The sequence below is a fragment of the Sebastes umbrosus genome, chromosome 18, assembly GCF_015220745.1.
Source record: "Sebastes umbrosus isolate fSebUmb1 chromosome 18, fSebUmb1.pri, whole genome shotgun sequence".
Taxonomy (NCBI): Eukaryota; Metazoa; Chordata; class Actinopteri; order Perciformes; family Sebastidae; genus Sebastes; species Sebastes umbrosus.
The window spans coordinates 10366285-10488270 of record NC_051286.1 but is presented as its reverse complement, the minus strand read 5'-3'; the positions used below and the strand labels follow the sequence as shown (position 1 = coordinate 10488270).

At 40.3% G+C, this 121986-nt stretch overlaps 3 protein-coding genes across 5 annotated transcripts; all 3 read right to left on the bottom strand.

Annotated features, from left to right (window-relative positions):
- Window positions 1-5496: 5496 nt before the first annotated feature.
- On the bottom strand, window positions 5497-76325 carry LOC119476606 (glutamate receptor ionotropic, kainate 2-like). 3 transcript variants are annotated; one of them, XM_037750008.1, is made up of 16 exons: window positions 76082-76325; window positions 48980-49147; window positions 47120-47383; window positions 44542-44723; window positions 41451-41504; window positions 39856-40029; window positions 24961-25104; window positions 24054-24161; window positions 23792-23905; window positions 23484-23690; window positions 22100-22323; window positions 17799-17917; window positions 16751-16968; window positions 14829-15054; window positions 11211-11461; window positions 5497-7127 (listed from the first exon to the last, which is right to left on the bottom strand). In XM_037750008.1, the coding sequence occupies exons 1-16, from the start codon at window positions 76086-76088 to the stop codon at window positions 6963-6965; spliced, it is 2625 nt and encodes an 874-aa protein (XP_037605936.1). In that variant the 5' UTR covers window positions 76089-76325; the 3' UTR covers window positions 5497-6962. The 3 variants fall into 3 exon arrangements, with proteins under 3 accessions (XP_037605936.1, XP_037605934.1, XP_037605935.1); XM_037750006.1 differs by lacking the exon at window positions 76082-76325 and adding an exon at window positions 69884-70532; XM_037750007.1 differs by lacking the exon at window positions 76082-76325 and adding an exon at window positions 69884-70532 and having other exon boundaries at window positions 47126-47383.
- A 6562-nt stretch (window positions 76326-82887) lies between these two features.
- LOC119476638 lies at window positions 82888-86913 on the bottom strand. Its single transcript, XM_037750055.1, has 9 exons — window positions 86746-86913; window positions 86468-86507; window positions 86319-86352; window positions 86158-86202; window positions 86008-86037; window positions 85712-85883; window positions 84404-84516; window positions 84067-84241; window positions 82888-83434 (listed from the first exon to the last, which is right to left on the bottom strand). The coding sequence occupies exons 2-9, from the start codon at window positions 86477-86479 to the stop codon at window positions 83341-83343; spliced, it is 675 nt and encodes a 224-aa protein (XP_037605983.1). The 5' UTR covers window positions 86480-86507; window positions 86746-86913; the 3' UTR covers window positions 82888-83340.
- Window positions 86914-90230: 3317 nt separating this feature from the next.
- LOC119476605 lies at window positions 90231-104578 on the bottom strand. Its single transcript, XM_037750005.1, has 24 exons — window positions 104528-104578; window positions 104288-104319; window positions 104134-104167; window positions 103996-104025; window positions 103725-103896; window positions 102240-102346; window positions 101900-102071; window positions 100946-101052; window positions 100603-100774; window positions 99700-99806; window positions 99345-99516; window positions 98357-98463; window positions 98007-98178; window positions 97318-97424; window positions 96969-97152; window positions 95931-96037; window positions 95582-95753; window positions 94510-94616; window positions 94161-94350; window positions 93472-93575; window positions 93123-93306; window positions 92051-92157; window positions 91702-91891; window positions 90231-91116 (listed from the first exon to the last, which is right to left on the bottom strand). Exons 2-24 carry the CDS (start codon window positions 104297-104299, stop codon window positions 91008-91010), a joined length of 2925 nt encoding a protein of 974 aa, XP_037605933.1. The 5' UTR covers window positions 104300-104319; window positions 104528-104578; the 3' UTR covers window positions 90231-91007.
- Between the last annotated feature and the right edge of the window lie 17408 nt (window positions 104579-121986).

Below are 121986 nucleotides of genomic sequence, written 5' to 3'. Positions count from 1 at the left end.
TTCATGAAACTCATCGACATACTATACTATGATATTTTTTCATGAAATTTATCGACATACTATACTATGACATTTTTTCATGAAATATTTCGACATACTATACTATGACTTTTTTTCATGAAATATTTCGACATATGACATTTTAACATGAAATTTATCAACATACTATACTATGACTTTTTTACATTAAATTCATCCACATACTACACTATAACTTTTTTCTGACTTTTTCTGACTATACTGTTTTTCATAAAAGTTATTGACATACTATACTATGACTTTTTTCATGAAATATTTCGACATACTATACTATGACTTTTTTTTCATGACATTTTTCGATATACGAAACTATGACTTTTCTACATGAAATTCATCCAACACTGTACTATCACTTTTTTCATGAAATTTATCCACATACTGTAATATGACTTTTTTTTCATGAAATATATCGACATACTATTGTATGACATTTCTACATGAAATTCATCCACATACTATACTATGACTTTTTTCATGAAATTTATCGATATGATATACAATGATTTTTTTTCATGAAATTTTTCGACATATGACATTTTAACATGAAATTTATCAACATACTATACTATGACTTTTTTACATTAAATTCATCCACATACTATACTATAACTTTTTTATGACTTTTTCTGACTATACTGTTTTTCATAAAAGTTATTGACATACTATACTACGACTTTTTTCATGAAATATTTCAACATACTATACTATGATTTTTTTTCATGACATTTTTCGATATACGAAACTATGACTTTTCTACATGAAATTCATCCACACACTGTACTATGACTTTTTTCTATACAATTTATCCACATACTATAATGACTTTTTTTCCATGAAATTTATCGACAAACTGTACTAGGACATTTTTTCATATTTTTAGACATACTGTACTATGACTTTTTACCATTAAATTTATCCACATGACATTTTAACATGAAATTTATCAACATACTATACTATGAATGTTTTCTCATAAAATGTATCGGTATACTCTACTATGACTTTTTTTAATTAAATTTTTCAACATACTATACTACGACTTTCTTTTTAATGAAATTTATCGACGTACTATATGACTTTTTTTAATAAAAATTTATCGACAAACAATACTTTGACTTTTTTTTCTTAAAATTTATCGACATAGTATACCAGGACTTTTTTAATGAAATATTTTGAAATAGTATACCAGGACTTTTTTTCATGACATTTTTTCGACATACAATAATATGATTTTTTTTTCTTGAAATTTATCGACACACTATACTATGAAATTTTTTCATGATATTTTTCAACATACTATACTATGACTTTTTTTCATAAAATTTATTGTGTTCTCCTTTGAAATTTCCATTCTGGTCCAGAACATCCGTTTTTGTTATGGATCTGTGTGATCCCGCCCACTGCCCATTTCGAGACCCCATTGCCACGTATGAAAGAAATTGGCATGCAAACACAGTCTTCTGCAGCCATGGAAGCAAGCAAACAAACTCGATCAACAAAGAATACATTAAAGTTAGATTCTATCCGACCTGAAAAGCCTCGGCACATCACTCTGTTGTCTGTGTTCAGCTGTGTTATCAAGGCAGTGAGTATTTGAGACACACGCGTCGCGTCTACAGGGTAACCCTCAAATTGCAAAAATTTGCATCAACTGCTATCAGTCACAACGGAGGAGCGGACAGACCGCGGCTCCAAAAGTTCAAAAGTTCCTCCTTGGTGCATGTAACAAGAGAGGGAGAGCAGAAAACAGAATAAGCAAACTAAAACAGTAAAAGTACGAGAGAGAGCAACCCCAAGGCTGCCACTCACGGCGCTATCTTGGTCTTGATTATCTTGCTGAACATAACATGTAAGAATCATTAACTTTTGTTTGCCACAGAGCTTTGTTTTTGCAATAATCCAAATCCAATGTAAAAATCCCGTTGGCTTTTTGTCGAGGGAACCAGTGCAATACTAACTTCTGGGTTGGCCAACAAAAACATTTCATCCTTGCAGCCCTCTATTGTGAGCATGGGGCATCTCTAGGCAAACTATTATATCCAGGCACTGACCTTAAGTTGTAGAATAATGACAAATAACAGCAAATTAGTTTTTTTTTGTCATGCATTAATCCAGAATTGCACTCATTTCTAAATTACTCATTAGTTTACCACACTAAAACCACACTTTTTCATGTTGCCAGCAAGTGGGGCTTTACCCCAAAGGACCTGTGGCCTCTAATCATATCCATATACTGTATACTTGTATATTGTATATTTTCTTACAGACTTACACCCATGCTTGCGGCTGTATACTGTACTTTACACAGCAATGCTTCGAGTTAAATGATAAAATCAGCATGCTAACATGTGCACAATGACAATGCTAACATGTTGGTGTTTAGCAGGTATAATGTTTACCACGTTAACCATATTAGTGTAGCATGTTATAGCAGGATAACATTTGCAGATTAGCACCAAACACAAAGTACAGCTGAGGCTGGTGGGAATGTCATTAGTTTTGCAGGTGTTTGGTCATAAACCAAAGTGTTAGACAAATTAAAATCTGATCCGATGCCTCGGGATTGAAGTGATTATAATTCATCTGGAGTCTTTGAGTTCAGGCTGGTGCACACCAAGGGTAGAGTATGAGCAGGGAGGCAGGGAGGCATCTGATTGGTTCTTTCCAAGCGGACCGGGAGGCAGTGATTGGTAGACGTTTTTACAGGATTACAGCAGCTACAGATGACGGCTCTTTTCCGGTCCTTTTTCAGAGCTCATAAGTAATGGATCGCTGTCGGGGTGTAAAGACCATTTCAACCAATACAACAAATAGTGTATACTGGAGAACATCGTCAACCCTGCCTTTAATAATCAAGATATTTCAATCGAGGTATTTCAGTCTGGACCAAACTGGCGGACTGACCAACTGGCAAACCGACATTGCCATAGAGCCCTTCTGCTAGAGTTGTTAATAAAATAAAGCAGTCCTGTTCATTAATTTGTACTGTTGGCATTAAGGGTATGAATACCATAATACAAACTGTATGGAAATCTCTGACGATTGATGCATTTATAACATCTCACGTTAGACTGTATATCGTTATATCACCCACCCCTACCATAATGACTTTACAAGTGCATCTTCTGCTACTTGTTTAAAGGGGAACAAGTGGACTTACATGATTCTTAATCTGGCATCCTGAATTATTAAAAGCACTGGGAAATGAGCAGAGGAATACATTTCCTCCTTCACAAAACCTTCCTTGGCAGGTGCTATTTGCCTATAATATCTGTATGACAAACCAAAGTCACATTCAGAAAGCAATTTTCAGTCCACAACGCAATCTCGGCCATTAATTGCCTAATGAACAAGATGTTATCCAAGGATACCTTTCCAATGACCACTTAGGAAACGAAGGAAGAGGACTTAATATGATGGAAATAAGTGTGACAGACTAAACGGTCCCTGCTGAACGCATTGACGCATGCTCTGACCTTCCCTGTCAATCTGGAGGGCAGACAGGGTGGCCATTTATGTTGTGGCGACCGAGCTCGGGCTGCAGAAACAGTTTTCATCATTACTCCCAGAAAACCTTGTCAGAAACCCAGAGCTGTCTGACTGCCCGCCTGTGGGAGGGAAATAACAATAAACAATGAAAAATCAGAGAGTCAGGAGGCGTGGAACATTCTCGAGACCTTTTTGTCAGGCTGTGCAGTCTCCCGTGCATCATTGTGAATTCTATATACTCACGGTCATCTGGATTTCCGGGATCTCAGAGGGGTATTTCAATAACTCTGCGGTCAGAGAGTGTTATACACAGCCCGGCACACAGCCAGGTGGAGAGATGGACCACTGAGCTAGTCAGAAAAATAGCTGCTCAACATGCTTACAATCCTGATTTGATTAACAATTTAGCAATTACCTAATGTATTCTTTCAATCAATTAGAAGAGCCTGAACATTTGCAAGTCATCATTATGCTTGATGGCATCAGTAAAATGAGTTACCAAAACATATCCTGTCTTCAGTTCATTTGTTACCAAAATAATATGAAAAAAGTTGTATGAATAATGTGAGGCAAAACTACAATTATGACATTTTTAATGACATTATTTGTAAAACCTTGCATCAATGTCAAATTCCATGAGCTCATATTTGTTTTTCGATAGGACAGCCAAGCCTTTGGAGTCGTTTTTAATAAATGTTTCCAGGTATTCAATCACTTCAGCTCGCACCACTAGATCTAGCTGCGTGGAAAATGACAAGCAACACTGGTATAAAACGCCAACGAGTTTCAGGATTATGTCTTCCCTGTCAATTTTCATAAGATGTATATGCGGTTGTTTTAAATAAGTCATTGACTAAATCCATTCATGTACAGCAGAGATGTCATCACTAGCAATGGCCCTTGTGTTTTTTTTTTTTCTCTCTGAAATGTCTGGAATAACAGATCCAATGATTAACTGGGTAATGTAAGAAGACAGGGGCAGTGAAGAAGTAACCTACCAAGTATGCTTGTCATTTCACAACATGGGACAGAGTTAACAGACAAGAAGTGTCGTGGGGCCAAACGTGATTGTGTCACTTTGTGACGAGAATCTGGAGACAATTAGTGGATAAATGATCTGCTCCGCCCACAGGTTATCATCAACAACACGCCCCCCCCGCCCCCCCAGGTCGCTCAAGTCCCCTTCAGGGAACATGAGTGAAACCACGAGCCAAGGTGAGACATTTACTATGGTAACATACAGGAGGTGCCTCAAAGCTGCTGATTATTCCCACATCACATTTACTGCAGTTCTACTGTTACATACATTCACAAGTCGCCCGTCACTGAGGTTCAGAATTCATTCCTGCCCATGGAAACAGCAGTTGAGGGAAACACTCTCACCACTTAGTAGCTGCTCTAGAGCTGTCGATCATATCAGGTGATCAGATAAGTAAGGGATAATGTACAGCGAGCCGGGTCCTTTGTTTGATAGAAACCCTGACAGGGCGATGCCGCGCTGAAGGTGTTTCTTTCACAACAATTACCCGTTAGCTGCACATTATCCCGCTTATTACACGGCTACTTACTTAATAAATCAATTATTTGACACCAAAACGGTCCGCCAGAGTCCGAGATCAGAACTACGCCCATAGCAACGGTCTGCCATAAAGAAACAACAGACCGTAGAACGCCGTGATTGACCAATCAGAATTGAGTATTCGACAATGCCGTGTAATATTGGTAGATGTCCTCATCCATGTTGGCTTAAAAGTTGACAATTACAATCAAACATGGCAAATGCGCAAATTTTAGTAGCTGATGAAGATAATATGATATGATCGAAAGCTCCAGGAAAGCTACTGAATGGGCCTTGTTTTATTCATAGCCAGTTATTAATTTCCACTGCATGTCCACAATGCAAAGATCTACATTTTTTTGTCAATAATGTTTCAAAGTCGTATTTTAAAGCAGAATCAGTCACTTCCGTGGGATTATTTCAACCTTTATCTTCAATCAAATCACATAGTTTAAATCATTTTCTGGAATCAAGTGATGTTTTTCTTCTTCTAGTGCAGCAGTTTGCCTTATTATGTCTTCAGTAAGACTTTTAGGACTTGATACTGTCAAAGATCCCATGATAAAACTTGAATTGTTTGCAGTCTACTATAGGGCTAAAATATAGCCTGGTAACTACCGTTATGTTTACTTTAACACAAGCAACTTTTTGCATGTTTTACTACATATTTCAGGGTGACTCATCATAGCTAACTACACTCGTTGTCAGCAGGAGTTCGCTGACAGAAGATCCCGTCCCTATTTCCAGAACGAGTCACCACCTTTCCTACTTTGAGCACCACTTAGTTTACAGTTTCATTATTCTTACCCACCAAAAACCACCACATTGTCCCCAGACAGTATGTACAGCTGGCCCCATGATACTGACAGACAAAAGACTGAATCTCTGATTGATGTGAGAAATGAACCCTACACAGCAGAGTTTGAAGCCCCATCGCCACCAGTTGACAGAATTCGAGGGCTCAGTTGGTATCTGCTACATATTTTGTCCACAGGAGGGGCTACCATGATACAAAGTACTACAAAACTTCTTGTTCTTGTACAAAAACAAACATTTTTGTAGAAATCCTGCATTTTTAGACAACAACTGATACAGAGTGAAAACTGCAGACTGCGTGTAAGGACAGACATGAATAAGGACTTTGACAGTATACATTGCTTGTAGAGGCTTTGAACATAATAATAGGCATGGTAGAAAGTTCTTCACAATGGCAGAACTTTGGCACGAGAAAGGCATTACAGAAGAAAACGATGAGTATTCGACAAGGTCAACATAGATGATTCCAAACTAAATATCATTTTTATACATCGGTTCATAATGAACCATTTGGCACTGACTACCGTTCCCTTTGTTGGTGTGAGATTAGTGTTTGTTTAAATCATTTGAAAGAAACTCAAGCCACTGACGGGAGGGACCGATGGGGTCAAACACACATGGAGGTAAGACAAAAGGGCATTGACATCAACAGAAAAACTACATCTGGTGTTACTGTCACAATAGAGTTTTCCCTTCTGCACAGATGTGTCAGATGAGAGTGTGTGTGTATATATGTGTTATGTATAAGTGTGTGTGTTTAAGTCCACTTCTAGTGTGGACCAGACTTATGTTTTGATCCAAACCTGCTTGGATCCCTTTTTCAATTTACATACTTTTAAGTCCTTTCCAGCTCCCTTCAAAAAGTGAACGTCACAGTGAGGTGACACTGCTCAGGTATCTATATTTCCACAGGAAACATCTGTCTACATAAGCAAGTGGGTTCAAAAAGGAATCCTGTTTTGACTGCTAACCTCAGTCTGTGGTTGAGTCAGAGTTAACTTGACCCCGTCTCCCCTCCATGGTTTGTATCGAGGCATGGGTTTGGGGGTATGCTCAGCGTTCACGCCATGGTTTCCTTTCCTGGGAGTCTCCGGTCATTGAACGTGTGCATGTTAATGACCTCCTCCGTCTTAACGATGACGGGCGGCTGAGGCTTCTGTTTGAGACGGCGTTGGCACTTCAGAGACACACGCAGCTCATCCATCATGGCGCTGCAGAATGATCGCTGCAGAAGGCGACAGGAAAGAGGAAAACGTTAAAGCTGCTGGCACCATGCTGTTCGCCTCAAAGCTATGCAATTTAAAAAATAATGAATATTGGCTAAATGTGAGGTTCATTGCAGAGATTCTAGCCTACACAAATGATGAAAATGTATTTTCCTACATTCAATGGTAACATTTTGGTGGGGCTGTCCATATCCATACTTCTATTATTTTAATGTATGTTTTCTTAAAAGGAACAGTGTGTAACATTTAGGGGATCTATTGGCAGAAATGGAATATAATATTAATAAGTATGTTTTCTTTAGTGTATAATCACCTGAAAATACGAATCATTGTGTTTTCGTTACCTTAGAATGAGCCGTTTATATCTACATAGGGAGCGGGTCTTCTTCACGGAGCCGACCGCCATGTTTCCACAGTAGCCCAGAACGAAACCAAACACTGGTTCTAGAAAGGACCATTTACGTTTTCACATTCTCCTATACACGCTTGGCAAACGGAAGTTTCAGTTGAATGCAATCTGCAACCTCACCGCTAGATGCTGCCAGATCCTACACACTGCACCTTAAAGAAAATGGTGTGTTCTAAGGCCTTGTTGTTTCTCCCTTTTTACAATATTGCTTCTTCGTTCGTAACAACAATAAATGGCCAAAAGTATGTGGACTCCCAAGCAGTACCCCCATATATTGAACATGAAAAAACAAACTATAAAAAGTATGCCCACTTTATGATAATCACATGCAGTTTGGGGCAAGCCATAGTCAAGTCTGACACACTGACAGCTGTTGTTGCCTGTTGGGCTTCAGTTTGCCATGTCATGATTTGAGCATATTTTTATGTTAAATGCAGTACCTGTGAGGGTTTCTGGACAATATTTGTCATTGTTTTGTGTTATTAATTGATTTCCAATAATAAATATATACATACATTTGCATAAACTGAGCATATTTGTCCAGTCCCATGTTGATAAGAGTATTAAATACTTGACAAATCTCCCTTTAAGGTACATTTTGAACAGATAACAAATGTGCAATTAATCGTGATTAACTATAGACAATTAAATATCATTTGAAAGCCCTAGTAAAAAGAGTTCCAGACCAAAAGTCCAAAAAATGATGTATACATAAAAGTCAGTTTTATTTATATAACCAAAAATTCACAAATTCAGTCTTAACACATAGTGTTTATAAAAAATAGACCTTCATTTAAAAGGTCTGATGTGTCCCAGATTTTCCCCTTTTCAGCTTAACTGCCACACAAAGGTCTGAATGCGGCTACAGAGCATTTTGCACCCTGCCAGAGAAACATTCAACACTTGCAATTTTTGGCGTGCAAGCAGAAAATATAACAATATTGAACAAAGGAGAAAATATCCAATTCAGCAGATTAAATCCAAAAATATTGGTACCTTCATCTAAAACATCAATCACCCCCTCACAAAGTGACACGCGTTATGTAACATCAGTAATATGAGCCTCTGTTGTCCCTGCATTATGTATGTATGTGGTGTGAAATCCCATAAAATGTCAATATGCTTATGCATCAATGTTGCCAAGACAAATTCCCATACATTCACTCTGTGATTATGCAAAATCTCATTCAAATTCTTAGAGGGTGTAGGAAGAGAGGAGATATGAAAGAGGAGGGAAAGCAATAACGTATGAAGCTATTATTTTTCTGTTTGTGTATGTGCGTAGGTGTGTGAGATGGATATCTGTGGGTGGCTTATGCACCAGGTATTTTTGTTTTTCTCTCCGTTTTTACATATATTTGTCTGGCGCATGAATGAGATATTTTGTATACTCGGGAAGATGAGTGATTACAGAGGTAGAGAGGGGCAGAGGGGGTGAGAGAAGAAGAAACGGTGAAAAACACTGAGGAGGGATCTGGATTAGAGCGATGGAGAAAAGAAGGAGAATGAAGGGAGCTGGTGATGTCAGGGTAGAGGAGGTTGGCAGGGAGAGGAAAGAGAGAAGGAGAGGCTTGTTGCCTGCATGTAAATTACTAGCACCTTGGCAGCCTTGAGATTGTGGCATTTGCAAATTATCTGAATATTGTGACCCAGTCTTGCGGCTCTTGATTAATGATAGCTGAGATGTGCTCGGAAACATATGCAGACGGTAAAAAAAGCCAGAAACTAATTACTGTTGCAATAAAGTAACACTCCGCTGCGCTGTGCTAATTCTGTAGATGTAAATAATTAAAACATGCTATCAGAAGGACTTTCACGTCTATCTGGAAACATCTTTGTACAAGTTAAAGAGCACTAAAATACATACTCCACACTGTGTGATGAATCATGCGCACTCAGTACTAAAATAGAGCACAGATAGAACAGTATGAGATATATTCAGTCTCTTGCTAGAAAGAAATATAACCGGAGGGGGGGAAGAAAAAAAAAGCTGCAAATATGCTGCACTGTATGCATGGTGAATGTCTTTGTTTCAGACAAATCTCGAGATTAAAGGATAAGTTTGCTTTTTTTTTTTTCTCTCGAGTTCGTCTTACAAACAGCACTCAGATGCAGTTTTTTGTTGCTGTAATGATGTAATCGTCCATACTAGCTGTGTAGAGATCCTCTCCTTCCAAGTCCTCCATCCATGCAAAAATGCATTGTGAATTTCAGCAGAGGCCAATATGAGAAGTAGGTGCACTAGCTACCAAAGTTACGTTTTTTAAAGCTACGGTAATCTTCTTCTTCAAAGTATGTTTGTTATATTTGTTGAAATTCTCATTACATCCTAACAACAATTAATAAATCAAATGCTCTGACAAAAAAAATCCAGTATCTGTGGCTGTTGCAGGACTGTAATAAACCCATCTAATCATTTCATTCGGCCCAAATGTAATGATTGGACGGGCTACCTGCCTACCTGCGCGCACTGTGCCCGTGCACTCATTGTGCATCATCAGAGTCTTCTTCACACTGCTTGCTTGACAACTGTGACTAGCAATAGCTATGTTTGTTGTTTACATTCATAATGATAATTTTAGGGGAGTGGCTTTGGATGGAGGTCTGAAGTGACGGACTGTCAGTGTTGTCGACTTGGCGTCTTTGACTCTAGATTTAGGGACTTTTGGAGCAAGCGCTGCTAGCTACTTTCATTGGAAAAGAGTTGGCAACACTGGGCTGGGTTTTTCGGTTTGATCATTTTAAAAAATCTAGTTTACTCTTGCTGGTTTCTCAACATTACCGACCATAGCTTTAAAGTAAAAAATCTAGACTAAACTAAACAAGACTCATTTTTTTTAAAATACCCTGGATGTATAAAGAGAACTGGATACAGCGTCGGAGGCGGGCTCCTGTTCATTCTTATGAGAGTTGCTCAGTGGCGCATGAAGCCAAAATGGCTCGATAAAGTACCCGGATCATCCGTCAATCTTCCGCATCCATTGGGCCCATAAAGCAGGTGCAGTAGCGTTTCCTTTAACTCCGCCTCCCAGCCCTCGCTCCAGCCTCGGTCTGGGTCTCATTCACATGAACGGAGTAAGGAGAATAACTCTGGATACAGCTATTAGTGCATTTTACAACTTTTCAGACCTAATGATTTAAATAAGGGCTATTCAAGTGCTGGTACTGGGAAGTTGATTCACCTTAAAAAAATAAATTATCCGCTGAGTTACAGACGTCTCTTTCCCACTCTAAGTCTATGGGATAAGTCTTTTTGAGCCCAATGGCATCATGTGACCGACACAGAAGTTGTAGTACCACCGTTTGGCCACTACGAAAAGTTACTTCAAGACCCTGCACTCTTCCTGGGGGCTTGTAAAATACCCACTAACTCAGATGGCTGACACCTCATATTCAGCTTCAGCTCAAGAGATCTCTTCACGGCCAGTATGGACAAGAGGAACAATCACAGCGGCCAATATGGGCATGTGAATATTGTTTCATGTCCAACTCATGAAACCTGCAAAAAAGAACAAACATGCAAACTAAAAACACACTACAAGTACACAATACAGTATCAGTGTGTTGTAGTTGATCGTATGGTTTCTTAAATTGATAGTTTAGTTTACCTTATTAACAAATAATATATGGCAAAAGCTTTAATTCTTAATATGCATCAGAAAAGACTCAGTACCTTCTCCAGTTGGGCGTTCTGCTTAGACTTGTAGAGCACCTCCCCTACAGCCACAAACACCGACAACACCAATCCTGCGGCCAGCACGATGAAGATCCCTCCGATATTCTGCACCCCCAGAGCGCTGGCCTCCTTGCTCTCCTCCTCGGGACAACCGTTTCCTCTCCACCACTTCTCCTTCATCATGTGGAGCTTCCCTTCCTCCTGCAGCTGCAGGATGGCTATCGTGATCTTGTCTCTGTACGGAGAGCCTGCGAGGACACAACACGGGATTAGTGGGCATGGATATAATAGCAGGATATGATAATACCTGATTAGGCCTCGCAAAGTTATTGTTGAGCATATGTGTATATATAACCAGCGGGGGTGGGTGTATGAAACCCGCTCGGGCTTGCATGTGATCATATAACCTGTCATGTTATTGTTGGCTGCTTAGAGGGAGTTTTTTTGTAAGTCCTGCTTCAAATCCCACTAATCCCTATATTCACAGAGTGATTCCAAAATTCGCACTCCTCTCTGCAGTGTGTGAATTATAATGCACAGGGAGTTGGCAACAAAGACTTGGCTTTGTGTAGCAGAGCTGCTGTTGATTCTGACGAATTAGCTGCTGTTTGCACGCGCTTTCATATGCCATAAATGGGGTGCATAAACAGGAAAAACAGAGGAGCCCAATGGAGTCTACATTACATGGGTGCATGTGTTTGGGATTAAATGTGTGTATCTGAGATAGGGTTGCTCTATCACTGTGTTTTTTATGCATGTTAATGTCATGATGAGTAAAAGGACCCAAATCCACAGACAGTGGGAAGGCGCCAGAATTAGCGACAAGGCATTAAGGCGCAGCGGGCGCTGGTTTGATCAAAGGAGGAGTAATCGCTGCAGAGGACCCGAGTGGGGTCGTGTTCCTCTCCCCATCCACAGCGTGTGTGACACAACACACGGCCAATCGAGGCGCAGCGCACACACACTCTCTCTGCCCGAACCAGGCCAGGAAAGATTAATACTTACTGCGAGTGTTCATGTTTCATTTATGGACTGGTTTAAAAGCTTGTTAGTGTATTTATATGATTACAGAACTCATACATAATGAAGCCTGGTTGTGCATTTTCATTTCATGTGCTTATTCAGAGTGACTTAAAAGAGATGGAACAGTAGTAAAATGTAAAATTTTTATAATGCAGACATAATGGAAATCGTTTTACACTACACGGATACATTTTGTGCTAAAACTCCTGTGGAAACAAACTCAATATGGCCCCAGGTAGCAGGTAGCATCACTTTGTCTGCTGCTCTCATACAGTTTTGCCTGTCAGCCCCTTTAGATGCTTCCCTCTCTGTCTCATCTATCATTTACCTATTGCCATCCATCATCCTTTCATCTCCACCTCTCTGTGTATTTAGACTGACAAAAAGGGGACATTAAAACTGAAAATTGCACAAAGTGCCGCTGATTGTTGAACAGCGTATCAGTGTTTGCCTCTTTGATCATAAATAGTCTACTTTTGTGAGTGTACCTGAGGTGTGCGTATTAGCATGTGCTCTTTGTGACGTGTGCACTTTGAGATAATAAAGAATATACATCCATCCATTCTGTGCTTCTACGGCAGATATGCAGAGCTCTGAATACGCGGTCGTGTATGTGCACGTGCATGACAAAAAGCATATGCTCGCTTCATTTGAAGATGAGAAATCTATCAAGTATCCGAGTCCCTCGATTCAAGCTCCCCTCATATTTCAAATGATTAATGATGGCCTAACAAAGCAGGCCTTGGATAAATGCTAATAGGATGGGTCCTTAGAGAGGAGGATATGGAGAGCGGGGCCCGGGCAAATGGAAAAGCGCTGTGCTTGACACACTGTGCATACACAACTACCTGACAGATGTTCAACACCAGAGGACATCCATCACTCCCGCACTGTCTGGCCTCAAGTATTAATGCGATCATAGTTTAAGTTGATAGCCGTAGATGACGCATTTGTGTTTTGGGAACAGGACGTGTGAAAACCGTCAAGCACTAAAAGGTTAAGACTTATTATGGAGCTTGCTCTGGTTTATTGCTGTAACAGCCCTACAGGGAATGCGCTGCTAAACAGCGTTGAGCAGGGCTAAAGTTATAGACTAGAGATTGACATGAAGGCTGAGGTCTTCATGGTGTTTGGGGCGAGGAAACAATGAGACTATCTGAAATAAGAATATTCCTATTTTTCCTAGAGGACTGCTGGCAAGAAAACAGAACTCACTTTGAATTAATGAAGCAATAACCTAATCTGAAGACCTCTTCTATTACAGAAGAAACATTTTAGAGGCTGCGATCAACTTTATTTCTGAAATATTGAGCAATGAACATCAGCGCTATAGAGATTGAAATGAGTTAGAGGGCAGTAATGACTTTGAAAGCGGACATCTTTAATCATTATTTTTTTATGCATTCAAATACTAAACCACTTATCGCTGAATTAAAGCAATTTAGGGTATATTTTGTGGTCATATAGTTAATGCACTATATCGCCACATGAATGGAAATAGAGCTGACCCACGTACTAGGTCTGTGTGTCCATCTCAAGGGCATCAGTGTAAGTACTTCTGCGCTTATGGGGCCACAGTGGGACTATATTTCACAGCATCACCTCAGCTTTGTTACAGCCATGGCAATCACTGCATCTCTGCAGATCCATAACCGCCCCATACTCATCAGCAGTAGCCGCGTCCAGATGTGGATGGCCAGAATTAATCCTCCATATTTTGATGGCCTTCATATCACTGATGATATATGCGGCCGTTACAGCTGGTCGCAGTGCTCTCCGTGGCCTCGTCATGACAACTCTAACCTCTGTGACACGGGGATTGGAACCATCACCGGCTTTATGCAAGGGTCCCCACGAGTGTCAGGGTTGTAAGCTGAGCGTTTATTAACCCTGACAAAGACTGCTTTATATGCAGCAAAACTGTTATCATAATGCAGGAAGTGGAAAATGGTTTTAGTTCCTCTCTGCCTCATCATAGGATAATGGCGCCTTAAAATGTCAGAATGTGATTTTTTTTGACAGGAGCTGGGTCAAATAAGCAGGTGTGAACATTTCTTAATGGTTTTATACTCCCTGAAGTGTTTTGTTGTTGTGGTTTTAATGCTCAGACACAATTCAGACGGTGTCAAGTAAATCACAGGGAATTGCACTAAATTGACTTTCTGTGTCTTGCACTCACCGCCGTATGCGGCTGCATAGTGGGCTACACCATTAAAAGTATTGGGATTGTTTAACCCAGGTTTGATTCCCCACTCTGCAAATAATTCTGTGAGAAAATCATTATGGCTATAAAAAAAACCCTACACTTGCTAAAGCAGAGCCCAAAATGGCGCCTGTTTCTTGAGCCTCAGGCACATTTTAACCTTATCCATAAATTCAACCTCTTCAGCCATTCGCCTTTCATTAAGATAAACCTTTTACACCTCGCGCTGTTGAACCATTATACCCATGACCCCATCAATAAAGGTCAACCTTTTCGCTCTCAGAGCTTATGAATCATCCACACTAAAGACCTTTATCTGTCACATGGTATCTGCAGTATCTCTCTCTGACCTAAAGCTTTTATAAACAGCACATATAGAGGTTATTTACCCATAGGTGTTCCCACTCCGTAGGCTTTGGAGTCTATGAGGCCTCCGACCTGTGTGAGGTTGCAGTTGCGCTGGGTGACAAACTCGATGGTGGTGGACTCCATGAGGAAGGCATAGTCGGAGGTCAGGGCGCGCTGGATGCCCTCGTCTATGTTCTTGACCATCACAGATTGCCTCCTGCTGTTCATGAACTCCCACATCTTGTCGTAGGTGGAGATTTTTGTTTTCTACAAGATATCAGAGAATGGAATATTAATATATTATATTATAATATTTGTTTGATGTCATTGCAAAACGCAGTTACTAAACTTGCTTGAGAAACAAAAGAGAGAAATACCTCCATATTTCTATGACACAAAAATAGGAAGTTCAAATTATAATCCTTAAGATTTTCATTGAATTAACCCCATTTTAAAAACTATTTACGGTCGTCATTTTTTCAGGACATTTTGTAATTACATTTTTATATAATAGCTTTCATTGTTAAAGGGGAACTACACCCATTTTCAAAATTCATACATGTTATTCCTATGGTCTTAAAAAGATTAGTAAACATGAACAACTCTCTCCCAAATCCAAAAACTAGAGTGGCCCTGTACTCTATGATTACATATAGAGTGGTATGATAATCCCCTGATGGAATTGATTGTCACCAAGACTAAGAAGGAGATGGTCATTGATTTCAGGAGGAAGCCCCCTAGGACTGACCCAGTGGATATACATGGCGAGGAGGTGGATATTGTTCACTAGTGTAAATATCTCCGTACCATCTTTAATAACACCTTTAAGTTTGAGCTAAACACAGAAGCCATAATCAAGAAAGCACACCAACGCCAAAAACCCAACCTACAAATCATCTACGGTTCCTTCATCGAGAGTATTCTGTCTTTCTCCTTCATTTCCCGGTTCCCATCCATCACTGTCAAAAACAGAAACCGTCTCCAAACCAAAGTGAAAACCTGTTTCCAAAGTCACCGGAGCGCCCTCTGAAGCCTATAGCCTCATTCTATGAGCAGCACGTCCAGAAAAAGGCCCATGACATCATGGGAGGATGGTACCCATGTCTTCCACCACCAGCTCCAGATGCTCCCTCTCGGGCGCCGCCTACGCCTCCCCAGGTGCTCTACCAACCGGTGCAGAGCGCCACTCATTCTGAAAGCCATGATCAGCATGGTGAACGAGGAACTGAAGGACGATTCTGGGCTCTATCTGGAGCTTTGGCATCATGAAATAATTAAATGTCTGTCTGCCATGTGGACTATTTACTTATTTATTTTTATCTGCCTTTTTTTTTTAAATTATGATTTTCATTACTTTTTAAATGCAACTGCACTATCAGCTCAACACTGTCCCTTTTGCAGCTCTTTGGCTTGTAATTGTCTGTCTGTGTATATGTATGTTTTTTTTTACTCACGCCCAAAATCAAATTGTTTTTGTGGATTAATACAGTTGTATTGAATTGAATTGAATAATCCAGCGTTTATGTTTTTAATTTGATCTCATTGATATCAGCCTCACTGTTTGCAGTTCACTCTCGTAACATCATATTAAGTTACTGCCAACGCAAACTGAACATTTCCTGCTGCTACTGGTTCATATTAAAAGTGTTCAACTGGCAAAACATGTGGTGGCTTTTATTGTGAAGCAGTCACAGGAAATGCAACGTATTTGTCACTAAAAGTTAGTGCTAAACTCAATTTCATCAAAATGCATCTACAAAACAGGATCATTTTCAAATATTGCAGGTAATAAAAAAATAGTTGCTCTTGTGTCGTATTTACGACAAAGCAGCTGTTAAAAGAGTGTTTGCTGTGTTAAACAACACCTGCTGTTGCCGTGGGTGACTGAAATCTTAAGGATTATAACTTCAATAAGTGAGAAAGGAAGATTCCTCATAAAACCCCCCTATAAACACCCAGTCACCTTGAAGAAGGTCATGGTGGCGCCGTCCTCCACCACCCCGTACAGGATTTTCGTTTGCTTGGCCAGGTCATCGGCTGAGTCTATGGGCGACTCCATCCTCTCCACAGTGAGGAAGGCGGCCAAGTTGGCGGTATAAGAGGAGATGATGATGAGGGTGAAGAACCACCAGATGCCTCCCACTATTCGAGTCGACAGGGCCTTGGGCATGAGCTCTGAGCCTGCATGGTGCGAGCGAGGTGGCAAGAGGCATTGATTATTTTGTTACAAAAAAACAAGATAAGATTGAGACAAGAATAAGTCAAACTTGTTTCAAGAACTCTCTTCAAGGTTTCGGCCAAGGCAGATGCACCGCTCGCTTCAAGATGAAATCACTTGAGAGAGCTCTCCAAACAAGATGATTGTTGGATTTCAAACAAATTATCTTGTCTCAGTCACAAGTGAGTACTTTAAGTAATGCAGGCCACACAGAAAAAAAACACAATTTAAAGAGACCACGGTGTTTGCATAAATCAATCCCGTCAAATCAAACACATTCAATATCGATTGTAGGAGAAGTGACAGGCTGTTTGGGCCAGAGAGTCATGTACCCAAGGTAACCTCACATCCTGACTCCACATCCCACTGATCTCTGTGTGCTGACAAGCCAAGGGCAAGAGGAGAGGACGCTGGGTATTATAGGACTATCATTACTATGATAAAGAGCATATTAATAGACTGTATATTATTTGAATAAATCTCAGTAATCTTGCTATTTGAGCTGCTGTTGATTTACATTTCCTCAAATTCTAATCATGTTAAAACAAGGGTAACTTGATTGCTATTCAAATTTATCCCTCTCATATACATATATATTCTATGTTCCTATTACATAAATTGATTAAATTAAAAATGCACATTTACTCTAAGTTCTGTCTTTCTAGCAGTGGACCCCCAGAGGTCTCTCTCTGTTGCCGCCAGCTTGGACAAAACAACCCAACCCTCAGAGACAGTGGGATATAGAGAGCTCCAGCTCTGCAGAGCAACAGCAGCCACAGGCTGAGGCAACTACCTTGCTGCATGAGAGCCCCAACTCCAAACCAGAAACTATTGAGCAGCGTAAAATTGTTTTCCACCACATCCGAGTCAGGGTTGCATGGATGCGGGTTGTACCACTCGTAAGGGCTAAACCTATAAAAAAGGAGAGAGCACAGAGACAGAGATGTCAGCACAAAGCAGAGAACAGTGTGCTCCCTGCTGCAGATTAAACGGCACATCAAACATACATTTTAAAAGCGGGAACAAAGGGAATGTAAATGTGTGGGAATCCTGTATTGTGGCCTCGGAGGTCAGAGCTTCTGCAGAGACCAAAGCAAATCATTCTGGCTTTTGCCGGGATCAACGTATTGGCATATTCAAATGCCATCAGTTTATTGTGAGAACAGATCAATAGGCTGGAATAACACTGTCACTGGTGATAATGTCCCAGTGCGTGATGATCTTTGGAGCTCATTTGGATTCACTGACTCAGGAGCCTTTATGTGTTTCCCCCCGGCAACTGTGTTACGCTGCAGATCCTCCTCACGCCTCCAATATGGGGCTTGTCTTCTTATTTTCTTCTGGTTTCCCAACAGCTGTCTCTGTTCTTCCACCCCCTTAGCTGCTTTTCCTCTTTTCTCACATTGTTTTCCCCATCCTGCACCATTCCAAACCCCAACATCCTACACCCCTCGATTGCCTTGCTTCCCCTATGAACGTCCCCCTTTTTACCCCCAGCCCCCTCGTCGCCTGCCTCGGCTGATTGTCACAGTCTTCAGGTCAGTTGTGGACATTTCTCATTTATTATCCTAAGTAAAAGTGGCACGGCATTAGCGCAGGGTGATTGGGTTAGTGTTAAGCATCAGGAACTGATTGAGTTTGTGCTGAAGTGGGTGATAGCGGGAACATTGCTTATGCAGAGTTGAGGGGCCCATCAGGTATGGCTGCTTAGCAGCTTCTCCCCCCAACATGCCGCATGCTAATAAGCCCATGGGCCGAGCCTTAAAGGTTCAGACTGCGGTAGAAATGTGATGCCATTTGTCAGCTGCAGCTTTTAGAGACGCACAGGGACAATATAGAAATATATACCGTGTTTACAAGACACGGAGCAGCATTTCACATTATCAAACTCACTGTTATTTGATGGCAGTTTTATGGCAGAGCTATTTGCCACAGAGACGGCATGATCGCTGCAGATCTACATACAGATATGTCATTTGATCTCTCCTCGTTGCGGCAGCAGCCTAATTAACCGCCTTATTTCACAAGCATCGTGAACGCGGCAACGCTTTTGTCATATTGCTCTTCCTTTAAAGCTATTTTCTATGGCGTCCCCTTGAGAATCATCTACGTTGACACGGTTGTGATGACACACTATAATTCTTCCTGTCAACCCCATCAGGATGTCGGATTTGCTGGAATGTCAATGAGCTCGCTCTCCTTGGAACCGCAGGCAACTGCAACGGCACAATGGCCTTGTGGAGCCGTGCAGAATGCGGTGTGTGCGCTCGCATGTGTATGGTTTTATGCCTGTGTGTGTTTATCGAGCCTCCGGCGCATGGGAATGTTTGCGCATGTGCCTTTATAGCTGCGTGGGTGGGTGTGCATTTGTCTGTGGTAGCGACTGCGTATTTGCATTTGCTCAATCAAATCCATCTCAAAGTCAAATATTTTCTGTGATGGCTTATTTGTGTTGTTACATATAATGCCGAGCTGCAGCCTGAGGCCAATTGTGGGTGACATTCAGATATGAGCCATAGGTAAGGTAAATCTGTGTAAATCTATACACCACGCTCTTGATTGGATTGTCCCTCTCGGTGTGTACATGTGTATTCTGTATGCACCAGGCCCGACAGGCTCCTCTGTATGACCTTTGCCTGCAGCCGGCCCGTATTCCTGCGGGCCGTGTTCTGCACACCGATCACCAGGAAGAAGGGGACGTGGAACATGCGGACGTAAGGTCACCTCCTCACACCGAGCACGAGGGACATGTCGAATTGCACACAGAATGCTAAAAAGATCCTCCTCCCCTCTCCTGTTCCTCTTCTCCTTCGTCCGTCCCCGGCCACAATAACACAACACGCTCCTTCCATTAACTGTCCGTTGGATTCAATTACTCTGACTGGCATTATAGATCTGCTGCCTTTCTTCTCTCAGGGCCGAGTGAAGAGGCTGTGTTGGGGGTGTTAAAATCACAGGCGTCCAGGAGACTTAGACTGCAAAAACGGCGACATCCTGTAATTACATGTAAACATTATATAATGCAGTTTAAATCATGTATTCTTCTTGGCAGGTGGACATTTTTTGCACTGAAAAAGGCTTTGCGATCTGAGAGAATTTCTTTTCTTAATAAAGAGAGGAATCAATTCAACCACAAACAGAGCTGGAAGGAACCACTGAGTGAAATGTATTTCTCTGGAGCTTGAAATGAGATAATTTATTTTGTCAGAAAAAAATAGTGTTGATGTGTGTGTGTGTGTGTGGGGGGGTGGGGGGGAGCAGTTCAAAGACGTGAATCCCCTGGTGTGATTCAGGTGTTTAGTGTTTTATTGGGCAAAACCAGGACTTCATAAGCTCACTCCGCTCACTCTATTTGCAGGGGATTAAAGAAAATAATATACTCTGCATTTGGGGGATTGACCAATCAATCGGTGGCCGTGCGATCAATACTATAATTATGAGAGAACTGGCTCAGCGAACTGAAGAGCAAAACACTGTACTTCAGATTTAAACTTTGCTGAATATTTCTGGCCACATAGTGTGAGAACAAGCACTATTTATTGCCATGGTGTGCAAAAAAGGGCACAATGCATGAACGCAGGACAGGAGCGTTATAATTTAATAAAAGTACCGAGGCATATTTCATTACAAGCAGAAGAATATCAATATAATTGCATGCTAATCACTTACCCTGACCAACCGTGGAAACAAGGGGCTACGGGTATTATTTGCATATTCTGAACTAACTTAGGTGACAGTTGCTGCTTTAATTCCTCTCATGTGATCATTTTGCCGGTAACATTTGATGAAATGTGCATTAAACCCAAACCTCTCAGGATGAAAGCAGAGGAAGAGGAGCCCCGGGGTTAACACACATCCTTCTCTACCGGTCATGCATCAGGGGTTTTAGGAGGGGTGGGTTCATCAAGATATCTGTAAGAACTGTACTTGTACATTTCTTAAGGCAGATTAAGAGATATATAACGGGTGGCTGGTTTTACAGTTGCTGATGCTTGTGCAAAATAGGCCCGAAATAGTGTGAGAAGTCAGCTGAATTTAATGACCACACCAGTATTTTTCCTTGTTTTAGCTCATTTACTGTACTGTGAGGTACAGCAGGTCGTGAAATCTGAGTAAACATTTAATCCTTTTTAATACCTTTTTACTGTTTTCATCAAAGTTACTTTATGGTTTATGATAATGACGCTAAAACAACGTTTTTTAGGTGGTGAGTTCAAGTGCTGGTGGGAGGTTCTGAAATCTGAGATTTGTTATTTTTGGCAACCACCGCACCTTTTTATAAAACACTACACTCCCATTTGTATAATAAAGCTGCAGTTGGTGACTTAGTCTCGGCCAAAGGGCGGTGCTTTTAGCTTTTACAGCTAAACAGTACACTACAAGATGTTTCTGATACATTTGAGGCGAGAAATAGGCATTGCAGTAACAGGATCTTGATTCATATTTGATCAGCGCTGCATAGTTTGACAGATTTATCGGAGTGTGCAAGTTTCGCGAGCAGTGATTGATAGCTGCCCAGAGACTCATTGGCTCAGATTGGTTGTTTTCCTTCAGTGCTGTGAAATCTTCCTCTGCTAGAAAGACGCAGAGGAACATGATTTTTTTCTCAAATTATCTGTCTCATGCACCAACTGTCAAGATATAGTGACCGTTTTATAAAAATATCTTTTCATCATATTTGCTCAAAGTTACCGACTGCAGCTTTAAGGCAATGATAGTCCCACTCTGACAAAAATCAATCATTTAAAAGCTACGGTATGCTTTGGAAAATGACCCAACAGTAGTGTAAAGTATAAGCAAACAGTGTTGAAACACTGGTATGGTCCTTTATACATATTTAGATTTAATATTCTTTTGTGGTAGACCATATCTACATCACTGAAGTCATCTCAGAATAATGAGGCATGGACTGCCTCTTGCAGGAGTGCTTTTGCCACCAGTCACAGCTTGATGATTTTCAGTGAATAAATTCCCCTCTTCAGGCCCAGAGGGAGCAACTGCTGTGTGTTAGTGGAAGCAGGCAAACAGGTAGGAGGAGAGAAGGAGGGAGGGAAGGAAGGAGGGAGGGAAAGGGAGGGGGGGTTGGCATGTTACCTGGCTATGACAAACAGCACACAACTGACACCCAAGCAAGCCAGCAGAATATACATCCAGATATCGGGCGACAGGGGGTTGAGGAAGGAGAACACCCCAGGGTTGGTGCCGTTGGGCTTGCGGTACAGGATACTTATCCCCAGCGTCATGTAGGGCTTCGAGAAGTCGATGACCTTCTCCCTGACGTAGGTGATGGCCAGAGGAGCCACTGCCAGGTCTGATTTCTGCAATGAGATAATAGTTGTTGAGTGGGCTGGGGGTGGGGGTGGTGGGGTGTTGGAGTCAACCAATAAAAAACGACCAATCGAATTAACATCTGATTTCTGTCGACTGGTCTGGTCAATATGCACGGGAAGAAGAGCCATGATGACAGAGGAGAGAAAATAGCTGGGGTCGTTAGTTCGGATGGATTAGCAGGTAGGAGGCTGAGTTTTTCGGGAAATTACAGGTTACATGTCTGATCTGTCTCATGTGGTGTCAAAGGTGAGTCACTAAGGCAACAATTTTGAGATTAAAAGTGTCCCCTTAAATGTAAAATAAGCTGTCATTGGTGTTATTTCTGTGTAACCCCTCCCAAGCCAGTTTTTCTTCTTGGTTTTTGAGATTCTGTAGGTGGCGCTCTTTTTTTTTTCTTCTACTGCTCAGAATCAGTATGAGTACACATACCAGGAATTTAACTCTGGTAATTTGTGCTCTCACAGAAAAAGAAATACAGCTTAAAAACAAGGACAAACATAAACATTTTTCCTATTATGTACATACCAATAGGTGAAAGAAGATAATATATATATAAAAAGCAAACAATAAAACTGTTTCTGTAAATTGTAAACAATAATAAAGTAGTGCAGTGGTGCAGAATGCAAATATGATGGAATAAATATTGAATATAACAGATTGCTTTATGTACATGACGTAGGTGGATATGTACAGTTTATGCATGTATACATGTCAGTTTAGCGTATATTCAGTATATAGAGCAGCTTATTTGACAATGACATGTACATGAGAAAGGGGTAGGGAAATATAAGTTTTACTTCTACCTACTCCTTTTCGGACACTATTACTCTTGTTTTGTTTGTTATTATTTTGTATCTGTTTTTATTTATTTTATGTTCGAAATAAAGTCTTTTCCTTCATTCATTCATGTTACAAAAGAACATCAAAAACAGTTAAAAGAACACTATAACTAACAAACTACCACTCAGTAGTGGAGTAGTGGAAATTAATTGAAGCATCAATTACCTAAATGCCTCAGCAATGATTGTATCTTTGGCTATTGTAAGTGTATTGTTAATCTGCTTTTAGAGATTCATGGTAATCTCTGCATGTTTTTTTTCCATTTTCTGCCTCTTCCTGTGTGCAGCCCTGGTGATATTTGACTCACATGGTCTATTAGCTCCCGCACCATGCCGTTCCATTGGCCCGTGCTCTCATCCAGCGCGCCGTACTTCCCGTCTTCCACCAATCGCACCTCATAGTGGAAGCCCAGGATGCCGGAGAGCTCCCTCAACAGGTCGATGCAGTAGCCCTCGAAACGGTCGTTCCCGTAGAGAGGCTTGTCTGACTTCTTAAACATCACATATGGCTCCTCCTGTGTAGGGAAAATACGTTTTTTTTTCTCTGTATATTTATTTTCTGTGTGTATTTGGTGACTGCGTGTGTGCATGCTGCTTGTGTTTTCATTTTGTCTACCAGTATGGTGGATACACGCAGGGATTTGTTAGCCAGAGAGTCTGTGATGTTGGATGTCTTGCTTTTGTGAGACTCTGTCATATTCAGACCGCTGGGAGGATCCCATGTTCCAATCTGTTGAAACAATTCAGTGTCAAGTTTATATCACCTTGTCTACTGACAGGAAAAAGAATGCTTTAAAGCATCCACACCAACAATTCATTTTTTTCCCTTTTAAGACTCAGAAGTCACATATCATCAGCTACACCAATGTGTCACACACCTTTTCCAGCCCGTCCTCCTTCAGACTGATGACATCCAGGTCAAAATCTGTCCTCAGTCCATTGGTCTTGTTGAAGAGAACGCGTCCTGTCAAACCGTCCCAGTGAGCCTGCAGACAGAAGCGAGCAGCATAATAAACTACAATCCCCAGCACAGTCGTCCCATTAACCTTAAGGTGTCGTCTTTCTCGACAACATCAATCCAGGCGCTAACCGTAAAACTTTTTTCTGTCCCAATTATGATTTTCGTCTGGCTCTCCCCTGCACTGTCTATCTCGACAACATAACAAGAAACAATAAAGCAGCCGGAATAGAAGCAGGTTTGACAGGTAAGAGTTCATTATGCATGTGGTTCATTGTGCTTGAAGTTTCACTTCAAAGCCATTGGAGGAACAGACGGGCATGGAGAGCGATAGCAGACACAGGAGGGGGAGGAAGCGCAGCTACAATGGCTCATTCGGAAAATTACCTGCAATGATACCATCCACAGAATGAAAGAGCTTTGCAGAACAAAGCAAATGGCTGACCCCGACTACAGTTAAGGAGACACACAGAGGCTTTGATATAAACACGGGTGGAGAGAAAGTGGGAGGCAGGAAGTGAAACATCACAAAAAAAAACATCTAGTTGCGGAGGATAATGTGATGGTTACTTAGATTACATTATCATGGAGATTATTGAGTGTTATGATTAAATAAACTTGTGTATAAAAAATGTTTGTATGGGTTTTATCATGATGAAAGACAATAATGCAGAATGTGCAACTTCCCAGGAAGCGCTCCAGTGATTCCACAAAGGACATGCTTGCAATTGCACTAATCAATATAACATGCCCAAGCTACGTGTTCAGCAGATTCTAGGTCAGAGGTGAAGATTGGGTGCGTGTTGGCGGCACGGCTGGCCTTGTACCTCTTTGATGAGGCTGATGAAACGCCCCCCGAAGCGCCACGGCTTGTGGCGATTGCACTGCAGAGAGCTGACCGTGATCTGCTGCGACTGCTGCACCGCCACCGCCACCACGTGTACCGCGTCGTACATCAGCGCTGCATCCGTCTGCGGACAGGAAGGTTACATCGTTAGACATTTTTTTTATTTTTTATTACAACACCTGCCAATACATCTGTGCACATGACCTTTAATCCGTCCATTTGTTCACCTGCGGAAGAGGCCGTGTGAAGTCTCGGGTGACTTGCTTTACTCTTTTGTCAGGACAAGAGAACATAAATTAGGAGTAATGCCAGCAGTAAATGCCCCGCACAAAATGGCACGGTGTCTCAGCCTGTTAGTAAAAAAACCCGGCCACTGTCTGAGGCGATGAGAAAGCTCCGCCAGGGAGAGTCTCTCAGCGGAAGGCCGGCCTGTCACTGTGAAGACTAATGGCTCCTGATGGGTGTGCCTGTTCTCTGGGGAGAGGGAACGCAAAGCAGGCACCAGTGCATATGGGACGACTCTGACTGGTAACATGCTAAGCACACAGCACAGCTGGGATACATGGCGAACTGCATTGAAAAGCACGTATGATAGCCGTGCATATAACCCCAGTAACAAGTCATCAAAGGGAACTCAAATTCCTCACACAGACTGTGAGATGCTGAGGATCATCTTTACTTTCTGCCTGGCACACACAAATTCCTTTCATGCCGTCTGTCCTCACAGTGTGAGACACTCTACATTTACCCAGGGCTACACATTACAGCGTGGCTCAGATCCTCTTTCCATGGTCCCACACAGGCTGAAATACACTGCGGTGATCTTATTTGACAAGTCCTGGATGACCAACCTGCGAGGGAGTATGAAAAACGACTTTGAGACCACAAAAGTATCTGCAGCTATAGGGTCTTTTGTGGATGTGCTGGCTGTCAGAGAGAATGAGCGGGGCTTTCGGCACAGCTAGGCGCACAGCGGGAGACCAGCGAGCTGCTGTTCGGCTCATATCAGTTCCCTATGTTATCTCTATAGGCGCAGTGGAGCGTTCACGCCATCCATGTGGGGGAAAAGGAGAGGTCTGGGAGGGGCGGAAATTATGCTACATGTACAATTTATCCAACCTATATTTATAGTGGCAGGTCAATTAAAGAAATAAATCTTGCTTCCAGCAGCAGGAAAATTCAAGATAGTGATGAGGGGAGGGAGGGAGTGGTGTGTGGTTGCGGTTTTGGGCAGATAGTCAGGTTTTTAGCTCGTCCCCCCTGTGCTTTTGGAGTTGGTGACTGCTGATGTCAAAGGCAGCAGCAGATCAGAGGATGGGAGACCCATCTCTGCACTCTTTCATCCCCACTGCTTCCCTGGGAAAGGGGACAGCTCTACTGCCATATCTGCTCTCCCACTGCAGCTAGTGTTGTGGCGTTCATGGCGAATGCTGATTAGGAAAATAGTGCCATTCTGCTAATCTATTTTGTTGAATAGCGGGGAGGAGTTTTACACACAGTCAGTGTCCAAACACTATTTCCTCCACAGAAAGGGAAAGTTCATCATGTCCAATCATCCTATTATTGTGTCACCAACTATTATTTATTCATTTTCAAAACACGGCTCACTCTGATTTGAGAAAAGTTGTAATAATCACATTCAGTTTTCAGTCCATTTCTGAACTACACGATTCCATTTTGAATTCATTTATTCACTTCGGAGATGATTTTAGTTTGAGAGGGTTGAATTCATGCAATTCAAATGAAATCGTTGCTGCCTTCTACTGATCTTTTTTTTTTTTTAATGCCTACATCTTCACTTTTTTGCTTTTGACCTTCGATAACTTTGACCTTTTCCTCGCAAAATCGAATCAATATCACATTCCTAGTCTTCTATCCATAAACTCTTTATTCATCAGGGTCAAACTACAGCATGTGCAGTATTTTCCAATGAATCATTAATATGGCTATGAATATATTCCGTGAAAAACACTCCTGGGAAAAGAAATCTGACAACTTGTTCACTAGTAGAAACAGATAAGAGTTTGAAAGTTCTTCTTGGAAGTTTATTTCTATTATACTTTTCATACTGACTAATGCCCGAATATGAAATCCAGCTGGGGTGTTTTAGCAAGACCTTGATGTGAGACTGAAGGCTGATAATTCAATCATTTAGTAAATGTCAAACTACTTTATGATGAATCATATACTGCGTACTGTATGTGCAGTATCTTATTTCAAAACGGAGACTTTGAAAAAGCCTTAAAATATGCTACAGTGACAATTTTATAGAGTTGTAACAGCAGCAGTGCAAAAAGGTCTTTTTTTTCCTGGGCAACATTAGAGACAGCAATTTGTTTATTGTAACATAAAGATCGATTTTGGCTACAAGATATATCAGTCTATTTGAGAACGGGAGTTTATTAGATGTTTTACAGTGTAAACACAGTTGTGTGTGCTGCTGTGTTTGCACTCCGAGGCCAAAACACTCCACCGAATCCCCCCCCATCAGCCTCTTTGTTTAAAGGATTTATGTCGTTCTATTAGCTTCTCCTTCCGACTTAACAACCATTCCTGGAAATAGTTCCTCCATCTTTTAACTTTTGATTGCCGATGATATATCAAATATTGTCTGGCTCGGATGATTTATGTGGCAAAGATCTTTTTCCTATTTGCCTTCGGAGCAGAACAATTCCTGAAAAAAAACCTTTATGATGGAAACAAAGAGAGGCTGGCATCAAGTGGAAGAAGGAGAGATCAAGGGAGGGGTGGGGGGTGGAGGGGATACGTGAAATGATGGCTCACAGCTCTGGCAGATTGCATTCAATTTAAAAACAATCCAAGAGCGATCTTGATATTTATTTCCGAGCCAAGCATGGGTCCGGCGGGGTGTTTTAAGTGCTTTAAGTGAAACCAATCTCGAACCCCTGGGACACTCAGACAGAGAGGGGAAAGGGTTCCAAAACCTTTGTTGCCTCGTCTTCCTCACCTCTCTCTCTTGCTCAAACACCCACATAACCATCTGAAATCACACACTCTCCCTCTGCTTCAATAAAAGTACAAGCCCAGATGCCCTTTTCCAACATTTAATGACTCACTATTTTATCCTCTACGCCTTTCATCTTCCTTTCCAGCTCTTGATGTCTTAGTCCAACTCCGCATGTTCTCTCTCCCATAAACATGACACGTGAGACACATACAAATAGTAACACAAACACACACACATGCAGGAACCAATTAGCTACTTGTGTGTATACACCTCACACACACACACTCACAAAAAATGGGAACACAACTAGACACAGTGACAAACCTCGAGCTTCCCAGAGGCGTGCCTCATTTGTCGTAGTTGCTTGCAGTTTCCTCATTTAGAACAGGTGAACTGCAAACTCTACTGAACTGGCTGCTGTGTGTGTGTGTGTGTGTGTACACAAATATATTCCTTTTCACCACATCAGTATTCACACCAGCTCTCCACCTGTGCATAATTCCATAATTCCTCTGGTAATGTTGCACCCTGAAAAACGGCATCGCTCTTTCTCCTCTCACCTCGTCTCAATCAGTCGTCCTCTACCCAGCATCTAAACACACTCACACACACTACTACCTGTCTGGTGATGGACTGGTACTGCGGCTGCTTGTGTACAGTAGAACTCCGCTGTTTATACATATCATATACATCTGATTAGCCCTAATGAGATTAGCGATGACCTGTTATTCACCATGCATCACTGGGCCGCAGCTGCCAGAAACACATACACACTCACACTTACAGATATGCACACACAGACACACACAGACACACACACACCGGCAGCATTGCCATCAGCATCAGAGTCACAGTGTCAGCGGGAGAGAGAGAGAAGCTCATTGTTTTCTTGGAGCCGAAGTCACTCTGCCCTCAGATCGCAGACAGACCCATGGGGGTTTGATGATTTGATAGAAGAAGAAGGAGGTAATTATTCATTTCATTCCATAGTTTATATGTATTCGTGCTGCTTCGCTGCACAGCCGGCGCAAGTATCTGAGTGCCAATTTCTGCTGTCAGATATGCATTTCTAAACTTTATTATGTTTTAGCTATTAAATCACTTGTCAAGTAACAGTTTTCTGTAAAAGCTACGCCATGATTTATAATTTCTACTTTAATCAAGAAACCCTAATCTCACTCCGCCCCACGCTGAGTGCGATGCTGCATTTGTTTTATCTGCCAAGATGAAATTCTCATGAGGAGGATGGACACTGGTGGGAAATGTCTGTGCATAATTAGTGATGAATTTCAAATTTGGCAAGAAATACAGGCTCTTAAAGGGACAGTCAGTAGCACTTAGGGGGATCTATTGGCAGAAATGGAATGTAATATTAATTAAAGTATGTTTTCTTTAGTGTTTAATCACCTGAAAATGAGAATCGTTGTGTTTTAGTTAGCTTAGAATGAGACGTTTATATCTACATATGGAGCGGGTCCTCTTCACGGGGCAGGCCGCCATGTTTCTACAGTAGCCCAGAATGGACAAACCAAACACTGGCTCTAGACAGGGCCATTCGCATTTTCACGTTTTCGCATCGGCCACTATAGTTCTCTTAACCGCTTGGCACATGGGAGTAGTTTCAGTTGGTTGCAATCTGCAACCTCACCGCTAAATATCGCCAAATCCTAGACACTGCACCTTTAAAGAGCAGCTAGTTGGTGGGCTAACTGCATAGACAAAAATAGACTCTCTGACAATGGATGAAGCTCTATAACACTGTCACAAATGAATCACAATGAGGATCTTGTTGAGAATTAGATGACAAGATTGATAACAGACTCCGCAGTGCCGGCCCTAGGCATAGGCGGTATAGGCGAATGCTAGGGGCGGCATCCATCCATAGGGGCGCCCCAAATTAGGGGAGAATTTATTTTTTTATTATACTTTACTAATACTATTTTAATACTATTATTTCAAAATATACAAAAAAAAGCCCACAACAACATAACTACATAGCCCATTAAATAGGCCCTATTTTCGCACCATCAACCCGGTGCATGAACACAGTGATTGGTGGTGGAATTGGCTGCGATGCAAGGGGCACCAGCTAAAATTCTGCCTATAGGGCACCAAGTTGGTTAGGGCCGGCTATGACTCTCCGTTTAATATAAAGCTGGAGCCAGCAATCGGTTAGCTTAGCTTAGCATAACAATTGGAAATAGGTAGCTTGGCTTTGTCCAGATGCAACAAAAAGACACGCCAATGAGCTTTAGAGGTGCTGCTAGGCAGATTTTGTTACCCTTGACAGAGCAAGGCTAGCAGTTTCCCCCTATTTCCAGTCTTTATGCTAAGCTATTAAGCGAACGTGAAGACACATATATGAGTTTGGTATCAATCTTCTCATTCAGCTCTCAGTAAGAAAGCAAATATGCGTGATGCCCAAAATGTTGAACTATTCCTTTAAAGTCCAAGAAGCGATACAGTTCCCACATGTATCTGATGTTTTGGCCTTTACTACTGTAGTAATTAGATTCTTATGTAAGATGTACTGTAACTATGTATTTCTGGCACTGGTGTGTTACATGAGACCCTGGGCCATGAAACAGTGCATTGGGAATTGTGCAAACTTTTACTTCTCGGGCAAAAAATGAAAAGACAGCAGTTGGAAAAATACTGAAATGTGACATATGTGATTTATGAGGCATTTTACGGCTGTTTCAGGCCTTGTAGCAGAGAAGGGAAAGCAGGCAGTGTCAGATCATTTTGGTGGGGAAAAAGCCCTTGGGTGACTGCAGCTCAGTATAGTGCCATCTCTCTCTCTCTGTCCGTAACTTTTCCACTCTGTCTCTCTTCGTCTCTTTCTTTCTGGCCGTCGATGTTCTGCCCTTGTCTCTCCGCAGTCCCTCCTCCCTTTCATCCCTTTTGTCTTTCTCTCTGCTCGTCTCTACAGTATTTCACTGAGCTATGTGTGTGAGTGTTGCTCAGAGTGCGGGTTTATATGGGGCTTTGCCAGTGCAGTCACTGTCATTTTTCCAGCTTTTTTTTTTCTGTGTGCGTTGGAGGTTTAATCCCTTTCTCACATTGCATTTCCACATGCTGAGGCAACATAGCGGCCTTGTTGCATTTCATTTTTTTATGAGTTTTTTTTTCACAGGGAAGTAAGACTGGCTCCTTCCGACGAGGATCCCTGGGCAACGGATCCATTGATGGTGCTGGATTTATGTGAAAGCACATTCATGGTTTTATTGTAGATTTAAGCACACTTTAAAGGGGGATAAAGGACTACACTGCAGAGTTCTCTGGTTTAAAAGAAAGGGTCCTGTGGGAGTGGTGAGAGAGTGAGCTGAACTCTGTTTGATGCATTTATTCAGTATTGATGGAGAGCTATTAAAGAACCCTTATCTTGTCAAATACTGACAGATGCTTGAATATTGACAAAACCTCCACTCCGACCTTACACTGTACTTTGAGTGATCTTTTTGTTTCAAGAATAACTTGCCACATCACTGGAGGTTTTTCTTTTTTCCCTGCAATGCCGATAAAAAGTATATTTGAACTTGGGGAAAAAGCCAGAAGGGGAGAGAGAGTTAGTGACCTTATCAAACACTGAAAACAAACATTGTGTATACAAAGCTAAATGGGAGAAGCAGTTCAAACATGCACAGACTGCTCGTGCTAACCACCTAGTCCCTCTTCTGTTTGTTCCAAACAAACCCCTGATGCTGCTGCCAGAAACACTTTCCTGCAAACCGGATTTTTCCATAAAAATTGTGTCTAATTTTGGGTGAAAGCAAAAGCAATAAGCAGAATGTATTTATTTAGTATATAACAAGATTAAGAGTCTACATAAACGCTAGCAGCTCTGTGAGGCTGTATCTATGAACAGCAGTGCTTTGAGCTTAAAGCTAACTTTTAAAGACAGTACTGTAGGATACATCCTCTGGGGACGATGAATATGTAACTTATTATTATTATAACTTTTATTTAGGGCTGTCAATCAATTACAATTTTTAATTGCGATTAATCGCATGTCCATGATTCATCGCGATTAATCGCAAATTAATCATCCGTTTTTTTTATCAGTTCAAAATGTACCTTAAAAGGGAGATTTGTCAAGTATTTAATACTCTTATCAAAATGAAAGTGGGCAAATATGCTTACTTTACGCAAATGTATGTTTATATTTATTATATAAAATCGATTTACAATACAAAACAATGATAAATATTGTCCAGAAACCCTCACAGGTACTGCATTTAGCCTGAAAGAATATGCTCAAATCATAACATGGCAAACTCAATCCCAACAGGCAACAACAGCTGTCAGTGTGTCAGTGTGCTGACTTGACTATGACTTGCCCCAAACTGCATGTGATTATCATAAAGTGGGCATGTCTGAAAAGGGGAGACTTGTGGGTACCCATAGAACCCATTTTCATTCACATATCTTGAGGTCAGAGGTCAAGGGACCCCTTTAAAAATGGCCATGACAGTTTTTCTTCACCAAAAAGTAGCATATGTTTGGAGCATTATTTAGCCTCCTTCACGACAAGCTAGTATGACATGGTTGGTACCAATGGATTCCTTTTTCTAGTGTCATATGATGCCAGTATCTTCAGTCTAGCTTTAAAACTGAGTCCGCTACAACCTCTGAAAGATCGATTGCGTTAATGCGTTAAAGAATTAGTGGCGTTAAACAAATTTGCGTTAACGCGTTATTATCGCGTTAACTTTGACAGCCCTACTTGTATTATTATATTTCAGTTTAGACCAAATTGGTGGACCAACTGACTGACAGACCTACATTGCCATCCCTACAGCCATGGCTAAAGATTGAAGGAGGGCGATCAAAGATTGTTACTGTAAGTAACCGCACATAAGAAACATCAAATATGATGCGTGCCTAACTAAGTCTGACAAAAGAGGTTGTGAATGCTCCGAGCAGTGGTGTCCCACCAGACCCTTCAGGCAACAGCATGCTGTTGGCAGCACTGTCCACTTCAGAGTCCACCCTAATTAGCACCACGCTGCCTAACCTACATCTGACTAAGTGGCTGTTTAACATGATGGCCTTTCCTCATATTTAATCAGCCTCCAGCCACGTTTAGCTAAAGAAGCTAGGTGGTGCCCACTCCACGGGTTTTTACTCCCCGCACTTCATCAGCTACATAAACTTTCCAAAATTTCCAGAGTGACAAAGCTTTTACAGTTCAAAGGATATTGTTAGGCAATCTGTTTGGCGGTGTTTAACCTATTTGTAGTCTGACTCACCGGATGTAGACTGTAGGTATAAGTCTGCCATTGGCCGCCTATTTCAGCCGGCATTCTCCTCCCCTTCTGCTATCTGCACTATCTATTTTGCATTATAGCCGACTAAGACAAGTGTGATTGGTTTTAAAGAAATATAAACAAGCCAGAGAGCTTTTTTCGCCTATAGCAGAATAACTCCTTTCTTTAGCGCTGACACAGCGCTGTGGAGAAAGGTCTAGCTAGGCAATACTAATTTATCTTCATAGAGTGCTACAGGAATGACATATTTTTGTCGGCCAACCCAGAAGTTATCATCGTCCTGGGTTCCCTTGACAAGAAGCCAATGGGATTTTTCCATTGTGTTTTGGATTATTGCAGAAAATAAGCTCTTATATAAGCTTCGTTTGCCACACACGTTTACGATACTTACACGTTTTGTTCAGCAAGATAATCTTCACAAATGAACACCACTTTATGATTATTGAAGTGTAAATGCAAACGCCAGAAGTAAAAAGCTAACGTTAGGCTATAAACGAACTACACCACGGTCGCATGAGCGTGAGTATAAACAACAAGGCTGTATAAAGTCGTACATGTCGGCATGATGACGTTTAGTTATCTCATTTAGCCACTTGTTAGCAAACGCCTTTTTGAAGATGCGTTAAAGCTTCAAAATTCACGAGTGGAATGTTTACCAACGTATAACCTGACCTTATTTCAGTCATCTAACTAAAAACACATTCAAAAACCCCATTGACTTCCAGACGAGGTAACCGGAAGTGAAAAAATGCTAACTCATTTCCTGGTTTTAGGACTCATTCCTGCACCACTCTCTGGTATTGAATTATCTTTCTTCCTCTTTCAGTCTAGTTTATTAGCAGGTAAAGACAATAAACAAATGAGACATTAAAGTCAAATGTGTTAGAGGGAGCAAAATGAAGGGGAAAAAGATAATAAATCTCTCTCTTTCTAAATTCCACCTCTCCATCTCTCTCTTTCTCTCTCTCTCTCTCCCGCTGCCTATTTTCACTCACAAAAGGCTTCTATGGACCAAGGGAGCATTGGTGCTAATAATGTTGAAGCTGTGCCAAGCCCAGCTGGTGGTGCCCGGCACAGGGCATCGAGTGTCTGCTCTCCACAGTCGCGGTCTTTAAAAGGCTCTCTGCTCTGCCAACTGGGATCAGAGGGAGGGAGATCACATTGCTGTAATGGACGCAACCAACCTGTGAACCAGTAGTGGAGTACAACCCGGTAGCTTACATCTATGTAGCTGCAAAGAATATGTGTGTTATCAAAGGACCGGAGAGCAGGTTACAATAACACTTAATTAGACATATAAAAAAAATACATATACATGTATATATAGGCCGGTATTTGTTTTTTAAACACGTGACAAATAAACTATTTTTTGATAAGGGCCCCTTAAATTTGGTTATAAATGAATTGTAACCAAGACATGTACTGAGTGGGATATTTTACAGTTAAAATGTGTAAGTCCTAGTGGACAAATTATGTAATTGCTTCACTGTTTCTACACATTTTTCATCATTTATGTACTTCAATCTGTTGTTACTAATTAGCTGACATAAACAGCATATGATATATTGATAGTAATATCTGTGATAAGATAAAATTGGCCGATAATAGTCATGCTGATGCATCCTTTGGGTGCTGAATCACATAGAATCTGTGTGGATATTTACTGTGAGCACTTCCAATGTACTGTAGAACTATTTAAGCTGCAGGGTGAAATCTCAAGTTTTAAACAAATAAAAATGAATCCCCCATAAACGGAGAGTTTATTTGTGCAGTGATTCATCCAGCACAATGACAGAATGTGTCCTCTATTCAATATCATATCCAAATTTGGCTCAACATCCTCATTGAGGACCCTCATTTGGTTGAAACGCTGCATGAATGACGCATAGTAGAGAGGTTCATGTGTCGGCATTCTCTTCCCCGTTGTCAGATTCCATGGCAGCCATGTGCTACCCAACAGCAAACCTGAGCCAAACTGAATCAGACATCTTACAGTGTGTGCTTCACACTTACATACACGTACAATACAAACACACACTTGTATGTATGTAAACATGCATGGTAAAACACCTTCCAACCAGAGCGCAGTTGCCAACTAGCAGATTCCTCTATCCCGTTCTCTCTGTGTGGGTGGTTCCCACTCTACTCCCAGCAGTGCTTGTTAATGCAGCAAGGTATCCGTTTTCTCCCCCCATCTCTCTTTGTCTCTCCCCGTCTGTCCGTCCCCCGGTGCATTTTTCTCTGCAACCCTGCTCCCTCCTTGTTTCTCTTCCTCTGTACACACAATCCCTAATTTGAGATGTGAAAAAACATCCATACTGTAGTTCTTAACAAGCATACTTTTCATTTTTTTTTATCGAAATCGCAATATGGCCTACGGCAATTTTCAAATCGCAGGAGGCGCAATATTTGTTAAAGGTGAAATTTATGTAAAAATTAAACATAGTCGTGTTGCAGAGATGTCCTGGCCAACATATCATATTTTAAAGACTTAAGAAAACATCTTTGTTTGGTACAGATCCCCGCAAAAATCACACCATAATCATTTTAATATGTTTTTCACTGAAAACGATGTAAAAATGATCATTCCCTCTAATATTGCAAATCATATCACAACTGCAATATAAGTCAAAACAACCACAATAAGAGATTTTTCAAAATCGTGCAGCCCTGTTTTGAATCCTAATATTAGTAAATCATCCAGCCCTGAAAGTTAAAACATTACTTTAAAACCTGTTGATATAATTTCAGTCTTTATTGATCTGGTGGTTACTGGCGGTACCGGCAAGTGTGTTTTAATAATACAGGCCCCAGAGTTCAATCCATAATTACATTTATATTGTCCACCGAGGAGAGCAAATGCACTTTGAGTGAAAGAAGACGAGCAAACCCTTGTGTGTGTTTACAGTGCACCCAAACCAACTGTGAGAGGATTCATTGTGCCATTAATCTAAGTCCAATAAAGAAGTCCACTGAGCTCATGATCGTATGTTGCCTTTAATGTAAAATGCACACACACTCCTGATATTTTTGTCTCAAAAATAACGTGCAGGGTTTCACAAAAGCGATTTGCAAACGCCGCTCACGTGCAGACTGCAAAAGGGCGGCTGGCAGCGTCACGTTTCACAAATTATTGTCACTCAGTCACCAATGCAGATAAATCTGCGAGGGAACTCGGATGCTCAGGCAAGCATCGCGGGCCGGGTTTGTTTTGATTAGTGAAATGTGTCAGAACTAACAGGTGAGGAAATGATCTCATGTTGCAAATTTTGTGAAATGGGACCCGGCATGCATCATTTCCTGTCAGTCCCTTGCGCGTGGGAGTGCACTCTGTATCCCATGGAGGAAAGGCGGACTGACTGCGGAGTATAGCCTATAGGGAGGGAGTTAGATAATGCAAATACATTGAATGGTGATTGCTGAAAATATGCTGGCCATAAACAGCATTATATCATGGAAATCTTAAGGATTATAACCATATTATTATTATGGGAAATATACTAAACATTCCCTTGAGCGTCCTTATGCATCTCTTCCCCTCTTTAATCATCTTTATGTCACCAAAAGTAGCTTTCCTTATTGTGTACTACGTGCAGTCAAACTGTGTTTTTATGATGAAAAAAAGCAATTTGCTTTTCTGTGTTGTGGACAAATGCTGAATTGTTTTTTAAAATCGTTGTCATTAGCAATTATTTACTGTAAGTTTGCTGAGCATGCATGTTGTTATGCTGATATGAAGTAAAGCGCCTTGCTCAAAGAAATCTCAGCAATAGCTGCTAGTTCTTCACTAGTTTGTCACTATCTTGAGTATCTTCGAATGTCTGTTGTGTTCCCAATTAGCCTGTGTTACGCTTACATGCTTTCTACAGTGTCCCATGCGAACTCCAGCAGCAGCCCCCATCACGTTGTACATATTACCCAAACAACCGCTCTCTATTAATAAGAGAGCCATTATTATGAGCTATTACACCAGGATTGCATTGGTGACACTGGAGAACATCCCGCCCTCTGTTGCGGTAATTATAGCTCAGTGAAATGTAGACATAAATGAAATGATGCAGATGTAGAAAAATATCTGGCCCTAAAGCCACAGCGAGGCGTACAACTGGGAAAACTATTTTTTTTTTCTTCTTTAACTCAATTAAATCCAAGTATATACTTAGCTCAGTGAATGGGGATTTAAAAGAATGCAAATTACTACGAAGCATTCAAACCAAATATCTCATTAGCTGTAGGCAATTAATATACACAGATGGGACTAAACAGTAATCAGATTATCTATCTATCTATCTATCTATCTATCTATCTTTCTAACAGGTTGTGGGTCTCTAACTGCTGTTAATTCTCATGGAGATCGAGGGTTACAATAATTTGAGCTCCAAATTACTCCAGGGATATGATTAAAGAGTCGACACAAACAAACGAGATCACACACACTTGTACGTCCACACGCAAATGAACCGGACTAATTAGCACCCCCCCACTCTTATTATGCACCCCTCCACGTCAGAGATACTCTGACAAACGGAGTTAAGAGGCAAGTGCGTTCGTGGCCGCGAGCCTGCCTGGGTCGAGGAGGGACTTCTCATTATGCATCCCGCCCCTGAGAGACAACACTCAGCCTCACCCAAGGCGCAGAGTGTCACTGTGATTATACACTACCACGCATTATTGCGAGCCTAGTGGCGTGATAAAACACCGCATGAACCTCTCGTAACGCCCCCACCCCCATCTTTCCTTCCTCATCGGCTCCCCTCCTGCTGCCGCCATCTCACCTTCCCTGCCAACCTTCTAACCCTCCTCCTCCTCCTCCTCCCATCTCAGTCAATCAATCCTTCATGAAATCACAAGGTGACACGGACGGCGTTGTCCTGGTAACCATCGCTACACAACTGTTGCCTGGTCACCGAGCACAAACAAGCCCGAAGCCCAGCAAGGCTTCTGTGCTGCAGAGGATGAGAACGAGGTATGAGAGAGAGAGAGAGGGGGAATAAAAGGCTGGTGGGAGGGTCGGGGGTGGAAGGTCACACACTGGCTGCTGCAGCCCACTTTAATTTAATGATACCCTTCAAGGTGGCTTCTCGGCCCTGAGCACAGTTGCATTAAATGTCAGGAAGATCTATAAATTAATTAAAACATATTTGAGTTGCAGAGAAACCAAATATTATTCTACGTTCGTAACGTAGATACGGGCTATTTTTCAGAATCACTAGCAGAACTGTTTCTCCATTATTCCTTTTATTATACCATTAAAACGAGGATGTTTTTATATTCACGCAGCTGTTTCTTCATTGACGCATTATAAGGAATCCTCTTAGGGCAAAACACTCCAAAGAATAAAACACATCAGAGCCGGGATTTATAAAAAGAAACACTCTAATGAAGTACTTTATCAGGCTCGGAGGAGCCTTTGGACGCATTATTCATTATTTAATGGCGGTTCTAGTCCAGTGAGATATGTCAATATGTAGTATAGGATCTGACAAAATGATTCATGCTATGCTAATGAATCAATTCAACATTCTCCACTAATATCCATTAATTTCCGGCGGAGGGAGAAAAAAAAAATAAAGTGATTTAACCTCTTTGTGCGATGCATTAATCTTTTTGCATACATACAGTAACTGCTTTGCTTGTGCTTGCACAATCGAGTGCCACATGAAGAAAAGGATACGGGGAAATTAAATATGAATTTCTATATTTATAGCTGTATGTTTCTGGCAAGACATTGTAGTAATCTGTTGTATATTTACATGGCTTTATTAGGAAAGTAAAGAAAAAACATGAGGGAGTGTGTGTTTTCATTTTTCATCAGTGTGAATTAAGGCTGTGACTGATATATGAATAGGCATATCTGTCCTTAAGTCTTTGATGAAAAGACACATCTTTCATTACACAGATTTCTGATACCAGATCTGAAGTCTGGCAAGAAGAAAGAACGGCTGACTGAAAGCAGGGGAAAAAAAAGGTGTTTGTCTGCAAGGGAAAGGCTTCGTGAGGGAGGTGGAGTAAATTCACTGTTTACAACAACACCCTCAGAGGGACCTTGAACGTCCATGACGAGCTCCATTCCCTTTTTCACTTTCAAATCACCTTATCCCCATGATTTTTTGGATGCCATCCTAAAAATCCAAGGCCATAATTTCCATCCAATTTGTTCCCCCTCTCTGCATGAACACTGACAGATTGTCATATTTTGGCCACGCTCCCAGAGGAGAGTTGTGAGAGGCGGGAGGGCAGATAAACGGCTATTACCATTCACACCGCCTCATTACGGAGCATTTAGACCCAGGAGCACCGGCCCTGAAAGCACCACGCAGAGGGCGTTGATGCTGCTCCCGTGCCCACCCCAGGAGCCCTTCACCATGGGACTTGTGATTGACAACTCGGGCTCGTTTATTCTCCTCGAAAAATATTGTATATTTCACAACATGATTTTTTTCCTCTATATAGGCCTACACACAAGTGCCTGCGGCATAAAATCCCCAAAGGTGCTGTTGCATTAGATATGGCTTTAGATTAATTCGGTCATTTGGACATACTAGAACGAAGTGCAGCTATAAACATGTTTTTTTGCATACACAGCATAATGTTTGCATTACGTAAGCAGCATAAAAAAAAATTGGTTTGAGCCTACCGTCATGAATCCATCCAGCAGGCCTGAGTCCGGTTTGGGCGGGGCTTGTAGTCGCTCCATTGACCACTTCTCGATGATTGACGACACCTGAGAGTTTTCCGTGTTGAGGATGCGGAACCCGGTCATGTTGACTCCACTGTAGCGATACGGCTCCATGTCGAGGGCAAAAAGGTCCTGGATGCGTAAAAGATAAAAGTCTACATGTGTTTGAGCGCCCAAATTAATTAATTTCTCATCTTTGCTTACTGCACATGTCTCATCTGTCCTCAGTAATTAAGATCAGTCATTTGAGTGAGAGCAGAAGAGTGCAGTTGAAGGTATTTCAGGAGCTATTTTATCTCGTGCTGAGGCAGCAGCAGCCTTGATGAAGGCAAGGCATTCAAGGTTACAGGCCGGCTTTTGGTGGACTGCCATCTATCATGTGGAAGTGAAAGGACAACCCAATCGTCCCGCATACAGCATGTCTGGCATCACACCAGGCAGATGTCTTTGGGACGCAACAACACAGTTGACAGAACAACAGCAGGTGACGGACGCCGAGTGCGGAAGCGGGTGCCACGGTCAATGTTTGCTGTCCTATTCCGAAAGCAGCACGGATGGCTCAGTACCAGCATACAGCAGCTTTGGCCGGCACCGTGGCCTTCGACCGGCCAAACACTGTTAAAGTAGGCATGTTTCCACCCCGACAAGCAGCAGCATGCTGCCGACAGAGGCCTATAATCACTATTCTCTTCCCTTTCCCAATGACAAACCTGCTGTCACTCACTCCCCTTTCATCTAGCCAGGTTCTTATGTGGATGCACAAGGGGTCGTTACACGTCCTGTGCACTGGTAAATGTCCTTTTTTAGGTCGGTTTTCTCCGACCTTTCACTCAGACTTTCCAATTGTGCTCCAAACAACACAGCGTGCCATTTGTTTGTTAGCTATAATGGACCAAATGGGTGACAGTCTCATCTGCTCAGGGCTATTATCTGAGCTCTCAGTCTTCTGTTCTCTGGGCTCACCGAAGATGTGCTGCTGTTCATCGGCAGTGTAGCAAGCAATCTTTGTAGTGGTTAGATCAAAGAACTTTTGGAGAACTTCAATCGCTGTCAGAGTCAGAATAAAATATCTCCAACCGCTTTTGTTTTCTGCACTCAGGGTTGTGGACAGCCGCACGGGGCGAGGAGGTTGGCGTGGAATATAGAGAATAAACTGTAGTTAAACTTTCACAACTGATACTTTCAAATGCAAAGAGTGTATTTATAATGAGCTACGTGACAATGAGTCAGCTTTACAAGGCCATCTATTTCTATCAGCACGAATTCAGGTTGTAGTTCAAGTTCATAATGCTTCACACAAAAGGAAAATAATAGTGTGTTTTTTTTCTTTGACTGGCTCCTGGTTGAGTCATATTTAATTTTATTCTCAGAGAAGAAAAACAGCTTTTCAGACAGACGGATGTATTTTTGCCTCGCAACGAGCACTCCAGCAAATAAAAACAGTTAAAACCATACTCAAATTTAAGTGGATAGTGCTGTGCAAAAAAAATTATAATATACTATATAATTGCATTTTGTCAACATAAAAAAAAAAGAAGTGGCAGTGTACTCACCAGGGTAGTAAAAATATAATGGTAGTACTCTGTCATCATACCCATGGCCAGGGCCTACAGGGAGAAAAGAACATCGGGTAGTAAGTAAAAAATAAAAGATTAATAGCTTAATGAGCTTATTACTATATTCATTTAATTTTAATTCTTCATTTAGCTTTTATTTAACCTGTATAGTCTGACACTGACATCTCTTTGCTGACAAAGGAACAAGTTTCACATTAAAAGAGACCAGAGGTGCGTCCAGGTTGGGTTGGTGATTGATTAAAAGACATGTTGAATTTAGGGATGTCACAAGAACCGATACTTCGGTAAAAAGTCGATGCCAAAATTCTAACGATGGTAACGTGACGGTACTCGTTTTTCTACAGTACCACAGGTACCGTCAGGGCTCGAGACTAACGGCGTCCCATTGTCCCGGGGATGATAGAAAATGTGTTTGGGACATAGTAAACTCACTATCGACGTGCCCAGGGATGCATCCTATTTTTTATAGGCCACATTGAGAACAACAAATCTGTGTTGAAATCGGCAGGACGAGAGTTCAAGTTAGCTGTTGTTGTTGTTGTTGTGACTTACATTATGATACGTTCAGGCTCTATTCAGTAAAAATGAGCATTGAGTGAAACAATTCTAATGTTATGTGTTCAAACGTAATCCAAATAAAGTAAAATGTAGGGTTTTTTTTTTGAAAATTTTGAATAAATCCAGTTGTTTGAGGGAGATGTTTTCACAGCAATATAAAATAGATAATAGAGAGGGAGTTATGACCTGTTTAACTTTCTAACAACAACCAGTATGCAAACGGTAACAAAAGAGTGGATGTTGAAGTACATGGGATTTATTGTTTCACTTTTGTTTTTTATCATGGTATCGAATTGGTATCGAGAATCGTGGAATTTTACTGGTATTGGTTTTGACTACTAGATTCCTGGTAATGTGACATCCCTAATTGAATTATTATTAGTACACTTGTGGCCATAACAAATACAAGAAAGCATTGCAGTTATTGTACAAAAACGTACACTCCGACTTCAGTCAGGATTGTGTTGGAGGAAGCACTGAACTGAGCTGTTGACATACAGTTGATGTTTTGTTGTGCCTACCAAGTATTCAGCATCAATAAATAATCATTCTTGTTGCTTCCCGTAGACACGCGGCTGTATAAAGGATTCAAACAGTGCAATATGCTTCTGAGAAGACTTCAGCTCAATAAGAACCCCCACCATTCTCATAAATAACGTGCCTCTGTAAAATGAATTTAACATGCCTGTGAGCAGAATTAGACTTTCTAATTAAAAATCCTTTATTGTGCAATGGAGAGCTTCCATTATGACGGGTCACTAGTAGAGATCTAATATTCTATAAAGAGATTAAAGATGCACAGAGCAGAAAGTAGGTATCTGAATCATTTGCATCAGTGCTTAAAGAGAGAGAGAGAGAGAGAGAGAGAGAGAGTAATAAAGGGAACACGTACAGTATGAGCTTATTGTTTTAGTGCACACTCATAATGAACGAGTCTATGTATTGAGTCTATGTTCCTATAAAGGGATATTATGTACATTTTGGGACTGCAGTTAATTCCCTTTTAATTTAATTCAGGAAGTAATATAATAAAATCACTCATCTTATTCATAAATGTAGCAGACTGTTCCATTAACTGCTCTTGCAGTTTACATATTGAACTTAAAGCCAAACTGTTCAATATTAAATATGGCTGTCAAAGTTAACGCGATAATAACACGTTAACGCAAATTCATTTTTAATGGCACTAATTTCTTTAACGCATTAACGCAACTTGCGATTTTTAGTTCGTAGTGGGCTCATTGGTACCAACCATGTCATACTAGCTTGGTGCGAAGGAGGATAAATAACGCTCCAAAAAAACTGGCATGGCCATTTTCAATGGGGTCCCTTGACCTCTGACCTCAAGATATGTGAATGAAAATGGGTTCTTTGGGTACCCACGAGTCTCCCCTTTACAGACATGCCCACTTTATGATAATCACATGCAGTTTGGGGCAAGTCATAGTCAAGTCAGCACACTGACACACTGACAGCTGTTGTTGCCTGTTGGGCTGCAGTTTGCCAGGTTATGATTTGTGCATATTTTTTATGCTAAATGCAGTACCTGTGAGGGTTTCTGGACAATATTTGTCATTGTTTTGTGTTGTTAATTGATTTCCAATAATAAATATATACATACATTTGCATAAAGAAAGCATATTTGCCCACTCCCATATTCATAAGAGTATTAAATACTTGACAAATCTCACTTTAAGGTACATTTTGAAGAAATAAAAAATGTGTGATTAATTGCAATTAATTGCAATTAATTATGGACAATCATGCGATTAATTGCAATTAAATATTTTAATCAATTGACAGCCCTAATAGTAAATAAATAAAAAAGACATTATGAAATAAATAATCATATTAATAAACATGTGTCAAATATATAAATAAATGTTATTGTGAAATAAAACAGACTTTTGAATGAACTCTTACAAAACTATACTGTTATTAATAGAATTTGAATAATTAAAAGTGCTATTGATAACGTTGATAACATTCAGCCACTAGATGTTGCATTCTCCCTCCCCTGTTCCATTGCATTTACGTCACAACAAGTGGTTTCAAGACACTAACCATCAATCTCAGCCATTTATCATTTTTTCCACACTAACTGACGACCCAGAGATACCACGTGATACCAACGTCGTTTTAATATTGGCTCACAAGCCTTTTTAGAAGTGGGAACCAAATGTCAGATATCTTCCACAGAGATAAACAAAACATTCATTTTGGACCAGCCAAAATTTATGATTTAAAATGTATTATTAATTTTTTTTGTTTACACATATTTATTTGTCTACATACAATTTTTATCAATAAGACCTTTTAATAGCTTTTCATAATAATGTCACTTATATATTTAACACAAATTTATTCAAATGACTATTTATTTAATAGTTATGAATTAATCAATTAATTTAAAATGAATTACTTTGGGGTGCCATAAATAGCCCCCCCAGGTTTGTTTTATTGCAATGAACTTAATGAACTATCCCGGCTCATTAAGCTGGGTTCATACCTGTTTTAGGATCCAGGCAGCCATCTCGTGTCCACAATCAAAGATGACGTGGAACTCCTTTGCCTTCTTCATCTCCTTCAGAAGTGGCTTGGCATCCTTGGTCTCTGTGGGCAGCTGTCGGATCTTCAAACGAATGTTGTATCGTGACGGCGCCTTGATCAGCTCCTGCAGTCGAATGAGACCTGCAGACAAAAGAGGACACATATAGCGTGTAAAAAGGAATTTTAAAGACGCGGCTACATCGTGTTTGATCTGCTGCCATTTTGAAGTATCTCCGATGCTGAGGAGGCCAACAAAAACTGGATTCAGGTTTTCTCAGCAGAAAAGGGCTCATATGCATGCCTTCCTAATCCACAGTCTATTGATCCTCCTACTCATGCTTGGCAAGCAAACAGACCTATCAAGAGAATTTAACACCAACCCAGCACATTGCACTCTTTTATACCAAAAGCACGAAATGCAAAGAACCTTCGATGTGCACCCTCCTACAGAGACTTCCAATCCCACAGAAGCCTCCCAAATGTTGATTCGCTCTCGTCTTCCGCGATACCACATACAGCAGCATGGAATAGGTTCAATTTTATCCTGATGGAAGGGCTGCGGTCAATCCCGCCTCTCCCGGTCCCGTCTCTCACACACACACTTCAGATGTGCTCTGATGAGAGAGGCTCTGTTTGCCCGGCTCGTACTTGCCCCCAGGGAGCCTGACGCCACCGTCACATATTGAGCTACAATCTTCACCTTTCATTTCTTGGGCCACACACTCAGGTAGAAAGCTCTCCGGGAGATACTGCGATGAGATTACAATGAGTTTCTCCCTCAGTAAAGAACTTCAGAGTGCAGGGATGAAAGAGGCTGGATTGATGGGAGAGATGATTACTTGTCATGGGTATAAAAATGGATGGAGCAGCGAGGATAGTTTGAGAGAGGGGACTGGAGGGAGATACGATTTTTTTTTTCCCGTGGAACCACTTTAAGATAGCTCAGCCTATTTTTTATTTTGAAATGAAGTGCTGTGTGAGCAGTTTAATGGTCTTACTGTGAGTGGGGCTGGGTCTCCCTGAGGCCTATAGAAAGATTGGTGTGAAATAGGAACATGCAGGTCTTGTTGTGAAAAGTACCATTGTGGGGAGGAATACTGAACCACCTAGAGCTTTCCTCAGGTAATCCCAATAGATCCCTACTCTGGGGCATGTCCGCATCTCCCTGCTTTTGTTCATGCCGACACTTTGGGAGGTGTTAGGCAAGAAAAAGAAAATATCTGTCAAGGGAGCTCAACGTTTGGGAAACACTGTCAGTGTAGATGTTTGTGGGCTCTGGCTAATGCCTTCAGACTTTCCCCCTGGATCTTCTAACGGCTGTGTGTGAATATTTTATCCCCTCCGATAGTTTTTCCTGCCAGCCGTCAGATAGGCTCCAATCAGCAGCGCGGGGCCCTGGAGCATGAAGCTGTGTGATTACAGCCTGGGACCAGGTGGAAGCGGCGGGGGGAAAGCAACGCGCCTATGCAGCTGTCACACTTTTCAGGGGCGTCAGGTGTGTTTTAGCAGAAATGCTCCACAGAGGAGGCCCGAGCCGCTCCTATCTGACAGAGAGAGAGAGGCGAGGGGTCACCTTTTGGCATCTCGCTGGGGCAGTTTGCCGGAGAACGAGGGTGTTAACGTACTGAGCTCTGAGGCAGGAAGTGAAGAGAGGTCAAGGAGATGAGTCAGAATAATGTGGCAAGTGGGACGAGTCATAGGGATATAGTCCGAGGTTAGGGTACGGGCGCTATGCAACAGTGAAAGTAGAGATGATGGAGGAAGAAAAACTATCACGCTGTTAAAAGGAACCGAAAATGGTTTAAATTTCTATTTAGCGGCACAATTTAGGATGTCAACTACGAGACAATATTCATTTGCTCAGAGTAGGGAGTGAATTCATTATGCAACCTGTCAAAAACTTAAACCTCCTTTCAACTCTGTCTAATTTACCTACATTAAGCTGTCAACCACGTCACGCCAAATAGCTCATAAATTGCGACTGAGCATTTGAATATTGTTATCTTCTCTGGAGCGATTACACTTTACCTCATAAAAATATCGCCGCACTCCAGCTAAAATACGACTGGTCTTTTAAAACGCATATTATGAGCCACTCCACAAAGTCACACGATAGACGGAATGGCTCCCAGACACATTTGATAGCCGCCCTCAGAGACCAAGTGTCTCTGCGTGTTATTAACGTCTGTTGTCACAGCCCTACATACTACAATTCTGCATTGCATTAATCTGAAGAGACACCGGGTCATTCTGGGTAATGCGGTTCTCTTTTTTTTCCATGCTGCTGCTCACTCTCCTGGAAGACTGACATGGGCAGCACCTGCAGGACTGAGGGAGAACAGTAAGCTATTGATTTCTGAATTAACTTGACAGGTTACAAAGCACTCACTGAACTCTGAGCAGCAGTGCTGCTTTTTGTCGTCCACCTGGTACCTCTTGTTTTTCTGGACATTTTAAGGGGTAAAAGGCTGCAGGTTTTAGACACTGTCACATAACAGGAGCACCACTGGAAGATGGAAGACAGACACCGACTGTACCTGTACCTGTGCTGTCGTCGTACACCACAGTGACCGTCCTCCACTTGAAGAAGTGCACCAGGTCGAGGATGGCTCTGCTGAGGGACGAGAAGTCGGGGTACAGGCTGACATAGTATGAGTCCCGGTTGTCCGACACCTGGTGCTTCCACTTGGTCTGGACGTGGGGCACTCCCAACGCATTGCAGATGGATTGGACTGCGTTGGCCGACGAGCTGTGTGAGGGGCCAAAAATGGCCGCCACCCCGAGGGAAAGCTGATCACATGCTGGTAGGGTGACAAGCAGAAGAAGCAACAAGTTAGCTTAAAGTTAGAGTTGGTAATGTTGAGAAACTAGCAACAGCATTCGAACCGAATTAAATAATTGGACGGGTTTATTACAGTCCTGTGAGAGCCACAAATATCAGATTTCATCTTTTTTTTTGTTTGAGTATTTGATTTTTTTTTTTTTTTCGTAATAATTTATTGGGAGTAACATCAGGTGTACAGAGACATACAAATAGAGCACAAATATAAATGATTTTCCCTACATATTTTGGTATTTTTTCCCCCAAAGCCCCCTCCCACCACCACCCAACCCTCCCCCATTACGGATGCAAAAAGGATAAAGAACAAAAAACAAAGTTAAAACATTTTTTTTAAAAGAAAGAAAAGAAAAGAAAAGCAGATTAAAAAAATAAATTAAGATAAAATAAATAATAATAAATAGAGTACACATTGATAGTAATAATCATTATAGGATAAATCCCTAACTACAGATAAACTTTACCATGTACAAATGGACAAATTAACTCTTAGTGGTCATTTCTGTTTACATAAATCAATTTAGCTGATGGAGAGATACACATCTCATATGCCATAAGTCCATTAGTAAGCATTGGATTTATTGATTGCTGCCGGGATTAAAAGAGAATTTCAACAAATATAACAAATTAATGATTTTGAAGAACATTACCAACCCTAGCTTTAATGCTTCTGTTGGGTTTTTAAATTCCACTGGTTCTAAACGGTTTTGGTGTTCAATTTTTGCCCACATATGTCACCCCAAAAAAACAATAAGTAACCAGAACAGGCGCTTCATAATGGTCACAACCCAACTGATGGGGAGGGGGGACATGTATGCACGCACGCGAGCATAATGGGTGGTGCGAAACACATTTCTGCCAATGTTTTTATACAATTCCACTTATCTACTGGTGGCTGTGATGTGCCAACAAATGCAGCACTGTGCCAGCAAAGGCAGAGAAGAAGAAAACTGCTAGCGAGGAAAACAATTATATAAAAATGCAGGTTTTAAAACTATCAAATGTAAATGTAGAAGCCTATTTTATCAATTTAACGTCAAGACGTTGTGGCCATTTAGACAGTTCAGACTGTATTAGTGTTAAGATGGCGTCAGACTACTATTCCAGTATAGTGCATACATTTCACATTCAAATAATACAATAATGGACAGTAAATACAGTGCACTGTAGAGTAAATAGAGTGTGATCCCAGCTAATGATTGTCTAAATGGATTTTCTGTTTGACTCCAGTCTTTGATAGTTAATGTTCAATCCACCTAATCTGTGAGCTGTTACACCAAACAGTCATCAGCAAACATTTCAAGTGGATTTGCAGAAACAAACTTTGTTCCTCGTACTAAATGTTTAAACTCTTTCATGTCAAGTGTTGTCATTTTCATTACTTTATCACTGTTAAGAATACCTTTCTTAAATGCATGGGAGCCATATGAGAAACCATTTATTTCTTCATTTCTGACATATGTTGCTGCAACTAAACAGATCTAGACAATGAAAAACAATTCCATAGGAAAGTAACAAGTACTCATGGTGAGGTTCTGCTAAATATCTCCTGACTCACCTTTCCTGGAGGCCTCAAAGCTGTCGAAGATGTTTATTCTCTGGATGTCATAGGTCAGCGTGGTGTTGGGGAGCAAGGTGCGGTTCCTGTTGATTGTGTTCAAGGCAAATTTAAAGGCTAGTTCCTCTGCTCCCGAAGGGCCGCTCTCAATGGACTCAAATATTCCTCCTGTGGGTCAAGAAAAAAACAAAAAACAAGACATCTGAGTATCCATTTCCAAATCAGATTCCTTAACACTGTCATTCAAGTAAATGGTCGATATGATGCGGGCAATTACAGCTCAAGCGGCGCTATCATTTTTAACACTGATGCTATTGTGTTCAATGCTTTACACGGCTCAGCCAGACGCCGTCATGAAACTGATTTACAGTGCCGATTTGGATTCTCAGCTGATTTGCATTCTGTGGCAGTTGTCGGCGTAATTATAGGCAATTAGTTACATTGGGAGGTGAGTTCAGGGGTGAGTGCCCTTCTTTAACTCCCTCACTCAGCCTTGACAGAAAGGTTCACTCTTCCACTTTGTCCCATTGATTTCAGCGATTCTCAAACGAGAGGAGAGCGAAGACAGACACGAGAGCGCAGGGAGCAGAAAACTGAGGGCAAAAAGGTAGAGGAAAGGAAGAAAGCCAAGGGAGGAATCAGACAGATATTTAAAAGTGGGGCAAGAAGAGAAAAGACAGACGTAGAGAAGGAGGAGGCCAATCAAATCAGAAAACATCAGGAAGCTTAATTACACCCATTAAAAACAAATCGACTCAGAAGTTCAAATGATTATCTCTGCATCACATTTGACTATTACTGTGGTTGATTGTTAATGGAGGAGCATCCCGATGGGAGTTTCACGCTGTGCCCACCCGAGAAATCTTGTTACCTTTTGGATATATGTGCGAATCACACCTTGCGATGCTCATTAATTGTCAAAGTAAAAGCCTCGACATAAAAATAAACAATACACGCTGTTTCGGCACGCTGCACGAGCCAGACAATATAATTACCAAGTAAGGTGTTGTCAACTTAAAACAGCTCCCTTCAGACTTGTCAATTATTTTGAGCTGAACAAAGACGATTAAAGCTCCAGATGGTCCGCCAATGTGGTTCAGAATCCTAAACAGAGGAAGGCAATGTTTGAACACCAGAGTAATGTGTCTCAATTCAAGATTGTGTCAAGACATAATTTACCTGCATGCATTTGGCAATCACAAAAAAAATGCATGTTAGTAAATTTGACCCCGATGTACATGAACAACGATCAAATGTACATGCTCTAAATATTAGGGCTGTCAAAGTTAACGCTTTAATAAGGCCTTAACGCAAAATCGTTTAAACGCCACTAATTTCTTTAACACGATTTTTAGGTTGTAGCGGGCTCAGTTTCTAGACTAGAAAACCTAAAGAATCCATTTGTACCAACCATGTCGTACTAGCTTGTCGCGAAGGAGGTTAAATAAAGCTCCAAACTTACGCTAAATTTTGGCGAGGAAAAACTGGCATGGCCATTTTCAAAGGGGTCCCTTGACCTCTGACCTCAAGATATGTGAATGACAATGGCGTCTATGGATACCCACGAGTCTCCCCTTTACAGACATGCCCACTTTATGATAATCACATGCCGTTTGGGGCAAGTCATAGTCAAGTCAGCACACTGACACACTGACAGCTGTTGTTGCCTGTTGGGCTGCAGTTTGCCATGTAATGATTTGAGCATATTTTTTATGCTAAATGCAGTACCTGTGAGGGTTTCTGGACAATATTTGTCATTGTCATGTATTGTTAATTGATTTCTAATAATAAATATATACACACATTTTGCATAAAGCAAGTATATTTGTCCACTCCCATGTTGATAAGAGTATTAAATACTTGAAAAATCTCCCTTTAAGGTATATTTTGAACAGAAAAATGTGCGATTAATTTAGGATTCATCGCGATTAACTATGGACAATCATGCTATTTATCGTGATTTCATATTTTAATCGGGTGACGCCTACAAAATATATCATTTTTTATATTCGATCCATCTAATCTTAATGCAAGGGCATACTTTATTTCAGGTGTAAATGGTGTCAGTAAGAACAATCACAGTATTTTCACACATCCATCATGAGAAAGAGGTGGAGTCATGTTGTAGGCGGTGCATTATGACAGAGTATATGTACCATATTACAGTTTCAAAGAGAATATTTCTATGTCAAACAGCTGAAACAGCTGTAGACTCGAGCAACTACTTTCAACTTTCTAAATAAACATAACAAAAAAAAGGGGCAAACCCCACCTTACGAAAGCTGGTACACCTTAGAGGACGGGCTAAATCCTGAGAAAGCTTTACAGAAATCAAACTTAAAAGAGAATGGATGACGGGGGGGAAAAGATGAAAGGCGGGTTGTGAGAGCAGCTCTGAGAAAAACTGAGAAAAAGTCAAGAGCAGAGTTCAACAGTCCATCCACGGCTCGCATCCTCTCGGAGGACAGAGAGTCGGTTTGACGAAATCCAAACTGAAAAAAGTTTAAAGCCTGTTTATCGATTCTATTACAGAGAGACAGGGAAGAGTGAGACTGAAAGAGAAAAAGACAGAGTGACGCATTTATTAAAAGAGTGAGAGCTGTACAGTAACAGACACAGCAGCTATAAATAGCGACTGGCCGGAGTTATAGAAAAGGGGTGCGGGAGGGGTAAAGGAGATGTCATTAACTTGAGCTTTATCACTGTCATGACACACCCATATGTTGGGCTTCTTTATTTTATGTTATAGCAATTTCTTTTATATATAGTCCAGTAGAGAATTGAAGACATGGAGACGAAAGGGGAGACGAAAGGGGAGACGAAAGGAGAGACGGATGTCGCAGCGGAAGATGAGAGTAAACCTATAAAAGCACTTTAGGACATGTTTTGTGCTTCGCTGTCATTGAGTGATAATAATGAGCTGCCATACAGCAATGTGATGTGAACATGCTGCTATTCATGGCATCCCATCTCACTGAAATTGCACATTAATCTGCAAAAGAGCGAAAACCCGAGAATCACCATTAAAAGATGATTGGAATCATGTCAGTCTGACCTAATAGATAATTATTACACTATTGCCCCAAGGGAGCAGACGGAGCTCTACTGGCCTGTTCAACGAGTTTGAAAATGAGCATAAGGATATTAAGTTATGCTCATCGGATTTCTTTGGCACGCTGTGTATGGCTCAGACATGCTGGTTTAAAACTAATCATATACGTTTGAGGACACCGGAGAGCAGGGGCATTAAATTAAGTCCACAAAGGGTTACGTTTAGTATTCCCATGGAGGTTTCAAGCATTACATTACAGAGAATACAGAGAACGAAATGGTTATTGTTTGATTCAATGTAGCATACTACACGAGAATGTTTCCACAGTATTGTTTAAACTAAATTAGGGCTGTCAAAGTTAACATGATAATAATTTCAGAGGTTGTAGAGGGCTCAGTTTTAACCGTGCCATGCAAGCTTGTCAGGAAGAATGCAAAATAACACTACGAAGTTAAACTAAATTTTGGCGAGGAAAAACTGTCATGGCATTTTCAAAGAGGTCGCTTGACCTCTGACCTCAAGATATGTGAATAAAGATGGGTTCTATGGGTACCCACGAGTCTTTTTCATGCCAAATGCAGTACCTGTGAGGGTTTCTGGACAATATTTGTCACTGTTTTGTGTTGTTAATTGATTTCCAATAATAGATATATGCATACATTTTTATAAAGAAAGCATATTTTTCCACACCCATGTTGATAAGAGTATTAAATACTGGACAAATCTCCCTTTAATGTAAATTTTGAACAGAAAAAAAAAATGTGCGATTAATCACGATTAATCATAGACAATCATGCGATTAAATATTTGAATCAATTGACAGCCCTAAACTGAATCCAACATTAAGATTTCTTCCCAACCAACCTGGATTTTGGCTTTTGATCTATATTTAGCTTGCTAACGACACTCGGTCTTGTCTTGTCCGACCTCCTCTGAGCTCTTGGCGTCGTGGTCCGTCTGATTGCAGGTGTGTGAGTTACAGCTGAGATAATCAGCGTGTACGTGAATTATAGTGCCGCCATCATTGGGACTGGTGTGAATTATAGTGCAAATGAAAGCTCTGAGTGAGTTATGAGCTGGATAATCACCCTGACGAGAAAACAGGCCTGCTGATCTGAGTGTCTGTGTGTGTCTGTGTGTGTGTGTGTGTCTGTGTGTGTGGATGTGAGAGAGCGAGAGAGCCTGAGTAGAAAGTGGAAATGAAAAGCATGAGGGGGGGGGGGAGGCGTCTCCTCTATGTAAATTTGACTCCCTTTTAATGTTTGTTCACAGTTAATCAAGCACATTTTGGATTGATTATTATAAAGTGACTTTGTCGCCGGCTTTATTTCTGTAAGAAATTAATTCAAATTGAAACGATTTCCTGTAAATAGAAATCATTCATACATCACAAACAATATAAATGAACATACCTTACCTTTTGGTAAAACATAATTCTGCTGCTCTGAACAAAGATTAAAACGGACCCCATAATTCTGTGACCATACTAGCAGGGAGAGTGCATTTACTACTAAAAGAAAAAGGCTTACTTACTAAAGCATGAATGAAAACACAATTAGCCCTCTCTACTCAAGGATGCTTTTGTACACTGAGAGATAGTAGTCAGATATGTTGCCATGGCGACTCGTGCATCTATGCTATGGCTGAGAGGCATCGGCAGTTCTGGAATCTGGGCAGCTGATTGGTGGAGGAAGGGCGTTGTGATAGTGCAGACGGCCTGTCTCTGTGACTAATGACCAGCAGCGCAGCTGCAGGATAGTGCTGGGCTGTAGGGTGGGTGCCATGGCAACCGGCGAGCCACCCTGTCGCTAGGGCAAGTGGCCCAGGTATGAACGTGAAGTAGCTCAGTTAGGCTCCAAGACCTCAACCCACCACACCCCTACACCCCTGGCCTGGTTCTGTCTCCCTCCGTCTCTCAGCCGGTGAGCATCAGTGCTCGGAGCCAAGAGGCAGGAGGCAAAAGTGATGGAAACGCTCCGTAAATATCCCCCGAAATTCCCGATGGGAGCGCTCCCTGACATGTTTGGCGGTGAATGGGACATGATGCATGAAGGCCTGCGGAGAGTCGCCGCCCCTGGTCATTAATCTGAAGATCCCCTTGCGGTAGACTGACCTTCCTCCGCCGCACAAGGGCCAATTCTCTCTCACGCTGAAAATCCCCCAGAAATCTGACCGGGGCATGGGATACATCAACTGTGCAGGATGCTCGCCGGTGCTATGATATCACACAAACAAACCAGCATCAATGTAATCTGTAGAGAGCTCATCTAAGAGCTATTTTCAAGGAAATTAAGTCCTGCTGTATGACCTTATGTCTCATAAAAAATAATCCTTTTAACATTATTTGTTTGCTGAATACTGACAATGTATTACATAAATGCTGCTTTAATACCGTTAGTAGCAGAGTCGATACATAACGGTGTATTATTTGACCAGCTACATCTTCTCTGGCCTTGGCTCAGACTATATAATAACTTGGTTTTGCACGAGCAATATAAAGAAAGCAGAAACTTGCATAAAAGAGGTACATTTTTCTAAGAAGATGGAGATCTTGCTAGAGTCTAGTGAACATATTCAGGAGCCAGACTTTAGCTTAAATCCAATTAGAGACATAAAAGTAAAATCAATAGGGTGAAATACTAGTATTAGAAGAATTCAGGTGTTATATAGCATGATAGAGCGAGCTATAAAAACGTTAAAAAGGATCCACCAGTTAAAAAAGCATAATAAAAAGGTCAATGAATGTGCTGAGTCAGCAATCACTCAATAACTTAATCAATCACCCTGTTAAGAGTTATGGAAACTGAGCATGAAAACCACTAGAAAGCAGCTTACGTGAACAACAGTTTAGCTGTTGTTATCTGACTTGTTGTGTGTGGTTTTTTCTCCAGGATAGAATCACTCCTGTCACCCTAAAGCCTCTTGACACTGGACTGGACTGTCACCTGCCACTGCGCGACGCTAAGCCCCTCAGGCTGACTCACACACTCGAGCATACTCGTGTGAACACACACAATCACGCAGCCCTCAGATTGAGCCTAAACACACCCGTCAGGTAAGAAAACAAGCGAGTCTCGGAGAGAAAATGTGACTGATGTGAGAATTTAAGGCCCACGCCTGCGGCATTCAGACACACCTATAAGCTCAGCTACACTAATAATAATTAGCTCTACCATTGCCAAAAGGTCAATTTCATCAATCTCCTGTAATGAGCACACACACGGTGTTCAATTAGACATGTGTGCCGCCACCCTCGTCCCTGACCCGGCTCCAAGTAGGAAACCAGTGATCATATAACATGTATTAATTCGGAGCGTTGGCAACAGATGTGCTAATTTGCCCGGCTCTCTCTATTCACAATATAATGTGCCAGCTCCCTCCTCAAAATATGTGCTAATTTGCGAGAGCTCATTGTGGATGTGCGAAACTACCGGCTGACATTTTGTGTGCTAATTTGTCAAGCAGGGACCCCCTTTCGGTACTAATTGTGCCAAACTGTGAGTACACTTCCACAGGCCTTGAATTGCTGAAGTCCCAAATGACTTCTGTCTGCTCGCGGTTTCCAGCCTCTCCACCGCTGAAAGGAAATACTTACCAATGTGAAAATAAGACGTATAAGCACTAAGTGCAAAGGCTCGCTCGCACACACACACACACACACAAAAATATGCGGCTGCTCTCGAGATTAGACGAGCTCCTTAAAGAAACATAGGAGTGCAGCTAGAGTCAAACGCTGTGGTGGTTGTGTAGTATCATCAAACACACACTAACAGCCTGTTCCCCAGATTAAAAAAGCTGCTTACAGGAACACAAGGTCATAACTGTAGTTTACTGTGATGATGTGTTCTATTAAAATGAACTGTTTTGCTGGAATAGAAAGCTGCACAATTTAGAGGGACGTACTTGAGTTTTACCTACTTAGACAAACATAGAAACAGTGAGAGGTTTTGTAGTGTCAGTACAAAAGAGAAGCTTTTTTTTTGTCCAAAAAGAATTTCATTAAAATCGTCAAACAATATTTTACAACGGACAGATAAATCTCTTTAGGGCTGCAACTTCAAGTGAGTTTCATTGTTGCTTTATCTGACAAATATTCTTTCGATTGATTGACTAATTGTTTGGTCTAAAAAAATACATATGCCCATCACAATTCCCTAATGCACAAGAGGATGTCTTAAAATAGCTTGTTTTTGTACGACCTCCAAATAATTTTCTGTTGATGAACTCATCAACATTAATGAGTTCTTTTTGGCTTTAATTCTTTTCAATACTCAAGTAAAGTACTTGGCAAGCAAAAGCCATCTAGGGGTGTAAGAAAATGTCGAAAATATTGAGTATCGCCATATTATGTTTTGTAATACTGTATCAATTCTCACAAATTGATGAATACTATTGATTTTTAATTCATATTTTACATGCAAATTTCAGACAATACTTTATTTCATTTGCAAAGAGATGCACCCTCTCAGTGTATGAGCCCTCTCATAGTAGTGCTATGATGTTGGATGTTACAGGGACTGTGATAAATGCAAATGCAGATCCCACTGTACTGATTGCATAAAAAATATATTTTAACTCAGATTTTATGCATGTGGTGTTGTGTTCTTTACATAACTTTATATAACAGTTTTCCTAAAATTAGATTTTTTTTAAAAATCGCAATAAATCGCCTTGCTTACAGTATTGCAATATATCGTAATATACTGAATCGTAACCCCTGTATCATGATAAGTATTGTATTGCCAGATTATTGCTAATACACAGCCAATGCAATCAATCAGTTTTCCTTTGTGGGAATTTAAGTTTGTTAGTCTGTGGAAATTGAAAATCTAATAAATACTGTACCAAATTGTCGTTCTTATTTGTGGAGGTGAAACATGCAGGAGCTCATTCAGTACAAATCACATATACTTTATGTTACTACCAACCATTTTCCAAACCTGGAGTTGCAACATAAAGGAAACTGTGAGCACCTTACTTGCAAAGAGTAAAAATATCTATTAAAGCTTTCGATGCACAAATGAACAGAAGCTCACGGAGCAGCAGACAGACTGTAACATGACATGCAGAAAAGGTGGCGAGGCGTTTGGAGCTATTTGCAAGCAAAGAGTTTTCAATTGTCTTTATGTTCATGTCTGTATCTGACAGGTACCAAAGCTAAGAGTTTGTTGTTTGATTTTTGAACGCATCCATCTCACCTGCCCAAATATTCCTGGGTATAACATGAAATATTCAGGTGTACTACCATGGAAACAAGAGTTATGCAAATCACAGGCAAACATGCCTATTAGTATATAACTGTCATCCTGGTTGCCACAATAGCACACAGTATGTAAATGCACTCAATAAATGTGGCAATAAAGTTGTCATCAACATAACATATATACACCACAGGGTTTAACGATAATTCAATATGATAATTTATCGTACTTCATTGGAATCGTATCGTGATGAAATCATATATCAAGATATCGTGATACACAATAACGTCGTCTAAATTGATAATAACAAGCACATACTAACTCAGATTTCTCAGAAAATCTGAATTGATAAAAATTATGCTAATTGGATTACCCCAGTGTAATTAAATCAAACTATTGTCTTAATCTGATATTTGTATTTCTGTGCATGCATAGTCAGTGTATAGCTGGACATATTTATTCATTTTTTCTCTATAATTTCACTTGAAACTGTTCATTTTGCACTAATTAAATTAGAAAATATTCAGTACTTTTCTTTTGTAAAGTATTTAATTAACATTTGAGTATACAAAAATGGGCTTTACCATGTGGTTATTAGAATATTTATTTACTGAATTACCAGAAAACATGCTATATCGTGATATACTGTATATCGCTATCAAGTAGGGCTGCACAATTAATCAAAATTTTAGCGAAATCGCAATATGTCTTACTGCAAATTTTCAAATTGCAGGATGAGAAGGAACTTGCAATATTTTTTAAAGGTGAAATGTGTCAAAATATAATTTTAAATATTGCAGCTGTGGCATGAAAATGCATTTTAGTGAAAATAAATCCTAGTATTTGATGGATGCACATGCATTTTGGGAAAAAATACAGTGACTTACACAGTTGTGGGTTTTATGAGCCTTCGAGCTCCCACACTTCATATCTGACTTCCAAGTATAAACACGAGTATTCCCAAAACAGCCGTCACAAGGTTATAAAGTTCAAGTAAATAACACAAATCCCAAAACTGCATTCGGGAGTCTTTTTCCTGCCAACACAGAAAAATATGTGATTTGGCTCTAATAAACAGGCCATAGGGAGCGAGTGGGACCGGTTATTGAACAGAATGCTTCCTGATGCTTCATGCCTCACCCGTCTCTGCCATTTTTCCTTCCGTGCCCCATCTTTTCCTCTCCTTTATCAAAACGGCCACACACACACACACACACACACACACACACAGCCTTCCCCGTTCCCACTGACTAGAGTACGTCTCCTGGTGGCCTCGGCAGGTGACAGATGGCGACCTCACAGCGCTGCTCACTGTAAACTGAGTTTTAATCAAGCCTAAGCACGTGTGAGAGATGCTAATTATCCACTGCAGGCTAAGAGAGGCAGGAGTCCAGCCTTGCCAACATTGCTACTATGCGTGTGCGTCTCTGGGTTTGCTGTATCACTTTCCCCATTGTGATAAAAAAAACGCATTATTATTCATTTATGGCACCGCAGCTGAGAAGGCAGGATGGACTGGGTGTCTCGTGCGTCCCTGAACACTCGAGCCCTCAAGCTGTATCGCTCACCAAAATAAATATAGATGAGAACTTGACTACCAGTAATCTTGGAGTCTTAAAACAAACTCTCCGAAAGTAAAGCAGTGGGATTTCCAACTGTCTCTCGGCACGCTCGCCAAAAAAGACTCTCACACTATTGTGCCATTTCTGACATGGAACCATCCGAAAAGAGTGCGATAGGGAGGATAAACTTTCATTACAACATGCATTTAGCATGTACGATACGCAGCCGACCTTGGACTAGAGCTAAAAAGAAGTTTAATTTATAATGTTGCAATTAGGTCACAGCAAATGAGACAAGACTCCATCGCCCTCTTCGCTCCCTACGCCGCCCTCATTCCAATTCTCCCGCTCATCAAAATGGCCCTGTATTACACTCTATCCATTGTCATTTTCGAACAAAATGGCTGTAAAATTAGACTCCCGTTCTTGTAGAAGGGCAGATGTTATCTCCATCGGAGCCAAAAGGTCAAGAATTAATTCAGGAGCCGGCTTTTTAATGCTCACAGCTCACAGTTTTTGTAGGGCGATGGGAGAGAGGGGGGGGGGTAAGACGTTTTACAGGATTTCAGTAATCTGATTAGAATAATTTTTAATCTTCATGAATTTAGAGATACTTGCCGAGAAGGTAGGTTATTATTTTCAGATAGGTAACAGAAGCAACTGACTTTAATAGGCCATGAAGAAAAATATAAATATATACAGTATGTCGGGCGATAATGTTCTTACACAGACATATTACAATCATGCAGAGAGTCATTGGTAGCTGGTTTGCAGTGCATTCAAACTAGAGTTCCTTCACCGCAGTAAATCCATATGGTATCTATATTGCCTCATCAAAGCCATTTCTGTCATGAAAAGAATATGGCGACTATGGAGGAGGCATTAGAAGGGCTGGTTTTAAGCCTTGAGACAAATGAGTATATATAAAGTAAGTCGTGGTGATGAAAGCGACAGCACGGCGTTCTATTCCAGGATCGGAGGGGAGTGCAATGAGAACTGAAAAAAGGTATTCTTTGCTTTGAAATTCAAAAGGTACAAAAGGAAAAAGAGGTTCGGTATGTGTGTGTCATATGAGGATTCGTGCCTTTTGTGTGCAAGGACACTGAGACCAGGGGACGAGGGGAACAAGGCCTGATGATAGTAGGAGAGAGAACAAAGTGGAGGGGAAGGACCAGCAGACAAGCTGAGAGCCAAAGGGAGACAAAGACGACACGGAGAGAAGGACAGCGGAGGACAAAGGGGGAAAAAGGAATGAGAAAATGGACATTTTTGGGGGGATTTTGCATATTGATTTGATGCTGAAAGTGCAGCCCGTCAGATGGGGTTAGAAAACAACAGGTGATGGCCATGATGTCTAAAGTCAGAGTAAGCTGCAGGACACACGCAGATGGTGCAGAGAGTCTGCTGTCAGACGACCAAAAAAGAGGAGAGTTTGAGAGGGAGGAAGGGAGGAGGAGTGGGGCACGAAAACAATAGACGAGCGAAGAAAACGAAGAGGGAGAAATGGAGAATAAAAGAGGTCACCGGAGGCAGATAAAAGACACTCAATTAAACGACTGAATGGATGGCCCATTAGACCTGAACGGACACCTGCATCCTCCCCCCCCCTCCTCCTCTTCCTCTCCTTCTTCAGCCACAGGGCAGGAAAATGTCAGCTCCTGCGTTGGGTTCATCAGCCTCCCATCAGCCACTGCAGTACACAAGCTGGCTGATAATCAGAGCTACAGGTACGAGTCAATACGCTACACTCCGCTGCAAAGGCGTGTCGATTTTTCTCGCTTGTTCTACAAACACACGCAGGCGATTGCACACAGAGAGAGAGAAAGACATGAGAGAGACCTGTGCACTGACTTTAGAGAGGAAAATAGCCAGAGGCTTACCGAAAGTTCCTCAAATATGTTTGCTCATTTTGTTCTCAATAAATAAGATCTATTGAGGATAAATGTAAAAAGACAACAGAGGTGGAATTGGTGGGAAATGAAGAGTCCTGTTCTTTTCTTCTAATCTGCAGTCTGCTGTTTATTTCTCACATTCATTAATTTCACACCCTGCAGGGTAGAAAATTCGGTCTTTTGTCATGTTCAAATGGCTGGGTGTGGGCATATCTCATCGGTAGCTGCGCGAGGGGAACGGAGGCGATTGGTTTCATTATGTCTCCTAAAAATCTTAAAACAGATTGTGCATGATGGGAAATCCATCCAAGACTGTTCTGCTGTAATGCTTTGCGTGTGGATAAAGAATTGGAGGGTCATATCAAGCGTTGTTTCGAGTGTGGGCGGCTAACATCAGAACCCCGACGGAGGCTCCTGCAGCTAAAAAAATGCAGTTAGTTCAGCATTACGGCTTGTTTACCAAAATTAAATTAGATTGTTTGACACTGACTTCTGTGCTCTTCTCCATTTCCATTAGCTAGCGCTGACACAAATGCTTTCTGTCCTGTGCATATTTCTCCTCTCACCTCCACCTTTTCCTGGCACAAATACCTTCAAAGCAAAAAAAAATACTGGAAGACTGATTTAGAGAAAGCTATACACACAAACACTTCAAAAATCCTCCGAGCGAAAGGAGAGGAAGGACAGAAAAATGAAATTCAACATAGCAGGGGGAGGCGTTTTGCATAGCCCTGCGTGGCTCGTGGACAATAGAAGTGTCATGCTGATTCAAAGAACATGATTTTTAGGTAAGCCTGCCTCAATACGTCCTCCCACAGAGCCCATTTCCCCCCGTGTCCTTGGTTCACACAGAGAAACGTTCATACATCCGACCCGGCTGTGCTGTCGACGGGAGCCCGAATTCTGCTTTCTCTCTGTCAGTCAGCCGCTCACCCTCCTCCTCCTCTCACTCCTTTATTTAGCCGGCTGGAGACGAAGGTGAACCACCACATCCTATAACCTGATCGGCGCCTCACATCATCTCACAGCATAGGAAGGCTTTCTGTAATCGATTGACTTCTGGATCCCCTGTAGTTTGGACGTCAGTGCTTTCATTTATGTGCCTCAAAATATCTTGGAGTTCACACCAAATTGCTTGTTTCCTGGACACAGTTTTAAATGTATATATTAGGGCTGGGACGATTTACCTGTCTCCCGATTCGATGCTATCACGATACTTGAGTGCCGATTTGATATGTATTGCGATATTTAAGTATTGCGATTCGATATTACGATTTATTGCGATTTTTGTTAACTTTTTTAACACCAGACCATGGGAATAAGATGAATCATACACTTCTAGTGACTTTTACTTTGGAAAATCTCTAAATTAATACAGTAAAAATGTTTGATTTTCAGTAAGTATGTAATCAGAGATTTCCTAAAGTCAAAATCTTCAGGCATTATTTATTACATTTTTTCCCAGCAACCCAAAAATGTAAAAATAAAAGACATTTCCCTCACAAATTAGAGGTATTTCCTATTTAATTTATAAGGGACATGTAATGATTTATACTTCTGGTGAATATAATCCAATCAATCTTATTTTACATATATGTATTTTGCATATACAGTTCCCTTTGTTAACACTTTATTTTGAAAACCAGATGTAGTCACATGTGTATACTTCTGCTATCTTCGCCAAGTCCGTCGCTAGCATGGTCAGTGCCGTTTGAATGTATTTAACATAAATGTCAGTATATGGGTGCTCTACAGTTGTAGCGTCGGCCGATTTGACCACAGAGATGAGAGTGACGGCTGGCTTGACCGCACGTTACCGCAATACGATAACGTTTCCTGTCCATTATAGAGTTAGCATGCAGCTTTAGCCATGATGTCTAGCTCTGCTTTTCCTGGCAATGTGTGAAACCCAGTGTTTCCATACTTTACTGTATGTGTAGTGTTTACCACGTTGGATTTAACATGTGAGGGTGAAGGTCGTATCCACGCCGACCCTCCGCTGTTTTCTGCTGTTTTCTGTCGTATCTGCTGGTTTCTGCTCGCTGCGGCCAGTTAACGTTTGTTTTGGTTGACGGATACGGAACGGATATGACGTCACGTTACTCAGACTACAACAATTAAAGCGGTAACTTCCTTCTACCTCGGCATAGACTCAAACGAAGCAAATATATCAATTCTGGCATTAAATAAATCTATTTCAAAATTGTAAAAAACAAGATAGTATACATATGTGAAACGATTTTTTCCCCACCCCTAGTATATATATGTTTTTCGCTGCATGGATGAAACTACCACCACTGAGCACTATAGCAACATGCACTTCAAAATGACCTCCTGCATGCATAAACAATTAGAGCAAATTCACAGTAAACATTTTACTCTGGCTCCCAATCAGCCCCATCACCAGCTTCCATAACAAACAATTGACAAGCCATGTTTGTTTCCCTCCATTATGCAAACACTTCATAGTTAATTACAACAGCTGAGCTCCTATATGAAGTTAAAAGTCTCTCACATTGCTCCCGCATATGATGCAAAGCGTGGTGCAACATTGCAGCAAGTGGAGGGTGTACATACATATATATCACACCATTTAAAGCGCAGCAAGCTCACGACGTATATCACACGGAGCATAAATGAAAAACTGAGTTTGGAAGGTGTCAGACGTGTGATAGAAACGTGATAATGTACATAAAAATCATAAAGGCTTACAGAAGTCCCTGCAACTCGTCATTAATTCACAGTAACATGCATTATTTATCCAATCCCACACATCCTTCTTATAGCACACATTTGTTCTGTTTTTTAATTTTTAGTGTTTGCATTGTCACAGATGGTAACCTGTGATAGATACACACAGGAGGAGGCCGCCCGGGACTTGGCTCTGGCTACCTGCTGTGCTGCCAGTTGCTTCCCTTTTTTCATTATCCCTCTTAGCAATACTGTACAAACATATTGATTTCTATTGATTCCCACCATTTTACAGACTACTGGAAGTGGAGACAGCCAACTATGTAATGAGATGATATAGATGAATTCTAAGGATGCACTGATACCGATACCGGATCAGATATCAGGCCGATCAGGCTGTCTGTAAATGTATTGTTTTTGATATTTATCTGAATTAGGATGTTGTACGTTTTTTTTTTTTTTTTACAGTGTACATTATATACTGGAATTTTAATTCCTGCTTAAGTTTTGACCAATCTTTTGCTGCATTAGAGAGGTTTACAGTTCAATAATAATTCCTGCTAATTTTGAAGATTTTTTTACCAAGTTGCTGGTGTACGATTTATTGTTATAATAAGAAAAAAACAATTCAGTAAATTTGTATCTATGTATTTATTTGTTGCATTTTGTTTTACAACATTAGGAAAGCAATTTTAAGTCAAGCCTGATGTTGACTTACATATAAAAGAATGATCCCAGTCACTTCCACACAGTGAGGCATACAGCTTATTAATTATACACTGGTATCTGATCGGTACTCGGTATCGGTCGATACCCAAAGCCCAGTTGTCGCTGTCGGTATTGTGACTAAAAAGGTTGGATCGGTGCATCCATAAAGAATTCATGAGATCCTAATAAAAATACATTTTGTGTTGGAACTACCTAAGAGGATCTTTGTGTTACAGTGGGTTTTTTTCTTTCCTGTAAAAGCTATTTCATGCATACAGTCCTGGCTCACTAATACTATACTGCTGCTGACATTTATTCAGAGCTGCAGAGCATGACTCCTGGCCTCCCACTATATTTCCACAACACACTCTCTACTGTCCTTTCTGTCTCTCTTCACAGAAGCCATCAGAAAAACAGTAATAAAAGACCAGGACTGAGAGTGGGCTGAGAGTGGACTGCTCAGAGGCAAACTAATCTATCTTTACTTTGGTATCTGTTGGCCTCAACACTCACTGTTTTTCTTCTCGCTCACACTTTACACACACTCCCTCCCTCTCTTCTTTCTCCCCTCTCTAACAAACACTCTTGTTTTCTTACACCTCTCATTGACTTCAGATTTTCTTCCATCTCCCATGGTGGGATTGTGAGAAGGACAGCTCCACATGTGTTAAAAAAGGAAAAAAAGGAAAAGAAAAGAAAAGATTCCTTGTGAGCGTTTTCAGCTCTGACCTTCAGTCAGCTCTGAGCCAGACAGCCAGGCAGCGAGACACGCTGCAGGGCTCCTCTCAAGGGACAGTTTCACAGAACAATTGCACATATAACCCCTAACCCTTCTGATACGCAGGGAAATGCCTGAGTGGCAATGACAAGGAGTGGTAGGCTGTGAATAATGAAAGCCAATGCTGAAGCCAAGCCCTCCACAAGGCTGCGGAATATAAGATGTATTTGATTTTTAAAAATAGTCAGAGGAGGCATCCTGCAAACAAGGTCAATCATCTAAAGCCTCCTTCATGCAAATAATCTTCTCCAATGTAGCTGGTAAATCTCAAAAATTGACTAAATGCGAAGCACAACAGGAAAACTAATTTCATACCTCACAGATATTTTCCATTTCAAAATGCCAAGAAATCTGCACCCCGAATTAATCACCACCATTGCGCCTTTTGTAACTGAGGCATGACAGCAAGACCTTCAAAGTCTCAGGAATGTAAACATGTTTAAGAAACCCATCTAGATAGTTCCCTGCTTCCATGTGTGGTGCCGCATGCTAATGCAAGACGGATCTCCTTTTTGTTCTTGAAACCCACGGTGGGTATTTTTAAACCGTGGAAATCATTTGCCAGCGGAGAGGAGATAGTTTCATATTTCTATAAGCTACAGCGCGGCCAAGTGACACATGAATATTTTAAGCAGCTTTGTGCCTATTTAAATGTGTTTGCTGTGAACGTGCTGGCTGGCGGTGGGCCAGGGCACAGGGTGTTATCCTTAATTCCCGCAATCCCAAACTAAACTCCGTGCTGATAATTCAGGCTGGCGGAAAAAAAAGCGAAAAGCAAATAAAGTCAATTAACGACAAACTCCCCTTGAATTTGTTCCCTCTGCCCTTGCTTGTTCTTGACAACCTTGTAATATCGCCGCCATAAACACAGTTGAATGAAAAGAGTGTTAAATATAAGAATAAAAAGACCTTCAACCTGGCGCAGCATTGTGGAAGTAGTTAGATAAAGCTTTCACTAGAGACGATAAGAGTCTTTTGCCAGAGGACTGAAACAAATGACTTGATTTCCTTTCCAAAATGAAAAACAATGCTGTGTTTTTACTTATAAATATCCCCAGACACGTCTGTATTGGGAAAAATATAAATATATATCCAGGAAATAAACAAACAAAATGAGCATCTCTGAGTCAACAAAGCTTTCAGCAGCAGTTGACAGCCCAGGGACATACACTGCGTCTGCCAATGCAGGTTTGAAGATGGCGGTGATAACGTTATCACTCAACCTCACAGCCACACACCAACTGTGGTCATCACCAGAATTAAATCACTGATTTCATTGTTGATCTTCCTTCTGTTTAACTTGAGGCGTTTTATAGATTAGACACAAGTAAGTGAAACTCAATTAGCTCTGACGGAATGGCAGATGTGATGAGTCATTATGCTTGTGTGACTGAGCATTTGTTACAAAGAAAAATAAGATCATATAGCGCTATTTCCATGGATGTCAAATGAGATCCTTTCATTCTAGCACACCAGTTAGCCTATGAATAATGTAGACTTTAGAGCTGCAACCATTAATCGATTAGGTGTCAACTACTAAATTAATCGCCAACTATTTTGATAATCGATTTGAGTACATTTTTTAAGGAAATAGTCAAAATTCTCTGATTCCATGTGAATATTTTCTGGTCTCCTTACTCCTCTATGACAGTAAACTAAATATCTTTGAGTTGTGGACAAAGCAAGACATTTGAGGACGTCATCTTGGGCTTTGGGAAACACTGATCAACATTTTTCACCATTTTATAGACCAAACAACTAATCGATCAATCAAGACAATAATCAACAGATTAATCAACAATGAAAATAATCGTTAGTTGCAGCCCTAATAGACTTTAATGCAACTAGGGCTGTCCTCGACCAAAGAAATTCTTAGTCGACTAACTCTCATACGATTTTGTCGACTAATTGATTAGTTGATTTAATCGACAGATCTGTAAAACTGAGTTTCTCCACAGAGAAACCCACAAAAACATCATTTGAAATCTTATATTTACCAGAGATGTGCTCATATATATCTGGGAAATTAGTCAGTTAGCATGAAAAGGCATAAAAATAACTAATCGACTAAAGAAATGTTAGTCGACTAAGACCAAACGGCCAATTAGTCGACTAATCGACTAAGAGGGGACAGCCCTAAATGCAACCCTGAATTCCCATCTCATCTATGACAACCGAGGGGAAAAACTGGTGTTAGCAAACCATAGTTCAGCTTGCAAATTCAAAACAAAGTTCAGGTTTTCGTGCCACACAACTAAGCTGTTACATTTCACGTTTGAAGTGGGCATTTTTCAGCTTTTTCTTTAGCCTACATACATTGCACGGGGTGGACGTGGAGAGAAAACCAATGTGGCAATTGTTCTGGGAGACCCTTAGCAGCATCAGTAGCTACAAAGTCTCCTTCAGTGCTCCCAAAAGGCAAGTGTAAAATTATTATAAAAGGAGAATCTTATCTCAAGCGTATCTTATTACGCCTTGTAAGGGCTGCACCGGGCCCATTCCAGTATCAAAGTAAATGAATTACCTGTAAGATTTATAAATGAGGAACGTCCAACGCAATGATTCATTCCTGTGTGGAAATTAGCTCAGCATTTTCCGCCTGCAGCTGGTGGCCAGAGCACTTCTTGATTTTGTTTTTTTTCCTCTGACACTTGTCGCTCTACACGGCGAGGCCGACGCCGTGCATACAAAGGGCTGACTATGCTTTGGTGTTACAGTGTGTGTGTGTGTGTGTGTGTGTAAAGGTCTCAGCCTGACAGGAGAACACTGGTTTTACAACGTGAGCCGCCTGTCTGGGCAGAATGGGACTTGCGGGGCAGGAAGAGGGAACAGACAGACCCAGGGGAGCTGACCCCCCCTCCTCATTTAGTCCGCCTCCTGCAGGAGCAGCTGGGATCATATCTGCTGAGCAAGCACATCCTGCAGGACAGGAAGTGCACAGGGGGAAAAGGACACCAATGGGGCTCCATTGACTCTCAAGGCAATTTTTCTCCTTTCGCTCCACATCAAAACGCTCTTACACACACACTGACATACATTTTTTGATGAAATCGCCCACACACGCACTAGTGTATCTTCATGTATCTTTCTCTTTGTGGAAGCTCAGCTCCTTTACAAGAGAAAACACAGACAGATACGCGTAGCATCTTTTTCTAAAGGGAATGAATTACACTACACGAAATTGAGCCATCTTACAACAGGGGAGATGTGAAGTGGCTGCTACTTGACAGACAGAGATAATGCTGTAGAGACTAAAGCTTTGGTCTATTATGAAAGCATAAACATTGTGCCTTTTTTAAGTCAGCAACAGGCAGCAGGCCGAGCTGCCAAGGGTCACTGTCCGTGGTGCTGAAACAGTGGCTCGGTGGTCTGGGAGCTGTCCGTGGTGCTGAAGTGGCTTTTTCAGGACCACGGACAACGACCCGCCTCATTTAGCCTCGTTTCAACCTTTATTTCACTGCCACCAGAACAAAATCCAAGCATGAGCTCTATACTCAGAGCAACAGATCTTACAGGGACATGAATCTCATCTCTTATCTCGCATGTTTTTTGTCTCTGGTGCTATGACGCCGGGTGCCTTGCAGATCCTGGGAGTCAGCATATACAGTAAGCGACATATTGGGATATATGGAGAGGTATACAGTCAACTACTGACTCCAAATCTAATCTTATACTATCTGACAAATGAATTACCATGGTGTCAGTCACCAAAATACACCTCCAAGGTGTATCAAACACTGTATAAATGATCCCTCCTAGTAATTTACTCATTATTTTGGCTGGCTTGGAAACTTTCGTGTCAAATGCTATACTATATGAAGGGACTTTATGCCATATCCCCTCCCCAAAGGATTACTATACTGACTGTCAGACAACGTGTGAGACGGGCTGAGGATGCTGAGGATGCTGCACGAAGAGAAGCAACATCCCGTTGCCATAGCGGCGGCTCTCGCGGACGCGGCCTGACTCTTAAACAGGAGGACCCTCGGGGGAATCAGGGGGGATTGTAAGGATGTGTTGTCAACACTTGATGACATCCGCTGTCTGGGGGGAAGGGGATGGAGGAGGGCTCCCCTTACTGTCACTCCAAGATGCTCTCTGTACATTCAACAGAAAGTGAATAACACACGCCATCCTGATCTAATTAAGCAGCAGACAAAACCTCAGGAGGCCGAGATGGGCTGGTTTTTAAATATAGAGCACCATTTTAAAGTTATGAATCAGCAATAGTGGCAACTGTTGAAGAACTACTTTAATAACCAACATTAATTATAGCATTCTTCCAGAAGGATATAGTTCTTTAAAGAGAAGTTGCTAATCAATAATCAGTATGAGAGATGATTTCCAGCTTCCAACGTGACTCAGCCAATCACCAAGAACCGGAACTATATTAGTTTTATGGATGCCAATAAAGGGTATAAATAAGCAAAAACCACGGGGTATCCCTTATTGGCATATAGCACTTCAGTGGGATTAAGGATGAAGAGTAAAAGGCTACTGCCCGGCGTATCGATTGGGCCCTTGTGACAGATCAGAGTGATTGATCCGCACTCCGGGTGTAATGTTTACATGTAAACATTTACTGCAGAGGACATGTTGGGGGGGGGTGTCAGCAGTTTAAAAGGGGCTGTGGAGATACAAGACTCAGCACACGAGTCTGCATGGTGATATTCTTCTTTGAGTTTCATCAGTTGCCATGAACTGTTGCATGGGAGTGCATGGGAGGGGGGATTTTGTTTCAAAGTTACTGTTTTGTGGACAACATTATTCATCACTGATGGTGTGATGCACTCAGTAAAAAGCTTTAAAAAATACTATTATTATGTGATTATAATGTAAACTATTCATCAACAATTGCCAACTAAAAACAAGGCATAAGAGTGGGACAAAATGTCTCAACACATCTGCTTCTGCATCCCGTGATTGTATTCATTCACTGCCGACAGTCAGTGATCAGACACCGTTAGAGATGATGACACCGTATTATTATCATTATAATAAACAAACATGGGATTCTTACCGAATCTTAAAACGTGTGGCATCCCGCGAGAGTAACCAAGAAACAGCAGCAGAAGCGGGATCAGCCTGAGGTTGGACCTGAAAACGAGACTGCTTATCATCAGATGATGGGAGGTAATCTTCATGTTGTTTTGGAGGAAAAAAATGCACAGTGGTTTTTAAATCCCCCTCCTCCGGTGCGCGGGTTCGATTCCCCCCTCCCGTGATTTCTTCTACGCTCGTTGGGCAAGGCAGGGTGACGGGCGGCCCTGGATGCGCAAGATCACGGCATGGTCACTTGCGCTTTCCCTAGATCCATTAGCAGTCCCGGCATGATTCCTTTTTTTCCCCTTCCCCTTCTTCTCCTTCTCCTCCTTCTCCTTCACTGCGCCAAGAAACAACAATCCTCCGGGTCGAGGGACGGCGGGACATCCATGTCGAAGGGTCCGGATCCAGTGGGGAGGGGGGGAGCCCAAGCATGGGCTGTAATAATAAGGTAGAAGGTATAGATGTAGTGGAGATGGGTTGGTTGGAGAGAGAGAGAGAGAGAGAGAGCGAGAGCCAAGCAAGCATAGGATACACGGCAGCGATATACAGCCCCCTATGAGGCGCTCTGGGTAGCTTGCGCTCCCATTATACTGCACTGCTGCACAGGCTCTGACGTCGAGCCAAGGTTAGTGTTGTGAACGCGCAGCAGAGAGAGGGAGAGAGAGAGAGAGAGAGAGAGAGAGTCAATGAGGGAGAGAGAGAGAGAGAGAAGGGAGATGCATATACAGATAGAAAGAAATGAAAAAAAGAGGGAGGATGGGGGATGTAGAGAGAGAGGGGGGGGGTGGATAAAGGAGAGGAGACAGAGAGGAATAAAAAGGGAGGAGGAGGAAGAGGAGGAGGAGGAGGAGGAAACTTAGTTACCCCCAAAACTTGCCAGTCGAGGATGCAATCTTTTGAGTGCGAACAGTAACTTGCAATCCATCCGAATAAATACCACAAAGGTCCATTTGCAAAAAGCAAAGCATCTGTCAGATGTTTAAATTAAACTTGTGATCATCTTGTAATGAAGTGTGATAACTGCAACCTCTACAGTTAACAACATAGTTCTATATTTTTTTTGTTGCTTGTCTGTTAGCGCAGGATCTCTAATTCAGCACCATGGACAGAGACACAGCAAACAGAGAGAGAGAGTCAGTGAGGGAAAGAGAGAGAGAGAGAAGGGAGATGCATATACAGATAGAAAGAAATGAAAAAAGAGGGAGGATGGGGATGTAGAGAGAGAGAGAGGGGTGGATAAAGGAGAGGAGACAGAGAGGAATAAAAAGGGAGGAGGAGGAGGAAACTTAGTTTCTCTGTTACCCCCAAAACTTACAAGATGCAATCTTTTGAGTGTGCACAGCAACAGTAACTTCAGTGTGAACCACTTGCAAATCCATCTGAATAAATACCGCAAAGATCCATTTACAAAAAGCAAAGCATCTGTCAGATGTTTCAAATAAACTTATGATCATCTTGTAATGAAGTGTGATAACTGCAACCTCTGGTTAACAACATATTTCTATATTTTTTTTTGCTTGTTTGTTAGTGCAAGATCTCTATTCAGCATCATGGACAGAGACACAGCAAACAGAAAGCTTTCAAACAGCCAGCAATAATGATTAAGCTTTGGCTAATTCTAGAGGCACGTTCCTGTATGCATATACAGATAGAAAGAAATGAAAAAAGAGGGAGGATGGGGGATGTAGAGAGGGGGAGATTGATAAAGGACAGGAGACAGAGAGGAATAAAAAGAAAGGAGGAGGAGGAGGAGGAGGAGGAGGAGGAGGAGTGTGAAACTTAGTTTCTCTGTTACCCCCAAAACTTGCGCGTCGAGGATGCAATCTTGTGAGTGTGCACAGCAACAGTAACTTCAGTGTGAACCACTTGCAAATCCATCCGAATAAATACCACAAAATACGGATCCATTTGCAAAAGCAAAGCATCTCTCAGATGTTTCAAATAAACTTTTGATCATCTTGTAATGAAGTGTGATAAGGGGGCAACTGCAACCTCTTTAGTTAACAACATATTTCTATATTTTTTTGTGCTTGTTTGTTAGTGCAGGATCTCTATTCAGCACCTTGGACGGAGACACAGCAAACAGAAAATAGCCAGCAATGATTAAGCTTTGGCTAATTCTAGAGGCACTTTCCTGTATACAGGCAAATACAGAAATAACCACACTGCACTGCACACAACAACCTGGCCAACCTCTGCACACAGTATAGCGATGTGATGATCTCATGCCTGCAGGATATCATTTTGGTTGTGTTATATAGGCCCACTTTGCGTGCTGCTCTGTCATTCACAACTTAACGGGATTTCAAGCAAACAACCTTTTCAACAATTTCCACCATCTTTTCCAGAAATGTGGGAGGAGTGGGATGAAAGGAATTAAAATTGGCAGAATGCGTAATATCGACAGAAGCCTTCTGAAAGGCGCGAATATTTAACCTATGCAAATAACTCCACTTTAGACTTGAAAGCCTTCCAGCAACAGACTATTTCTCGAGTGTGAGCCATCCTCCGGTGTGGATGTATGTGTGTGTGTGTGTGTGTGTGTGGCATACACACAAAGGCTCTGGTCATACATTTCACGGGGGAAAGACTGGAGATTGCGTTTGTTTCTATCTGATTTGAGGTTCAAACGAGGCTGATATATCCTATAGGATGTGAGGCACCAAGAAGATGGATATCTGCAGCTCTTGTGTGGGTCTATACACGCTATCGATTTAACACTACATGCACCTTATCAGCCCAATGAGCAGCTCTTCATGCACGGGCCAGTGCATCAGCTGGAGCTGTAGGTACAGTGGTGTGCACCCCCGCCCCAACAGGGTGGAGGGGCCATTTAATCCCAACGGGGGATGTGAAAGGAGGTCTTTGATCGGCACCACCAGAGTCCAAAGCCTGGATGAACACCGTCATTGTGTGGCTGAATGGCTGGCCTGTGTGTGTATGAGTGTGTGTACTCCAAAAATAAAACCATATTCATGTATTTAAATAGATACTTTATGGTATATGTATCTCCCCTGATGTCACTAAATATGTCTTTGAAGTATTGCATTGCTGTTGCATCTTATAGTGATATTAAAAAGTAAATGTGTGGATAAGCAAAGAATACTGACACCTGGTGCTACTCCACTACCGGATCTGTCAAATCCAACCAATTCACAAATAAAAAAAGCATTTAATAGTGAAGAGGGCCCTTGCATATCAGCTAAAAAGGAAACACAGAGTAATTACATGGGATCAAGTAGGTGGTGTGAACACCAACTTTGAACGCGTGTCAGTTTGCGTGGGTCTGCACCACAGCAATGTGTGAGAATATCAAAGAGAATGGCACTCATCATGCCACCATCTGGACTATTAGCATAATTATGGAAAAAAACAGGGTTCCCGTATAAGTCAGCAGAGCTTCACACAGCATGAAAGGAATACTTATTGAGCTCAGAGTGAGAAGACATCAATCGTTGGTCTTAAAGTCACAGCGCCCTCTGGCCAAACACTGAGGTATTACACTAAGAAAAAGCCCTTAGGTGCCCTCACAGTCAATGCACCGAAGATTTAATTTACGGAATAGAATTAAGGCTGCCACAAATGATCCTGATTTAATCTTCTAATATGAATCTAAACAGTTTTGTCTGTGCCTCAGCGTAGGGCATTTAAGGACGAACGAATCAGTTATGCTCCCCTTTAAGTCTCCCGAGTTCATTTTCTGTTTGCAGTTTAGTTTAACACACTTTAAACTCCCCAGTAAGCCAGTCAGCATAACATAACTGCGTGTGTAAACCAGTTAGAAAAGAGGAGGTGATGGGAATGGCCTCATTATGATGTTAAAATGACTCCTGCTCCTTGTGACTAATAGGAAAATACCATTTGGGAGATCTACTCCTTTTTTTTCATCCGTGATCAAACCGTGTCGCTTTTTAAAGGAGACCACAAATTAGATTACTTTATACACACCCACTTGCTTGTAACCCAGGGAGGCTTCCACATGAGCTGGCTGGTGTGTTTATTCAGACGCCATTCATGCACTGGGTAATGCAAAGGGGACTTTATGCAAAGGAGAGATAACCACTGCTAAAAGCCTTCTGTCATTCTCTCTCTCTCTGTTTCTCTCGCTCTCTCCCGCCCTCGTTCACTCTCTCGCGCAGGCAGACTGGTGGAAAGATAGCATTGGCACAGGGAGGGGAAACCATGGAAACGAGAAGCTGATGCACTTTGAATGGTAAGACCCTGAAAGAGAAGACATTCATTCAATTCAGTCGCCCTGTACTAAAGGCTCATCTCGACAGCATTATTCTGAATGCTACAAGTTTATTCTAACATGCTTGGCTCCAGAAAGCCAACAATGGTCTCACTTCATCAGCCCATTATGTCAGGATGACTGTAGCTAAGGATGTCTTAACATTTTTGGCAAGTTGAAGAAGGGCCCTACAAAAAAAAAACACACTTACTCCTTTTGCACTCACACATTCAAAACCTGCTCTTTTTCCCTGCTACTATAAAACAGCATTCGTCCTTGCAAATGGAGCACACCATGCGCGCCTCTCTTGAGCCTGTAATCATCACAGTTTTGAGTTCAACATATTTACATTTCCCACTTGTGGCTTTGCTTCAGAAAATGCCTTTGAACATAACAGCATGCCGCAAGTCAGCACTGGCCTGCCATATATGTCTTGAGAAGTGCTGTCAATGAGATCCCAGGGACCTCAGTGGGAATACATTCTTCAGAGACGACAATTAGTCAAGTGAGACAGTAATTAGGACCTCTCTGCACACTGTCACTTCCAGTTAGTGCTGACGGATGCCCGCAAATCCCCCCCTCCAGCAACTGCAGTCAGGCAGACTTACTTCTGGAGCCGCACACTGTTGACAACCATCTGTAACTTCTGTCTACCATGGTGTTTCTTTCAAAACATGGCACGGAAATACAGTATGGTCAGTAGCATGATGGTAAAGGAAACTACCAGCTCTAAAGTCATGTGCCATCATGGTTATGAACAAATCACCATTGTCACTTAACTTCTGTGGTAGTACTATACAGTAGTCCTTTATCATTACTGTAGTGACTAAATTACCATGCTTCAGCTCTACAGAAGTTAAAAAGGCTAGGGCTATCCTCGACCAAAGTCGACTAACACAAATACATGATTAAATAAATAGGATCACATAGCGCTATTTCCATTTGGAAATGTAAATGAAATGTAAAATGAGCTCCTTTCATTCTAGCCGACCAGTTAGCTGACAACTACTTTAGAGCAGCAACGATTATTGGTTAGTTGTCAACTACTAAATTAACCTGCAACTATTTTGATAATTGATTAGAGTACATTTTTAAGAAAAAAAAGGAGAAAGTGTCTGATTCCAGCTTCTTAAATGTGAATATATTCTGGTTTCTTTACTCCTCTCTATAACAGTAAACTGAATATCTTTGAGTTGTGGACAAAACAAGACATTTGAGGACGTCATCTTGGGCTTTGGGAAACATTGGTCAACATTTTTCACTATTTTATAGACCAAACAACTAATCGATTAATCAAGAAAATAATTGACAGGTTAATCAACAATGAAAGTAATGTTTAGTTGCAGCCCTAATAGACTTTAATACAACTAGGGCTGTCCTCGACCAAAGAAATTCTTAGTCGACTAACACTCATACGATTTTGTCGACTAATTGATTAGTTGATTTAATAGACAGATCTGTAAAACTGAGTTTCTCCACAAAAAATCACATAAAAGCACCAACAATTGTGTTTACCAGAAATATACTCACAAGTTTAAAAAAACAACTAATCAATTAAAGAAACCTTAGTAAGCTAAGATCAAAAGGACCGATTAGTCGACTAAGAAGGGGCAGCCCTAAATGAGTCCCACTATATTGTAGCATTATCTAAAAAGCACTGCACTACCATACAACATGTGTATATTGAATATTGAATTATATATATATATATATAAAATGGAAACACTCTTGTCTCCAAATAAAAATGAATTTTAAAAAAAACATGTGTATATTGACTAACATTAATTACACAACTATTCCATGTAAGTTGATATTCGTACAAAGCACTTCACTTTCTGCAGTCAAAAAAGGCATCACAACAGAAAACACAGCTTCAATATATAACAGGGGGAAACTCTCTTGGTTCAGCAAATGCACCCACAGTATAAAGCTATAGCTTACCTGACATTGGCAATCAGGAGTACTTCCGCAATTTGCTACTTATTGTGACGTCCTCATTGTAGCGAAGTTAGCTCCAGAGTTCTTACTGCTGGATGTTTTGAAAAAGCAGGAAAACGAAAGCTGTTCACTGATTGGCTGACTCGAGAGCCTGTCCAATCAGGTGACTTGTAGGCGGGACAATTGTCAGCATGTTTTTACAAACAACTTGATTACAGTAATAACAGTAATTTAGCACAATGTGGAGGTATTTTAAATGATTGTGTGACATTGTTTCCATGAAGTGCCACGTTTTGAGTCATGCATTGATTTTGTTATCATTTGTAAATTGTTTATTGTGGTGTAGTCCAGTGCATCTGTATTGCAGTGTATCCTAATGATAAAAAAAATCAATACTGGTGATTGTCTGGACAATAAGATCTGTAATGATGCCAATATTGACCTTTTCTTTTCAGACATTCAATTAGTTGTCAACTATTAAATTAATCGGTTTGAGATTTTTTTTAAAGGAAAAAAAGGCCCAAATTCTCTGATTCCAGCTTCTTAAATGTGATTATGGTTTCTTTACTCCTCTATGACAGTAAACTGAACATCTTTGAGTTGTGGACAAAACAAGACATTTGAGGACGTCATCTTGGGCTTTGGGAAACACTGATCGACATTTTTTTTTTTACCATAAACCAAACAAACTAATCAATTAATCCAGAAAATAATCAACAGATTAATCAACAATGAAAATAATCGTTAAGATAAATTGCATTACATTGAGATTATCAGGTATCGTGCATGCTGGTGCGTTGTCATGGCTTACTGGGACACTTAATGGAACTGAGCCATCGTTACCGTTATTAGCCGCACAGGTGTGGGTGCATAGAGCATAGTGGGGCCTTAAAATTGGCTCCTGTTCTGATTTGACTTACACTATATATCTTAAATTAAATCTACTTCACTCTCTGGATCCATAATTTCTAATTAGTTTGAGTTAAAGATAGCATCGCAATTTCAGACAAGAATGAACAAGGCTACCAATGAAGGATTATGCTTCATAGCCCTAAAAGACCCATATCCATTTTCACAAAAGTTCAAAATAAAAGCAAAGACTTTGTATTCAACAATTAAAAATGATGATTCTTGGTGACTTTATTAACCCATATCTGTATCTGGCTTCTTTAAACGCCACCACAAAGGAATACTCCATCAAAACCCTACATTTTGAGTCTAAAACACATAGGCTTGTGAGGTGGGTCTGAAAAGTTTGTGGCAGCTGTAGTCACTTTGGATTCACAACATTTCACATTGGATTGCAAAACTGACCCAGTTTCCTGTTGTTAAAAAAGTCACACTGTCCATAGAAACTTCTCAAACTTCTCCAGCAGCATAATCCACTTCCGTCTGTCCTGTCATGTTCCAAGCACTCATTTATTATAAATTTCCATTTTATTTATGGCTCTCAGAATAGTTATGTCTGAATGTCAACAGCATTATTTATGAGAGAAATATAAGATGCTGAGATTTTCTAATAAGAACCCCTAAACATAACAACACAAATAAGTCGAAATAAATAAATATCTTTCTTTTTTTTCTCTTCTTTATTTTGTGTGAGTTGTTTACGTCTTTGTTCTTGTCGGGAAAATAAATGCTTTCTGTTCTTTGTGGTTTCAGATCTTAGGAAAGAAATCATACATATTCACAGACACACACCCACAACAACGCACACACACACACTACACACACACACACACACACACACACAGCAGAGAGCCCGGCTGATTGGATGGTGGACGGCTGGAGTTGTTATTACAGAGCATCCAGCAGAGTCTGGTTTGCAGGATAAGGACGTCCTTACAGGGCATTTCTCAGTGTGAACGATGAGGAAACAGCCCACTGTGTGTGTGTGTGTGTGCGCATGTGTGTGTATAAGAGAGAGAGGGAGAGAGAGAGAGAAAGAGAGACTGATAGAGACCCAAGAGAGAAAGTTTGGAAGAGAGGAATAGACAGAATGTGGACAGATGCATCCGTCTGCCTACATAGTTTGGCCATCAAATAGAAATCTTGGCAATGCTTGCAAAAAGTGACTTTCCCCATCGGACTAGTCGGTGCCAAGGGTCTGCCTGCAGAGAAACAGAGTAGAGAATAAGAGAGGCTTTACATTCTGATACAGGAAAAGCCTCCAATAAACTTTTCTTTCTGCAAAGACATCTCCATCGTTGGTGTCCACGAACAAAAGCGAGAGGAGGAGGGCCTTTCCGGAGCAAGACATGGAAGTGTAAACAAAGAGCGGACACGCTCGGGTGATTTTCATACATCTGGGGCTTTGTTAATGGGCTCTCTTGATGCCTATTAGTGACTCATTAAGGCCTGATCTAATTCTCACCATTTTACAGACCACTGAGAAAAGAGACATCCTGTAAATGTGAATGCCACCAACACATCAGCATGTTATATAAACATAGACCTGTGTTGACACAATGCTGCAGAGGGTAGAAATGGAGCAAATATGATTAAAAAAAAGTTATTTTTATAAAACGGTCACTATTTGCTGACAGTAGTGCATGGGGCAGGTAATCTGGAAAAAAAATCATGTTCCTCTGTGTCCTCCGGTGTCCTCCGATGCTCCTTATGGGATCTGCAAGATTTCACAGACCGGAGGAAAACATCCAATCAGAATCTGCCGTCTATGAGCAGCTGTCAACCACTCGCAAACTCCAATCAAACAGTCAAACTAGGCAGCGTTGATCAAATATGAATCAATATTCTGTTACTGTAATGTCTATTTGTCGCCTAAAATGTTTTCAGAAACATCTTGTAATGTACTGTAAAATGAGAAAATGTGTGACCCGGCAGCGATGTTGAGGAAATATCAAGCACCGCCCTTCAGCCAGAGCACAACCAATAGGAACGCTAAATAGGAACGCTCTCTCTCTCTGAAATGACCTGTGATTGGCCAAAGTCTCCTGTCACAGATTTTTTAAAGCCTGAAAACAGAGCCGTGATGAGGTGCAGAATTCTAGTTTTCTCTCTGAACACTCAAATTACAATATGCTGAAAGGTTATTATGGAATTTTTGCCCAATGATGCCAAAAACGTTCTCCCTACTGAAAATTTAATTGATGCATGAAAACAGTTACACACCTAAAAAAGTCTTGTCGACCTTTTTATGCTTCCATCTCAGTAATACAATCCACTCTGTTTCCACAAAGATCCAGGGATCAACTGTTGCAGAAGGGGATGAAAGGGCCCAGCAGTTGCCTCAGACATCCAGGATCAGAAACTCCAAACAGGGATAACACCCTCTCAGCATTCAATGTTTTCAATCAAGGGATCAGCTACTGTGACTGGAAACAAAATGTCCCAGACAGCTATCACGCAGGAGTTGCCGCCAGGCAAAAGCTGGCACGACTAATATGGCTTGTCAGAGTGAAAATAGCCCGGTATTGTTCTCACCTTCCGGAAAGGTACAGGCATAATGCTTTTGTCTTGTTCATCTCGAAGGAGTCATGCTCTAATAGCTTTCCAGGCTCATATTGCTTTGGTAAGAGGGATTTAAAGTTGCTGTTTCACTACCCACAGAGTGTAGCGATGTGAGGTTATGGAGCTATTCATTTACACGTAATTCAGCATGAATCAAATTTATACCGTCATAAATGTGATAAATTCGTGTCTTTATATTAAATGGCATTTGACGCATGGATTTGAGAATTATCAAAGTGCCTGGTTAGGGATTTATTAAAAATAACTCAAGGTACATGGACTGTGCCGTCTACAGCTCAAGTGTTTTCATGAGTTGCCAAGACTGCAGTGGTACAGAAATATATTGGACAGATAAACAGAAATACTAAATAGTGTGACGAATCTGTCAAGCACCCGGTTGTTAATGGTTGCAAAGAACTCTGAGAGATTAAAGACATATGAGATGTCACAATACGTTTAGCTACTTTCAATGCAAAACTTGAATAGACAGAAAGACGGACGTCTCTTTTGCTCCTACGAAACAATCAAATTCATTGCATAAGATAGAGAAACGGTTGCATAAACTCTCAGTATGAAATTCTAAGCATCCAACTCACAATTATACGCAGACACCTGCTTTTTTCTGACAGACAAAATGGTAATTTTAACATATTCAAAAGTCTTCTGAATTACTTTCAGTGGCTTCCTTGCACAAATCCTTGGAGTGGTTTTAATAGACAAATACTTGTTAGAATGAGGTCCTCAGCATCTACAGTAAGCCCTGTACAAAATCCACCCTGCAGTAAAATGTTGCCACCTAAGCCTGTGTAAAAACCCAGGGAAAACTCTGGACGGAGACCAGCAGATAGAGCGTCCGTGTGGAAACATAAAGAAGGGTTTGATCTCATTTATGCCCCCACTGTTCTGGAGGTGATAAAACAAGGCCGGTCTTGAGCTCGGCGAGGTCAGTCCTCTCCTCTCATCTCCTCTCCTCTCCTTCTCCTCCTTCCCTCTCCCCCATTAATCACGTCTTACACATGAAAATGAGCTTAACCCTTTTTTCCCTGCGCACTGCTCTACTTCCACTCAAGGACACCTTGCAATAGGTATAAGTAGGATCTCTCTGTGCATATTTTCCCTGCTGCATTTCCCACCTAATGGACATCCTTCAGTCTTGATCCAGCTTGACTTAGCTGTGAAAACATGCTGGATGGGGTTTTAGCCTCGCTTGTTAAGGCTGTCACTCTTCCTCGTGTGGCCTCATAACAATTAACACTTCCATAAACCCTTTTGTCACATGCTTAACAGGGGGAAAAAATGGAATTGAAGGACTTATCCATACCCCCTTGAGTCTAACATAATTTCACTGCAAGGCAACTAAAACTATGTGAAGGAATATAATATACTGTATGAAAAAGAGGAGGACGGAGAGAAAGAGCGAGAAGATAGCGAGAAGGAAGATAAAGTCGCCGAGGGAGGGGAAGAAAGAGAAGTAGGTAGAGAATGAGTAAGGAAGAGAGAGGACGAGAAAAAAGAAAATGAGCTTGGTTCCCTGTGTGGCACAGTGCTTCACCACTTAATCATCCCCTGGTCTATAAATAGGCCTTCACAGCCATGGAATATTGGGAGATTAATGGAGGAGAATGGAACACCATAATGCTCTGAACTTCAGCACTTCTGTTGCACTTCAGTTCAGTGCAGATTTCATTTTACCGCTCCTCTTCATTTTTATCATAAAAAAAGTGCAGAGGGGACGTTCCCCAGATTGCATCCAGTTTACTCCGTCCCTCCTCTTCTTCTTTGTCTTTTCTTTTCTCCACTGCAACACTGGAGGACAGACATGCATACTCACAGCTAAATGCCACCAAAAGGGCAGAAATATTGATGCCGTGCAAGCATGCAAGCATTAGCAAAAACACCCAAAGAACACAAGGTTTTCCCACAGCAGACAGCGGAAAAAGTTTCCTCCCCTCATTTCACATTCTGTATGATGCACTGCACCGTTCCTTTTTCGGCACCTATCGCAAGTGCTTATCTCTTGAGGAAATGTTGACGGTGTTGGTGTAGAAGGAATCACCTTGTATCTCAATGCTCCCCTCGCTGTGTATATGTGTCTGCGCTCGTATGTGTGTACATCCAGGAGAACTTGTGTAGGTGGAGGCTCACATCAGCAGTATTTGACTTTGAGGGAAACATGACAGAGGCGTGATTAAGGTCAGAGAGAAGAGAGAGAGAGTTAGTGAAGACACTAAACCTGTACTGAAACCTGTATTGACCTGGTCATAGCGTGTTCGCCTCCCTCTCCCCATCCCCCCGCCCCTCATCCCTCCACCTCGTTTGGAAGTGTTGTGAACGTTGCATGGATGGCTGAAAGCAGATTGGGTTATATTTCCATCCATCCATTATCTGTAACCGCTTATCCTATATTCAGGGTCGCGGGGGGGCTGAGCGAAGGTGGGGTACGCCCTGGACAGGTCGCCAGACTCTCACATGGCTGACACATAGAGACAGAGAACCATTCACGCTCACATTCACACCTACAGGGCAATTTAGATTCAACAATTAACCTAACCTGTTGTCTTTGGACTGTGGGAGGAAGCCAGAGAACCTGGAGAAAACCTGCGCAAACACGGGGAGAACATGCAAACTCCACACAATGTGCCAAGGTTATATTTGCATTATGTATTTGTATTTTTTTTTTGCTGACATTAGATATTTACACAGCTAATAGCCCTATTTGGCATTATGAAAATGAGTTAGCTAGGGCGTTAGTGGACATTAGTTGCCAATTCTCACGAGAGTGTGTTGCTGGTGTCGGAATGTTGTGAAAAATGGGTCCAATATTTACTTTGGTGACTACGGGGCAAAAGAATCTGTCATAATCTGTATACACGTTCATTTCTCCCATTGGAGTTAATAGACTCAGGACATGCTGCTCGTCTCTTCAAAGGACGGGGCAGTGGAGAATCCCATGTGACACACATACAGGAAACTGACTCCCTTTGCACATCTCCTTTCTGAACTGTCTCTGGCCAAACTCGAGGCTTCAATACAGCAGTCCACAAACCAATGGGTGACATCATGGTGACTACATCCACTTCTTATATACAGTTTGTGGTGCACGCATGTATGTTGATATGAAATTCAGATTCACTGACATACTGTATGTTTTTTTTTTACTTTCCCACATTGCTGTTGATATGCTATCCAGCACCTCCTGCTGTCTATATATCATATTGGTTCCCACCATCTCTTGAAAACACACCAAATCATGAGTTCATGTAAGCGTGTGAGCTCATTAGTATGATCCTAATAAGCTGGGCAGAGTTGTTATGAGTAAAACTTAATGACAAAAGGGATTTGCAGTTTATAAGCAGTTTTATTGCTATTTACTGTTGATTAATTTCCTACAATACAAGATAATGATTTCATAATCACTAGAAAAAAAGAGAAAAGATAGACTGATAAAGCACATGATAGGTATTTTTTCCACAGAAGACATGTTGGCATGGTAAAAGCACAGATGTTAATAATACAATCAACTATGGCTGGATTCCATTGAGCTGCACATAGGCTTCAGGGTCCTGGTATCACAAATGAAGGCTCGCTGGGACACTTGAATAGAACAGAACCATCGTTAATGTTACTAGCAACATCTTTGCTTTTCCTACAAGTCAAAATATCTGCTGTGAAAAATGCCTAAGAAGTACAATATAACAGGAAAGAAAAATCAGACCAAAACAAATGATAAAACTGTGAATGTTGTCTCTTCTTATCCGTGTCAGTGTTTGTTGTGGCGTCAGGGCTTAATCCTAGCACGGGCACCCAAACCGAACTTTGTAGTCACGGCACGTGCCAGATTTCTGGTCCATATTGCGGCAAACAAATCCCTGAGTTGGATTGAGGCTGAAAAATGATTCCAAGCAGTTAGTGAATCAGTATGATATTATATAAAGCAGAGGAGATCACATTGAAAGCAAACAAGAACTTCTTTTAATGGGGTACATTGATAAAACCACAAATTAGTGTTTATCTGTGATTAAAAAACATGATATAGTTGGTCAAATACAAATTAAATCTCTTTATCCCCATCTCTATTCTCATTTTTTTCTTGATGCCAGGTGCGACTTCTTTTCAGCTTTTAAATATCCAATGAAAATATAAGAAAATAATAATAAGAAATACCAATAAATTGGGTTATTCACGTTTCTTACTCCTCAGACCACAAAGACTCTGTTTTCTCAAACAAAGCTGTTAGCAAAAGAATAAAGTAAGGCTCAGCTAAAACCTTCAGTCATTATGTGCCTATTACCCAGTTTCCTCGTGGGGCTCATTAAAATTTCATCTCATCTAATGTAAATGTGCATCTACAAAGTTTCTATTCACTGTTTAAGCGGTAGCTCCAGGCAGTACAGCTTGATGATTTGGAAAGTTTGGGAAAGAGGTTTTAATGTTGAGTGTGAAGTATTGATTTATTTTTGGGATGTTGGTAGTAAAATTAGCAAACATTTAAAATATTTCCCTAGGAGGCAACTTACATATGGAGGATCTCCCCTGTGGCGATGGCTGGCGTCATTGTGTCAGTGGTAACAGCCTGAATGTACAGAGGTGTTGCACAGATTTGTCCTGGGTTTTCTGTCCTCAGGTTACTCAAAAGCTCCCAGTCTCCTGTTCCACTGGGATCGTCCCGGTCATACCACTTGGTCCAGCACACTGCAAGGAGCAATAAAAGAGAGAGAGAGGATGACTGGTGGGGAAACTGCAGAGCCAATGCACCATTCTAAATGAACGCTTATGCACACAAACAATGAAAGAGAAGGGGAAATCCACTCCGCATTATCAGCTTAACACCATATGAATGTGCTCATACAGTACCTCCTCCACCACAGAAAGGGGGATGGCAGCTGAAACGAACGCGATAATCGCTACACATCTTCGTCTTGGTTTGGTCCTCGTTTCTGCAGATGAATCCTGCATATGTGTCACTTCTGAAAAAATAGACACAGAGTGACACTTACTAAAAATAATCTAATGGTCCACTTAAAGAGATCTTCTATATTTAACAATTTTTAAGATACATTGCTTTGGCAGCTGATCAGACTGTTGTCAGGCTATTAAATATGTGTTATCAATCGCTATAAGCTCTATAGATGTGGGTCAACAGGGGCCTTCTACGCCCACTAGTAGGTTTTTATCATCTATTTACATGGTAGATCGCCGAAAGAAGGTATAAAAGAACACAATAACGACCTCTAGTGACCGCAGTACTTATGACAGGAGCAGAAGCGGAAGTCAGGCGCTGTAGTATAGACAGCGTGAAACTCCATATGGGGTGGTTGTCGGGGGCGATGGACGGGACACAAAACAGAGGGTTTTAACCCAGAACGCCAGGGTTTGCATCCCGTGTGAAGACAACAATGTGTAGTTATCTTTGTGCTCACAAGCGTAAGGTTTCGCTTTCACCAGGTCGTCCACCAATCAGAAGGTCGGGTGTTCGAACCCCGGCTGCTCCGGGTCACATGTCGATGTGTCCTTGAGCAAGACACTTAACCCCAAATTGCTCCTGAAGGCATAGCCATCGGTGTGTGAATGAGTATTTAGATTAGATCCTGATGGGCAAAGTTGGCACCTTGTATAGCAGCCTCTGCCATCAGTTTATGAATGTGTGTGTGAATGGGTGAATGCTGACATGTAGGGTAAAGAGCTTTGAGTGGTCGGAAGACTAGAAAAGCGCTATATAAATGCAAGTCCATTTACCATTTAATTATTTTAAGCCAAAACACAATGTTTTCCCTTAAACTTAACTAATTGGTTTTGTTGCCTAAATCTAAAGAAACCTTTTTGTTTGTGTTCAAAATGTAATGTTTCATTCAGTTTTCCAACATGTTAGAACGTGTTGCTTTCATGTTTGAATTTTACAACGTAGTAGGCCCCTATTGACCCACATCTATGGTGCTTATGGCGACGGATAACACCTATTTAATGGCCTGATAACAGTCGAATCAGCTGTGCTGCTATTTCCCAATGCTCATTGGTTAGCAAGTACAATGGCTGATCAATAGACAGAATAGAATGTGGAAATATGTTAGGTCTCACCAGGTACAATGCAACACATTCAGGAGAATGCAATATGAGTCATTGCGTCAAAAACATTCAAATTATTCACACTCATACAGTACTTACTTATAAATCACATCCCCTGTTGCAGCCACACTGAGTCCAGTTAGAGTTTGGGCCTCAATATCTACTGGTTTAGGGCAGATCTTTCCTGGGTTCTCATTGCGAAGATTGTTTAGGGCTTCCCAGTCTCCGGTTCCAGTGGGGTCATCTCGGTCAAACCAGTCTGTCCAGCATTCTGGAGCAAGGTATTTAAATTGACATAAATTAATTAACAACAAGACGTTTTAAATCTCTCTGTAATTGCACGTGATTTGTCCAGGACAGATACAATGTATAAACAAAAGGTGTAATCTGCTTACGAATGTGGGTGGGATAGTAGCAGGGCCATCCTGAATGGAATTTAAAAAAAAACAAACAATGGGTGTCAGAGCTTTCTATACAAAGTGAACCACTGAATGATTTAGTCTTTACTTTAAATGTCAGGATTGGCAATGAAAATAATCTCTAACCTGGCTTCGCTGGAAGGAGGCTGGCGAGTTTCTGCTGGTTGCTTTCTGGTAAAGGTAATTGGAGACATGTTATATACTGTGACTGTGTATAATTCTGATTGTAGAGTATTCAGAATTGTACATAATGATCTTGACCATTGCTGATATTGAGATGAACCTACCAATGAACAATCCTGCAACAATGACAACACTTATCTATTAGAGACAATATAAAATAAAAAAGGGTTACAGAATATGGCATACTGTATATACAGAACATGTAAATATATATAGAAAAAAAATGTAACTATAATACAAAGTCATACGTTACCAATTTGATCATGATTGCAGATAACGAGGGACCTTAAAAACTGTAAAGGAAGTTGTTTGCATTTAGGAATATAAATAAATGTGTGCATTATCACAATAAGTTTTCAAGAGGTGCATGAAATAATAATGATTTTAAATACATTTTCATTTACAACATAAATTCACCAAAAATGTCATTTTATGTTTGCATTAATTGTTAAATTAGGTTTATAAATTTTAAAAATTAACTTCAGAAGAGATATTATGTCACCTTTCTCTGCAAAAACAAAAAAGACTCACCCACAGGACCTCTCAGTTGAACAGTATGGTTGCGTGAACGTCTATGCGACTTAAAGAGCCTCTCTCCTGTCCTTCCACTTAAATGCAGTTGTGGAAGATATTTAAATACTGACACAGGTAATGAGTCACGCTCACTGGAACAATGTGTTGCAGACCTCACCCAAAGAAATCAATGCCCCATTTAAAAAACTGAACAAGATATGTTAACTGAAAAAACAATGCATGAATGTAGGGTGTGCAACTGCACCATTCTTCTGTGGTCATTTTAAACCTTTCATACATATTAGTTTCACATAGACAATGTAGCTTGTTTTTCACAACAGATTCAAATTTCCCAAGTTGTCAAGCAAATCACACGCCTTTTTGTAAGCAAGTTTCAAAGTAGGTTAGGTAAGAAATCTACTCTCATTACAGTATTGTAGTACTGCATCAATACATGCTTACTGTGGTATTGTACGTATATTTTTCTATTGTTTGTTCTATATGTGGAACACTTTACACATCCAACTTTGTTGGGATGTATAGAGTATTTTGGAAAAAAAATAAAACATGTTTTTATTTATATTAAGTGTAATTGTGTGTTTTGAATTTTAACATAAAAACATTACGCAAAAAATATTTTACAACATTACATATTCTATTTTACAGGAATAACACTGAACATGGAAAAGGCTTAAGTCTCCTGATAACGAATTCATACTAGTGTTTTACATTGAACACATCAGTGTTCTTAGAAATGTCTGTTCATATGATGGTGTGTGTCCTTTGAACACAAAATACCAATTTGAAAAGACAACATTATTTTGAAGACAGAGTTTCATTTTGCAGGAGATTTGTGGAGCTTTGCCTTTTGTGTGTGTTTTTGGATTTAGAGTTCTGAGAATATGAGGTATTCTTTCAGAAAACGTGTGTAAATTATTGGGATGTAAAAGGAAAAAAAAATCTGGACCAGTTTCTAATATCTGGGTATGGCCCTGATGAGAGCTGTGAGAGTAAACCAAAACAGTACCAGCATTAAAACCCCCAAAATGATGCTAAAAAGCTCTGCATATTTGAGGGAAACTGCAGTCAGGTGATAATTATTTGTGTGTTTATCACTATGAATGACCCCTTTCACATTAAATGTGGTTATTTGATCCATATGTGCATATTAGAATACTGATTAGAGCAGCTTTTTTCTAAAGAAAAAGAAAAATGCTACTCATAAAAAACAATATGAACTGACCTACAAACTATTGCATGCAAATACAAGGGTATACATGCATGTAGGTACACAATAGGTTCAAAAACATATCCTGTTTCCAAATTCTCTGATTGCAGCATTTCAGCTTCTTCATTGTAAAAAGAACTGAAAAGCTCAATAGACACAGAATATGTGTTGGGAGGTCAACCAGATCATATCCCCAAACCGGGGAGGGAAAGATAATGAACATTTAAAACTGGAGCAGTTACCTTCTTGTCCTTTACTGAACGGTGGGTGACAGCTGAAACTGCACAGCTGCTGCAGCGAGTGCCATAATCCAGACAGAAATTTGGCTGCCTCTTGCAGTTAAAGGCAGCCGTCATGCTATCTCTGCAATTATAAAAGGATGATTCAGGTGCAAGTGGCTGATAGGAATTAGTGCATAGCACCTGTACCAGTTATTTTAGAGTGTTTAGGTGTTGTGGTTATATAAGGTGGATACTTTGTAAGAGAACATTTTTAACGCCTGGGTACATCACAACTCATTATGTTTAAGAGGTTAAACTAAACTGGTTTTGTAAAGATCTTCCTGATGGGTTCTACTTTCAAACAAAGACCTGTTCGTGGACTGTTCCAGAGTAATTTCCAACCAGTCTGTCTATCTATTTGAACAAGGAGTCCAAACAAGCTGTCATGTTAGGACAATTTGAGAAATAATTGAATTCCTTATATTATTTAAACTTGCATTCATAGATTTTTTGGCCACTTGGGTGCAGCGGAACAAGCTGTAAACACAACATTGACATGTTATCACCTAACAAAGTTGAGATGGCGACAGGGAACAGCTACTATAACAGCTGTGAGAGTGAACCAAAACAATGATGCTAAAAGATGCTAAAAAGCGCTGTATGCACAAATCCGTGAAAATACCGGAAGTAGACAAGTTGCTATTACTGCGGAGGTGTCTCCCTACAATACGCACACGTTTGAATGCAATCTGTCCTAAAAGAAGTGTACAATTTAGCATTTTTATGTTTACTTTCCTTTCAATGTTACTTTTGACAACAATGTCTAGGAGTTCGGGGAGAACCTGAGCAGTTCTCTGCTGCCTAACGTTCGCCTAACATGATGAAACGTCAGCTAAGTTAACACTGCTTAGCAAGCGTTAGCGGGCTTATTGTGAAATATAACGCTCTAACTAGGGCAACCTAATGACCACGAAGTAAACATCAGTGTCTGCTGTGTAGTGACTCTCAGCCGAATGCGTCGCGGTTGCTCGTAGCGACAGCAGCTGTTGAAAACACAAACAGAACATGTAGGTGTCCTCGTAAAAGCCTTCAACTTGATTTTAATCAATTTTAGATACATACTCATCTGTGTTTATTATCTACGTCGACCATATATGTAAGTTACTACAAGCAACCACGAACGCTTTCGGCTGACAGTCATCAGTAAACACAGTTAGCAGACACTGAGTCACTACAACTTGCCACCACAGTGATGGCGGAGCCGCAAGTTGGCAGGACACACAAAACGGTTGCCTGATTCGTCTATAGCAGAGGGAAACTGCTGAGTTGGGTGATAATTCTCTGTGAGTTTATCACTATGAGTGACCCCTTTCACATTAAACATAATCATTTGATCCATTGCGTTGCGCACACGCAGTGGCGCGCACCCTGACTAGTTGCTCCGACAGACACAGGATGGTTGAAGAAAGAGGAGCCTGTTTGGAGCTATTTCACAGCTGTGAATGTTGGTTGAGGGTAGTTTGTGCTAAAACTTTCATTATTCGCAACAAGTACATGTTTGCAATTTGTTTATTAAAAAAAAGAAACTTTCATACTTGCACATTCAATTTACAATAATAATAAAAATATTTTTTTTTGTTACCATGCATGTGATTAATAATTAAGAGTGGAAAACAACATGAAAGTACATACGCCGCTTTTAATTATAAAAAGTATAGTATCTATATCGGTGATTCTGGCCCTGTATTACTTGGTATCGGATCGAAATCCAATATTGCGGTATCGCCAACCCCTAATCTGTTGTACATATAAGAATAACTAGAATAGCTTTAAAAAAAATGCTGCCCTTACAAATCAAATATCGAATGACCTACAAATGATTGTAGCAGTTGCTGCAAATGTAGTTAACACTAATTTTCTTTCATTCATTTCTTTTAATTTTAGGTATGTAAGTGTGTGTTCGTTTATGTTTACATTCAAGGGAACATGTGTGGGTGTAGGCTCACATCAGGAGCATTTGTCTTTGAGGTGTGATTTAAGTCAGAGAGAAGAGAGAGTGTTTGTGAGGACACTAAATCTGTACTGAAAACACAGAGGAGAGGAAGTTATGGGTTGAGAAAGACAGAAAGAAAACAAAACTATACATGTGCTTATTAGTGCACGCATTTATGTTGATATGAAACTCAGATTCACTGACATACAGTATGTTTTTTTTTTTTTACATTCCCACATTGCTGTTGAAATACTATCCAGCACCTCCTACATATCATATCAGTTCCCACCATCTCTTGAAAACACACCGAATCATGAGTTCATGTAAGCATGTGAGCTCATTAGTATGATCCTAATGAGCTGGGCAGAGTTGTTATGAGTAAAACGTAATGACAAAAGGGATTTGCTGTTAATTAGCATTTTTTATTGCTGTTGAGTATTGATAGATTATATAAGATACAAGATAATGATTTCATAATCACTAGAAAGAAAAGATAGACTGATGAAGCACATAATAGGCTATTTTCCCCACAGAAAACATGTTGACATGGTAAAAGCACAGGCAATGAACTAGGGCTGAATTCCATTTAGCTGCATATAGGTTTCAAGGTCTTGGTATCACACATATAGGCTCGCTGGGACACACAATGTAACAGAGCCATCGTTAATGTTACTTGTAACATCTTTGCTAGTCAAAATATCTGCTGTGAAAAGGGACAATTCCTCCATCTGGCGCAGTAGGATATAAATTATAACAGGAAAGAAAAATCAGACAATGATTTGAGTGATAAAACTGTGAACGTTGTCTCTTCTTATACGTGTCAGTGTTTGCTGTGGCGTCAGCGCTTACAGAAAGCGCCCCGGCAGCGGAAACGAACTTTATAATCACTACATCTTTTGTTCTTTTGGTCCTGGTTTCTGCAGACGAATCCTGTTGTTGCGTCATTTCTGAAAAAAAGAAACAGAGTGGCACTTAATAAATAATCTAATGGATGCGTCCACCTAAGTGTTTGTATGTTTAGCCATGCTACTGGCATGGCTCTAAGGATGGCAATATCAGTCTGTCAATCTTTGTGTTGATTGGTCGGTCTACCACTGTGGACCTAAACTAAGTTAGTTAACATCGTAAATATTATATCTGCTTAATATCAGCATGTTCCTATTGTCATTGTGAGCATGTTAGCATCCCAATGTTAGTAGTTAAATCAAAGCACCAGTGCTCGTAAGGACAGCCTCATAGAGCTAGCATTTGTATGTATTGTGTGTGGTATAAAACACAATGAAAATTTAGGAAAAGATAATTGTTTTAAAACGTATTCACTATTATATGTAAAATATTGTGACTGCCAAATTACTGGACACTCTCTTAATAGAAGATATGTGTATATTGTACCACCACCTAACCCTAATATTTGGTCTCCTCAAGTATGCAAACACATACAATAACAACATCACTGCAACCCATTCAGTTGAGTACAATATGAATCATTGCATCAAACATATTCAAACTATTCATACTAATTCGGTACTTACTTAAAAAACACTTCCCCTGTTGTAGTCGGACTGAGTCCAGTTAGAGTTTTGACGTCAATTGCTATTGGATTAGAGCAGATCTTTCCTGGGTTCTCTGTGTGAAGAGCGGAGAGGATTTCCCAGTCTCCAGTTCCACTGGGGTTATCTCTGTCAAAGTATTGTGTGTAGCATTCTGGACCAGGGACTGTAACTGGAAATATATTAGCAACAAGACATTTTAAAATATTTTTGTAATTGCACATGATGGATTTGTCAAATGTAAAACAAAATACAAAGATAGATGAAATGTGATTGTAAAAACAAAAGGTGTAATCTGTTAGCAATGCACATGAATGTGCTCATACTGTACCTTTACAGAAAGCGGCAGGGCAGCGGAAACGAACTTTATAATCTTGACATAGTCTTTTATTGGGTTGGTCGATGATTCTGCAGACGAATCCTGTAGTTGTGTCACTTCTGAAAAAAAGAAACACAAAGTGGCACTTACTAAAAAATAATCTAATGTATGCGTCCACTTTAGTGCTTGCATGTTTAGCCATGCGAGTGGCATGGCTCTAAGGATGGCAATGTCAGTCTGTCAATCTTTGTGTTGGTCTGTCGGTCTACCACTTTGGTCCAGACTGAAATATCCCCAAAAACATTGGATGGGTTGCATGAAATTTTGTTCTGACATTCCTTGTCCCCTGAGGATGAATCCACCTGATTTAGGTGATCCCAACTGGTTTCCTCTAGCTGCACCATTAAGTTAACATTTGTGGTTTTGAGTATGATATCTCCACAGATATTGGATGGATTGTCATGAAATTTGGTTCTGACATTCATGTCCTCCTCAGCGTGAAGTGTTACCAGTTTGGTGATCCCCTGACTTTCAATGTAGCGTCATCATCAGGTGAAAATTTAATTTTAAACACCTGCAAAACTAATGACATTACCATCAGCCTCAGCTGTACCAATTGTGTTTAGTGCTAATTAGCAAATGTCAGCATGCTAACATTCCAAATTAAGATATAGAACATTGTAAACATTATATATCATTAATATCAGCATGTTCCTATTGTCATTGTGAGCACGGTAGAATGCCAACATTAACAGTTAGCTCAAAGCACCATTGTTTTTAAGTACAGCCTCATAGAGCTAGCATTTGTATGTATTGTGTAGTATAAAACTAAATTGATACTTAAAAAAAGACAATTGTTTTAAAACTCATTAACTGTTTTATGTAAGATATTGTGACTACCAAATGACTGCACACTCTAAATAAAAGAGATGTGTATATTGTACCACCACCTAACCCTAATGTTTGGTCTCTCCAGGTACACAAACACAAACAATAGCAACATCAATGCAACACATCCAGTAGAGTACAATATAAGTCATTGCATCAAACGTATTCAAATTATACATACTCATTCAGTACTTACTTATAAATCACATCCCCTGTTGCAGTCGGAGTGAGTCCACCTAGAGTTACTGCCTCAATTGCTATTGGATTAGAGCAGATCTTTCCTGGGTTCTCTGTGTGAAGAGCGGAGAGGATTTCCCAGTCTCCAGTTCCACTGGGGTTATCTCTGTCAAAGTATTGTGTGTAGCATCCTGGAGCAGGGACTGTAACTGGAAATATATTAGCAACAAGACATTTTAAATCTTTTTGTATTTGCACACGTTGCGATTTGTCAAATGTAAAACAAAATACAAAGATAGATGAAATGTGAATGTAAAAACAAAAGGTGTAATCTGTTAGCAATGCACATGAATGTGCTCATACTGTACCTTTACAGAAAGCGGCAGGGCAGCGGAAACGAACTTTATAATCACTACATCTTTTGTTCTTTTGGTCCTGGTTTCTGCAGACGAATCCTGTTGTTGCGTCATTTCTGAAAAAAAGAAACAGAGTGGCACTTAATAAATAATCTAATGGATGCGTCCACTTAAGTGTTTGTATGTTTAGCCATGCTACTGGCATGGCTCTAAGGATGGCAATGTCAGTCTGTCAATCTTTGTGTTTATCGGTCGGTCTGCCACTTTAGTCCTAAACTAAGTTAGTTAACGTCGTGAATATTATATCTGCTTAATATCAGCATGTTCCTATTGTCATTGTTAGCATGATAGCATCCCAATGTTAGCAATTAGATCAAAGCGCCAGTGCTCGTAAGTACAGCCTCATAGAGCTAGCATTTGAATGTATTGTGTGTGGTATAAAACACAATGAAAACTTAAGAAAAGATAACTCTTTTAAAACGTATTCACTATTATATGTAAAATATTGTGACGGCCAAATTACTGGACACTCTCTTAATAGAAGATATGTGTATATTGTACCACCACCTAACCCTAATATTTGGTCTCCTCAAGTATGCAAACACATACAATAACAACATCACTGCAACCCATTCAGTTGAGTACAATATGAATCATTGCATCAAACATATTCAAACTATTCATACTAATTCGGTACTTACTTAAAAAACACTTCCCCTGTTGTAGTCGGACTGAGTCCAGTTAGAGTTTTGACGTCAATTGCTATTGGATTAGAGCAGATCTTTCCTGGGTTCTCTGGGCGAAGATGGGAGAGGATTTCCCAGTCTCCAGTTCCACTGGGGTTATCTCTGTCAAAGTATTGTGTGTAGCATTCTGGACCAGGGACTGTAACTGGAAATATATTAGCAACAAGACATTTTAAAATATTTTTGTAATTGCACATGATGGATTTGTCAAATGTAAAACAAAATACAAAGATAGATGAAATGTGAATGTAAAAACAAAAGGTGTAATCTGTTAGCAATGCACATGAATGTGCTCATACTGTACCTTTACAGAAAGCGGCAGGGCAGCGGAAACGAACTTTATAATCTTGACATAGTCTTTTATTGGGTTGGTCGATGATTCTGCAGACGAATCCTGTAGTTGTGTCACTTCTGAAAAAAAGAAACACAAAGTGGCACTTACTAAAAAATAATCTAATGTATGCGTCCACTTTAGTGCTTGCATGTTTAGCCATGCGAGTGGCATGGCTCTAAGGATGGCAATGTCAGTCTGTCAATCTTTGTGTTGGTCTGTCGGTCTACCACTTTGGTCCAGACTGAAATATCCCCAAAAACATTGGATGGGTTGCATGAAATTTTGTTCTGACATTCCTTGTCCCCTGAGGATGAATCCACCTGATTTAGGTGATCCCAACTGGTTTCCTCTAGCTGCACCATTAAGTTAACATTTGTGGTTTTGAGTATGATATCTCCACAGATATTGGATGGATTGTCATGAAATTTGGTTCTGACATTCATGTCCTCCTCAGCGTGAAGTGTAACCAGTTAGGTGATCCCCTGACTTTCAATGTAGCGTCATCATCAGGTGAAAATTTAATTTTAAACACCTGCAAAACTAATGACATTACCATCAGCCTCAGCTGTACCAATTATGTTTAGTGCTAATTAGCAAATGTCAGCATGCTAACATTCCAAATTAAGATATAGAACATTGTAAACATCATATATCATTAATATCAGCATGTTCCTATTGTCATTGTGAGCACGGTAGAATGCCAACATTAGCAGTTAGCTCAAAGCACCATTGTTTTTAAGTACAGCCTCATAGAGCTAGCATTTGTATGTATTGTGTAGTATAAAACTAAATTGATACTTAAAAAAAGACAATTGTTTTAAAACTCACTAACTGTTTTATGTAAGATATTGTGACTACCAAATGACTGCACACTCTAAATAAAAGAAATGTGTATATTGTACCACCACCTAACCCTAATGTTTGGTCTCTCCAGGTACACAAACACAAACAATAGCAACATCAATGCAACACATCCAGTAGAGTACAATATAAGTCATTGCATCAAACGTATTCAAATTATACATACTCATTCAGTACTTACTTATAAATCACATCCCCTGTTGCAGTCGGAGTGAGTCCACCTAGAGTTACTGCCTCAATTGCTATTGGATTAGAGCAGATCTTTCCTGGGTTCTCTGTGTGAAGAGCGGAGAGGATTTCCCAGTCTCCAGTTCCACTGGGGTTATCTCTGTCAAAGTATTGTGTGTAGCATCCTGGAGCAGGGACTGTAACTGGAAATATATTAGCAACAAGACATTTTAAATCTTTTTGTATTTGCACATGTTGCGATTTGTCAAATGTAAAACAAAATACAAAGATAGATGAAATGTGAATGTAAAAACAAAAGGTGTAATCTGTTAGCAATGCACATGAATGTGCTCATACTGTACCTTTACAGAAAGCGGCAGGGCAGCGGAAACGAACTTTATAATCTTGACATAGTCTTTTATTGGGTTGGTCCTGGATTCTGCAGACGAATCCTACAGTTGTGTCACTTCTGAAAAAAAGAAACACAAAGTGGCACTTATTAAAAAATAATCTAATGGATGCGTCCACTTAAGTGTTTGCATGTTTAGCCATGCGAGTGGCATGGCTCTAAGGATGGCAATATCAGTTTGTACATTGTTTGTGTTGGTCGGTCGGGTGTACCACTTTGGTCCAGACTGAAATATCTCGAAAAACATTTCATGGGTTGCATGAAATTTTGTTCTGACATTCCTGGTCCCCAGAGGATGAATCCCCCTGATTTAGGTGATCCCAACTGGTTTCCTCTAGCTGCACTACTAAGTTAACGTTTGTGGTTTTCAGTGTAATGTCTCCACAGATATTGGATGGATTGTCATGAAATTTGGTTCTGACATTCATGTCCTCCTCAGCGTGAAGTGTAACCAGTTAGGTGAAAATTTAATTTCAAACACCTGCAAAACTAATGACATTACCATCAGCCTCAGCTGTACCAAATGTGTTTATTGCTAATTAGCAAATATCAGCATGCTAACATTCTAAATTAAGATAGTGAACATCGTAAACATCATATATCATTAATATCAGCATGTTCCTATTGTCATTGTGAACACAGTAGAATGCCAACATTAACAGTAAGCTCAAAGCACCGTTGTTCGTAAGTACAGCCTCATAGAGCTAGCATTTGTATGTATTGTGTTATAAAACAAAATCGATACTTAAAATAAAAGATAATTGTTTTAAAACTCATTCACTGTTTTATGTAGGATATTGTGACTGCCAAATGACTGCACACTCTAAATACAAGAGATGTGTATATTGTACCACCACCTAACACTAATGTTTGGTCTCTCCAGGTACACAAACCCAAACAATAGCAACATCAATGCAACACATCTAGTAGAGTACAATATAAGTCATTGCATCAAACGTATTCAAATTATACATACTCATTCAGTACTTACTTATAAATCACATCCCCTGTTGCAGCCGGAGTGAGTCCACCTAGAGTTACTGCCTCAATTGCTATTGGATTAGAGCAGATCTTTCCTGGGTACTCTCTATGAAGGTTGAAGAGGTTTTCCCAGTCTCCAGTTCCACTGGGGTTATCTCTGTCAAAGTATTGTGTGTAGCATCCTGGATCAGGGACTGTAACCGGAAATATATTAGCAACAAGTCATTTTAAATCTTTTTGTAATTGCACATGTTGCGATTTGTCAAATGTAAAACAAAATACAAAGATAGATGAAATGTGAATGTAAAAACAAAAGGTGTAATCCGTTAACAATGCACATGAATGTGCTCATACTGTACCTTTACAGTAAGCGGCCGGGCAGCGGAAACGAACTTTATAATCACTACATCTTTTGTTCCTGGGTTGGTCCTGGTTTCTGCAGACGAATCCTACATTTGTGTCAATTCTGAAAAAAAAGAAACAGAGTGGCACTTACTAAATAATCTAATGGATGCGTCCACTTAGGTGTTTGCATGTTTAGCCATGCTAGTGGCATGGCTCTAAGGATGGCAATGTCAGTCTGTCAATCTTTGTGTTGATCGGTCGGTCTACCGCTTTGGACCTAAACTAAGTTAGTTAACATTGTAAATATTATATCTGCTTAATATCAGCATGTTCCTATTGTCATTGTGAGCATGATGGCATCCCAATGTTAGAAGTAAGATCAAAGCACCAGTGCTCGTAAGGACAGCCTCATAGAGCTAGCATTTGTATGTATTGTGTGTGGTATAAAACACAATGAAAATTTCAGAAAAGATAATTGTTTTAAAACGTATTCACTATTATATGTAAAATATTGTGACTGCCAAATTACTGGACACTTAATAGAAGAGATATGTATATTGTACCACCACCTAACCATAATGTTTGGTCTCTCCAGGTACACAAACACAAACAATAGCAACATCAATGCAACACATCCAGTAGGGTACAATATAAGTCATTGCATCAAACATATTCAAATTATTCATAATCATTCAGTACTTACCTAGAAATCACATTCCCTGCTGCAGCCGGAGTGAGTCCAGCTACAGTTCTGGCCTCAATTGCTACTGGATTAGGGCAGATCTTTCCTGGGTTCTTTGTGCGAAGACTGGACAGGATTTCAAAGTCTCCTTTTCCACCGGGGTTATCTCTGTCAAAGTATTGTGTGTAGCATCCTGGAACAAGGTATTTAATTTGAAATGTATTAGCAACAAAACATTTTATATATTTTTGTTATTGCACATGTTGCGATTTGTCAAATGTCAAAAAAGATACAAGGATAGATGAAATGTGAATGTTAAAACAAAAGGTGTAATCTGCATATCAATGCACATGAATGTGCTCAGACAGTACCGTCACAGAAATCTGCAGGGCAGCGGAAACGAACACGATAATCTTGACATCTTCTGTACGGTGGTTGGTCCTGGATTCTGCAGACGAATCCTGAAGTTGGGTCACTTCTGAAAAAAAGAAACACAAAGTGGCACTTACTAAATAATCGAATGGATGCGTCCACTTAAGTGTTTGCATGTTTAGCCATGCTAGTGGCATGGCTCTAAGGATGGCAATGTCAGTTTGTCAATCTTTGTGTTAATCGGTCGGTCTACGTCTTCGATCCAGACTAAAATATCTCCATCTACATTGCATGGGTTGCCATGAAAATATTTATAGAAATTCCCAGTCTTCCTGTAATGACTCCACAGATATTAGATGGATTGTCATGAAATGTTTTTCTGACATTCATGTCCTCCTCAGAGGGAAGTGTAGCCAGTTTGGTGATTCCCTGACTTTTAATGTAGCATCATCATCAGGTGGAAATTTAATTTCAAACACCTGCAAAACTAATGACATTACCATCAGCCTCAGCTGTACCAATTGTGTTTAGTGTTAATCAGCAAATGTTAGCATGCTAATATTCTAAACTAAGATAGTGAACATTGTAAACATTATATCTACTTAACATCAGCATGTTCCTATTGTCATTGTGAGCACGGTAGCATGCCAACGTTAGCAGTTAGCTCAAAGCACCGTTGTTAGTAAGTACAGCCTCATAGAGCTAGCATTTATATGTTTTGTGGTATAAAACACAATGAATACTTAAAAAATGATAGTTTTTTAAAACTTATTCACTATAATATGTTAAATATTGGGACTGCCAAATGACTGGACACTCTAGATAGAAATAAATATGTATATTGTACCACCACCTAACCCTAATGTTTGGTCTCCCCAGGTAAACAAACAAATACAATAGCAACATCAATGCAACACATTCAGTAGAGTACATTATGAATCATTGCATCAAACATATTCAAATTATTCATACTAATTCAGTACTTACTGAAAAATCACATTCCCTGTTGCAGCCGGACTGAGTCCAGTTAGAGTTGTGACCTCAATTCCCACTGGATTAGAGCAGATCTGTCCTGGGTACTCTCTATGAAGATTGTAGAGGGTTTCCCAGTCTCCTGTTCCACTGGGGTTATCTCTGTCAAAGTATTGTGTGTAGCATTCTGGAACAAGGCATTTAATTTGAAAGTTATTAGCAACAAGACATTTGAAATTGTTTTGTAATTGCACATATTGCGATTTGTCAAATGTCAAAAAAGATACAATGATAGATGAAATGTGAATGTAAAAGCAAATGGTGTAATCTGCTTAACAGTGCACTTATACTGTATGTGCTCATTCTGTACCTTTACAGAAACTGGCAGGGCAGCGGAAACGAACTTTATAATCACTACATCTTTTGTTCCTGCGTTGATCCCGGTTTCTGCAGATGAATCCTACAGCTGTGTCAGTTCTGAAAAAAAAAACACAGAGTGGCACTTACTAAAAAATAATCTAATGGATGCGTCCACTTAACCCTCTGTGACCGACAATGACCAGTTTTTGTCTTTTTATTGGTGGGTACAGGGGGTCTTTAGGGGGCGATAGCAGGTCAACAGTAGATGTCACATAGAAGTGGTTTACATCATCTGAAAGCTGGGAACCTGAAGATAAATTTGAGATGGGGCTCGGCACTGTGTGTCAAGTTCTTCTAGTCATAAATCAGAAATAAACAAGAATTATTTCAATAATTAATAATTTAAAATTAATTATAAAAGTTTACAAGAGTTTAGAACATTATGATCGAAGTATGTGATGACCACTCCAATGCTTTATTTTGTCTCATAAGTTGTTGCAGCAATTGTGGGGTTGATACCATCTGTTACACAGATTTGTTGCTAAATTTAACCATTTTTTTTACCACTCGAGAATTGATCAAAATAATTCCTCCAAAATACCACATTTAGACACCAAAACCTTGAGGAACACCATAGAAATAGCGTAGTGATAGCCAATTTATGTAATTCCGAGACTGTTTAGGGACCCCGGTTTGCAGAAATATTCAAACACACAATTTTAGAATAGGCAGAAATAACACATTTATACTGCATGCAAAAACTGTATGGTATTGTGCCAAACTGCATGTGATTGTCATAATGTGGGCATGTCTGTAAAGGGTAGACTTAGCAACATCAATGCAACACATTCAGTAGAGTACAATATGAATCATTGCATCAAACTCAAATTATTCCTACTCATTCAGTACTTACTTATGAATCACATCCCCTGCTCTAGCCGCACTGAGTCCAGCTACAGTTCTGGCCTCAATTCCTAGTGGATTAGAGCAGATCTTTCCTGGGTACTTTTGGCGAAGTTTGGCAAGGATTTCAAAGTCTCCTACTCCACCGGGGTTATCTCTGTCGAAGTATTGTGTGTAGCATCCTGGATCAAGGTATATAATTTGAAATTTATGAGCAACATGACATATGAAATCTTTTTGTAATTGTACATGTTGTGATTTGTCAAAAAAGATACAAAGATAGTTGAAATGTGAATGTAAAAACAAAAGGTGTAATATGCTTAACAATGCACATGAATGTGCTCATACTGTACCTTTACAGAAAGCGGCAGGGCAGCGGAAACGAACGCGATAATCACTACATTTTTTGTTTCCGGGTTGGTCCTTGTTTCTGCAGATGAATCCTGCAGTTGTGTCACTTCTGAAAAAAAGAAACACAAAGTGGCACTTACTAAATAATCTAATGGATGCGTCCACTTAAGTGGTTGCATTTTTTAGCCATGTGAGTGGCATGGCTCTAAGGATGGCAATGTCAGTCTGTCAATCTTTGTGTTGGTCGGCTGGTTTACCACTTTGGTCTTTTCTCTTTTCCTCTAGTGACACCAGCAAGTTAACAGTTGTGGTTTTGAGTGTAATGTCTCCACAGCTATTGGATGGATAGTCATGAAATTTGGTTCTGACATTCATGTCCTCCTCAGCGTGAAGTGTAACCAGTTTGGTGATCCCCTGACTTTTAATGTAGTGTCATCATCAGGTCCAAATTTAAATTCAAACACCTGCAAAACTAATGACATTACTATCAGCCTCAGCTGTACCAATTATGTTTAATGTTAATTAACAAATGTTAGCATGCTAATATTCTAAACTAAGATAATGAACATCGTAAATATTATATCCTATTGTCATCGTGAGCATGATAGCATCCCAATGTTAGCAGGTAGCTCAAAGCGCCAGTGTTCGTAAGTACAGCCTCACAGAGCCAGCAGTTGTATGTTTTGTGTGGTAAATATCAAAATGAATACTTAACAAAAGATAATTGTTTTAAAACTTATTCACTATTATATGTAAAATATTGTGACCGCCAAATTACTGGACACTCTTTTAATAGAAGAGATGTGTATATTGTACCACAACCAAACCCTAATATTTGGTCTCCTCAGGTACGCAAACACATACAATAACAACATCAATGCAACATATTCAGTAGAGTACAATATGAATCATTGCCTCAAACGTATTCAAATTATTCATACTCATTCAGTACTTACTGAAAAATCACATCCCCTGCTGCAGCCGGACTGAGTCCAGTTAGAGTTCTGGCCTCAATTCCCACTGGATTAGAGCAGATCTTTCCTGGGTACTCTCTATGAAGGTTGAAGAGGATTTCCCAGTCTCCAGTTCCACTGGGGTTATCTCTGTCACTCCATGGTGTCCAACATCCTACACCAAGGTATTTAATTTGAAATGAATTTGCAACAACATTTGAAATCTTTTTGTAATTGTATATTTGTCAAATGTCAAAAAAGATACAAAGATAGATAAAATGTGATTGTAAAAACAAAAGGTGTAATCTGTTTAACAATGCAGATGAATGTGCTCATACTGTACCTTGACAGAAAGCCACAGGGCAGCGGAAACGAACGCGATAATCTTGACATCTTCTGAACTTGGTTTGGTCCTTGTTTCTGCAGATGAATCCTACTTTTGTGTCTTTTCTAAAAAAAAAAGAAACAGAGTGGCACTTACTAAAAATAATCTAAGGGATGCGTCCACTTAAATGTTTGCCTTTTTAGCCATGTGAGTGGCATGGCTCTAAGGATGGCAATGTCAGTCTGTCAATCTTTGTGTTGGTCTGTCGGTCTACCACTTTGGTCCAGAGTGACATATCCCCGAAAACATTGGATTGGTTGCCATGAAATTTTGTACAGACATTCCTTCTCCCCAGAGGATGAATCCCCCTGAGTTAGGTCATCCCACCTGGCATTTCTTCTTGCGCCACCAGCAAGTTGACATTTGTGGTTTTGAGTGTAATGTCTCCACAGCTATTGGATGGATTGTCATGAAATTTGGTGCAGACATTCATGTCTTCCTTAAGGTTAAGTGTAACCACTTTGGTGATCCCCTGACTTTCAATCAAGCATTATCATCAGGTCAAAATTTAAATTTTAAACACCTGCAAAACCAATGACATTACCGTCCGCCTCGGCTGTACCAATTGTGTTTAGTGCCAATTAGCAGATAACATTATATATCAGTAATATCAGCATGTTTCTATTGTCATTGTGCCGTTGTTCATAAGTACAGCCTCATAGAGCTAGCATTTGTATGTTTTGTGTGTGGTATAAAACACATCAAATAATAAAAAAAGACAATTGTTTCAAAATATATTCAATATTATACATACAATATTCTGACAGTTAAATGACTGGACACTCATTGGTACCAAATACATGTCTGATCAATAACAGAACAGAATGGGAAAATGGAAACACTGGAAATATTTTTGTTCCAAAGACGGTATTTAAGAAATGGACACTTTGTTTGTTTCAACCAGAAGCGACACAAGAGGGTGCTAAGTACAACTGAACACTTTCATGAACTGAAAACACACTGTGAAAGGGTTAAAGTTGTAAGACGAAAACTCCCAGACTGGAAAACGCCGTGGTCGCGACCTGTCAATCAAAAGGTAGCCACGCCCTAAAGCATACCTTGCTTTATCGTCTATTTGACTCTAAATGGGACCATAATTTACTAAATGAACATCATGCTGTATTGAAGAAGACTTGAAACTAGCGATTGAGATCATAAACTCATGTTTACAGTGTTTACTGAGGTAATAAATCAAGTGAGAAGTAGGCTCATTTTCTCATAGACTTCTATACAATCAGGCTTCTTTTTGTAACCAGAGGAGTCGTCCCCTGCTGGCTATTAGAAAGAATGTAAGTTTAAGGCACTTCAGCATTGGCTTCACTTTAGTCTCACCAGGTACACAAACACATACAGTAGCAACATCAGTGCAACACCTTCAGTAGAATACAATAAGAATCATTGCATCAAACACACTAAACTTATTCATACTCATTCAGGACTTACTTAAAAAACACATCTCCTGTCATATGTGCACAGAGTCGATATCGAGTTGTGACCTCAATTTCTAGTGGATTCGAGCAGATCTGTCCTGGGTACACTCTATGAAGATTGGCGAGGGTTTCAAAGTCTCCAGATCCACCGGGGTTATCTCCGTTAAACCATCTTGTCCAGCATTCTGGATCAAGGTATTTAAATGAGATAAATTAGCAACAAGACATATGAATTATTTCTTCAGTTGCACATGTTGTTATCAGACTTCAGTGAATGGTCTTACGGTATCCCGGAGCTGGTTGCTGGGTGCTTTCTGTTAAAGTAAATCAGAAAAATGATATATATTGTAACTGTGTATATTACTGATTATAGAGTAGTCAAAATTGTAAATGTGATCCAACAGTTTTTGAGATGAACCTACCAGAAATCAATCCTGCAATAATGGCAACACTTAACTATTAGAGGAAATAGAAAATGAAAAAAAGTTACAATCACAGAAAATAACAAACTGCAAATACAGTACTTGTAAATCTATATAGAAACAAATTGACATATAATACAAAGTAATACATTACCAGTTTGATCATGATTGCAGATACTGAGGGACCTTTAGAATTGTGGGGAAAGTTAGAACATTTATTGAGATGTACAAAATTGCAATTATTCAATATTTATTTATACATACAGAATACTGGATTTTCATTTAAAACATACATTCACAAAAAATGACACATCATAATGACATGAATTGTTAAATAAGATTATCTATTATTACATTATGTTACCTTTCTGTGCAAAAAACAAAAGAGACTCACCCACAGGACCTCTCAGTTGAGCAGTATGGTTACAAGAACCTCTGAGTGGCTTAATGAGCCTCTCTCCTGTCACTCTACTTAAATCACTCTCACCAGAAGCATGTGTTGTCGTCCTCACCCAAAGAAAATATTTGCTCCATTAAAAAAAAAAACTGAACAGCATATGTTAACACATTAGTTCCCAAACTTTTTCACATCAAGGACCCGTAAATCGACACAAATTAGTCCACAGAACCCCATTTGATAAGATTTTGTCCCATTTCCAGGTTTTAGGATTCATTCTTGCACCACTTTATAAAACATCTAAAAGCAAAAATCCTATCAGATGGGAGGGCGGGGGTCTGATAGGACTTTTGCTAATTGTGCCAAATGGGTTTTCTACCTCTTAAAAGGGAATCTGGCTATAAAATATTACTGATATCCACTACAGGAGGCTATGTGCACACAATGGAGCCTTTGGCCATGACATTTACCCTGTGCATCATCACATTCTACCATCGTGCACAGTTTAAAATCAATAAAAAACAACTAAATTGTAAAATTTTGACTCCAAATGGAGTAGTTATATTATAATAATGAAATATGATCAAGTAAAACTTAGATAATAACAAATAAGGTCAATGACAATGTAAATCCCTTGATTTGCATTGATATTGGGCTATACAAATAAAATTGACTTGACTTGGCATACAAAACATACCGTGTGATCAGTTTATGAAATATGACCCACTTTTACAGATTAAATTGGTTGCACTTTCGTCGGATACTACGCACATAAATAGTTTATTAATTGTAGTCATTATTTTTGAGAACATACTGTTCTTTGGGTGGTTGTTTTGTACTAATACTTGCCTGTTTGCTAGCCGCACCCATCACAATGTAGGCATTGTTTTAACCGTGTGAGTCTGTGTGTGAGTCATCATGGCAAAATGTGGTTCTACATGGAGACACCTACTGTAGGCGGTTTTAAGTACTTTGCAATAAATGGTTCTCAGATCAAATAGATTTTACATAATTTAATTTTGTATTTGATAAAATATATTCAATTGTACTATTATCATATAATTGTGTGTATAATTGATTTTGAGACAATTATTTAAGTAATTATCAAAAAAAAAATTTTGAATACTTATACTAGTTAAATAAAACATAAAGATTATGTTTATGTGATTCCAAATAGAGAGAATGTTGAGTAAATCCAAACTAATGTAATCAAGCAGTTTTTAATTAAGAAGCACTTCCTGTCTATGCACGTTTTTTTTTTAATGCAGCAGGCTATCAGCAAACGTTAGCCACAACAGACATTTGAAGAGACTCAGTACAGATGTCGAGTGCCCCTCTTCTTGCTATGTTTCTTCCACATTGCTCATTGTGCAAATTTATGGTAGCAGATTGACTAAGGTAAGAAAACTTTTTTAGTTTTTTTGTAATTTGTCAGTAATTTCAAAGAAATTTCAAATAGATCACTTGCTAATTATCACCTAATTACCAAGAAAATCTACGGACCTGTAAAATGAAGTGTTACCAACTTGTTTTTGTTATTTCTTTGTGAAAAAAATTGTCTCTGTACTAGTGCATGTGTTATGTTACACTTTTCTTACTGTTACTTGGTCACCTCTAATCCGCTTTAAAAAAAGTCCCTGCAATGTAATTATGTATGTATGAATGTAAGTGTTGTTGTTTGTGTTGTATTTTTTTCTAACGGACATTGAGTCTGCAAATAAAGATGAACTGAACTGAACTATTTAACCACAAGGTCAAGACAGTTCAACTGTATTGTCAAGTAGGAGGGGAATTTTCACAAGGCGTGTTTTAATTAAGAAGACAAGTTCTATCAGTTCTATAGATGTCTTAAGGACATCATGTCTCCAATTGTGATTATAACAGGGTATTAGCACTCAGTTCAGTTCATTTATTAATTTAGTTCAAGTGGATTTTATTGCTGGATACCATGTTGATCATAATATGAGTTGACTCATTCATATAAAATCAGGCATCATCTCTTCAGCAAACAGCTGTTGCATGTCACTTGATGCTGAAAAAGCATTTTACAGGAACTTATTTGAAATTTCTTAAAAAAAAATCCCGGAATTATTACATTAGCTACCAGGTTACATTTGACAATAAGTCACACAATGGTGAGATTTGTGCCTGATCAGAAGTGTCTTCTATTAGTTTTGGTTACCTCCGATGAAGAGCAGCACACAGCCGCTTCTCAAGCCTAAGGGCCCTATTTTAACGATTATATGCTATTTTAGTATATAATTATTAAATAATGTTTATGATAAAGTAATTTTCTATACATTTGGAGGTAAATAATTGGGTAATTTAGCGTTAATTCCAAAGAAATTTCAAATAGGTTACTTGCTAATTATCACCTAATTACCATGAAATTTGCGGACCTGTAAAATGAAGTGTTACCAACTTTGTTTTGTTATTTCTTTGTGCCAAATGTGTCTCTGTATTAGTGCATGTGTTATGTTACACTCTCCTTATTTTTAATTGGTCACCTGAAACCCGCTTTAAAAGTTGTTGTTTGTGTTATATGTTTTTCTAATGGACATTGAGTCTGCAAATAAAGATGAACCGAACTGAACTGTTATGAACCTTATAAAAGGTCGAGACAGTCTAACTCTATTGTCAATTATGTGGGGAATTTTCACAAGGTGTGCTTTAATTAAGAGGACAAACAAGTATCAGTTCTATAGATGTCTTAAGGACATCTTGTCTCCGATGGTGATCATAAAAGGCTATTGGCACTCAGTCCAGTACTACGAGTACAGCTGTCTAAGATTCTCGTTTTGCATCTTGAGAAAGTTATCTCTTCATTTATTCATTTAGATCAAGTGGGTTTTAATGCTGGATGCCATGCTTCTCATAATATGAGAAGACTCTTTCATGTAATATCAGGCATCATCTCTTCAGCACCCAGATGTTACATCTCATTTGATGCTGAAAAAGCATTTTACAGGATAGAGTGGTCGTCTATTTCACATACTGTCAAAGTTTGGTTTTGGTCCAACATGCATATGGATTAAGTCCCTCGACCATAACCCAATTGCATGTGTCAAGACTAATGGTTTAATATCACCCCCTTTCAAGCTTTTCAGATCCACCAGAGAGGGATGCCCAGCCTCACCAGTTATCTTCACATTAGCACTTGAGCCCCTTGCCTGTGCTATCAGAGCTAACCAGTACATAACCGGTATTACACTTTTCCATCATGATTTTAAAGCTAACCTCTATGCAGATGATACCTTATTGACAAGATCATTCAGTTCCACATCTTCTTAAACGTATCAGTGATTTGGACCTTTTTTCTGAGTACAAAATCAATTTGTCTTAGAGTGAGTCTGTCTCTTTAAATTGTCTTACATAGCCTGGTCATCTGACCTCTAACCCTGTTGTGTGGAAGTCACAGAGCATGAAATATTTCACAGTTAACATCAGATCTCCAATCGATAGCCTTTTTGAGCTGAACGGCTCAAGCTGTTGAAAACTGTCAGAGAAGATGTGTATCCAATATCTTGGGCCTACAAGGCAAATCATGTAGAGGCAGGTAGCTGGAGAAGGCTGGAGCAGAAGATTGTTTCGCTAGCTTCCTTCCTTTATCGCCCTCAATATGATAAGCACATCAAAAAAGCCCTCTAATCCTGATTCGTGTGAAGTGGTTAAAGAATTACATAAACGTCTTAAAATCAGTGGTTTGTCCCATATGGAAGAACCCATTATTCACAGCTGGTGGTAAACCATCTTTGTTGAATACTTGATTCTGACTTCTGGCGGACCGTTTTTGTGTCAAATTATTGATTTCTTCAGTAAGTAGCCTTGTAATACGCAGGATAATGTATAGGTAGCGGGTAATTTTTTCTAAATGAACCCCAACAGGGCGATGCAGGTGGACCCCGACGCGCCCCCCAAAGCAAAGTGAGTTTAAAAGAATGAAAGAAATAATGATTAATAATTCATTTTTAGGAAAGACCATTTAAATTGACAACTTCTACTTATGTGTCAGAAATGTATGATGCATTGTGTCAAAATGCTATATTTCATCTGTTCTCAAGTGTTTTCACATAGACAGAGCCTCTTTTTGGTTCCCACTTGTTCTCAGGTGTTTCTAATCAAATCACCAATCACTACATTGACTTGTCTGCATTGCTCTGTTACACACCAGTAACCAGAGTAGCAGTGCAGCCCTTTTTCAGTGTCCATCTCTGCAGGGCCTGTTTGCAGCCTAAGCTGATTAATTGCCCTTTGAGAAGAATAGAAATGTTCTTTTTTTTTTTTACATATTTTATCCTTTTTTCCATAAAGCAATGATTTTTTGTAGATTTACTGATATTTTCAGTAATTTAAAAGTTTAAAATTACAATTAATTAAACTGCTTGATGACACACAGGCACACACAACCACAGGATACCATGGTGAAAGCAGTTTCATAAAGCAACTACTAAATAGCCTAAATTTATAGTGATTGGCCTTAAATATATCTACTTTTGATGTGCTATACTTTTTTTCCCACTGTCCAATGAACATCTTTAAATCTAGCAATTCTTTAAATTGACAGATAAATACTGTAAATGTGCAGACATTTGTTTGACTTTGGTTTTATGTACTTATTGCATTTTTATACATTATTAGTTATTAATGTATTTTAACATATTCTGTCTGTTTTCCCACAGTTAAATGAGCATTTATCAACAATAATATACTGTAATTTAATTCATTTTGACCGCAAAACGTGATCTGTATTTTTACAGTTTGTTACATGTAATTTTGTGGTACAGTTATTTACTGTAATTTGATGGTATCTGTCTGGAAACTTTGCTCCCAGTGCTTTTATGTTATTTTTAATGTTTTTTTTTTTTTTTACAGTGTACCTACCTCCCTCTGTTCAATAGCAGCTGGGGATAGTCTCTGTCTATTCATACATCAGCATTAAACTTTGTCATCTGAAGGGGCCAGTGTAATATTTTACACTAAATTGTGCTTTGGACTGGATGCCAAAGTACAAATGACAGCACGGTGTAGACTCATTTATCATCCCCCCCTAACCACCACACAACGTGCACACCTCCCTCTATCTCTTCCCCCCACACACCGCCAGTCGGTTGACCATTAGTTTATACAGATGGAGCTCTGAGAAAACACCATCTTTTAGGAGCATCTCAAATACATACACACTCTCTTCTCCATCTTTGTGAGAGCTCATCAAACGTCAAAGGGGCATGCACCTAATGCCCGCCACATTCATTATGCGACCAATTAATACAGGAAGTAATGTGATGGTAATAAAGTGGATTAATCAGTGAGGATGTGTAGCTCAAGTGAAGGATGAGTGTACACTGTTGTAGTCAACATTGATTTGCACAAATGCACTGATCTTCATCTTGATCCTGATACTTGTAAGTAATTCGGGGGAAAAACTAAATTATGGTTTTATCTTACTTTTTTGTTATCTATTTGTGTCTCTGTACTAGTGAATGTGTTTTGTTACACCAATCCTGTATCAACCCAAAGCCTGTCCATCAGAGGATTGCGTGTCAGTGTCACGTTTTGCCTCGCCAAGGCGTGAATATTACACTGGTATATTAAGGTGCAGTACCAGCAGGGGGAAACCAAACCACTTAGTTAGGTTTAGGGAAAATATCATTGTTGGGCTTAAAATAAGTACATAAACTAAGTAAAATACGTATGGAAACAATGTAATATCAACATAACTTATAAAACAAATCACCAGTCTTGAACACTGGTCTCCTGGTTGAAAGTGGTCCTGTGTTTGTTGGACCCATCCACCACCTCTCCCACCCGCCATAAGCAGTCTTTGGCCCCGGTCAGACAAAGTGCGTTTTAGCAGCCTGGGTCGGATTTTTTGTAATTGTTTTCAATGAGACTGAAGCGTTTTGCATGCTGCTTTTTGCGGCCTCGCGTTCATCGGCTCTGTGTGCCTCGCGCTGAAAATAAATCAACTGATTGTGTCATTCACATGCCTTTTCGTGCGACCGGGCGGTTACACTTTACTGTTGCCCTTTTGTCTCTGCCAGGAATTCATTTAATTGCACCCTATACAACTGTCATGGCAACAGTGTTATCAGGAAGCAGTGAAACTTACTTACGCAAGGCTTGTTTTAATTGAGAAGACAAGCAAGTAAATGACAGGGACATGATGATCCAACGGCACGTAGACAACAGTTTTTATACAATTTCTTTGTTATAAATTAGTTCCAATAACATTTTTAAAGAAAGGTCTGTAGATTAGCCACTGGGGGCATTGTTTATAAGATTAAAAAAAAATAGTGAACAAATAAAAGTAAACAACCTAAAGTTACGGGCTGCTAACCGAAATAATAAGATGAAATTTGCTATAAAGCTCCATAGAGCTCTTGGGAACTGCAGAGTCGGGTGATAATTCTCATAGGTTCATCAATATAAGCGACATCTTTCACTTATAAGTAGTCTTGTGATCCATTTTAAATAAGATTAATTATAGATGCTTTAAATGTTATGTTGTTCAATGCTGTATGCACCACAAACAAAATTCCATTCACCTCCTGGACAAATAAAACCAAAATGATCTGCATTGGCCAAAATATTTTATTTGGGTGAAATAACCCTTTAAGCATTATAAATACGATATGCAACATGAAATGTTTGGGATATGTAGGGTATCACAGAGCGAAAGCTACTTCAACTCATAACTTAACTGCTTAGAAAAGTACAAACCTTGATTACAATCTGACAAAAGTGTATAAAACTCAAGCAGGTTCCCATCAGAATAAAAGTCAAAACACACACAGCACACATGCACTTCACATCTTTGTATTTACTGAATATAGCAAGGCCATTTGTAACGTCTCACAGCTGAAATGTTCCTCATGCACTCACGATGCATTAAGACTCCTATGGTACTGTATGTGACCTTCCTGTGCTCCACACTCACCTCTAATGAAACAGGCTGTTTAGAGGGTCATAAACTTAACCACAGCATTAGCGAACCACTCATGTAATTGGCTGCTGCTCCCAGTCAGTAACTGATGGTACAAATGGTATACATGAGATAGGGGGAATATCTGTTGACTTGGACTGTTTTGTATCCCCATTTTACTTGTAATTGTTGATGACAGTGTTCCTGGGTGTTAGCCAGAGTCATCATGACCTAATAACAAAAACAGAGGAAATTTTTTTATTATAATCAACTAATTTGAAGCTAAAGGTCTAAGTGCCATAATTAACGTCCATATGTGCCTATACGGTGGTCATTAATGATAGCCATGAACTGAAGTCTATTTTCTCGGTATACACATTATATCCTTTGAAAGTAGCTTTGTCTTCAGTATCCAGCTGTTCAAATTCCATGAAGTAGAAAGTGGCCTGCAGGATAATTATGTAAAGTAGAGGTAAGGAGATGAAAATGTGGAAAGGCTTTAATTACCACCGGAATTGAACCTCACATTGCATAAAAGCAAGACAGACGCAGCATTTAATGAGACACAGATTTTGATAATGTGCCTTTTAAATGCAGCACCCTGTGTCTGGCACATGTTCTAGTCGCACAAAATGTTCATCTACCGATATCTTGTTGCTTATTTATTGGTATTGCTTATTAGTGTGCGCGAGCAAGAAGTTGGCAAGAAACAGGAGAATGATTCAGGCTGTTACCAGAAACGACAGCAATCGTTTTTCAATTTGGAGAATGGTATTCTGTGAACCTTTGCACACTATTGTTAAAAAGGTATTATTAGTAGGGTCTGGAACCTCAATTGCATTCTCTGGCTAAGATGTTTTGATTGATTTGACTTGAGTGGACCTTTTATAAAAAATGTAGCCCCCAGGTCCCTCCCCCAAATCCTAGGACTTTATGCCTGAGGGCCAAATCCAAGATGCTCACTGGTGCCATCTTGAAAAATTGACTTTTGAACCAGAGCACCTAGATTCATGTATGAAGACACCTTTTTGTGTAATGGTGCCTTCAAATGGGGTCGTGTTTACCGTGATCACGAGTCCATATGAACGCCCGCGTGATTTATACATGTAAGAAGTTACAAACAGTCCCTTTAAAATATTGTAAATTTAGTCATATATAGTTTTTCTTTGTAATTTTATAATATGTCTGAGGAAAATGTTGATATTCCAAACGACCTCCTCTTCTTCCTCTGTCATTATGTCTTTTGCATTTCCTGCATTATGTTACCCGTTTGCTAGCTTGCTAAATTGTTAGCCTCTGTGGCTTCTAGACGCCGACAGTATCGTTAATATTGTTGCTTAGCAGCGGTGTTCTCATGACTTAACCTCTTGAACGCCAAGCATATTGTGTAAACAACTTCCCATGTTGTAAACACAAGCTCACAAGTTTCATTTAAAGGCACCATAAGTCGATTATGAGGATTCTGATTCTGACATCAGTTTGACGTAAAGCAAGAAGGATTAGCCTTGTACATTGTCGTGTCAATCACACGCCTTTTGGTGCAACCGGGCTGGTATAGTACATGCATGCAAAGTGTCTTGTTTACCATGTGCCATCCACAATCAGGGACAGAGTCTTCGTCATAGTAAGGAAAAGTTTATCGGGAAAAGTAAATATTGTACAATACTGTAGTACTCAGGAAATGTATATGGACATTTGTGTTTATACAGTAAATTACCTTTCATGTAACGTCAAACACGTGTATGTCTGACAGATTTTGATAATTGAATGGATTATTTTGCATGTGATGGCTCAACAATGAAAGTTGTGAAGAGTACGACGATTTCACTGAGAGTCAACTCATCAGTTTTGATCAGTATTGTGCCAATTATAGACAATTTTCTTGAATAAATGAGAAATTGTAATCTGTTGAGAACAACAAACTAATTGTTCAGAGATGTGAGCTTCTCATTCAAGAACTGAGCCAAAGCAAAGGAGAAAAACTGTGACGTAGACATACAAAAGTTTCAGGTCTATGTGATGCATGAACTCTGGATTATATCCAAACTGCAAAATGTTTTGTGTTTCTTTCTAATCGGATAGTTAACGATGGATTTCGTCCAAACTGTTACATTAGAGATCTCGTTGTACCTGAAGAGTGGAATGAGGTGTGTCATCCGTCTTAATTATGACTTACTATAATGTTCAATGCCAGCAAGAGTCATAAGACTATTGAGGTTTTAATTCCTCCATGGTTATCTCCTCATAATAATAATCATATCTAACAACCAAAATATTTTCAGATGGAGGTTCCTGAAACAAAATCTTATCAAATGGGGGCCTAATGTGAATCAATTTAGCGGTCCTTGACACAAAAAAGGTTGAGAACCACTGGTCTAGAGGGGACGCGATGAGCTCCAGTGGGAGCATCACAGCCGGAATGTGGTGCAGCTCCGCCCGGTGGAGGCTACTTGTGTTTGTTGGGCCCATCCACCGCCCGCCCTTAGTGTGACTTTTTGCTCATCAATCCTTAAGATTTAATCCTGGTTGATTTGGAATTTCTATTTGAGTGAAAACAATGCAATTTTGCTTAAAGTTTAGTGGTCTGGAGTCTTTTTGTTGATACATGACCATAGAAATAGAACAGAGAAATTATCTTTCTATGTACATGAGCTTCAAGTATTCAGAATTGTGATCATAGTTCCATTTTTTGTGTGTTTACAATGGAGAAAAACTGTATTTTTTCATGGAATGTCACCAAAGACACCCATTTCCGTAGGCCATAGGTGCAATCACCATCGTATTACCTCATTCGGCTAAAGATAGGGACTTATCACACATTTATTTAAATAAAAATCTTCGAGATTGCCACTTTAAACTACGTCAGTCAATAAAACTAAAGTGATATCAAGGAGCGTGACAAAGCAGTCGTGTGAAATGAGTTGGGATGAGAATGTTGGCAGGTCACAATTTAGACCGATAACTTATGTCATTCTACTCTTCAGGTACAAAACAAACAATCCCTAATGAGCCAGTTTGGATGAAATCCAGTGCTAATTATCTGACATGAAAGTAGCACAACATTTGTTCATGTTTGGATATAATCCAGAGTCCATGCCTGACCTAGACCTGGGACTACCCAGTAATAGGTCAACACTCATGACAGAGTTTAACCCTCTGAGACCAACAATAGACCTGTTTCGGTCTTTTTTAGGTGTTACAACACAGATTTGGTGCTAAATCTTAACATTTTTACCACTAGAGAATTGATAAAAATGATTAATAATCCCTCTTGGTATAAAAACACCTTTGATATTTTGAGATTTCTGCAAGAACTGCATTTTTCGGCAATTGAATGGCGAGCACTTCTTTTCTGGAAACCGCTCAGAAACCCATGCTCTGAATGCTCTAGGTCTCTAGTTTGTGGCTGTAAAGCTTCATGAGGCTGTGATTATCCTAGAGGTCACAGCAGGTCATTTTATACAGTGACATCCAATTTTACTACAATGAAATGGCTACTATGAGGACTAACACCATCACACATGCATACAATTGGGCTTATTGGATCCACTAGAGTCTCAGCTTTCCAGTGATACCCAATTTATGCAATTCCAAGACTTTTTAGGGGACCTCAGTATGCAGACATATTCAAACAAAATCCACCTGATCTGGTCTTATTCTACCCAGACCTGGTTGAGAGCAAAAGATATATAGTGTATATAGTGCCTGTTTAGTGACCATCGTTGTCCACTAATTTTCACAATGCATTGTGGGATACTTTGAGTCCCCCATATATAATAATTCTCACTATAAATCCGGACAGCACTACAAAATGGCGAACTCACCGTAGAGTATATAGTGAGTGATTTCAGATGCAGCCAATGTGTCTGCTGCACATGCAAATAGTGACTGCAGTAAATATCTAATCCATGTACATTTGGTGGGTTATTTTATTAATGCATGCATTAATTACAAGGGAATTAATGCCATCAAATATGCATATGTGTATTTCCAGGATGAGGAGTTAGATATAGTGTGAGGACTCATTAATATTTTTCTCAGGCCAGCAAAAATGCTTCTAGACCCCCCGGTGACCTGCTCTTTAATACATGATATAGGCTACACACACACATACACACACGTCTGCACTTGTGCGTACCCACACACACAAACCTTTTATTGCTTTTAACTGTGCCTCTGTGTGAAGTGTGGCTGTCAGTAGTGCTCTTATACGTCATCATTCGTCTTACATCCTGACAACCATTCAATCAAACACTGGCCTCCGGGATTGAGCCGGAACCCTTCTCCGTGGGGACGGCTGTTACCATGGTAACCGAGGAGGTGTGTGTGTGTGTGTGTGTGTGTGTGTGCGACCCACCAACGAGCCAAAGAATGCAGTGTTGTCTTGTTTTTTTACCCTGAAAAAACATCAACTTTGTGTTAGTTTATCTGTCTCTCTGTTTCTTTCTGTCTGGTTTCTCCCCCCGTGTGGGGGAGTGTATGTGCCTCTCGCTCTCAATGACGATTCATGGGCTTGTGGGTAATTGTGATGTGGCACAGGTGTGTCAGAGTAGGTTTCAGTTGTCAGCCCATCAATTGTCAGCCGGGAAAATATCCACACTAGTTTTCAAAAACAGGCTGGTGCAGTGCCATATCCACACGGAGCTGTGAAACGTGGTGATGACATTTAGATGATTTCCAAAAATGGATACTGTAGTATCATCATAATTGAGTAAAAATGCTCAAGACAGAGTGCATGTGCTTTTCACAAATGTGATTAGAAGGTAGATTAAGTCTGAAGCCATGGTTGATGTTAGTAACCTAATTATTGGATAAATTAAAATCTTGTCCTGATGATATCACTAGATGAAAAGTCAGAATCAGAGGGGGGGGTGGGGGGGAGGCATAAATGTGAGTACCAAATGTCATAGCAATACCAGTTGAGACATTTCATGCAAACCACAGATGTCAACCTCATGGTGGCGCTGCAGGAAAAGTCAGGGAATCACCCAGATCCAGTGGGCTACCTTCAGGTCTGAAAAGTGAAGCCAATGCTGAAGTGCCTTAAATTTGCATTCTTTCTAATAGCCAGCAGGGGGCGACTCCTCTGGTTGCAAAAAGAAGTCTGATTGTATAGAAGTCTATGAGAAAATGACCCTACTTCTCACTTGATTTATTACCTCAGTAAACATTGCAAACACGAGTTTATGGTCTCAATCGCTAGTTTCAAGTCTTCTTCAATACAGCATGATGTTCATTTAGTAAATTATGGTCCCATTTAGAGTCAAATAGACCATAAAGCAGGGGATGCTTTAGGGCGTGGCTATCTTGTGATTGACAGGTCGCTACCATGGCGTTGTCCAGTCTGGGAGTTGTCCGTGTTTTCGTCTTACATCTTTAATGCTTTCAGAGTGTGTTTTCAGTTCATCAAAGTTAATTATAACATTTTTGGTCGCCTGAAAATGTCTTAATCAGTGTTCGGTTGTAGTTAGCTCCACCCTCTCGTGTCACTTCTGGTTGCAAAAAAAACACATGGCGACGTCCATATGCAAAAGTGACGATGGCCAAAATGACAAACTTCAAGGCTTCAAAACAGCACAAACCAATGGGTGACTTCACGGTGACTACGTCCACTTCTTATATACAGTCTATTTCAAAATCATTAAGATTTATCAAATGGGAACCATGAATGTCTGTACAAGATTTCCTCCATCCAATAGTTGAGATATTTCAGTCTGGACAAAAGTGGTGGACCGGCCAACTGACCGGCCGGCAGACATTTTATAGAGCCACGCCACTTTCTGTAATTTAGAATACATTTCTTGATAATTAAAAACCCTTTTATGCTACAACCACAATTATTATTGTCACAATAGTAGTCATAATTATAATTATATTATAATAAGTAGGATAATTATATTATAATAATGATAATTATTAGTTTACAGTTTCAGCTCTCTGTGATGGATTCCATGTCTTCCCGGTGCTGTAGTCTGAATCTCTTTTGCCCCACAGCAGAAATCATCCAGCAAGTCTTACATGGAGCCTACTTACTATTTTCACTTGACATCCTCTTTTCTCTGTGAGTAATTAAAGCGAGGGTTTGGGCACAGCCAGTGACAGGAGGTCCGCTGAGATAGCCAGTGGTCTAATTAGAACCACATATCTCCATTCTCATCTATAAAAACACTCGTCACCCATGCTTTTACACCAGCTGTGATTTAAGTATACTGCTGCAGAATAATGGCTGTTAAATGAAACCCTTTTGTTGCAGGAGTTTCAAGGGTGCTGAACAGCAAACAAAACAACACTCAGGGGAATTAAGGTGTTTTTTTTTTCATTTCAGTGTTATGTCTGAAATTATGATTAATCACCCTGGAAGAAGAAACTTGTAAAAAAAAAAAACAAGCCTCTCACAGACAGTGAACAAGAAATGTGGAACAACATATGGGCACCGTTCAGATGGATGCTGGTTCATCACATTTGGCGTTTCCTGCGGATGCATAACTGATAAAATATTAACCAGGGAGAATATTTATGCTTGTGTTTTCATTCATACCCGACAGGCTTCTGTTGTCAAGGAAGTGCTGTGAACTGATTCATTACGCCGGAGGATCATGTTTACTCAGCTCGGCTCTGTATTATTTCTCACTCGCAGCCCCTACGGTGCCTATGCCTGTTCACGTTGAACGGCGTTACAGCCAACTGCCAATCTGTACTCTGTTGTGCGGGGCTTGCCTGCTGACAAATGGCCCGGAGGAGAGGTCCAAGGAGAGTCCTGTCAGAGCCAGTCAACGCTATGCTGCTGCAGCAATCTGAGGAGATAATGGAGGGGGGGGGGGGGGAGGAACAGAGAGAAGGAGATGTTCACAAAATATACCCTTAAAAAGTTCACTAAAAACTAAATAGGTTCACTTCCTGCAACATTCAATACATTTCTGTCAAAACATCCTTTAACAAGATGCTGGTGCTCTAGATGTGCCTGAAAAGGATTCGCAAAAAAAAACAGATAAATTCCTTGGACTGGATGCAGCAGGCAGCACACAGCACTACAAGAGCAAAAGATGCAGAATGCTCAGTGATGATCACAACTCACTGGCCTTGGCGTAAAGCTATCTCTATAGCAAATGCATCTGCCTGGGGGGTTAACCAGTGCGCAATTGAAAAGCCATCCACCCCAGCTAGATTTACAGTTTTATTGACTGATTATTCGGGTCAAAACTGCTGACTGAGTCTGGTTATGATCCAGGTAGGGAGAGCGAGAGATAGTGAGCAAAGGTTCAAATGGAGGCTTGATGTTTGGCACAAGAGGAATAAAAGCTCTAATAATCCCATAATGTGAACGTGAGCTATATTCCTCAATGGTTGATTTCAGTCGGGGGAGTATTACCAGAAGAGTAAAAGGGTAAGAGGCTGGGCTCAGATATGGAAGATACTCCTGCCAAGAAGCAGCACAGCTTTAATTTGCTTACCCGCCATCAATATTTAATTTATTATGTTCGCGATGGTAGACTTAAAGGACCAGTGTGTAACAATTAGAGGGATCTATTGGCAGAAATGGAATATAATATTAATAAGTATGTTTTCTTTAGTGTATAATCACCTGAAACTAAGAATCATTGTGTTTTTGTTAGCTTAGAATGAGCCGTTTATATCTACATAGGGAGCGGGTCAGCTCTTCACGGAGTCCGCCATGTTGCTCCGCCATGTATCCCAGAACGGACAAACCAAACATTTAACTTTTCCTGCGTGGACCAGAGTCGATAACGTTACTCGATGCCGCCGCTGCTCTCTGGTTGCAATCTGCAACCTCTACGCTAGATATTGCCAAATCTTACACTCTGAACCTTTAAGTCAATTTTTTAATTTTGACTTTCACTTGTAATTGAGTATTTTCACATCACTTTTACTTAAAGGAACAGTGTGTAGGATCTGGCGGTATCTAGCGGTGGAGGTTGTGGAGTACAACTTCTCCTGTGTGCCAAGCATGGACTGCAAGAAAATGCGAATGGCCCTCTCTAGAGCCAGTTGTTTTAAGAGTAAGATGCTTAGGAAGAGACCGGTGTTCGTGTCCCGTGTGAAACCACACGTCAACGTTGATTTATTTGTCACGTAACTTCCATACTTAAGCTACCGCACTAAGCCTAACCATGTCGATCTATTCCTAAACCTAACTAAGTAGTTTTATTTTGAAAAGTCTCAAACGGAAATTGACATGTGCGTCACGTGTTGCTAGACATTCATAGGAAAATGCACAAAATACAGGTTGTTGAAAGTCAAGCTGAGCATCACAAAAGAAAGGGAAATCTGTGTCTATGTACACAAATCAAATAGATTACAGTTTGTGACTATTTCACGAACTGCCATGAGACTATGTTGAAATGTTACACACTGGTCCCTCAAATAAAGGATTGGAATATTTCTGTTACCATGGCTGAAATGCAACTAAAAAGTACATTTTACAAAGTGTTTGGATTATTTATATTTGTTCTATACCACTGGGGATCAGGGTGGCAAAGTAAACAGCAAAACAGCCCCTCATCCGGTTCAAGTTCCTGCTGCTGATGTGTCCTCGAGCAAGACACAAAATCCCTGCGATGCAGAGGCAGAGCTGGAAAGTCACACAGAAGTGAATCTGTCCTCTGGGAATCAAGCTCAGTCTCAGAGAAAAAAAAATTCACAACATTTATTTTGAGGACATTTCTGCTTCATCACAGTGAAGAGACAGGACGTCCTACAGCAAGGACTCACGTTTAAATCCATGAGTGCAGTGCTTTCACCTTAATATTTGCTGCTCCACCCTGATATTGCACATTATGAATCATTTCATTGTAAACATCCCGCAGTGGTGCTCCAAATTCCAGATTTGGTAAAACAGCCCGAAGTGGTCTGTGTGTTGAAAGCTGTGCCTTTGTGCAGCGCACCACTGAAGCTATTCTGGTGGGGGAAAGCACATACACTGGCAGCAATATCACAGTCAATGTTTTATAATAGGAACAAGGCAGGAGAGGTAATACATCCGTAAACCCTCCCTCTCTCCTTCAAACAAATGTGTAAGTACACAGGGACACATGAACACACACACTCCAGTATCCCCCTTGGCTTGCGTTGCAACTCTATGATAGAAAGATGTCTCACTCCAGGGGCGCAGTATTGCATTGTCAGAGGTGTGTGACAGATATTAATGTCATGGAGGAACATGATGGATGGAATTCCTTTATGATGCTGCTTTCTATCTCCGGCTCTGTCTCCCAGAGCCTGGCATGCCGCAGACAGCCCTTTAATGAGCTCTGGAAGCATCCGTATCCGCTGACAGCCCTTCCTCAGCGGCCTCTTTGCCTAAAAACGCTCTGACGGGCACCGACTCCGAGGGAGATGGGGGAAGTCTACGACAGAACGTTCACACGCCTGTCGCACAACAACAGGAAGCACGCCCTACTCCTTTAATTATGAACGAGAATACGATACTGGATGTTAAACCTGTATGTTATGTTGTAGTCAAAAGAAAAGTATGCAGAGTAACCATAATTACTATCATGGTCACAACATAAACTTCCCATGATGACAGGAGCATATGACAGTGTTGCAAAACAATGACACACCGTCTGTTCATTTATTATTAGACACAGATAATTATCATCATGTGTCGCTCTGCCTTTACTCATATCACACCCCATAATATTGTTCTTCTGCAATATCTCTACACCAGCGTTTTATAACCATAATCCATGTTAATTATGCTGAGAGACGATTGTGAAACTGCTGGTTGATAGACAGTGTTTACAATCAGTTCTTGATAAGTGTTGTCTGAACTGATTACAAGTCCATTAAAGTAAATGATTACTGATTAGAAGAAACCCAAATTGTTCAGCTACTGATTGCTACCTGCTACTTCTAAATATAGACTGCATCTCATAAACATAAGCATATACATATACAGGGCTGCACGGTGGTGCAGTGGTTAGCAATGTCACCTCACAGCAAGAGGGTTTGAATCCGGTTTGGGGCCCTTCTGTGTTAGCGTGGATTTACTTCAGGGTGCCTCCCACAGTCCAAAGACACGCAGGTTAGGTTAATTGTTGACTCTAAATTACCCGTAGGTATGAATGTGAACATGAATGGTTGTCTGTCTCTATGTGTATAGTCTGGCGACCTGCCCAGGGTGTACTCCGCCTTCGCCTAATGCAGGAATCTAACATTTAGAAGCTCTTTACAAAGATTGTAATATGAGACAAACAGTAACTGCAAACAAAGAGAAGCAAAGAGATTAAAGATTACAAAAAAATCCTAATAAAATGGTCATATAGGGTGTGTCATCTCATGCAAGTGTATCATCCCACTGGATGTAAAGCAGTGCACTAATTCTTTGCAAGCTCTGAAGCAATAAGTTCACGACTCCTGCCGGTGCCTCTGCAGTTCTACAGTACAACTGAGCTGACACCTAGTGGTGGAAACAGTCACCAGATGCTGCAAAGTACTTCTCTCTTTTACATTTAAGTACTTTATTGATCCCAGTAGGGAAGTTTCGTCTTGTTTGCCACCCACCTGGGTGATC

Coding starts and splice junctions, on each gene's coding strand:
- LOC119476606 (XM_037750006.1), bottom strand. CDS start 70,007: ATGAAGATTACCTCCCATCATCTGATGATAAGCAGTCTCGTTTTCAGG. Junction 17,918..22,099: donor GTGCTGTTTGTCATAGCCAG/GTAACATGCCAA, acceptor CCTTTTTTATAG/GTTTAGCCCTTACGAGTGGT. Junction 16,969..17,798: donor TGGGGCTCTCATGCAGCAAG/GTAGTTGCCTCA, acceptor CGCACCATGCAG/GCTCAGAGCTCATGCCCAAG.
- LOC119476638 (XM_037750055.1), bottom strand. Junction 86,203..86,318: donor TGTTGCAGGATTGTTCATTG/GTAGGTTCATCT, acceptor TACCTTTACCAG/AAAGCAACCAGCAGAAACTC. Junction 84,517..85,711: donor ACAGGGGATGTGATTTATAA/GTAAGTACTGTA, acceptor CTATTTTTTCAG/AAGTGACACATATGCAGGAT.
- LOC119476605 (XM_037750005.1), bottom strand. Junction 98,464..99,344: donor ACAGGGAATGTGATTTTTCA/GTAAGTACTGAA, acceptor TCTTTTTTTCAG/AAGTGACCCAACTTCAGGAT. Junction 93,307..93,471: donor CCCTGCCGCTTTCTGTAAAG/GTACAGTATGAG, acceptor TTCCAGTTACAG/TCCCTGCTCCAGGATGCTAC.